The following is a 138,389-nucleotide window of genomic DNA, read 5'->3' as shown; positions in this document are numbered from 1 at the left end:
GCATGTACATCCTCTTGTGACTGCGCAGAACCACGACCGGCACATCACTGAAATCCTTCAGAACTAATGTGGTAGCAAACAGAATGGGTGCAACATTGATGGGGTGACACTGAATAACATGGATATAGAAAACAGTATCTACATGGTATTGGCAGAGGGTGATTGCTGGTCATTGAAGTCAATGAGAATGTTCTTGACATTAAGGGGTGGGCCAGTGAAGAATTTGTTCCTTATCTTTCTATATCCTAGGTGCACACACACATATCAAATTTATAACCTTGATCTAAGGACAAAGCTGAAAGAGCCTCTACAGCCTTGAAAGCCCAAATTGCACTGCATGGCAGATAAAATTCACTGCATTTGTAAACTGGGCTGCCTTGTCACATTTAGTACCAAGCCTTTTGTAATGTGTAAGGATATAGCACCCCAAAGCCTTGTGCTAAAAAGCTGATACCTTGTTTAGTGGAATTTAGCAGACAGAGCTCAACTCTCATAAATGACAGAACCCATCAAAGAGAGCTTCTAAAGTAAATACTTCCTTTTAGCAGGGTCTTATCTCTGCACTGGCAGATCGAAGAGCACTCTTGCACAGCTGTACAGTGTGCAGGCACTACTACTAGTCCTCTACAAAATGGACTGGCTTGCTTGTTGACATGTGAAACTCATGATGAAGAGTTTGGGTATTTTTAATAAATGGATATCTAATGTTAGGCTATTGTTTAGGAACCTAAACTAATACAGCACACAAAAAGCTCTGCAACACCCAAGGAGTCCAAGTAATGGGACTTTTCAAAGATACAAATTCATTTTATCAGCCACCAAAAAGGGGTGACACAAAAATGTGTTTGAAAATGTTTCCAGGAACTTCATGTGCCCTGGAATACTCATGAGCCAGCAACACTTGTGATTTTGTAAAAATACTTTCCATTTGAAAATTTTTTTTCTGTGCCTCCATTGCCTAGTGAAAAACACATACACACACACAAAAGACCAGCCAGAAGGAAATGGCAGTACTTCTTATACCTGAAGTGCTGTCAAATATACAACATCAAGCTTGAAGATGGCATCCTTAGGTCACTTCTAAAACCAGTAATTTCCAACAAAGGTTTGATGTTGAAGGAATAATGTCACATCTAAGAGATTATGAAAGCAATATATTGTGTTCCTTTGGCAGAAACAGAAACTACCCACTTGCTAGCCTATCTCAGCAACTTGATGCAGGATTTGTTATAAAAAGCCTACTCTGCTGACAGAGGAGAGATAACCACTGTAAAAGGACGAAGAGTTAGCTACTGTTTACTTTCAGGTTCACTGGGTACGTGATCTGCTCTGTCCTCTCCTCTTTCATTCTTCCTGGAGTGATGGCTGGAATGCTCTGCTGCGAACAAAAAGCATAAAGGGGATCACAGGGATCAGGTGAATCTCAGGCCACAAATGATGTTACATAAGCAGGAACGTCAAGGTGATGGTATCAGCATGAGTATTTTATCCTCCTCCTGCTTTTGCTTTGATCCCTGGGCAGTCTCCAGCAAACTGGGTCAGGGATCCCTTCCCTCTGTCTTCTGGGATTCAATGGGCCCTTCCACCAACCCAGACTCTCAGCACCCACAGTCTCCAACTGCTGCACCTTCTCCACCCGCCTGGGGATTAGGACAACACTGCTGTCCCCTTCTTAGAAACAAGGCACAGAGGAACAGCCAGCCTGTTGCAGAAATTCTTAATTGTGTTTAATTGTGTTTTGGCATTTGACTGTGAGCTCCATCTCAGCATCACTTTCTCTTGTCTCCCTGGTTTCAGGTGTGAGTTAGGCACTTAGGTACCTCTGGCTTCTGGCATAAGTGACTCCTTCAGTGCCACGTGCAGACAACATGGAAAGCCTAGATCCTACACTGTCATTCTTGGGCTAATTTAGAAGGAGATCCTGTCATGAAAAATCTTCCTTTTGAGATTATGTGCCTTACAAAATACTAGTAATATAACCAGAAAGCAGAATTTTCTTGCAAGACTGTGTACTACATTAAAAAATGTGTATGTTCGAAGAAGAGAGGAGAGGTTAAAAAGCAGAATAAGACTTCAACTAAAAAGAAGCATGCAGTGTGGTATTCAAAAAAAGCTCAGCATCAGCTTAACACTGCTTTCAAATTTGTCAAAGGCAGGGAGGAACTGAAATAATTTTAGCCATTATTCCCCATTAAGGCTACATCTTCATGGCAAAAAAGGAATGTTTTTACACTGAATTAGTTATCCAGCTTGAATCAGGCACATATTGTGCATACACTTTACCCACTTCTTACTTATATGCCTTTCTTCTATGAAGGCTCTACTTCATTCAGTCCACAAGGCAGAGATGCAGAGGAACTTACTGACTCACCAGGTCGGATGAGTCGTATTAGTTCTAAGTCAAAAGCACAGAAGGAATCAAAGTGCCTTTTTCAAGCAGAAGAACTCTGCCAGAAAGAATGGCAGGAACAATGCTCAGGAGAAAATTCAGCCTGAAGACTGAGTAGGAATACTATTAAGTTAATCAGAAAAGCAAACAGCAAGATCTGGGGGAAAGAGGGGAAGGAATTTTTGCATTACCCTCCCCATCGTTGTGGGGTTTGTCCATTTCTAGGCACTTGGACCACAGTCCTCCGCCCCTCAAAGTCAATCGTAAACCCTCCCTTTGATGCGCTGATACAGGGTCTGGCTCTGCATAGCAATTTATGCCTCGAAATATACAAGTTAATTGATCTTTCCAGTCTTGGTGAGGCAAGAGGTGCCTACATGGCCCAAAGACTACTGATCGGGAAACTGAAAAAGAAAGAACTGACTTTTTCCACATCACAAAGTACAACCTTGGCAGAAGTGGGAGGGGTTCAGAAAACTGTAGGGTGCAGATATCCCAGTTCTGAGCTCAGTCCATGCATAAACAGATCATTATTTTTAATGTGTGCTCCCAGTGACGCTGACAGAAGGGTTTTGGGATCTGATGACTGCATCCTGGCAGTTCCTCTGACAGACTTGGCGCTCCCCTCCCTATGCCATTCATTCACTTGGTAGTAGGAGAACGGTTTCAGGGTAATGATGAGATACACAAAAAAGGAAGCAGCCCTGCAACTAAGAGAAAGGAGAGAAAAAAATTGAAGTGAAGCAGGAGCTAACACACCAAGTTACCCAAGTGCAGACAGTGCAAGAAACTTCTCTATGTAGGCTAATCAGATAGCAGATATCTTTGTTTATACAGTCTGCCAGATACATCCAAAATAGACATCTACAAATTATTCTCTCGTCTAAAATGAGTGCAATGACACTCAGCTGTGCAACTATAATTTTATTTTACAAATACTTGGAACTAAACTCAGCCCGGTTGCATGTCAATACACAGTATCTGCCACGAAGGGTCCTCCTAGAACTGAAAGAACTGAAATGGGAGCAGTCAGCCTCATTGCAGTCTGAATTTTTTCAGCAGTGAAATACAGGGACCTTAATGAGAAACACACTCTGCCCTGGAAAGGACAACTGGGACATGTTGTCAGCTAGGACATCAGTAACACCACCGAAAGGCAATCATTTGGCAACACATGAATTCATAGATGGCAGAAGAGCTATCATCTGCTGCTGTATTTAGAATAGGAAGTAATTGTTGTAGGGTTTGTTTGTATTTTTTAATAGCAGCCGATATAGATAGTTAAAACCACAGAACACAGCAGAAAAAAACCCCCTCACTCTAATACCTTTCTCTCTTCTCAGATATTACTATACAGTGTAGATGGTGCCATCAAATCTTGGCTTGCACGCAGCAAAACCTGCACAACAGCCCATATAAAAAAGAGGGATGCACTGAGAAAGGGACTTCATTCGTTATCGTTTATCATTTATTATGCAACTTGACTGAATGTTAGCCACGTGCCTGTCAATCTCATCCCTCTGCTGTGCTGGCACACGTACACACAAAGGAACGGCAATATGTTCTTAGTCTTTTCTGCAGTAGCCCACCCTAGACATAGAAACACAGAGGGCATTAATAGCAGAGATGATAGGTGAAAGAATCCCATTTGCTGCAACTTTCTGGAGTTTCCAGTGATTTATGAGTTGTTTCAGCAGATGGAGCCATTGCAGTATACACTATGAATTGCAAACTAGGCCAATTCACCACGTTCAAAGGAATAAAAGCTTCTGCCTGCCATGGAGATATTTTCAAAAGAACCCTTAGCTGTATCCAGGCAAATGTGTGTCACCCAGGCAACTACATGCTCTTTTAGCAAACAAAATGGCTTGCCCTGAATCTCCTAGGACTGATTTTTAGATCTATAGGATCATTAGTAGTTACATATTTGTATCACAACCTAAGCTTATAGTTTTAACACGTATTTGAAAGCTGGCAGGTCCACAAATCATGCCATTCAGTAATTCTGGTACATAAAAAACAGCCTTTACTGTGAATAATCAGCCAGTTTGCCTTACTGGTGCCAAAATCCATTTCTTTAAGGCTCAGATGTTACTACCACAGAAATGGCATATAGCTGCAATTGCCCAATTGTTATGTTGCAGGATACCCCTGGCTGATGGAGTGAGGCTTTCAGAATATTTACACACATATATATTGAGGAAAGTATTATAAATAAGAATACAACAATTCAAGTTTCCAGAAATACATTAATTTATGACTCTTTAAACGTTCTAGGAAGATAACTATGATCATAAACTTAAGCATAAAGCAACAAGAAATTCATGGTACAATTAGAATTTGAGATAAATGGATTAATAATCTCCTGCTCAAGCATCTAATTAAGAAGAAGCTGCATTCATCAAAGGCTTCTGTTGACTATACATTACTGAAGGGGAATTGGGATTTAATATCTCCTTGGTATGCAAACTCATTACCATTTTCCCCGATGGAGGCTACACACATATACAAGCGACAGAGATTATTACACTTAATACAGAAAGACAGAATGCCTTCAAGAACTCCATTGCTCTTATGTTTTGCATGCTGCCTAAGACCCGCTCAGAAGCTGCACAAGAGTAACTTAGCAAGCCTGCCCCACACACTTTTAAATGCTTTGTAGTTTTGAGTGTTAAAGATAGTACAGCAGCTCTTCTGCGGTGACAGTCACATCAGTTCTGGGCCATGTTGCCATTGTACTGCTGGGCTGATGATAAATCAGGGTAATTTAATTGGGAACCCATGCCTGACCTACTCAGAGCCTTCTATGATGGAATGACTGGCTGGGTAGATGAGAGTGGTGGATGTTGTCAACCTTGACCTCAGCAAGGCTTTTGACACCACTGTCTCCTGTAACATCCTCATAGGTCAGCTCAGGAAGGGTGGGTTAGATGAGTGGACAGCGAGGTGGGTTGAGAACTGGCTGAACGGCAGGGCTCAGAGGGCTGTGACCAGTGGCAGAGTCGAGCTGGAGGCCTGTAGCTCCTGGTGCTCCCCAGGGTCAGGACTGGGTCCGGTCCTGTTCAACTTAGTCATCACTGACCTGGATGAAGGGCCTGATCGTGCCCTCAGCAAGCTGCTGATGGGACAGAACTGGGCGGAGTGAGTGGCTGACACCACAGAAGGCTGCGCTGCTGTCCCGTGAGATCCGGGCAGGCTGGAGAGCTGGGTGGAGAGGAACCTCGTGAAGTTCAATGGCGAGTGTAAGGTCCTGCCCTTGGGGAGGGACAGCCCCATGCACCACTACCAGCTGGGGCTGACCTGCTGGGAGGCAGCTCTGTGGAGAAGGACCCGGGAGTGCTGGGGGACAGCAAGCTGCCCGTGGGCCAGCAGGGTGACCTCGTGGCCAAGGGGCCAACGGGATCCTGGGGTGCATGAGGAGGAGCGTGGCCAGCAGGCCGAGGGAGGGGATCCTCCCGCCCTGCTCTGCCCTGGGGAGGCTGCGTCTGGAGTGCTGGGTCCAGTGCTGGGCTCCTCAGTTCAGCAGAGATGGGGAACTGCTGGAGGGGGGGCACGGAGGGGCAACAAAGATGATGAGGGGATGGGAGCATCTCCCTGATGAGGAAAGGCTGAGAGAACTGGGACTGTCCAGCCAGGAGAAGAGAGGGCTGAGAGGGGATCTTCCCAACGCATTCAAGTATCTCAAGGGTGTCAGGAGGACGGGGCCAGGCTCTTTTCAGTGGTGCCCAGTGACAGGACAAGGAGCAGCGGGCACAAATGGCAATGCAGGAAGTTCCATCTGAGTACAAGGACAAAACTTCTTTACCTGAAGGGTGACCGAGCACTGGAACAGGCTGCCCAGAGAGGCTGTGGGGTCCCCTCTGGGGACTTGCAAAACCTGTCTGGATGCGTTCCTGTGCAGCCTGCTCTAGGAGAAACTGCGTTAGCAGGGGCTTGGACTAGATGATCTCCAGAGGTCCCTCCAACCCTGACCATGCTGTGATTCTGTGATTCTGTAACACTTGTAGCTCAAACTAAATCTCTCAGCTAGAGTTACAGCTTTCACTCTACAGATCACTACAGCAGGCAATGTTACGCTGAAAGCAAATTAAGAGGCCGCACCACCACACCTATGCTTGCTTTCAGCACCACAAACCTACAAAGGACATGAATGGCGTGTTTTCACATTATTCAGGGAGAGCTTGGCCTTATGAATAAATCAAGGGGAATCTGGTGAAATCAAGAGCTCACAAAACGGCTAGTCAAAGACAAACGTCAGGCATGCAAGGAATTTCTGCCATGTACTTCCACTACGGGCTGGAAGTCTAGCTTCTAATATATCATTCAGCCCCAAACTCCAAATCAAAGCCCTCTCATTGCACTAACTCCTGTGGTAGTTCTGGATTGAAACAGCTATTGAAATTGAGGCCAAAAAGCCCTTTTCTTTGGGGAATATATCTAAATTTAGACCCTAATCTTCAAATGAACATATGAACCTCACTGCATTACTAATGTTCTTTACAAATATATGATGTCTGAAAGGCATTTAATTTTCTTCAGTGTATATGTGGCAGACAGCTGGATTAAAAGGATGGATTCTGCTACAAATACCCATCACTATACAGAGCAAGCACAATTAATAAGGAACCAGTTCACCCATGTTTTTAAAATACCTTTCTATAAAACTGCAGGAAGCACAAGCAAAAGAGAAGCTGAAAAGAAGGAAGTAATAAACCATCAAGAAATAACTGTATTATACACTGGTGTGAAGACACTGTTGGTACATATGCTCAGAGGCTGGGCTAGGCTGAACTTGCTGGCAGCAATGGCAAACTAAAACTTCTTTGGGGATCATCAATCAGGCCACTGCAAGTTGGGAGTTGCATTTATGGGCTCAGAGGAGGTTACCTAGAACTGACACAGTGAAAAGATGAGACTGCAAGTAAGGCAAAGCATATTCCTGGCCAGCTGCTAAGCCATGCTCCTGAGAAGGTCAGACCTCTCTCATAAAGAACCTTCTATGGACGAGGTAAATTGCAATGACACTAGATGAAAAAGAGTGACAGAGACTCTATATGAATCTACGTTTATAAACTGCTCCTGTAGACTTGCCTGTGTAGTCCAGGGGTGGCTCTTTAAACCTTTTTGCACCAGCCTGCTGAATTAGGGAAGGGAATTAATACCATCTCTCTGTCATCTCAGGAGGCTGCGCTTCCATGAGACATTAACTCTGAAACCTAAACACTAATTTAAAGTCAATGTTTTTAAGGGTGTCATTCCCAATCAGCTTTGCAGAGATCGCTAACTGTTTTGGTGTAGACAGTCAGAATGAACCGTGATGATGCCATTACTTCCTCAACTAACTATTCAGAAGGAAGCTAAATGCAAGGGAAAATTTAAAAGTAGAGGAACATTATGCAATAAAAACGTAACCTCGTGCAGGGAAACAAGATGAGAAATGTTTATTAGAACAGGAGCTAAGCGTCTCTTTTCTAGTACTTCCAATGGGCTGACCTCAGCCAGCGGCCGAACACTCACCCTGTCTCTTCCTCACCCCTTTCTCCTGCAGGATAGGGAGAAAATAGGGAGAAGGTGAAAAGACTTATGGATCAAGTTTAATAGGGAAAGCAAAAGCAAAAAGAGGAATTAATTCACTACTTCCCATCAGCAGGCAAATGTCCAGTCGCTAACTGGGAAGTAAGGTCTTGGCATGTGTAACCATTGCTTGAGAAGACAAACACCACGACAATGAGTGTACCCCCTTCCACCTCCCTTCCCTGAGCTTTTATTGCTGAGCACAACACCATATGGTATGGAATATCCCTTTGGTTGGTTGTTCCAGCCATGCCCCTTCCTCATCTGTTGCCCACCCCCACTGGAGGAGGGAGCAGAAAAAGCCATGCCACTGTGCAAGCACTATGCAGCGGCAGCCAAAACACCGGTGCATTACCAACACTGTTTTAGCCACAAACGCAAAGCAGAGCACCATACAGGCTGCTATGAAGAGTCAACTCCATCCCAGCCAGCCCCAGTACAATGCTTCATAATAAAATTATTCTTAATGTTTAAAGCCACAGTAGGCTTGAATGTAAAGGATGTTATAAACAACTTGCTGCAATTTTAAGCAATTGCATTAGATCTTTATCTTCAAGATTTGACTCACACATTTCACATCATTAACAATTTAGATATGCTAACCACCTCTGTGTTTCCACCCTTTGTGGAAAAGCAGCAACAAAATGCTGTGCACACCACGTTCCCAGGTGCATCTGAAGTGCTGAGGCCTGAGCAACAGGCCCTGAGCCAAAGCATCTCTAGATGTACCTGCCAAATGAACATTCTATATACATATATATATATGCACATTTTTAGTATCCAATCATTAGCAAAAATATGCATGATCATTAGTGAAAGACGTAGCTTAGATAGAATATAATCATAGCAATGATATAGTGCATCCTTCCTTGCTTAGAGGCAGGTAATCAAGGCCATGAAACCAGATACGTGGCCTTGTCTGCAAACCAGTGGTTAAAATCAAGTAGATAAGGGAAACTCCCTTGGTGTCCCCTGAGCCCTGGCCAGGCTTTGGTGGGATCTGAGAGGAGAGGGAAACCAGGCGTTTCCGCATTTGTAATTAGGTGAGCTTGTTTATTCAACTGTATAAAAGCTGGACCCTCTTGCAATGACTTTGGAGACCTCACCTATGAGGGGACACCCTGTGTAGGACTTCTCCACTGCCAGGACAGGCTCTCCAAATCCTCGCTGTAACTGGGGCTCCCCAGCACCTGCGGGTCTGGATGATGGTAGCGTATTAGGGCAACTGGTGATGTATCTTTCTTAACCACTATGGTCTGTCATATGTGGTAGCGATCAGGTGCACTACCTTGTCTTGTTCTATTCTTGCTGTATTATTTCACTTACTATTCTATTGCTTTAAATGTAAATAAAGATAAGCTCACCTCTTTAACTAGGTGTCTGATTCCTTTGTGCTGACCTCATCTATTGGCAAAACAGCATCTCAGTTCACCAGCCATTTTGACATTGGTCCAAACTGTCTCTCCTGAGACACACAAGTAGGTCTCACCTGGCTGAGAATTTAATCTCCTTCACTTGGCTCTGTTTGGAACAAAAATTTCAATCACATGAACAAAGCTCATCCATACAGGAAACCAGTAAGTCACAGCTACAGAGCTGTGAAAGCTTTCTTTGGTACCTCATGTCCCATCGACAATTACCACCTAACAGAGTTTGGCATCTACAAACTGTTGCGGAACTGAGTCTTGGTATGTGGAATGGGCACATTAGGAACCAAAACCCCCATCATGTTCCACCTGAAGTAAAAACAACTATCATCCAGTCTGACATCTCTATCAGAAAGCCATGAAAGTGTGGGCATTCAGAAATGAAGGAGAGAAACAACTCTGTACTGCCTACAAGTGTCAGAAAGGAAGTAAAGAGAAAAGCTAAAATGTGTATGACACATTACTTAATTCACTCAGAGGCGTCAGGATGGAGACAATTAGTCAGAAGAGAAGAAAAATAAAGCATTTGCACTGAAGCACCAAAGGAGGTTTTGATCTCTTTAAAGACTGCTAATTGTAATATTGAAAGATGCTATCAACAAAAAAAACCACCATTGGTGAATGGATATAACTGCACTTTCTGTAGTGGATTTACATCTATTTATGCCATGGAAATATTTGGCCCTGAAGTTCTGTGAGAAGGAGACAGATTTTTGGACTCCATATTTTGACAGTAAGGTCTGAAACCATCACTCATCTCAATGAGATTACTCTAGGTTTTCCAAACCTTCCCCGGTGAATGTGCTTTTATTTTACCAGCTCTGCTTGTAAATACAGGATTTAAAAAAAAGGGAGAAAATCAAAAGATAGGCAGTCTCTCCTAGAAGAGGTTAAAACCCCAAAAACCACAGCTGGGTTTGTGTGATAAAGCCTGCTACTGAGTGCAAACTACAAAGTCCAGAGAAAATACCTTATGGGGTTTTGTCACTTTCGAATATAACATTCCTGGATATTTAGCTGATGACACTTGCATTCTGCTGACTCACTGGCAATGAGCTACACTACTTGCCACTTACAGGGGTGTTTAATGAAAACCAAGATAAAATTTATAGGATCAAAGAGTAGTCCATGCCTGAAAGAGAAAAGCTGTCAGATTTGAGGATTTGCTGTGGCAGGATGGTCTCAGAGCTACAGAGCCACTCAACAGTCAGAAAATGCAAGCTGCCTGTCTTGTCTCTTCTTCGCATTCTCCCCGCACTGTGAATCACTGGACTTCTTCCAGATGCAATGCTCAAAGCAAACTGCATCATCCTCTTAATCTCCAAGGGTTAATATCTCAGACTGTCCCCACACCACCACGTGGGATCCCTTGCCTGGTCTGGCAAGAGGTATTGGGTAAAGAGGGTGGATCCCACAGGACTCCACAGGCATCCTTTCAGCAGCTCAGAAAATGCTGCTATCAGCCCACCTCTTAAACGTTCCCCTCTAGTTCACAACAGCTACTTCTCTGTCTCCCGAAGATGCCAGGAATGTAAGCAAGAAGCTCTGGTTTTGCTCTGCTCCTCATGGACCTCCTAGTCGCTATTATACTAACAGCCTTTCCCACTGGGGCATAGAATTTTTGGTGTGCTAATTCCGACTATAATCACATTATATTAGTCAAATTCTTGGTATGTATTCAGTGTAACGTGACATTTATATAGCACTGCTTTACATAGAAGGATGAAAAAACACCTCTTCACAAGCTATGAGCAAGATTCTCTACTTCTTGACATGATGCAGTGTGCTCCACCAAGGTGCTGTCAGATTTCATTTCCTGTACGTGATCAGGGGAGAAACAGTTTGCATCTTTTCCTATTCTAGCATGCCTCAGAAACGTGAGACAGCCGGACCAGATATCCACAGTCCAGAAATGACAAGCAGCAGCCAAGAGGCAATCAGATGTAAGGTATTCAGATTCCGCTGGTCAAAGAGAGTAAGCCATGGGTCAAAAGGAGCAAACTCTGACAAAGCAAAGGGAGATTCTGTTCCTAAGAGCCCTAGAATATGAGCATCCAGCCCATCTAATGCTGACAGATGAAGGACTAACGCTGTTAACACTGACGCCATGGTTCAAAGAGCACAGGCAGCTGAAAACTTGAAATGCAGGTGACTGCCATCCTCTCCAGCTAGTGATCCTTAGTCACTGGTACAGACAACATGGCAAATGAAGGGGGAGGGGGGAGCAAGCCAGATAAAAGAAATATGAATGAAGAAATCAGTAGCATTCATGTTTTGCTAACTTACTGATTACACACAAGTGAGTTGATATGAACCTACTCTCCCTGCAATTCAGAATTCAAGCTCTTATTCTAGATCTTCAGAAATAAGTGGTTGTGTTTTCATTCAGGAACTCATTCACTTCATAAAACTCTCCAGACTAACGTAAATAAGAGTGAGAACCTACAATGAAGAAAATTATTATCAGGACACAAAGATAACAATATAAAAAATATCAGTAGTTAGATATTACAATTATTTATTTGAGTCTGAAAGACAAAGAATAATCTTTTCTTTACAGGGTAAAATTTGCAGATTTTAGTTTGCTTTTACTGGACATGTCCTGGATAGTTCAGAAAAAAAGCTCAACATCATTTAGAAAGCGAAGCTCATACAGCACCCCACCGCTGTATCTTCCTTTTGAACACATCACCAGTTTCCAGTTTTTATGTAATTTCTTTAAAAAAATATAATGCTCTCTTCTGTGCACAAAGACTGATTAATTAGATGTTTTTTGTCTCTGGACATTAAGCAGCCTTTTGCTGAATACTGTTGGAGTGCATGCAACTTAATTGGAAGAGCATAATTTCCAACATCTTCCTAGGGTATCTTCTGAGAATGATGAGACATAAGAAAAAGGAAATTGCTGATGTTTAATATTTTATACTGTAGAAAGGATTATTTGTTTTGCTCAGCAGCTTCAGTACTTTAAAGGTAAAAAAGGGTCTCCCTCTCAAGAAGAACGCAGTACTTTCATCGACTTCATGTGAGTGGATGTGAATTAAATCAAAATACATGTGGTTTTCTACTCACATCATCACAGTCACCCTGAAACACCAAATGTTTGCAAAGTCTCACCCCATTTGAATTTACTGCAGATACAGAACTCTATGCAGTAATCAGCAGTTTTCTTTATTTCCTGCTGAAGGTAGTTATCACAATTACCATTTTCCCACACTTCTAAACAAAAACAATAGTAAATTGCCATCTAGGAAACTCCAAATGGAAGGAACATCAACAACTGCAGCAGTATTCCCATCTAAATTATAAAAAAGTTTTAGCAACATGGCACCCCTACTTAAAACAAGAAGCCTTCATCAAATGCTGGCTTCTGATTTAACTTGTGACTTTCCACTTACCAGCAAAACTACCCAAGTTAAAAATATCTTGGAAATTGCTGAATCCACCCCCACATAATAACAGAGTTTCACACAGTGAAAGACGGCTGGAAAAAAATATTGAAGAGTTCAAGGAATGCTTCTGTTTTCACTTTGGTTGTCAAAAATGCTGTTTGCAATACCAGCTATAGCACCTGGTTTATCTTACCACTTCAGTACTCCTTTTTAATAGGTGCCTAAAAGATTTTGAAATGCATTGTACAAGCTGGACAGAGTCCCTGTTGACATTACTGCCTTCTGGCTAAGACACCCTTGGCTAGAAGCTGGAAGCCAGATGACCCTTCCCATGGGATGCCGGGTTACCCTAAATCCCTTCACTTCTTCTGTGGCTGCTCTCCTATCTGCAGAACGCAACACAATCCTCCTCCCTTCCTCCACATGAAAAGGAACGACAATTTGAGATGTAAATATGAATATGGTGTATTGTTAATAGTGTTGCTGAGTCTCTCATGTCTGCAGATAAACTGAACAGGAAAGTGATTATCATCTTGGTTTAACTACTGACTTGTGCTGCTACCCCTTTTCCTTCAAAAAATAAAGTTGTACTGGACTGCAGAATCTGCCTCTTGGAGAGCAGTATTTATTCATATATCTCCTAGGATAATCCTACCGAAGCCAATTAGTTTAGTTGAGTTATATGGCTGTATTTGCACAACAAAGAGATTGCAAAAGCTTGTATCAAAGATACAGTATGACATTACTTACAAATAATAAATCCCACTGCTGCAGGGAAGTGAACTGATTAGGAAATGCAAATTTGTTGAGTGAAAGTTCCAGGAGGGAAAGGAATGATCTAAGTAGCATCAGAAGGCCCAGAGGTGTGGGTGAAGGGTATGTGCTATAACGTGTTGCCTTCTATCAGCTGGACATCACAAAACGCAACGCTCTGCCTCAGAAGTGTGCACACCGCATGCCAGGGTTTTACTTGTGCACTCAGGGTCCTTCGACCAGGACTAGACAGTGAGATTCTGGCTCCACTGAAGTCAGTTGTCTCATCTAGGGATCTTAAGACAGCGAAAAACTTTGCCAGTATTTCTGATTACTTGATAACAAACACAAATTAAGTAAAGCAAGTCATACTATAATCCTGTATGGTAATAGAGATTCTGCATGAGGGGACAAAGGCTGAATATCAACCTTCATTTGTGCTGTGGTTTAGTCCAATATGAAGAGATTGATGATTTCTCTCTCATTGTGACCTTAAAAAGTAAGCTAAGAAGAGGTCACAAGGAGTGGTACTTGCTGCGCCCATCAACATCCTGCAGCTTTTCCAGTTGTCTTTCTTCATGTATCTAATGTTACTTAAATTACCCATGATGGCAGTATCAGCTAACTCTGTCATAACATCATATACAGATCCTGTCATGACGTGTTACATATCTGCTATAAGTTAGAATTAATTAACCACATTTGATTAGGAATATAGTTATAGGAAATATTTTAGTGGAATTTGTGTTTGCATAGCAACTGACAGCTACTATGAAATCCTCTGTACAGCCCCGTACCAAGGGTCAGAATCACCTAGTAGGAATGCTTAGAACTTAGATAACAGTTTCATGATTGAATGCATGATTGGATACAGTGTTTACGTGTAGCCTAGGAGAATGTATTGAGATGTCAAAATGTAGAATTAATGGGAACTGGGGGAAGTCGAATGAAGCAACTCATAGTTACCTGCCAAGAAACAGTGAATGTAGGTAAAAGGTAATTCTGGCAGGGGGTATCGCGACCACCGACTCATGTACCACCTACCCGAATAATACCCCAGACCCATTTCTAGACCTTTCTAACCTTTACTGCGCAGAATTGGATATGGGAGGGGAGTATGTTAATGATTTTTGGGAAATACTATGTTTATGCATGATTACTTAATGAATATGTATGAGTAAGTCCTATAGAAGGTGTATGGTTTTGAAACTTGGTGTGCGTCGATCGTGAGATGACTCACTCGTGCACCCGGCCGTTAATAAAGAAGTGTCTGCTTATCTACATCACATTGGTGTCGATAAGTTCTTTATTCTGAGATTTCGGTAACAGATGCATTTCAGCAAATTTGCTATACATACAGACATCCTGCTCGGATCAAATGAGTGTCCCAAGAAGAAGCAGGTAACGTAATTATGCTTCCCTGAATTTATTAGAGATTAAATTGGCTGGATTTTGTGGTATTCAAGATTTAAGTACACAGATGGGATGTCATTTGGTTTCTAAGTTTTCATTCTTTCCCATACTTTGCAATCTTTTGAATTTATCTGCTGTACCTAGAAGTAATTCAGGTTTTCCCCATCACAGCTCAAACCTACTTCTGTAGTATTTTGCTGTCATTACTCAGCTTTTGGCATATGCCTTTGCCTCCTGCCTCTTTTGCTCCACCACCACCTTCTCTCAACATCTCTTTCCTTTTTTTCTTTTTTTCTTACAGACCTTTGATCCTTTCTTTAATCTGGTTATTGAGGGATTCTATTATTCTTTGTCTCTGTAAAGCTACAGGGTCTGAGTCCCCTCTCAGACTACTTCCACTAGTGCAGACATAAAGGGTTCTGACTTCACACAAACACAAGAGGAGAATGAAATCTCCAGTTTACAAATCCTCCAAGAACAAACAGGCTCAGTTATGCCACAGAACATTCCTTTATACTTTCAGGAAGGTCTTGGAATCTTATTTATGAAAATATAATAGGGTTTAGGATGCTGGGCTCATTGCTCATATTTTTATACTAAGACTCACACACAAGTGTTCAAGAATAAGAACTTGTCTAGTACCTTTCTCAGAATGAGAAGGCAAATATACTACAAAAAAAGAGTAGTTAGGCATAATTTTGGCTACCAAACCCATCACTCTTTAAAATCCTCAGACAAGAACAATTCTTTGACTGGTTTTTCATTAAGTGTAAACATCTTTCCCTTTGTGTTCTTCCCTCTTTGCCTTAGGCTTTCTTCACCTCTGTGCCTTATTTCAGTATCACATGCTACAGGCTGAGACATTGGGACACAGGGAAAAGGTGCTTTTCTTTCTTTTTCCAGATGTCTTACTTCTGCACCCTAGAAAAAGAGCATAATCCATTTGCATAGTTCTCTCCTCTTGCTCACAGTGCAAGCTTTCTTATTTAGCATAGAGATTTGTTTCCTAAACCTGATTAAGCAGGTCGTATTTTTACTAATCCAATTCAACAAATCATAATTTTATCAGAACTGCCCTTTAGAAAGCTTTTGGAAGTTGCTCTAACTCATTTGGAACATGTGCACGCATAGATGGATTTCTTTTCCAAACAGAAAGACTTCATCTCTCATTAAAAAAAACCACAAAACCAACACAGGACAATAGTTAACATTGCTAACTCTAATGTAATGTCTATTTTCTGTACCATAGATGAAAATTCAGCATCTTAGAAGAAAATATCTTTTACATTAAATCTCTTTTCAGTAGCATGCATTTTTCCCTTACAGCTGTTGTCACTGTTTAACATACCTGACTAACGGAAAAAAGGGAGCATTCTAAAATCAGCACTGTGCAGGCATCACGGTGACAAGCACATGTGAATGAATTTCTTCTGCTCCTGGGTCTCTATTTCTGGTGCTTGTCTAACAAATTAATGGCATTTAGATTTTTGCAAATCCAGCACACCACAGTTCACAAAAAGTCTGCCATTTCTTTGTTGGCTGGATTTTTATAGCCTACCCTGCCACGGTACCCAAGGGATCTGTAAGTGACAGAAGTAGATCATTGTAAGGTCTCAGTCTCCGCTGTCTGTGCTTTAATTTTCTTAGTATGAAATACAACAGTGCAAGATTTAATGAAATGGTGCAAATTTGATTATTTTTGCATGGGTTTGACTTTGATAAAGATATTAAAGTACCAGCATGCTAACTAATGAAGACAAAACAATATCAAATCACAATGGATGCAGCTTGAGCAAACAACAGCATGAAGAATACTGAGGTCATAAGCATTAAAAGATAATTGAAGAGGCATCAGCTTACGCCTTAGTCACGGACTGAAAATGTCATTAAACAAATCATCAACCCCTCTATAAATAACTGTCATTATTTTTCAGGGACACTGTCAGGTCTCTGCATTTCAATCCTGCCCAATTGTTTGTTTTTCTTCCTTAGCACAACAATGACCAAAATATTTACTAGATTATTTGAATCTTATTTTGTAGACCACTGTATCTAGAAAGAGTAATATTATCAGCATATACAGCTTAGGGAATAACAAAAAATAAAATTAACATGATGAAAAATGAACTAATTTTGAAACAACAAAACAAGAAGAAAAAAAAAGGCACAAGGTCAGGTCTAATACAAAGTAAAATTCAAGTAAAAATGGGGGTAACCAGTTTTTATGCTTATACAATCAAACCCAGAATTTAGCACACAGTTATTTGATTCTGCCTTCAAAACATGACTCCAATACTTACTTTATAGCACTGAAATAATTTTCCTTGGGATGTACCCTCACTCTGAAATCCGTGGTATACATAGCTCATCGGTACTGACTTCTGCCCACTCAGCACAGGCACATCCATCAGCCTGATCTTGTACTCTGCGATGACCCACATCCTTAATTGCAGAAAGGAAACACGGGGATAACGAACTGCATGAAAGGCATTGGCTCAGCTTTTCATACAGCTAACAGGCAAACTCATGAACGTATTTATGCACCAGGGCAATCCCTCCACCTGCCAGGGGGCAGACATTGCAGCACCGGGTTGTTACTGCTGCTCTGCCCCCACGTTTGGCCAGAGGACAGGGAATTTTTCAGCCATCAGCACTGGCCGTGACTAGAGCACAATGCCGTCAGGGAGCAACCACCAAAGCCTCGCTGCTGTAAATTCAGTCTTGACAGCGTATTTAGACGAGATACGCCTTCAAGATAGCCCTTTTACAGAGGTCTGCCTGCAAGGCCGAGGCTGGCATCCAGGGGGGATGGTGGCCACAAGGAATTGTCCAAGGCCCAGTCCAAAAACAAGCCAGAGCCGCTGCCACAGCCGTCCCTTGCTATCAAGGCTGCTGGTGGCGGGGCGCCGGCGGCACGGGCAGGCCCGCCGTGAGCTGCTGCTGAGGCCCGGCATCCCCTTGGCTCGGCCCAGCGCGGCTTGCCCGGGGCCGGCCGGGTGCAGAGCAGAGCCGCCGTGCCGGCCGGGCCGCCGTGCCAGGCCAGGTCCGGACCCCAGCGCGGGGCGGGCCGTCGGCGGCGGGCGGTGCCAGGGCGCATGCGCCACGGCGGCGGAAGCCCTGAGGATCCGGGGCGGCTCCGGTACCCGCTCGCCCCGGCATGGCCGATGCGTATTTGCCGGTGGGCCCCGGGCTGGGCCTGGAGGAGAACTTCCTGTCGCTGGACGACATCTTGATGTCGCAGGAGAAGCTGCCGGGCCGCGCCGAGAGCGCCCTGCCGCGCCTGGCCTTCGCGCTGGGCCAGGGGGCCGGCACCGGCGACACGATCCCTGAGGTAACGCGGTGGCGGGAAGAGCCGCAGCTCCCAGCAGGCACCGCGCGGGGCGGGGGGCTGGGCGCGCCCCCCCTCCCGGGCCGGTGGCGGGGCCTGCGCTCCCGGTGCGGGCCTCTGCCGCAGCCCGGGGCCCAGCCGCCCCCTGCCCGCTGGGGTGGCCGCACACCGCTGCGCGCCTGCGGCTGCTGCTGGCCGCTGTTCACTTGGGTTTTTTCTTCTGCTCTTTAATCACCTGACAGTTATTGGCTTGTACAGCATCATTTAAAAAAAAATAATCCACTTTCAGGCTCTTGCAGTAATAATTAATGCTTCTAAAGCGTGTCTGGTTTATATTACAATTGTAGTAGACTGTTCTGAAAGCAAAGCTGACATTTGCACTCTTGGGTCGTTCACCAGCAGAGCTTGATCCCGCCCAGGGATGCTGCCCCCATATTTTCGTGGCAAAAGGACAATTTTGGGGTTTTCTCACTCGTGCAGGGCTCAAAGCTGGAAATACCCCTGTGGCTCGCCAAAGGCCTGTATGACAGCAAAAGAAGAATCATTTCGGTGGAACTGCCGAAGATTTACAAGGAAGCCTGGAGGACAGTGTTCAGCGCCGATGCTAATGTGGTTGATCTGCATAAAATGGGGCCATACTACTACAGATTTGGCTCCCAGCTCCTGAATTTTGACAATCCAGAGAATCCTGAGATAGCTCAGACTATCCTGCAGGCAAGTATCTGAACTGAGTCTGGAAATTTGGTTTCTTCCTGTTGTTCCCAGCTGCTTAGCAGTCTTCAGGAAAAATATCCTGGTTTAATCCAAATGACTTCTGGATTGAACATGGATGTCTAGATCAAGGTATAGGATGACCCCTTTGACAACTGCACAGTCTAGTGCTGGAAGCCTCAAGTATGTATCCAAGAGTGTAATTCTGGCTTGGAGTTTCCACAATATAAATATGGTATATCATAAAATCCTGTAAAAGAAGATGAGAGGATATGTAAGATAATTTAATTGTGCCTGTGCTGCAAGGCACAATTAATTCACCCTCTGTTATTTCTATTTTTCTGTCCTCTTTTTAAAGCTCTAATGGTGAGACTTCACGCTACTGTGGGCAATCTGTTTCACAAGCTTTGCCTTCCTAATCTTAGAAGGTTTCCTCTAATGTCTAAAGCTTTTTGCATCAATACAAGCTCTGTTCTGTTTGTCTCGTACAAAGTAAATGCTGAGGACAGATTATTCTCTTCCCTCCTGCAGCAGTTCCAGTTCATCTGGTATCTGTGTGGGTCATGCTTTCTAATCTCTGATTGTCCTTACTGTGCACTGCTGATCTCTTTCCAGTTGATCTGCATCCGCTGTGATGTGCAGTGCCCTGAACAGCATGCAGTGTCCTGCTCAAGACTTGTGCTGATGAAAACAAAAAGACTACTTTGTGAATTCATCATGTAGGCCGCAATGCTCTTTGTGGTGCAGCATCTTGGTTTTCTTTTTCATGATACAATAACATTGATGGGAGTTGTTTGCAGTCCACAGTAAGATGGCACAGATTGCATATGCAGACAGTTGTTCCTCTTCCTGCACTTGTATGGGCTCCCTATTTCTGCCTTAATGTAGAACCTTATGTTAGTCCCAGCTGAATTACATCCCATTGTTTTCACACAATCTTTCTAATTTGCCAGCGTTATTATGAATTAAGAGTTCTGCTCCCCAACATGCTTCCAGCCATCCCTCCTTCTTTGGCATATTGTTTGCTGATTTAATAAGCATAACTTTTGTTCCTTCAGTAAGTTTTTAATTAATATATCAAACAGTACTTGGTTCCAGATAGACTCCTGTTGAACTCCACTCAGGACATTCTTCCCTCTTGATGAGCTATGGATAATTGTCTTTACTGGCCATCTGTGGGTACTTTAGCTAAATCTTACAAGAATGCCCCATGACAGATGCCTATCTCCTGCTTTTCCTACCTTTGTAAGTCCTAGCGTCCTGCCAGAATAGGAAACTAGGCTGGTCTTGCAAAGTTTCTTCTTGGCAAGTCCATGCTGGCTGTTACTCTTCTTTCCATTTTCTTGCAGAAGCTTATGTATAATGTATTTGTTCCAGTATGTTTCCAGGAATTGATACTGATGGATTTATAATTCCTTGGCTCATCCTTCCTCCCTTTCTTTAAAAAGGTAGATACCATCTTTGCCAGTTTCCGGACTCCATGCTCAGTGAGCTTTTAAAGTTAACCGCTAACAGCTCTGCTATTTTTTCAGCCATCTCTGAGTAGTCTGGGGTGATTGCTATTGGCTTTTTTATTCTTCCTCCCCTTCACTGTTCTTTAAATGAAGGCTGATGCAGAGAGGCTTTAGAGCACTGCTGCTTTATTGGAGTTGTCTGCTGAAAGCTTGCTTTCTGCATTGAGGAAGTGACCGCACCTTTCCTTGCCTTTTCTCTTTCTGCTAATGGACATCTTGGGGGAGAAAAGCCACATTAGCACATACTACTTGTTGACAAAAAAATCAAAGCACGCAAGGTATGCTTTCTCTTTATTAAAAGCAAACGAGAGGGGAGTTGTGCTGACTTCAAAAATAAACAAAATGCCAAAAAACCTCCCTCTCCCAAATATTCAGGAACTATAAATGTGAAGTATAACTATTTGGTGAAAAAGCCAAAATTAGAGTTGTTAATTTATAATATATTTATCCTGTGAGTAAATCTCTAAAATACTACAGTTCTGATGATTGTAAAATCAGCTTTTGAAATAAAAACCACAATTTTCAAACACTTTTGACCCTTTTTTCTTTTTAATTCTCAAAAGCAAAGAGAGGGAGAGAAATAAAGATGCTTAAATATGTCTTGTTGCTTAGCTTTTTAAAATGTTATTTATTAGTTGTAGATTTGTTTCCTTGACTTTTTTAATGGTCGAGTGTTTTCTTGGCATACTGAAAATGGCAGTTTGGCTTGACTTCCAGGCTGTTCACAAGTTGCATCCTGACGTTCCTGCAGCAGCTGCTGTGGTACGAGATTGATTTCACCTGCTCTAAAGCAATGACTGCTCATGAAGTGAGATGGAATGTATCATAATTGTGTTATACCCTGTGGTCTGCTCAAGCCTGTCATTAGGAAGCAGCCAAAATCTAATTCTGTGCTTGCTTCCCATCCAGTATATCGGGCACTTGCTCTCTCAGCTCATGCAGGAAGTAAATGGTTTGTCTTCATATCCAGGGTTAATAAGTGTTATGTTTTTTGCAGACTCTTGATTAGTTGCTTTTGGCTTTTCAGTCTTGAAAGCTTAGGCCTCTAGTGTTTGAGCTGAAGAAGCCTCTGTGTTAACCTGTCAGTAATTTTGCTTATCTTCTTTAGACATTTATTAGCCGTTTTCGTCGTATCATGGACTCCTCTCAGAATGCCTACAACGAAGACACATCAGCGCTGGTGGCTCGGCTGGATGAATTGGAGCGAGCTTTATTTCAAGCTGGCCAGAAAGGGCTGAATGACTTCCAGTGCTGGGAAAAGGGACAGGCTTCTCAAATCACAGCTTCCAGTCTGATCCAGAATTATGGGAAAAGAAAGTTCACAGATATGGATGGTTAAAGCCTGAAGAACATGCAGCTACAGTGAGCGACACAGAGATTTACAGTCTGCCTGTCACGGAGGAGAAGGATCTCTCAGCTTTGGGAAGGACAGGCTCCCTGTCCGTTAATGGGAATTATTCCCTATAATGTCTTTGGATCAGACTAGTGCAACTTTTAAAAGCAGATGGCAAGGGTGTGAAAAATAGATGGCATCACATCACTGAATATCTTTTCAGCTTACTAGCTTACTCGTAGCACTCCTGAGGATTTTCAGTTAAAAGTGTTTACTAGGTGGCTGAAAGGGTATGAGAGGATTTTGTACAAGGGTAATTAATATTAATTATTCTTTATATTCTGAATTTATATTTACAACACCAGATCCCTTTGGAAAAATAGTGTAATTCTATGTATTTCATCTTGCCCTTCCCTTTCCAGCCTCCTGGGAACAGCTGTTTCCAGGCTCCCTGTTCTTTGGACAGCCACAATGATGCGGGGAAAAAAAAAAAAATTGCATTGAATTTTTCCCTTTTCTTATATATGGAGGCAGATCAGACTCTTTGTGAGGCTGGAATGTTTTTCTTTGCTGACGTTTGTACAGTGTTAATGCCCTGGAGAAAAATACTTCCTCTAACCCATGTAGCAAGTGAAGTGGCCATGCAGGTCTCAAGTGCCACCTCATCCTCTCTCTCTCTATCTCTCTCTCTCTCTCTCTCTCTCTCTCTCTCTCTCTCTCTCAGCCCTTCTCAGCTTGGTGCTGCATGGGGTGAAGAATGATCTCGTTTGATGTGAGTGACTTTTATGATGGACGCATTTCTGTGATGGCTGTTAAAGCTCTTCCACTTGTTTTACAGAGGAGGCAACAAAGAGTTAGTCCAGACCAGATCGGAAGCAACAACTTTAATGAAAGCTCTCCCCCATTAGCAACCTCTGAGCCATCTGTTTTCCCGTGAGGAGTTCTTCTGATTACTAAATTTGGTTAGTAGAAGGGACAGAGCAAATGAGCTGAGTTTCCTTCCTTCTGATCCATTTGAATGATCCTAGCAAAGTGATACTAGTAAATGTCATTCTTGCCAGTAGGAGTGAACTGGAATTGGAACTTGCTGAACACAGTGGTTATCCTTCCACATGGATACCCTTAAACCTAGATTGTCTGAAATCTCACTGGGCTGGAGGCAGAGAACAGATGGTTATCTCTGTAGGACTTAGTTCCCATAGTCATCAAGGTGGTTGCCCTTTGGAGGCAGGTATTTGACATCTTGTGGATGTCTTATCTGCAGATGCTTCTAAGATTCTGTAGAAGGTGGACCTTGCAGAGTACTTAAGTGGAGGAACCAGAGTGTAATGGTATTGAGTGATTCCTCTTCTGTGGGAATCACTGGGAGATGACAGCAAGATCCAGATCTTGGAGGAGTTGTTAACTGGACTTGCAGATGCACTTGGATGTTTGGATACTTCAAACTGGAAACCTCAAGTACAAAGGGTGCACGGCCATTCCTTGGCCAGAGGAGTGAAAACTCTGCCTCTGGAGGTGGTGAGAGGGGACAGTGTGCTGGCTTCACAAGCACCTTGACATCTCTGCCTCAGCTGCACAGGGCCAGCTGTCCTGCCACAGGAGACTAATTGGAAGTTGTGCCTAATGAAGTATTTCAAGTACATGCAAGATCAAATGCTGCTGCACTTAATGCCTTAATGGCACATAATAGTCTGTGCATTTTCATGCAGCTTTGTCTGTTGTCAGTTTCCGGATTTTTATATGGAATAAATATTTTGTAAGGGGATGCTCATGATGTAAAATGTCTGTTGTTAATTGCCTTGCGGCAGAAAAAGCAGTCATGGGTCAGAAAGTGCAGGTCTCTTAAAAACTGGCCATGACAGATAATGCAATCCTGCTTATACCATTCCCCTCTCTTACCGGTAACACGGTTGGGAGCTACATTTGTGCAGTCGTTTGGGTGTAGGAGTAGTTCTTGTCTGGCTTATCCCATGTGGGTAATAGCTGTTTGCTCAAGTCATGGGTGAGACATGGCCAACCAATCAATAAGCTATTGATTTTATAAATTGCATTTCTGTGAAACACAAGTGGATGGAGGCGATTCTGTGTTACCTTGACTTTGTTGTAGAGTGGTGGGTAGCAGGTGGGAGTTGACTGTCTGTATTCATACCTTACTACTCCAGGCGCTGTGGCATAGACTTCATGTAGCTTGTCAGAGCTGTGTTGCTGCAAGGAAAGCAAGTTTTCATCCACCTGTGATGAGAAGCATTTTTTAATTGGAAGGATTATTTTAATGAGATGATGACTTTGAGATCTAGTTGGTTTATAACCAAAACCAGTAGTTCATCAACTTCTGGACTGGTTTTGGTGACTATCCAAACTCATTTTTCTGCATTTGTAAGAACATTTTTCTTCTTTACTGCTGGGAGAAAGATCCAAGCAGATGGTTGCTCATTTGCCAAGAAATTATGCAGCTACTTTTAAGAATGGGAAGAAAAAAAATCCCTGAAGTAGTCCTCAGTGTCACTGGCTTTTTGTAAGTAGGCAATGTCACTTTTAGTAACCCTCAGTGTTTAGGAATAAACAGCAGTAAGACCTTTAAAAAATCTGATGTGGTGGTTTTGCTTTGCAAGACTGGCTTTGGGAACTGAACTCTAGTGGGTATAACATGCTTTTCTGTGTTCTGTGCTGATGAGGCAATGTGTGGGGCAGGCAGATGAAGGGAGCCCTGCCAGTTTGGGCCTCCCTTGAACGTGTCTTCTGGGTGAAGACCATCTGAGTACTTGCCTTGAGTTGTATCTTCTAGCACACTGTTGCTGACTGAGAGCTGCTTCTTACATCTAGGCCCAGGGGGCTTTTGGGTGTGGGAACAGCCTGATGGCCTTTGTTCTGAAACCAAGCCTGATGCTATGGCAGCAGGACGCCAGGGATTGCGTGAACCCGTTACTGTCATGTACACATTGCTATGGAGAGCATGCCAGCCTACTGCAGCTGGCTGGAGCTGAACGTATGTGTTCCTAGTGTATTAGTTTTTGTCTAGTTTATCATGTCCTGTAACCCACGCGTGCACAAATCAGTCCAGGCTCTTCAGCAGTAAGGTTCTTCTGCAGTGAACCAGGGTCAGCGAATGTGGAAGCTTCGCTCTGCTCAAACGGTACCATCGTCTCAGCCTACGTGCAACACGCAGTTGGGCTGGAGCCTTATACCCTGCCGGCCTGACGTGGTTTGGGGGACGCTGTCTTGCTCCTTTCCTGCCAGAGTCTGCAGTAAGCTCTGCTGCTGTGAACTGCGCGTGCTGGGCTCCCCCAGTAATTCCTAGGGCAGTTTGAAGCAACAGCCACGGGAGGGGCCTTGTCCGGGGAGGCCAGCGGTCAGCAGCCAGGAGAGTGGGCACTGAGTTCAAGACTGTTTTTGTGCAGGCCCTGTCTTAACTGCTTCAAGTTGAAGGTAGTGAGAACCCTGTTTGGCCTGTGAGATCAAACTAGGTGTCCAAGGGACTTTCTGTTGTGTCTGCTAGGCAGAAACACAACTCACGTGAGATTCAAAGCAGAGCTGAGGCTGCGCTGCCTTGTCCGAGGTTTGAGCGCAGGAGCAGAGCGGATGTCATGGCTGGCAGAGGCCGTGAAAATGAAGTATTGCCGCTTGCTTTGTAAGGCGGGAAGTGGTGAGAAATCTGCCAGGAACTAGTAGCAGAGGCGGAGATGGGCAGACGCTTGGCTGTGCCATTTTAGCCACTGTGAGATGTGCTGATCACACGGGGTGCTGGGTGCTGCCCAGTGGGTGCAGGATTCGCTTCCGCTGGAGCGGGCAGTGCCCCGGGGGGTCCTGCGGCACTGCGATGGGCTGGGGAGGGGCAGGCTGCAGGGGCTGGTGCCCTGGCTTCTGCTGCTTTCTTCTTCACAAAGTGCCACTTGCTTATTCCTCAGCTGGAAAGCCTCACAAGTAGAGTTAGGATTGACTGCATGCGTGTTTAAAGGCTGTGATTCACAGAGATCAGAAAGGCAAGAGATCAGCAGGTCATCCCCATGTCTGTTCTCTCTTTGCCAGCCTGAGCTCAGTGTTGAACACGTACCGTGCCGAAGCTCAAAGCCCTTCTGCCAGGGGCAGATTTGCCATGATGTGGCCCCTGGCCGCAGTGGATGGAGCTGTGCTCTGCCTGTGGCCGTTCCCACCTCTACAATATGTCCTCATGAATTTGTTGGTACAAGGAGAGACAGGGAGAAGAAAAGTTGCATCTACCCTCTTCTCCCCATCACTTGTTGGAGGGAGTGGTTCTAGCTGCCAAGGAGCAAGAAAAGCAGCCTTGGCGAAGTTGCCACCCACGGTAGCCCTGGAAGCCTCTGGCCATGGGAGCGGCGTGCCTGGGAAGGCAGCCAGCCGCGTGGAGCAAGGCAGGAGGTGGCAGCTGCCGTGGTTCCTTTGGGTCTGCTGGAGCAGGAGATCAGTGAGAAGAGATGATGGGAGCAGAGCAGGAGGAGAGGGGGAGTATCCGAAGGCTCTCAGGCAGCAGGTCCAGCAGTCAGTATGGTTCTCCCCTGTTCAAAGGGGTCCTGAAGTCCCTTCACTTACCGTTGTAAATGGTGTGACATCTCAGGAAATAAACTGCAGGACCACTTCCAGGCTGCGCATCATTGCTTGGGTGAAACCAAAGACTGGAGTAAAGAGAGCTGGAGGTATGTGGGGAGGCAAAGGAGAGGAGGAGGCAGGAGCTGGAGAGGGACCTTGGAATAGAAAAGAACCCAGAAGGGGCTCAAGAGAAGAATTGAAGACAAGAGAGAAGAGGAAGATGGTGAGCTTCTGCCTCTCCCAGGCACTATTGCCATCGAGTATGCTTAATGGGCTTCACTCCACAGAGGAAATTGCTCCTGGGAGCCTCTTTTTCCCTGAGCACTGAGGGCTGGCCAGGCTTTCCTGCACAGGTGCCAAGCTTGCTGGGAGCCTGGCAGAGCCATCCCCATTTGGGGGGTCTGCAGGAGAGCAGAGCGGCACGAAGAGCAGCGCGCTGCCACTGCTGGACTGCTCCTTGGCCATTGTGGAAAATTACAAGGGGCAGCAAAGCCCCAAAAAGCCAAGGCATTTGTTCTCGTTTTTGAAACACTTCGTTAATGTCATTGACAATACCAGCAGGTTCCTGAGATTAGCAGGCTTCTATTTTTGAAGAGCTATTTCTCATGGCAGGCTGCCGAGCAGCGCCAGCGGCCTTCGTATCCTTTCTATCTGGATTGGCAGAACACACTGTGGTCTTTTGCCTTTCATTAGCCTTTGTGAAGCCGTACAGCTGCAGCTCTTCACAGTGCTCCCCCATGCCTTGGGGGAAAGGCACCTTCTTCAGATTTTCCAGCTAGCCCTGTGGCAAGGCAGAAATCCCTGGTGTTTTAGGACAGAAGGCACTTTTCTTCCAGGTGCTGGGTCGCAGGCAAGGCGCAGGCAGCACTCGGGCTGAGCAGAGTTTGGGCTGCAAGGAGCGCGTAGGGACATAGAGGCAGGTTGCAGAGCGCAGCGTGTACCACCTCAGGGTGCTCTCTGGCTGGGCCAAGATCTAGGTGTGGTGTTCCAGGCACAGCTTCTCAGGGGAACGGCACATCGTGCTGATGCAGAAGATGAGGGATGTGGCTGCCTTGGTGCATGTTTCTGGCCACAGCTGCAGCGCTGCATCCTGCTGTGTCAGGATGTGGCATTGCTGGAGCCACAGAGAAGGCAGCTGGCATTCCCTTGGGGAAGGTGAGGTTCCTCAGCTTGTCAGCTCAGCCTCATTGGAAACACAGAGCATGGAACCTACTTCTCCCCAGCTCCAGCTGGAAGGTGTAAGAGCACAGCAGCACCCCACGATCAGTCATGGCACTGAAATGCATTGCAAACTGCTCTTGGCCCTGTTTCAGGCTCAGGTTCTCATTCACAACTACGCATTAAAAGCATTTTACTTTCAATTAGCGTATGAAATGGAGGAGAGACACCAAGGATGAAGATTGCTTTAAAAGCTTGGAAGCCATCTTCTGTTTATGCTGGGATCCTATAAGATCGGACAAAAATAGCTTCACCATAAGAATCCCAGTTTGCCTACAGATGAGCTTGAGAAACTGCAACCTTAAAAATCCCAGCCTTACCCCCACCCCCCCTCCAGATTTTATTGTGCCTGGAAATGGGCAGTGGTAAGAAGCTGCCTCCTGAGGGTTGTGATGGTGCTGTTCCACCTCTGTTATGATGCCTTAGCACAAAAAACAGCAAAAAGCAGAAGGAGGTTGTGAAAGCTCAACCTGCAGTCTCAGCTTGTGTGGCTTATAAGGCTGGGCCCGTCTCTAGCTGTCCTGTTAGTCCCTTGAGAGCTCTCCCTAGGTAAAGCAGCAGCATGAGGAGGATTATGACAAACCCCTACAAACAGGAGGTTTTTTGCTGAACATAAAAGGCAAATTGTTCCCTAACTTCAGACCAAGGAGCTGCCAAATGCTTAGGATGCAGCATGTGTTTTTTTCTCAGGCATTGAAGCAAAAGAGTGAGGAGATGATGACATAGTCCCATAGGTGGGGACCGTGGCAGTGATGTACTTGGGAGAAAGCAGTAAAGTGGATACAAAGGTCAAGGCACCATCAAAACAATCTTCTGATGTGCCCGTTTCTCTTGATATAGCACCGTCCTCTGCAGCGTGGCTGTATCTTGGTTGGGCAGGCTCCCATCACAGCAATGATTTAAGGTGAGTTTCTTGCCTTCACGTCACTTACAAATACAAGATTGGCAGTTGGGGTGTTTAATTGACACCTGGGGAGTGGGAGCTGATGATCCTGCAGCCCCTTTCCTAAGTGCCTTTTGTGCCCGTGGGTGGCTGAGCAGCCACTTCTACTGCAGGGGGGCGACTCTGGCTGGGCTCAGGGAGCGTAGGGTCATGGGGGGAGCCATGCACAGGCCCTGGTCATCATTAATGGAACAACTGTTGGAGTCCCACCCTTTAGCAAAGGCTTTCAGAGGAGAGTCCTGCCTCACCTGTGCTGGTGGAGACCGGAGGAGCACTGAGGAGTGGAGCAGAGCTGAGCCAGGTGCAGCCCATGTTTCCCTGGGCAGGGCTGTACTGTGTTGTCCTGCCCCTGTGAATGTGGCTGCGGTGAAACCAGCAGGTTACTCCGAGTTTGGACCAAATCAGCAGGGTTTATTGCAGTCATGGTGGATTTACCAAGCCCTTGCCTGAAGGCTGAGCTGTGATTTTTCCTTTCAGTTTGGGCTTTCAGGTACACAAATGCAGCTCTAGCTGCCTGACTGTGAGGCCATCCCATGCTGATGCAAGCAGAATGGAGCAAACAGATCATTGCCTCCCCAGCTTGCCAGGCCTTGTCACCGCCACACTGCTCTCCTGATGAACACTACTCTGAATTCACACCAGCATCCTTCAAGTGAGGCCCTCCCTGCACAGCCCTGGGCAAACAGTGGCATTTAACCCCTGGGCATCCCTGCAAAGCAATGCCACCCTTGCCCCCAGAGCCCTGGCTGACCAGGCTGTGCCTGCGGCTTCAGCTGAGTCAGCATGGCAGGATGGCACAGGGAAAGGAAAATCGCTGTGAATCAGGCCTTGGGAACAGCATCTGCTTCGTGGCAGAGACCAGTCTAATCTCCTTAGCAATCATCTCAATCGTAGAATCAGCAGGATGCTAATTAGTTGAGAGGCACTTAAAGACAGACATTGAGATCCCTCCCAGCTTTTAGTGGAATCCTTTTGGTTTGGCAGTTGTAGCTGGCTGCTCTCCTAATGAGTAGGTCTGCCTTGGGACTAAAGACCTTCTTGGGGTGCCTTGACACCAGTTACCCTGCAGCTGCCCATCCCTCTCTGCTGGGTCTGGCTGGGGTGTTCACACAGGTGAGATGATGCCATATCTGTGTGCTGCCAGGGAAGCACCCACACCAGCCTCCCTCTCCTGCCTGAGGGAACCAGCAGACACCCCAACCTACTTCTGCCCAGCCCCTCTGGCCTGGAGCCAGCGTCCCCCTCGACCCTGAAAGCCCACAAGCTGATTAAACTCAGCATGTTAATTGGCTGCGACAAGTAGTTTTGTTATCTTACATTTAGCTACTGATTGGGTATGTGTGACTGGATTCACAGCAAAGGTTGGTGCCAAGCTGGCCAAAGCCCCTTGTTTGGTCCGCTGTAAGATGAGGGATGGGGCTCCAGAAGCTCTGCCAGGACCAGCTGTACACCAGTGGTACAGCCACACAGCCAGCAGCAACCACATCAAGGAGGATTTTACCCCAGGGTTGTGCAACAGCCTGCTGCAGGAGGAGGTGATGGCTGGAACAGAAGTGGGTTTGAACAGGTATTTGGCACCCACTGGTGAGAACCACTCTTTCCAGGGCTGCTCGACACCAGGATTGTATTTAAAGGCCCCAAACTGGAAGGATGCACAGGCTGGTATCCAGCCCTCCCCGTGCTAGTTTGATGACTTCGTCTTAGTTTTGTCTTGTGCTTCTGTAAAGGACAGGGCTAAAAAGGGAAGGAGAGGACAGGTGGGCAGGGAGGTGTGTGCTGCATGGCTGGGTTGGTGCTCCCACACGTGGCCCCAGAAGTGCTCCTGGTGTCAGGTGGGGTCCATGCTGCCCTTAATGGGAAGCTACTGAAATTTGGTGCCTCCAGCTCTGGCAGGTACGGTAGGGGCTGGAGGGGCAGCAGGCTGGCCACCTGGAGGGGCTAGAGCTGCAGGCTGGTGGCTGTGTGCAGGGAAGAGAGGCATGTTCAAATCCCCAGTTACCAAAGTGCCTGCGCTTTTGTCCTGGTTAAAGGTTGGGTACCTTGAGAAAAAGACTCTAGAGCTGTTGGCCCCTGCTTCCCATCATTGGTGGGTCAGGGTGTCCTTGAGCCCCCCCATCTCCAGCCTCCAGAGTGTGATGCAGGCTCTCCAGAGAGGAGCAGTTACTGAGTTAAGAGACAATGAGGGATTGTGAGGACACACTGGTGGGTTTTGGTTAAAAAAAAAGAAAAAAATCTCCAAAGTCCTGTCTGAGGCACTCGGACATACTGAATGTGCCTTTCCAAGGAGTTGGAGAGCTGAGAGAGGAAGGTTCGTGGTCTTCTAGTGAGCCACAATCTGTGGGAGGAAGGGATGAAGACTTGCCTCTGTAGTGGAGAGGGCTGTTGAAAAGGGGTGATGTTAACAGTTAACCCACTGTCCTGGGATAGCGTGTGATGGGCCCTTTGCCCAGCATCTGCCAGGTCCGTGGCCCAAATGCAGCGTAACGAGAGTGCATTAGTGAGAAGTGAGATGAAATCATTAGGATTGATGGATCCCCCCCCCAGAGCCAGGGGTATTGATCAGCTGCGGGCCAAGGAGAAGGTCAGGGGCAGAGCTGGTGGGGTGCAGGCAAAGGGAGCTGGGTATTTGGCTGCTCCTGTGAAGGCTTTCAGGACAAACAAGGAGGAAGGGACACAGGTGGCTGCTCAGGCCCCTCCAGATGCCTCCTCCTGCCCAGGTAAGGATTGGTTGTGCTGGAGCCCTTCCTACGTGTGCGGCTCTGCCTGATGCATCCCGCTCCTGACCCAGGCACCCCAGCAGGGAAGCCGATGCCTGGAAAACCTCAGACGTGTTGTTCCCTGTGCTCCAGGCTCCTCTCTTTTCATGACTGTGACCCTAGGGAGCCCCCAGCTCCACTTCTGTTAGCCTCCACCACCCAAACACAGGGAGTTCACTCCCCGGCTGGTTTTGCCCAAGGCTTTGCCGTCCCTCCTGTCTGACATCCCCTCCTTGGCTCTGTCACCCACCCAAGAAGCTGGGCCAGGGTCCCAGCCTGGCTCCATCTCAATGTGCTGATGAGGTCCTGGGAGTTTTGGCAGTGCAAAGAGAACCAGCTTGGCTTGCCTGGGTCAACCTCTGCCTGCACAAGCAAAGGAACACCGAAGCCATCCGGGACTGCTGCAGCCATCTGTGAGACTTCCCAAGAGACACCCCCCTTGGGACATCCGTATCCAGCCAATCTTAGGTTTGAGCTTATTTTCATGGGCAGCCTGCTGACGTGTCCGCTGCAGGCAATAGGCATCTGCCACCTTCCAAGGAGAGACGGTGGGTGCCCATCCCACCAGGGCTCCCTGCGGTTTGCACACAGAGGGGAGAACCCAAATCCAGCCTTGTGCAGGGATCAGCAGCGTCTGGTTGTCTCAGTAGGAGGGTTGCTGGGCTCACGTGAGCTTGCTTCTTATCTTTCTGATGTTAGAAGCCAAATATAACCTGCTTTAAAATACCTGCCTGGCCAGCCCGAGTGCCTCTGCATCGCTGGGAAATCTGTGTTTCAAGACCCAAGTGCCCTCAGCTGCTAGCACGTCCTGGTCTTGCCATGAGGGGACCTTGGTGTGTGCTCATGGGGCTCCCTGGTACCCAGGCAGGAGTGGGACCCCCTCACACCTCCCAGCTGAGCTGTGCATCGCCAATCAGTGGAGAGGTGCAGCCCCCACACACCTGGGCCCTGTGTCTCCAAATGCATTTGGTGGCAACTGTGGAGCTGTGGAAACTGAGAACAATTGAGTCTTCCCACTCCATCACCCTCCCCTTAAACTCTCACAGCAGCTCGCAGCCAGAGAAGCCAGCCCTTGGAAACAGCATTATCCCGCTCTCCAAGGGAAGGTGAGAGTGGGCAGCGTTGTTCCATCCCAGTGGGTGCTGTGTAACTGAAAATGCTGCTTAATGCTGACTTTGAGAACGTGCCAGTCTCTGGCTTCGGTGGAGAGAGACCCTGCTGTGTCTGCTCTGTCTCACACCTATCAACTTGCTAAATGCATCTGCACACGTGCAGTTACTCTGCATGGCTTGGCTCTCCTCTGCTGACAGGTATTTATTTAAAGCCTGCCTTGGCTCTGGAAAGGGGCTGTCGCAGAAGTGGCATGGTGGGGACAGGCGCTGCTGCTGCCTGCTGCCGTGGCTGGGAGGAGGCAGGGAGGGATGGAGGGGGCTGCTCAGGGGAGATGGGCAGGAGGTTGGCCTGTGGGCCCTAAGGCCTTGGCAGCCCAGCAAGTCACAGAGGGGCTGCAGGTGGGCTCTTCAGGCAAGGACCTGGGAAATAGCACATCCAGAAAACATGCGTGTTCCAGTGGTGGGAGAGCTCTTCATGCGCCAGGCCTGTTCCCACAGCCGTCTCTCCCTAGGTGCCTCTCTGTGCATTTTGAGGCACTTGTCCAAAGCAACATGTTTGCTGGTGCTAAGACACCTTGATGCCACATAAAGCATCATTCATTTTTCACTTTTCCTTTGAGAGCCTTTCTCTGTTTGTCCCTGGTACAGCTCCGAGGGGTACAGGGCGGGGATGTGTGTGTGTGCAATGAGAGTGGAGGTTGCACCTGCTTTTGGTGCCTGCAAAATCCAAGGGAGATGGGTGAACTTTTCTGTGGTTTCCATGTATTGTGATCAAGGTTCTGGTGCTCCTGGGATGAGTGGTTCCTGGGACAGTCACGGAGATGTTTGCATCCACATTCCCTGCTGGATGCGTCTGATCCCTGGTCTGGAAAGCCACGCATTGTCCCCTCTGCATGGAGGCAGGAGCACAAGTGAATGCCAGCTCTTGAGGGACCCCTGCATCCTCTGCCTGGCCTTGGAGCAGCGATGGCAGGCACTGAAATGATGCCTGGTGGCATCAGCCTTTCTGGGCTGGTGCTGGAGAATGAGGAGGACCTGCCTCTCTACCCTCTGCTCCATTAGGAGCAGGCGTATCTCCCCCTGGCTCTCCAGGCCCACGAAGTGCAATGCCTGAGCTGAGATCAGGGTTGAGCAGCTTCACCACAAGAAGGGAACTCAAGGCAGCGCAGTGCCGCATGTGCGCTGCAGGCACGCTGAGCTCCGGGGCCACATCCCTCCCTCTGTAAATCAACTTTGCTCCACTGCGCTTGGCAGATGAATGCAGCCAGTGGACCCAGACCTTCAATCCCAGGCAGATGTGCCTGTGCAGAGGCAGCTCTGAAAACAGCTGATGGCAAAGGCTTCCTTGTTCCTGGCCCAAGGGTGCTGCTGAGCCATGGGAATTTTTCTTGGTGGGTTGCTGGGCTTTTTCTTCCTTCTGGCTTTTGGACAAAATCCTCCCGCTTCCCTGAGGCAGAGGGGCTGTGAGCGCTTGGAGGAGCAGCCATCCTGCAGAACCGGTGGGCAGCTCGAGCAGTGAAAGCCGGGGGGGGGGGGGGGGGGGAGGGATGGGACTCGGGGTCTGAATGAACAGAGAAACTTGAACAGGGCCCAGCCCTATTAGAGAGATGTAGGAGAACATCTTGTTAGGGCAGAGCCTGCAGCCAGGATGGAAAATTACTGGTAGCCCCGTTGGCAGGGCAGGAGCAGCTGAGGCGGGGGCTGGCGGCTCTCCAGCCCCAGCACATGCTTTGTGCTGCGGTGGGGGAGCAGACAGGGCACGGCACATTTCTGCCCTGTGCCAGGTCACGGAGGCAACGCTCCCCGTTTCAGGCTCGCAGGCTGCATTGCAGGAGGAGGATGCTGAGCTCCCTGCAGGGTTGCATCTTTCCAGGCAGCTTCAGCAAAATGCGTGGTGGTGGGCTGGAGAGCAGCATGGCTGGCTCCTGGCTGTTGCTGCCTGCAGCCCAAGCTGTGAGCTCATGCACAGTTCTGGGGGGACCAACCTGCCCTGGGACCAACCTGGTGGCTCTGGGCAGGGTTTCCAAGGGTCAGTCTTGAGGTGTCCAAGGTCTAATTGCCCTGCTGTCATTCTGGCCCAGATTATTTGGAAGCCAGCAAGCCGTGTGCCTTTCGCTGCCCTGGGGATGCAAGGCTGGGGCAGATTGTGCCTGCCCTGGAGTGGGCAGGCAATGGGATGCAGGATGGGGCCCATCACCAACAGTCAATGCTCCAGCACTGCTGCCTTGAGCCCAAACCAGCCTGGTAGCCCCCTTGCTATGGCCACAGCTCCACTTCACATGGCTGCAAGCCTGTGGAGCAGCTCCACCTAGAAGACACCTGTGCCTCAGCAGAAACACATCCCTATGGCCACCGAGACCACCCTCTCTTCTTGTGCTTTGTGTGCACTGCTGGTTTCTGAGGGGTAGCTCCCGGGCATTTTTGGAAATAGGCCCTTGGGATACGTCTTACTAACTGCTAATTCTCCTTGTTTCTGCCCCTTTTGAACAGCGTGACAAAACCAGCCCATCAAAGGTCCAGGGCCAGCAGCCACATGCTCCAAACAATGTCTTTATTTAAGGGCAGCAGTTAAAACATCATGCTTGCGCATAGCCAAGGCTAAATTTAGCTCTGACTCCTTTGTGCATTGTCACTGGACTGCATGCGCCTCAGGGTGGTACCTAAGCCCCATGAAACACTTCAATACAGGCTCATCGACCGTGCCAATCCCCTGACCAGCCAACATGGGCAGCCAGCACGGGCCCCAGGCTGCTTCTCCTCCTGTCCCGAAATTAGCCCTGTGTGCAGCACAGGATGCACCCCGGAGCTGTCAACCATGCCCGCCCCAGAGCTTGCATTCAGACCTCTGCTTCCCTTGCTGGTCATCTCTGTGGTCACTCTCTGCTCCTCCAGCAGATGGGTTCTTGCAGCATTGCCAGCACTGGGTGCCATAGTGGACAGGGTGGCAGTGGGGTTGAGGGTCCCAGCTCACCTCTGGTGGGTTGAGTTGGCACCGTGGTCCTTCCAGCAGGAGCTTTGTGGAGGAACAGGGCTGTGCTGGAACATTTTTGTTAGAGTTTTATGGCTTTTACCCTCCTTTTCATGAAATCTCTCCAGGTTTCTTCCAGAGATGGGGGAAATGAAAGGTCCCAGGGCCTCATGTCCTGCCACGTCCCCTCTGCCAACACCAGAATTGTGGGGTTCAGCAGTTTTGGCTGCTCTGCATCCCTGCTTGCAGGCATGACAGCTGAGGCAGCTCCAGTGGTGGGGATCCTGGCTAGCAGGGCAGGCCATTGCTTTCAAGCTGGTCTTTTTAAGGGAGGTGACTCTTGGAGAGGGAGGGGGACCCTGCTGGGAGCTGAGCTTTCACTGGAGCGCCAGCAGAATCCCTATTCCAGCTCTCTTTTCCCCATCCACCTGGCCTGCTCTCTGCCACACCACGCTGAAAGCGGAGCTGCCACAAGGCTGCCTGTGGATGAGGCTTGTGAGCCTGGTGGCCCCTGCCTGGCCCAGCCGCTCAGTCCCTCAGTTTCCCTATCAACAAATCCCACAAGAAGATCTACATGGAGATATGTGAAACCTTCATGTGGGCGTTTCTGGCTTGCAGGGGTGCTCGGTACAGGTAGGCAGCATAAAACCCCATCCCCACCTATGCACATAACCCTGGGCTTCAGGGAGGACCTGCAGCCCCTGTTGGGGGTTGGACCAGCAGGTTGACCAGCAGGGTCAACTGGATCCATCCCAGGGTCCCTGGCTGTCTGCTGTGCTCTGGCTATGGAGCCATGACTCAGAGCTCCATCCTGCTCTGACAGCTCCTCCTGTGCTCCCTGTGCCACTGTTGGTATGGGCAGTGGAAGATTATTTTGTGCTACCAGTGCACCAGGGAAGGAGCCGACTACAAAATGATGCTGGCTGGGGTGCGTCCTTGGGAGACACACCAGATAGCTGGGGGGGAGGATCCAGCTCCCAGCCAGGAGGCTTAAAATACCATCTCCTGCTGCCTGCCTTGGCCCCCTCTGCTCACCGTGTGGGAGGACAGAGGCTGGCTGGGGATGAGGGGGTGAATGGCCCTGGGATGGCACACTCCGCTCCAGCCCACCAGCCCACAGTGGCAGGGCAGAGGCTTGGGTCTGGCAAGTGGTGCTGTGCTTCTGGCAGTCTTTGCTGTGCTGCTTATGACCGGACCGCAGCACTCAACTTCTTCCTCCAACTTCTGGCTCTGTCCTGCTGGAGTGGATGCCCGGCACGCTGTGGCAAAGACACGGTGGCTCCCAGGCTGCTCAGGTTTTGTGGGAGCCTGGCGAGGAGTCCCCCGTGCTGCTGGGGCGGCCGGCACAGCTGGGAACCCCAGACCTGAGTGCCATGGGGGAGCTCTGCAAGGTGTATTTGGAGCTTGATCTATCCCCCCTGAGCCCCACTTGCTTTGGTGAACTGAGGGTCAGGCTGCCAGCCTGAGCCTGTGTCCATCACCACCCACCTGCTCTGATATGTGTGGCAGCACAAAGGAGGTGGGAATCTGGCCCAAGCCCCAGGACACCATAGCCAAGCCCAGCTGAGAGTGACCAAGAGGTTTGGCTGTGGCAGCACTTGGTGGATACGCTTCTCCAGGCAGGCCCTGGGCACCGGGGAACACCCCAACATGATCCCCCCTCTTTGGCACAGGGGACGGGACATCCCTCAGTCAGCTGCAGCCCAACTTCAATGCCATCACTGACACCTCTGGGCAGAGGGCTCCTCGGGTCCTTGGGAAGCACCAATGTCACAGCAGCATCTGGAAATTAACATCAGGAATGTATGACTAAACGCTGGGAGACAACACAAGTCTGCAAGCAGTATCCATCCCCAAACCCCCAGCAAGGTCCTAGGGAGTCCCTGTCTGGGGCTGTGACCTCCCTAATGCCACCTCTGGAGCCAGACCTCTGTTTTACTGGCTTAGTGTCGCATGGCTGAGCTAAAAGCACATGGAAAGCCACATGGAAAATGCTACTTTGACCTGCATCAAAATGCAGTGAAAAATAACGTGGAAAAATCCATGCTTCCCTTTAATCGTGCAGTTTAGGGTGTGGAAGTTTCTGCTTGTGGGTGATGTCTGAACCCCCACGTGAGGTTACACCCCAGTCCCTCTAGGTTAGAGCACAAGCTCTGTGCTCTTCCCAAGCCTAATTAATTGTGCAATTACTCCAGCCACATGGCCCTGCTCCTTTGGCAAGGTAGCCATCTAAAAGCTGTTATTTGATGAAGCTGGATTCCATGCAGATCAGATAAATCCCCAGCATGAAAAATCATTTATTCCTATAGAAATCACGAGCAATTGGAGGAGGAGGAGGAGGTTTAAATTTGCAGAATGTCAGGAAGATCTGAATCCAATCCCATCTCAACCCTGACCTGTTCCGAGCAAACCCCTCAGATGCTGGCCCCACAGAAGAGGGTGAAGGGCAGCCCTTGAAGGCAGGGAAGATCTGACCCCATTGAAATGCTGGGTGCTGGCTGGCTCTTAGTTGAGGTTTAAAGGGTCCCTGTGCTCCCTGACACCCCAAGTATTTTCTCCCTTTGAGGTGAGAAGGTGAACACAGCCTGGATGCAAAGCTCTGGTGACTCAGCAGGAGAGGCTGAAATCAGCTGAAAACTGGTTGCCGTCCAAAAAGCCTGGGACAAGCTGTTAAAACAGAGGTACCAGGGGTGGAGATGAATGTATGAGCGGACATTCCTCCAGCCCCTCAGCAGGCGTTTGTAGGACGAGCTGCCTGTGGCCACCCTCAAGGTAGCCCATGGCCCAGCAGTGAAAGCTGCTGTGAAGCACAGGGGTATGTTGGCCACTGCAGCTGGCCAAGGGGTGACAAGGCTGAGTTCTGGAATATCTGGTTCAACCCAGGTGCTGCGAGCAGCCTGTGAGCACCCACTGCCATCCTGCAAATGTAGGGTTGGGGACAAATTTGGATGTTTGGATGAGGGTGGTGCTAACAAGACCCTGAGTCAATCCCCGCTGAGATGCCAGAGCTGCTCCCAAGGCCAATGGCTGGTGGTTACAGGGACTGCCAAGAAATCCCTTTCCAAGGCTAGCCTAGGTCTCCTGCTGGCTGATCTTCAGAACCTCCAGGGCAGAGGTTGTGTCCAAGATCCCAGCACCCAAATCCCAACCCTCTTGCAGTGTCTTGCATGGACCCTTCTTGGTGTAGGAGAACCTGAGCCTCATGCGTCCAACAAAAAAACCTTGGCTTTCCCATGCTGACAAGTAAACAGCACTGAAACACAGGATGAGACAGCATCAGGCCCTGGACTCATGCACTCTATTGTTGCAATGGTGATAGGAGAAATTTTACTTGGACTCTCCTGGCAGAAATGCCCAGCAGGCAAGAGGAGCAAGTGATAACTTGGACAACAAATTAGACTACAGCCCTGCTCCTGGGGAGCAGGCTGAGTCCCTGAAGGGGAGGCTGGGTTCAATGGGGAGCCAAGCCCACGGAAGGGAGGTGATGGGATCCTCAGCAGTTTCCCCATGGAGGTGTCTTAGAAAGGGCCGGTTTTGAATGGCATGTCCGGTGCAGTTGTCTCAGGCAGCTTGGGAGTAGAGGCTGTTCCATCCCTGACTATGGAAAAAAATGAATTACAGCAATACCAAAGAAGTACAGAGGAAGGAACAAGCAGCGGGATGGGCAGCCCTTGCTCTAGGGGCAGGCTGAACACTCTGTCCTTGCTGGACCAGCTGTCCCAATTGAGGACACTGCCTTGCTTCACACCATGCCACCTTGGGAGTCCCTGGCTCCCTTAGAAACCTGGGCACCATTACAGGGATGGTGGGCAAACCTCCGCAGACTGGCTGCCCTGCAGATCTGGTGGCCCCCGGCAGTGCAGGATCACAGCCATGGCAGAGGGAGGCACCACCAGCATCCACGCCATGTGCAGAAGATGAGGGTCCTGCATCTTCCCCACTGTGGGACTGGCCCCCTCCAACCACCCCCACCCCCATGGCAGTGTTCACAGTCCCTGGTGTTGCCTGACCCAAACAGCCACCCCACAACCTCCTGTTCTACCCCAAACAGCCACCACCATACACCCCCAGCATCAATATGTGGGGTGTCACCACCACTCCAGCCGTGGCTCCTGGTGAATCCCAGCTCCACTCCTGGGTGATCCTTCAGACACCGTGGCTAACACCATCCTCACGCTCTGGCATTCCCAGACCGTTACGGCCCTGCTGTGGGACCCTCATTGCACAGGTCCCCCTTATCCTGGGAACCTTGGCCATGACCATCCTATGCTCAGGGGAACCTGCACCTTCTCCAGAGGACCCCCAGGTCCCTTGTCATCCTTATTCTTGTTCCTGGATACGCCCAGGCCCTTTGGCCCTCATGGCCCCACTCCCTGGGACTCCCTAGACCCCTTGGCCACGGTGGCTCTGCTCCAGGTATCCCTGTAGCACAGGTCCCCTCTTGTCCCAGGACCCTCCCTGGGCACTTGGATCATCAGCATCCTCTGCTCCCGGGGACCCCCCAGGCCCTTTGGGCCCCATAGCTGGGGCTCCCCAAGGCTCCTACTGTCCCCTGCTCCCGGGAACCCCGACCACAGGGGCCCCCTCCGGCGCCCACCATCGCCCCTCGGTCCCGGACCCGTCCCCACCCCGCCGGCCCCGGCGAGGGGAGGAACCGGCCCGGCGGGGGCCGTGCCCAGCCTCGCCCCTGCGCCGCCCTGCGCGCCTCGCACCGGCACCGGCTCCGGCTGCGCCCGCTCCCCGCGCCGGGGCCCGCCGCCCCGCCCGCCTCCCCGGCCCGCCCGCCGGTGGCGCCGGCACCCGCCGGCCCGGCATGAAGGTGCTGCGGCACAAGATCGAGCTGCTGACAGGTACGGCCGGCGGCGCTGCCCCCCCCGGCGCGCTGGGGCCGGGTGGTCGAGGCTGGGAGGAGCCGGGCGCTGGCGTGCTGGGGTCGGGGGGGGCCCTGCGGCTCCCCTGGGAGATGGGGCTGCCGCCCCCCCCCGCCGCCCGCCGCCTGCCTCTTCTCCCCCAGGTACGGGCTGCTGGGGCGAGCGATGTTTTTGGGGTGCGGGAGCTGTCAGGGCTGCGCCGGGGAAAGCCCAGCTTGGGGGTGCTGGGGGTGCTGAGCCGGCAGCCCCCCGGCGCGGGGGTCCGTGGGCGGAGGGTGCCTGTGGGACTGCTGGAGCATCCCTGCGGCACCGGCTCCTCTGCCAGCTTCCCCCGGGAGCCCCCCCCGCTGCCCGAGTGCCCCGCTGATGGCGCTGGGGAGGAGGCTGCTCCTGCGAGACGGCCGGCGCCCCCGCAGAGCTCCCCCCTGCCCCCGCCGCCCGCCGGCCTGGGGGGCTCAGCTCCCGCACGGGTGGCACCGGATCCCCCCGCCTGGTGGCTTTGGTGCTGTGGCCGGCCCGCTGCTGTGCTACCCGGGGGCACCACACCGTCAGGCTAGCTGGTGGGGGCTGCTGGGGCGCGGACCCCTGCCCCGCCATGGGGGCTGAGCGAGCTGTGGGTATTTGTCCTGCAGTGGCAGAGTGGGAGATGCCTCAGGCTTTGTCACACTGGGGTTTTACCTCCAGCCCTTCACAGCTCCTCAATAGCCTTGCTCGGGGGCGGGGGGGGGGGGCGATGCTGTGGGAACACTCTGTCTCAGACTGGGCTGCAGGTTCCCTTTCTCCCTCTCTTCGCCTCACTGGGAATCATCTTGGCTTCGCTGCCCGGCAGGGGCCAGCCCTTCCTCCCCTGGGTTTGCCTCCCGGTCTGTCACACGCTGCTCAGTCAGCCTGGAGAATCCCTGCCGACATCCCGTGGGTGCCACATCTGCGCCAGGGCAGGACGCGGGTGGTCGGTGGGGATATTCCCGTGAGGCTGGTGCATCAGCTGAGGGACCCCTGCCTTCTGACCAGACACGCTGCCTGGTGTTAAACCCTTTCCACAGCCTCGTCACAATGATGATGATGATAACAACAACAACAACAAAAATAATAATAGTGTATTTTCTTGCCATGAGCTGGTTCTCCTCCAGTAAGCCAACACTGGGCTGCAGATCCCTGGGGAAGGTAAGCTAACATGGCTGTTTCTGTCCCCGTCCATGTACGCAGTGCCAGGGCCCTGGCAGCACAGATCACCAGTCCCAAACAGAGCAGTAATGTCATGCAGGGTTTGGGACTGATTTGGGACTAGGGAGGAGGCACGTCCCAGCTGTGCCCAGGAAACGGTGGCACTGCACCGGGAAGGCAGAGTGGGAGTGGAGCTGGGTGCTGTTGGGGAGCATTGGGGCGAGCTGGAGGGAAGAGGGCTTGTTGCTAGCCGCATTGCCCCGCTGTGCAATAGGAGCCAAGTTGTTTTGGCGAGGGGAGCTGGAGCCGTGACTTTCTCACCAGCACTCCATAGTGACGGTGGCCCAGTGGGCTGGGTGACGCTGCCCACAGCCTGACTGCTGCGTAGCAGGGATGAGGTTACCTGTGGGGTGGCGTAGGGAGCAGAGCACCCACGGGAAGCTGGCAGCATGGTTGTGATCCTGGTCGCCAGGTGCTGCACCCACAGGACTCCCCGATGAACTGACTGACCCTTCTCTGTTCCTGTGCTCAGCACTGCTTTAGGTGATTGTCCATCCCATGCTGAGGATGCTGGTTGGTGCAGGGCTCTGCCACATCCCTTGTGAGCCAGCTTTCCCCACCTCCACACAAGCAAGGTCATGAGGGCCTTTCTTCATTGCTCGGCCACCCTCCCTTCCGTATTAGCTGGAGGCTTTAATTAATAAAGGCATTCACCATATGCTAAATGCTGTTCCGAGCCACTCTGGGACTGTGGCCACACAGTGGGTTGGCACAGCCAGCGAGGGACGCTCCGGCTCTCTTCCAGACCCAGCTACCGGTGAGGCTGATTTTCCTCCCATTTTTTAATTCTGGGATTGTATTCCAGGGAATCGCGGGTTTGCTCGGTCGGTGGCTCTGCAGGCTGCAGCGTCTTGGCTGTGCTGGTGGGCTGCAGGCAAGGGCCGTCCCCTTGCGCAAAGCTATTTCCCCAGTAGCAGCCCAGCCTGGAGCAACTTGTCCCAGATGCGTGCCTCTCCATAGGGCTGTCAGCACCTCTCCCTGCCGGGGTTTTGCATGGCCCCCAGCCTGGTGGGACCCTCTGTGCAGGTGGACGCCCCCAGAGCTGGGCACCCTGGGACTCCCGGGAGGCTTCACGGTGGTGTTTCTCCATCCAAACAGTTGTTTCTCTGTCCAAACGGTTCTGTCTTGTTGAACGGCTCCCAAGGAGCAAAGCAAAGTGCGATGTCTGCATGAAGCAGCCAGGTGGCACAGCTTGCTTGGATTTTGAATGGAAAACCGGTCGGATGAACAAAATCCAGCTTTGGAGGGGAGTTTATGAGTAGCTCCCATATTCCTGTGGCCTTGGAATGCTTGTGTCATTCCTTGGGCTTTCCAACATTGCCAGCCTGGGCTGACCCAGGTTTCAAGGTGGACAAAGCACGGAGCAGGCTTGGCCAGGCTGTGGATGGAGCAGGGTCCGTGTTTGCTGCAGTGCTAGCACGGCCTCATACCATCCTTGGTATCTCTGTGAGATTGCAGAGCATGGGTAGCCAGTGGAGAGGGTGTGGGACTGGTGCTGGCCCATTTGGAGCAGCAACAACTTGTCCAAAAGCTTGGCCTTGGGAAAGGGGTTGAAACAGAGGCTGCAAAGGCAAATGCCTGAGGTCCAGATCCTGCCTGAGTGCAGATAAGGCCCTTGCACTGGGACTTGCCAGTTACACACACCTCATCTATGCAGAGCGGAGCCTGGATTGTCCCCTGTGTCCCCCATGTCCTGTTACCTTTTGTGTGCAGCCAGCTGCTGTGGGCACAAGCATCCCCTTGCTCCCCTCTGCTTTCAAAGCTGGGCTTATACCTGGGGGTGTTTCTGGAGATGCCGGTGTTGTGGGGGGTACAAATTCCTTGGTCAGGAGCATCCAGTCACACGTCTGCTGAGTGGTGGCTCCATGTCTGTCCCTGCAAGCCCTGGGGTTGAGCTGCTGGCTGGCCAGCACCCGCTTCACAGGCAAGGAGAAGAGTTTGGGAGTAAAGGCTTCACATTTGCTTTTCTCCCATCATTGCAATACCAACTTCAGGCTGCCTCTGTGCTGCCCAGCTGCTCGGAGCATCTCTGCCTCCCAGCACAGCTCAGAAACATCACTCCTCATTCTGGCTGCACAGGGAGATCTCCCTCAGTCCCACCCATGTCTGGCTGCAGCCTAAAACCAGCCCAAACATTGGATTTTCTCTCTCCAACCGATGCTGGAAGTTGGGGTGGGAATTGGAATATTCTTGCCCTTAATTGAGCCCTTACAGAGGTGGCCAGCACAGACAGACCAGGATGGTCTCCCAGTTTGCCTAAGACCATGGAGACAGGTCTGTCCTTAACTGGGAGAACTGGACCCTGGTGGGAGCTGCGACCTGAGTTCCTCTAGGCACTGCCTGCTCCGTGCCTACTTCCAGCTGTCAGTGGAGGGGCTCGCTGTGGCCCCCGGATGAGCCAAAGCACCATGTCCCCACGGTAGATGGGTGGAGTAAAGCTGATTTGGGTCCCATCCCCATGGGCAGGGAGACCTGGGAGGCTCCCAGGGGCTGGGGCGGAGGAGACCGAGGCAGGACCTTCCCTGACATCTCCCTTGCCCTGGGCAGGGCTGCTGCTGCAGGAGATGACCATGGCAGGGCTGCACGAGCTGCGCTTCACTGAAGAGAAGCCGCTGCTACGGGGCCAGGATGCTGAGCTGGTGAGTCTGGTGACTGCACTGGCTCTGGCTTCTGCACATGGGGTGCCAGGACGTGGGTCCCTAAGTGGGAGCTTGTGGGTATGCGTGCGTGCTGGTATGGGGTACGTGTGTGTGCACGTGTGTGTTGCTCTTTGGTGCAGGTGTGTGTTCAGACACATGCTGGTATTGGGTGCATGTGTGCGCCCAGGCATGCTGGTATTCAGTGCATGTGGGTGTACAGACGTGCTGGTATTGGGTGCGTGTGTGTGCACATGTGGTGGTCAGTGTGTGCGCGTGCACATGTGTGCTGGTATCAGTGCACACGCGTGGGTGAGTGCAGGTTTGGTGTGATGATGGATGCGTATGAAGATGTTGTGCATACATGCTAATACGCACTTGTGTGCGTGCACATGTGCAGGCAGGGCATGCACGTGTGTGAAGAAATTGTAGATGTGCACGTATGTGTGCACACGTGTGGGCATCATGTCCCCCTGCAGCCAGCGCTGCTCCAGGGAGTGGGTCTTATGGTGTCAGGGGGCTTTGTGTGTTGGGTGGGAGAAGGGTGCCATGGCAGTGAGGTGTGTCAGAGGGACATCTCTGTCCCTAACGGCTCCTTCTCTCCCCAGGAGAACTCGGATGTCTTCCTCTCCGCTGTGGACATGGACTGGAAGGTATGACCAGCCATGGGGAGTGCCCCCACCCCCGGGTCCCATGTGGGACAGCAGCCTGCGGTGCGGGGGGGAGCTGGGGGGATGCTGCCAGGCATGCTCTGTGCTGGCACTTGGATGTGGCTGGCAGGCACTTGGTGACAGGCTGGGGACAAAAAAGTCTTTTTTTGAAGGCCGTTTCTTCTCAGGAGGGCTGAGCTGCTTTTCCAGCCCCTCTACCATTGCCATGGCAATGGTTTCCTGGGCGATTCCAGCTCCCTGCTTACAGTAAGGATGTTTGAAAGCCTCTTTCTGTTTTGGAGAGCTGGGGCGTTGCTCCCTGTACCACCCACCTCTCTCGGAGACCAGGGTCCCTCTGCTGCCCTGGCTGGCACCCGCCTGCCTTGTACCTCCATTTCGCCTCTAGCTCGCGCCTGGCTCCTGTGTTGGCATTCATCGCTCTCCCCCCTTTGCACAAGCTTGTCCCACACCAGGCTGCCCCTGCAGAGACCAGGCTGCTGGTAGATTGGGAGGGAGGGTAGTGAGGCTGCCAGACCACAGCTTGCTGCCTTTTCCAAAGCATCCCCCCTCCCAGGGGACACCGGTGACCAATTCCAGGTTGTATGTCGCCACTTTGCCAGTGGCTGGGACCACCAGGAGCATGGACTCAGGTGGTGCTGGATGAGCCCCCCAGGTCCAGCTCTGAAACAGCAGCACCTGCAAGGATAAAATAATTCTGGATTTCATTCATCCTGGGAGAGGGGCAGGGGAGTGCAAGTCCCCATTTTGGCAGACCCGAAGTGGTGCCCAGGCTTTGGGGGCTGCCCTGCTTGGTCTCCATCTCCTGCAGGTGGGAGGGTGCAGCTGGGTGGGGAGCAAAGACTTCTGTCATGATGCTGGGTGGTGGCTGCTTCGATTCACAGAGTAGATTTCTGGTGGCCCTCTTGGAGGCCACAAAATCATTCAAAAATTGCAGTGATGGAAAATAAATGCCACCTTTCCCAGCATCTCCAAAGCTGGTGGGATGCTGGGGCTGGGAGCAGTAGGTTGTGCAGGTCTGGGCTACTCCTTGCTGTGCTTGCTCTGGGTCCCTGTTGACCACTAGAAGGAAAACCAAACCTCCTGATGTCACCGAAGTGAGGGCAAGGAGGGGGAGGGGGAGGGAGGCAGCAGTGCTGGGCTGCCCAGAGCTCCTGGTAGTGCCATGGGCACCAGTATGGTTCTCACTCAGCTGTGCCTGGGCAGGGCTTGGTTGGCATGCAGGGGATGTTAATAGATGCAATGGATGTTAAAGGATGTTAAAGAGCAATGACTCTCCAGGGGCAATCTTTGTATGCCAGTATTTTAGGGGTTGGCCCAAGGTGACACCAAACTGTGTCCCCAGCGGTGCCCAGGTGGAGTGGGCCACGGTGATGTGCCTGCATGCCCTCGGTACCCAAAGAAAATGAGCCTGGCAAGGATCAAGGTGGTTTTGGCAAGCCAGCCAGACCTCGTGTCCTCTTGGCTCCCCTGCAGGAGCCTCAGGGTGGGGATGGGATGAGCTTCCCAGGCTGTGCTGGGGCAACAGCCTCCTTTCCCGCACCCTGGCACTTTGCAGGTTGGCTCTCTGCAAAGGCTGGGTGCTGCCTGCCCTTCTTTGGGGAGGTCTTACCCCATTTTTTAGTCTTTCCTCCTTATGGTAATTCAGTCCAGCCCCCAGCTTAACTCTTCACTGTCCCTCTGCTCCTCCCCGGAGCCAGTCGCTGCTCCTTTGCCAAGATGCTCTGGCCTGGCTGGGGCAGTGCCGAGGGAGCTGGGATCCCCCACTGCTGCCACCAGCCAAAGTAAGGCCCTGGGGCTGCTAGCTGAAGCCAAGGTCTTGGGGGGGCAGGTGCCTCTGCCCTGGGACCTGGGTGCCCTGGCCCTGCTGGAGGTCTGGGCCACCTGCCAGGCAGATGGGCTAGTAGGCAAGAGGGGAGATGGCAAGCAATGCCATTCAAGCGGAGTCAGCCTTGCTTAGCCCTCCCATCTCCCTGCAGACCTTCTGCACTCAAGCCTTGCTCCACCTGGGCCTTTCCACCCCTCTCCCACCTATTTTGCAACCTTCTGTCTTTTTTTGCCTGCTTATGCCCCTCTGTATCTCTTGCTTTTTCCCGAATGCTGTGGCCACTCGTGCTCTTTGGCTCCACAGCCAACAGGGCTGCAGAAAGCAAAACCAGCACCTGGGCCCATGAACAGCTTTGTACCTGTGCCAGGAGCCACCTGGGAGCTGGGCTTGGCCCTCACCTGCGGTCCTTCATTAGCAGAGATGCATCTCTCTGGGCTTGGGTCTGAGCTTCCTGTAGGACAAAGCAGTGCAGAGAAAAGCTTCTTTGGTGGAGGCAAGGTGGATGCCATTCCTCTGCCTGCCTGCCTGTCCTTATTCCCACATCCAGACCCCCTGGCTACCCAGCCCTGACTTATTTGCAGGACACTGCTTTCAGTGGCTCCCCACCAGTTCTGGGTGATCATTTTTCCAGGTCAGGCAAAGGGGGCTTTCCCCAGGGAAAAGTGGCTCGTCCCTGTCATTAAGCATCAGACTCCAGAGGAGCAAGCCTGCTGGGTGAGGCTGAGGACACGGGGCTTTGCCATGCAGGGAGGCCCCATGCATGTGTTGGTGATGGCAGCTGGACCCCCTCTCCCCACAGCTGTGGTGTGTGCCAGGGCATGGTGGAAGCGAGCCGTGCAAGCTGCCAGGGTGGGGATGATGCGGAGGTGATGGCAGGCTCCAGCTGACAGGGAGCATCCCTGTGGCAGGCAGGGAGGCTGGAGGGTCCCTGCTGGATGCTGCCCTGGTCTGGCATTGGCTTGTGGCTTTCCATCCTCTTTGAGCAGGCACTGGAGGGACTGCAGGACACTTTCTCCATCCGTGATTGCCCGTCTTCATGCTGGAGCAGCTGGGGTGCCAGCTGCGCTGAGCTGGGCAGTGGTGCTGGGCTGGGGAAGGGCAGGCAGGGTGCAGGGGCATGTCACCCAGAGCCTGCTGGGGGGTTTTGGGGCCACGGTGGCACAAGGCTGTCTGTGGGTGTGAGCTGCAGGCAGATGGACTCACCCTCTTGTGAAGCCTCATTGGACTTAGGGCAGAAACTACCTGCCTGCGCACATGGGAATACACACACGTGTGCATGCACACACAGCACATGCCAGCCCAGGGACAGGATGTGACCCCTTGGCACTGCTGGGTTGTCATTCCTCCCGCTTTATTTACCTGCCACCGGCAATGTCCAAGTTGGGGCTAAATCCTGCGCACCGGGACCAGCCCTGTGGGGGTACGCACAAGCGTTTTGTGGGTGCATGTGCTTCAGCATGGATCATTGTATTCATTTTTCCAAAGTTGGCATGGACAGACACGTGTGGGGACACAGTTTTGCCTGTCCCCTGTGGGTCTGTTGGTATGTGTTCCCGTGCACGTATGTGCATGGTCACGTGCATGTGAGGAGCACCCCTGCTGCGTCCTTCTCCTGTGTGTTTAACATGTACCCGTGTTTGGGGGGGTGTGCACGCTTCCTGGTACATATGCATTGCTGCAGGGCCTTGGTCTGGGTGGCTGCAGGCTCGAGCATGATTCTGTGTGTCTGCACGGGGCTGGAGCTGCACGTGTGTGATGGGGGCAGGTGAGCATTGCTGGGCTCCGCTGTGATGCTGCTGTGTGTGTTGCAAGGGGTGCGAGTGCAACTCTGTGCAGGCAGCTCTGCCTGTCTTGGTCTGCCGAAGGAGGGAAGATGGAGCAGGTACTGCGCAGTGCCAGGCGTTTTTTCCTTCATAAACAAGGGTATTTGGGGCCAATTGGAGCATGAATAATTCCCACGGCAGCCAATGGCTGAGTGCTCACTCCATCGCAGCACTTGCCTGCAATGGAAGCCAAACCTGCTGGGGCTGCGCGTCGCATGGAGGGGGAAGGGAGAGGGAGGGCTTAGCGCAGGGCTGGGGCTCCGCTATAAATTGAGGCGAGGGGCTGAGCCAGTGCAGAGCTCTGCTTCACCCCAGCCCACAACACCGCTGTGCCCCGCGCTGGGACCCCGTGCTCGGCACACCCTGCCCGTGCATCCTCGTTCGCCCGCTTCCTCACCATGCCCGAGTGCTGGGATGGGGTAGGTACCGTCGTTCCCGTGCTCGCTGCCCTCCTTCCCCAGACAATTTTGCTCCAGTACCTCCCCTGCTCGTCCGGGCTGGACCTTTGCACCCAGCGGGGCTTGGCGTGGGCCAGATAGGTTGGTGCAGGGGGGACCTGCTGCTGGGGAGCCTTTCCTTCCCCCAGCCCCGCTGCCGCATCCCCGACATGTCACAGGTTTTGGGGACGCATTGTCCTTGAGCGTGTCCTCCCCCAGCCCAGCAGAGATGCTGCGCTGAGGCCGAGGGTGAGTGAGCGCAGCTGCAGTGGCTGCAGGCTGTGCTGGCACAGACTGCTGATGGGGGGGGGGGGGGGGGGGGGGGGGAACGTGCTGCCTCTTCCCCACCCCCAGGGCTGCAGAGGGAGAGGGTTTATTGCTGTTTTGACACGATTCCTCGGATGTTCTCTGGCCTCTAGGGTGATAGCAACAGGCCGGTGTGGAGGGGGACAAGTGAGGTGGGAGTGCCGCAGCGGTGAGCAGATAACTTGGACAGGGCTGGGCTCTCTCAGGCACCCATGGGTGTTGTGACCCCCACACCCATCCCCGCAGGGGCCACGGGTTGCCGGTGCCCACCCCTCCCACTACCTGCATCCCCTGTGTCCCTAGCCTCTCCCCTGCCACAAGCATCCCTGCGGCAAAGGGCAGGGCTGCGGTACCCAGTGATGCTGCAGAGGCTGCAACCTGGGCATGGATCTGCCTGGCTTGGCGCGGAGAGTGGGGGGTGGCAGTGCTGGGAAAGGAGCCTCCAACTTGGGCATGTGATTTTGGGGTGGGATTGCAGGCTGAGCTGGTGATGACAAGCAGGCAGCCCTGTGTGCCGGAACAGATCACATGGATGCCTCTTGCTCTGTGACCTTGGGCCAGGCCCTTCCTCTGCCTCGGTTTCCCCATCCGTTGTTGTGGAGGGATGTTCCCACTCATCATCTGCTGCCTGATACAGCCCCAGGAAGTGGAGGGACAGCTGTGGATGAGGGCTGAGGTCAGGATGTCCTTGGGGAGCCGAGTGTTATCTCCACAGAGCCCTTGAGCTACCCTCAGGTGCTGTGTTCCCCCAGGGACAGTGGATCTTGGTGAGGGGAGGCACTGGGGTAAGGAGACCCCTGTCCTTAGGTGGTTCCTCCCATCTGAGGCCCATGTCCTTCAGAGTCCTTGTTGGCACGTAACCCATGGGAGTGTCCACAAACCTGCTGTGCTTCCCTCCCACCAGCCCATCCATGGGGCTGCCAGTACCCACAGCGAGGACCGCTCTGGGTGGGTACCTGCCAGCATCCCCTGCCCAGCGCATGATGCTTCTGCACCTGCCAGATTCCAGCTTCGAGGTCACTGCCAGTGAGCTGGCTGGCTGGCGTGGGCCTCTGGAGGGGACCCCTGGTCCCTTGTCCCTGGGAAGCACCTGGGCTTGCAGCCTCAGTTTCTCGTGCTGGCTGGGGATGATGGCTGTGAAGGCAAGGCTGGAGCCCTCCCAGCCAGGGAAACTGAGGCACAGGGCAGTCTTGGTCTCTGTTATGGGTGCGCAGCCATTTCAGACCAAGGGATTTTAAAGTTACTTTAGCTGTCATTTTGGGATCAGGCTGCAGCATTTCCTGGGGTGGTGCCCAGGCTCTGATGTCTGCCTGTTTGTCCCAGGAACAGTGAATCTAGGCCCATTTGTGGTCTGTCCCATCCTGTGGTCTGCCTGTCCTGTCCCACAATCCTCCTCTTCCAAGCCCTCTTGAATCATCTCATCCCAGACCTCTATCCCTTGATCCCATCCTGTGATTCCATCACATGATATACCTGTCCAATCCTAAATCCTATTATCCTATCCCAAATCCTCCCTTCCCTTCCCAAGTTGGTGGAGGCTGGGAGCATTTCTGTGTGATTTGTCCTACCTTCTGCCACCACAGGGATGCCCAAGAGCTGAGGGTTTTCCTGGGATGGCTGCACATCTTTCCCTTGTGCTCCCATGGGACCCAGCCACCTGGGGAAGCAGCAGTGAGGGGTGGGATGGCAGGGCAGAAGAGGATGTCTTGGGGCCGGCAGGCATCACCCCATCTCTCCTCTTCCCCCAGGAACATGACATTGAGACCCCCTATGGGCTGCTGCACGTGGTCATCCGGGGCTCACCCAAGGGGAATCGCCCGGCGATCATGACGTACCATGATGTGGGCCTCAACCGTGAGTGCTGGTCCCTGGGCCAAGGGGATCAGGGACAGGTGGGAGTGAGCCCAGGGCTGCACAGGGTGCCAGGACATCGGCCAAAGCCCCTGGCTCAGCTCCTTTGCCTCCTCCCGTGGAGGGTCTCCAGGTTGCATTGGGTCTCCCCAGGCATCTGAAAGCACCAGGAAGGTTTGGATGCTCAGCCGAACCCAAAGCCCAGGCCAGGCACAACCAGGAGCGCTTGGCTGCCCTGGTGCTGGCTGTCTGCCCACCCATGTCAGGCAGGGATGGAATGTGGGGGATGCTGGGTGGGTCCCCACCACCGCCAGCCCATCATTCAGAGCATGGACCAAGGAGCTGGTGGCCAGACATAGTGGGGGCTGAAGGAGATGGGGAACAGCAGGGAAGGAAGGACCTCGAGCTGGGGCTCTGGATGTGGGGATGCTGCACGCTCTGTTAGCCTGCAGCCTTGGACCTGCACCCCAGACCCCTGCCCCAGGCCGTGCCCCTTGGCTGAGCCGGGATGCCTGGTGCCTTGTGAGGCTGAGTCACCGGCAGCCTGAGCGAGCTGCCTCACCGTCACGGCAGTACTCTCGTGTCCGGGGACGTATAGTGTTGGTTGCAATGGACCTTACGACCTGCCTTGCCCTGAGTTTTGCAAGGGATGTCCTGTCACTGATGCCATGGGGCCTGCAGGACCTCTCCAAGCCTTGGCAATGACTGTATCCCACTGCAATGGTGGTGGCCTGTCCACAGCAGCACTGGGGCTGTTTCTTTGGCTGTTTCCAAGGAGGGAGATTTACAGCTTTCTCTCAAATCCCGTGTTTGCTTGAGCCCTTTCTGAGGAATTTGAATAGGGCTGATAACACCCTGGGCTGCTAATCCCACTGCCCACTGGGTGGTCCTGCAGCTCTGGGTTTTGCCTCCCCCAGTCCCACCTCTCCAAGCAGACGAAGCTCACCCCGAACTCATCTTCCTGGCTGTGTCCATCCAGCCCCATGCCTCCCAACACCGGTAGGGATGCAGCCCTTGCTAACAGTGGCTGTGATCTCTGCTGTGGAGACAAGAAGCCTGGACAGAAGGGGATGGGAGGGCTTTGATGGCGTGTCACCTCCCAGCTGAAGGGCAGCGGGAGGGCAGGCGACCTCTCTCCCAGGCCCCCATGCCAGGGTGTTTGGTCTCTAACCCCTGCCTGCCTTTGACAGACAAGCTTTGCTTCAACACCTTCTTCAACTTTGAGGACATGCAGGAGATCACAAAGCACTTTGTGGTGTGCCATGTGGATGCACCGGGCCAGCAGGCAGGAGCCTCGCAGTTCCCTCAGGGGTAGGTGCCAGCTTTGGGGGCTTGCTATGCCTGCCGGAATGTCACCTCCCTGCCCACTGGGTTGTTGCTTCCCGGGCAGTCACGCCCTACCTGTGGGTCTCTCCTAACCATGTCAAAGCCTGAGGCAGCCAACGGGCCCAGGGTGGGCAATGGGGTGGTTTGCAGGTGGGTGGCGTTTCCCTGCCCACTTTGGGCAGCCCAGCTGCCCTGTCCCAGCCTTCCCACTCTGCGTGGGTCCCTTAACTGCTGTCCTGTGCCTCTCCGTGCTGCAGGTACCAGTACCCATCCATGGACCAGCTGGCTGCCATGTTACCCAGCGTGGTGCAGCATTTCGGGTGAGTCGGCCTCTCTTCCACAGCTGCTGGCTGAGGGTGCTGGTCAGAAGACCGGAATCTGGGGCTGGGGGAGTTGTCCCTGTAAGCTGGCACCCTGCGTGTCTCCTTGTGCCCCATGCTGTGGGTGGAGGGTTGCCCCGGGGTCCCTGTGCTGGAGCCCACTGTCCCCCCATATGCACCTCTCCACTTTCCAGGTTCAAGTATGTGATCGGGATCGGTGTCGGGGCAGGAGCCTACGTGCTGGCCAAGTTTGCGGTGAGCCTGGGGCTGGGCTGGGCTGACCCTGAGTTGCCCGTACCTGCTCTCAGCACAGGGCATGGGAAAAAGCAGGAGCTGACACTCCTGGGTGGGCTGTGCCACCCTGAAGGCTCCTGGAGGGATGGAGGGCCAGGACAGCAGTGCCATGGCCATGGTGGCCGGGCAGTCTTGCCGTAGGTCTCAGGACAGGGCCACATCAGCTCTGTGCGATGCCTGTGCAGTGGGCAGTGGTGCTGGTGGAGGCCTGCCCTGGGCGCATCTCCCCTCCCTGCTGAGCACCCACCCCTCTTGCTCACTGCAGCTTATCTTCCCTGACCTGGTTGAAGGGCTGGTCCTCATGAACATCGATCCCAATGGCAAAGGCTGGATTGACTGGGCAGCTTCCAAGGTGGGCAGGGCCCTGTCCCCCCTCTCCCAGCCCTGGTGGCTCCCCGGGGCAGGAGCCAGCCATGGCAGTGCCGTAACCCTTTGTGCTCCCTCCACAGATCTCTGGCCTCACTAGCACACTGCCGGACAATGTTCTGTCCCACCTGTTCAGCCAGGTAAGAGCTGTGCGTCCTGATGGCCCCCTGCCACAGCCCCCTACCCAGCATCCCAGCTGGGTCACCGGGGCTGTGCTCTGCCCTGGCTGCCAGGTGCTGCTGGACCTGCCCCGTGCCCAGGGATGGCATTAGTTAAGCCCTGCCTGTATCCCTCCTGCCTGATCCTGGGCTTAGCCTCGACCAATGTGCAGCTCATGCCCATGTCCAGCCTGAGCGTGCTGCCTGCAGCACTGCTGTGCCCAGCTGCATTGCCCAGCATCTTCCCACTTTGCCCTGCTGGCCGGCGCAGCATGGGCCAGCCTGGTGGAGGGTTGGGCATTTCAGTGGCACCTGGCAGCACCTGCCCTGATCTCCATCCCCTGCCGGCACAGGAAGAGCTGGTGAACAACACGGAGCTGGTGCAGAGTTACCGGCAGCAGATCGGCAGCGTGGTGAACCAGTTCAACCTCCAGCTCTTCCTCAACATGTACAACAGGTGGGTACCCTGGGCAGTCCTGCTAGTGGGCTGCCCCCCTGTCTGCGCCAGGGTGAGGGGCTGCAGCACTGGTGGGTGGCCCCAAGGGCGCCAGAGGAACCCTGATCCATTGGGTGCTGCCATCACCCTCTGGCACAGGCAGGTAGGTGGTGGTGCAAATCGAGATGCTGGTGCTGGCTGGGGATGCAGGAGTGGTGGTACCTGTGACAGAGCCTTGCCATATCCCACAGCCCGTGGCCACGGGTGCAGGTCCCCTAGTCGCCTCCTGTACTGGGTGCTGGCACAGGCCTGGGGAAGAGGGCCGAGGTGCTGTCCCGTGCGTGCCAGGGGTTGGGAGCATCCCGCTTTGTGGGCTCTGCTCAGGTCATGGCAGTGATGGCCATGGCATCCTCCATGCACCATGTACCGGGACAGCAGGGCTGCATGCTGCTTCCTGGAGCTGGCGGTGCCCCAGCTCCTGCAATATAGCATTGGTGGCAGCAATGGCCCTCTTTCTTCTCCATCAGCCGCAGGGACCTGGACATCAACCGGCCTGGGACTGTGCCTAATGCCAAGACACTGAGGTAAGAGTCGCACCAGCATGGCGTGGGGAGGTCTCGGGGCAGTGGAGTCCACCCAAGCCAAGCCCTGACTGTGCCCCTTCCTCCTCTCACGTCCAGCTGCCCCGTGATGCTAGTGGTTGGAGACAACGCACCTGCTGAGGAGGGGGTGGTGAGTGATGTGACGGGGTAGTGCCTGCAGGCTGGCATGCAGGTGGTGCCAACCTGAGGGCATGCACATATTCGCTGCCTGCTCAGCCACGTGTGCGCTTGTGTGCAAACCTACCTGCTCATGTGGGGCATGCGTGCATGTGCATCTGTGCATGGTTGCCACACCTGGGAAATCTACCCTTCCTCATACGCCAGACGTGCTCAGAACATGCATTCTCAGGTGTGTTGGCACATGGGCACACTCCTTGCTTGGCCACATGTGCCCAAAGAGCTGCTAGTACATGCATGTGCTTGCACACATCCGCATGGTTGTCCACACTTGCACACTCAGCCGCAGGCACTGTGCAGGTAGCCACATTTGTACCTACTGTGTAACTGTGTGCACGTGCTCCCCCTCCTCCATCACATGTACCTCTTTGCATGTGCACAGAAGCACACTTGTGTGCTTGTACACACGTGTGAGACACAGGATGCCTCACCAACCCCCCTCCCCTCCCTTTTGAGCCCCCGCCCTTGCCCAGACACTGCCTAGCAGGAGGAAGATCCTCTCTGTGCCATGGCAAGGGGTGGTGGTTCTGCAGACTCAGGGCTCACCTAGCACCCTGTCTCCACCTGGTTGGGGTGGGATGTGCCATGGGGCCAGTGACAGTACCTGTGGGCAACTTCTGCCAGGCTCAGGGCGCCCCAGCATGCTAATATCATTCCTCTCACCCTCAGGTGGAGTGTAACTCCAAGCTGGATCCTACCAACACCACCTTCCTGAAGGTAGGTGGGTGGCATGGGGCAGCTGGAAGGTCCCTGCTGCCCATGAAGTGCCCCATTACCCTCTGCCCCAGGGTTGCAGGGCATCCCCATCTGCCCATTCCAGGTCTGTCCCAGCCATGGAGCTGGGTGTATGTGGAGAGATCAGAGTGGCCCCAGCAGTGGCATCCCGCCAGGGGGTACTAGGGGACAGGGTGGGTAGCAAAAGCACCCTCCCAAACTAAACAGGACCTTCTCTCTGCAGATGGCTGACTCTGGTGGGCTGCCCCAGGTCACACAGGTGAGCCCCCCACAATTTCCGCAGTTAACTGGGTATGCTGGGCCCTGAGACATGCTCTGGTGCTGTCCCTGGCTCCCAGGGGATGGGCTGAGGTGGGCATAGGGGTTTTGGGCAGGGGCTGCCAGAGGCAGCTCAGGGTTGAGCAGGGATCTTGGTCTTGGTGCTGCCTCAACTCAGCTTGCTCTCTCCCCACAGCCCGGCAAGCTGACGGAAGCCTTCAAGTACTTCCTGCAAGGCATGGGCTACAGTGAGTGCCAGGGCTGGGGCGTGCCTGTGTGTGCACATGCGTGTGTGCCTGTGTGCGTGTGTGCTGACCCTGCCACAGAAGAGGAGCCTGGCACCCCTGCGTGCCCTTCGTGATGGAGAGCTGCACGTGCATCTGTGCCGTTGTATGTGCAGGTGTACAAGATATCTATCCATGCGCTCGTAGGGGTGCGGGGTGTACAAGCTCTGTGTGCACACAAACATGTGTACAAGGGCTCGGCGTGTACATAGGTGTGTGGACAGGGTCTCTGTACATGCATGTACACTTAGGTGTGTGTGGCCATGCACAAGCAGGGGCTGTGTGTGTGCATACAGATGTGCAGAGTCCAGGTGCACAGGTCTATGTGCATACGTGTGTGTATAGGTCCGTGAGCACGTGTGTGTGTGGGGGGTGTCTGTGTGCCTACCTGTGTGTGCACTTGTGTGAAAGTCCGTGTGTGTGTGTGTGTGTGCTTGCAGGTCCATTTGCACATGCACATGTGTCTCTGTGCGTGCAGGTCTGTGTACACACATGAAGGCCCATGTGCGTGCACACGTGGGGCTGGGCAGGGGCTCCTGGCCCCACAGAGCGGCCAGCAAGCTGACGCTCTCTCTCTGCCCTCCCTCCCCTTCTCCCGTTCCACCCCTGCCAGTTGCCCACCTGAAGGATCGGAGGCTGAGTGGAGGCACAGGTACCACTCACTGCTGCGCAGCCTGAGCCCGCTGCTGCATGGTGCCTGCCTGGCCTGTGCCCTCAAGCTGCCTGGGCACTTTTGGGAGCAGCCTGGGTGCAGGGCTGCCCCTTCCCAGCCAGCTGCCCTCTGCCTTGCTCCGCTTTGCCTGAGACGGCACCCCGAGCAAGGGCTGAAGGCTGAGAAATGGCATTTGGAGAAGTGTGTCCCGCCCTCCCCCCATGCAGGCACAGTCTCAGCAGTGTGCCCACTGTGCCCCCCTCCAGCTAGCCAGGAGCTGTACCTGCTGGGCATCCTGGCTGGAGGAGGGTGTCGCCTTCCCTGCACACCCTCGGGACCCAGGAGAGCTCCCGTCCCAGCTCATTCCTTCCCCGGAGCATGGTGGCCAGGGGTCCCCCCCGCCTCATGCCCAGTGGTCGCATGCCTGGGTGCGCAGGTGTGCCCAGTGTGTGGCCTGTCGCAGGGCACCCCATCCCTGCCCTGCTGTCCCTTGCCAGGCTGGAGCTGCTCATGTCACAGCACCGCATGCTGCAAGCTTGTGCCTGGGGTCATTCGCATCAGGGAGCGGGACTGGTGGCTTTGCTTGCGTGAGGCAGCGTTAGCATTTGGAGGGAGCTGAGCACCCGTCCATCTCTCTGTGCCCGTGCAGTGCCATCTGCCAGCATGACCCGCCTGGCACGCTCCCGCACGGCCTCCCTCACCAGCACCAGCTCAGTGGATGGCACCCGCCCACGTGCCTGCACCCACTCGGAGAGCACCGAGGCCATGGGGCAGATCAACCACACCATGGAGGTATCGTGCTGAAGTCCACACCCACCGCCAGCGTCGCCTCCAGAGCCATCTCTCATCCGTCAGCATCCCGCCAGCACCCACCCACCCACTCCGTGGACATCCTCCACCAGGGCCCTCGCTCCTTTGGGGTTGGTTTGTCTCTGCCACTGGCCTCATCCCCTTGTCTGGTACCGGAGGAGAGGGCCTTTGCTTCCCTGCCTCCCAGCTCCAGCTCCTGGCTTCCTCCAGCAGTCACACATGGTTCTGTATTGTTCCGCACCCTCCCTAGCATCGACTTGCCCCTGGCTCGGGAGGGTGGGCCAGGATGGGGAAATAGGGGCAGGGTGGCAAGATGGGGACAGGATGGTGGGATGAGGCAGGACAGCAGGACGTGAAGAGAACACAGGAGGTAGGTTGGTTCCCCCAAGGTCAACCGATAGCTGGCTAAGCCAGGCGAAAGACAGGGACAGGGAGCAGCACTCACTGGGAGGTCACTGGGCCCTTCCTGGGGATGCAGCTCCTGTTTCTCCCCACTGGCCCTCCCTGGGGAGAGCTAGTATGGGATCCTCCTGCATGCCCAGGACCTGCTGCCCTGGAGCTGGCTGACCATTGTGAGAAATCACAGCCCAAACCGTCCCCTTGCCCTGGTCCTGTACCCTGAGGGCTGCCCTGGGGCAGGTGGAGGGGGTTCAGCCCTGGTCCAGAAGCCCTCAGGGCAGGAGGGTGGCATGGGGGTTGTCCTGCTGCTGCCCCCACTCTCAGCCATGGTGGCACCTCCTTGTTCCCTTGTCGCAAGAAGTACAATCACCGCCTACCACCAAACACACACCGGCGGGGATAGGGGGCCGTGTGCCCTGGCTTGCTTGGTCCCTGCCACACCGGCAGCTCCAGCTCTTGGGCTGAGGCCACCAGGGCTCAGAAGCCACTGGGTTTGGGGATGTCACATGGCAAATCCTCCTTTCAGTTTTGCCACAGCCTGTGGGTGTCACCACAGCGCAGCCATTAGCAATAAGATGTGACACTCCCCCCCTGCAATGCTGGGGAGCCCTCAGCACCCTCTGCCCTGCAGGGTGCATCACTGCAAGGTGCTGGCAGTGTGGGGTGAGCCACCGGACATGGGGAGCACCCAAGAGTCTGGCTTTGTCCACAGGCTGGCTTTGCCCACAGAGCTGGCCAGACCCACCATGGCCACCCAAACCCACCCACACCCCCTCCAAGCCCAGCATCTTGCCTGCACATTGAGTGGGGTGTCTCTCAAGGGCTTGGGTGGGGGACAAATCCAGCCACCAGCTCCAGGTGGATCCAGCCGTATGCTCGACATGGAGAGCTGCGTCATCACATAACCCCACCATCGTCCACCCCGCCTCAGCTGCTGCCCCTGGTCCACCCCGCGGGCAGCAGAACCCAGCTAGCTCCTCCTGCACCTGGGGTAAGAGGGCCCTTTGTGCTGACGGGTGCTCAGGTCTTTGTGGGTGGTCCGGGGGGGACCCACCGGGTGCCACCGTCTGGGCAAGCAGAATCAGCCTGCTGGGAGCAGGTCCCACCCAGCCCTCCGAAAGCACTCGCTCTCCACTGACCCTGTCCCCACTCCCCAGTGAGGGCCACAGGGGTCCTGGGGCTCCCAGTGGGTATACGAGGGCTTTTGGCCTGAGACCCATGCCTTGCCCAGTCCCTCCCATATTGAAATGGCCACCCCAAAAACACCAGTGTCCCCATTTGTCCCCCACTTTGTCCTGCCATGTGCTTCCTTCTCAGTGTGACTCTGAAAGCTATGTAGCTCCTTTTTACTGTAGATACCGCTGCAATCTCTTGTTTTCTCAGTGTGTCTTTCCTAGATAATATATATATATAAATACCTATACCTAATATATATAAGGGTTTGTCCAGTCCCTGACCTTTTTGGGTTCATTCCCCTCATCCTCATCCACGCAGTGCCGTGTGGTTTCCCTGGAGGTAGTCTGGCTGTGCTCACCTTCAGTTCCTCAGCTTGGTTTTGTTGGTCAGTTTGGTTTTCCTTGGTGGTTTGTTCTTTTGATTTTTGTTGGTTTTCCTTTTTTTCCCAGTCACAGCAGAATTTAACGCATTTTCCTGTCTGAGTGCAACCTGGTTTTGTCACAGCGGCATCAAGGCCGCAGCACTCAAGAGATGGCAATATGTAAACTGGATTTAACTAACCTGTTGCTGTAGAGAGGATTTACTCTGTTGGAAAAAAAACAAACAAACTAATAAAGATGTTAAGAACCTGCTGTGCTCTTTTCAACGTGCTGCAGGGAAACAGATCTGAACCCATCCTGCACCTGCCTGCAGAGATCTGGCGGGCAGGGAGGACAACAGGGACACCTTGGCCACCAACCCCACGAGGGGCTGCACCGCTGGAAGAGGGGAACTAGGGTGCCCCTGAAGGAGAGCCCAGGACCCCAGAGGGCATATGGCGAGGATCCATGGGGTGCTTTGGCTTCGGGGAAGCCATAGGCAGAGTGGTCCATATGTTGGGAGTGGATGGAGACTGGAAAGCTGCCTGCTGTGGCCTGGCAAGGTTGGATCCAAGGGCTGCCCACTGGGGAAGGAAAGAGCCTTGGCTGCGCAGCTCCGGGGGTGAGATGGGTCCTCAGGAGATCCAGCCTCCCTGCCCTCTTCCAGGATTGCAGGCTCCCTGTTTGTCTTCCCATCAAGGTCTGAACATCCCAGGCCACAACCCTTTCCAAATGCATGAAGTCCTTGCTGAGGAGGATCCCCTCCCTGCATCCTAGCCCTCGTCCCTGCTCCAGTATGTCAGTGTCTGCCTTGTACTGGGGCACTCTGGAGTGGTCCCAGTCCATGAAGAGGGTCCCAGAGCCAGGGCATGGAGAGAGAGTGACTGTGTAGCTCACGCAGGGTTGCCTGAGGTGGGTGGAGAAGAGCCTGGACATGTGGGGAGGAGATGCAGGACTCCAGTTCTGAGCTGGGACGTGGGCAGGCAGCCCGGGGGCCTTTCCTCACTGGTGTGGCTGCAGGGGTCTGCTGGGCTCCCTGCTCCCAGCTCTTCCTCTGTCTTGCTCCAGCCTTGAGGCTTCTCTCCTGCTGGGCCTTCTCTCCTTCTGCTTTGATTCTGTGATTCTGGGGGCCTCCCTTCTGCCCCTTCTCTCTCTTTCCCTCTATTCAGCATCAGGCTCTCCCTCCTCTGGTCTCAGGATCTTCTCTGGCAAGGGTGTCTAATTGGGGCCCCCCTCCCTGCTGCCCCTGGCTTGGGTGAGCCTCATCTGGGTGGAGAGGGACTGGAATAGCACTGGTGGGGCTGCGATGGGCTGTCTCCTGCCTGGCTCTAGGACAGGAGACTGTTGTGGTGTCAGGAAAGCTGCAGCTGGGATAGCGGAGCTGCTGGGAGGGGAGCAGCCACCTGAGGACCCAAAGACCATAGAAGAGCAAGGACCTGCTGCAGCAGGACATGGGGAGGCCACAGCTGCACTTGTGGTGCTGGAGGGACAGTGAAGCCTTCCTTTGAGGGGGGGGCATGCCTCTAGCTGGGGGGCTAGGGTGTTATTAATGAGGGTTTTGTGTTAACTAGCACCCAGGGCAGGACCGCAGCGTCTCCGAGGCTGAGGGAGGGGAACCCCTGCTGCACAGCCCTGCTGGGGCCAGGCTCTGCTCCCAGGCCCTCTGCCTTGCTGCCATGCAGACAGACTTCCCCTGACAGCCCCCGGCTGTTGGTGCTGTGATGTCCATGTGGTGTGATGGTCACGACCATCAGCTGTGCTGGAAGGGTCCCCCTTTCCCCAGCTACCCCGGGAACCCTGATAACACATTTCCCTGCTCAGCCATCAGCTCCCCAAGGACCTGGTCCCAGCTCCTGCATGCTTGGGGATAAGGGGAGTCAGGGGCCCCCATGCCCTGCCATCGGTCCCTGCCAGCCCTGACCTCCCGCCTCTCCTATCCTTCTCCTTGGGGAAAGGGAACCTCGAGTTCCCCCCTGCCCCTGGCCCCTCCCCTTGCTGCTCCTCCACCCTGTGGCCACCTCCATGTCCCTACCCGGCTGCCCCACAGGTGCTGCAAGACCGGGTCACCCCTATCCCCTGGTTTCCCCTGGCCCCCCGAGGGTCCTGTTCCCCTGGTACCACCTTGGAGCCCACCCATGCGCACCGTGGCTGCCCCAGGCGCCCACTGCCTGCCTCCCCCTGCCCTCCCTGTCCTGCGGCTGGGCTCGCTGCAATGGGCACAGCATCTAGCCATCAGCAGAAGGAGCAGCTCTACCAGGGCCCCCAGAGAAATGCCGTGGGGGTGGGGATTGCTGATGGAGGTTAGGTCAACCACACAGGTTGCACCTCATCTTACATTCCCTTGGGATAGTCTCTTAACTGACTGCCCGTAGTAGGTTTGAATTGTTCTGAATCTTCTTTTTCAGGAAGAAGTACAATGCAGAATATATCATTTACAAACACCTTTTCCATCATTTATTTATAAAACGATGGTCCTAGCAGGACTTCTGCAAAGATCTACACTTTCAAGTCAAGATTTAATTGTTCCGTCTAACTTCTACTGTGTTCTTATCCTCCTTGCAGACTCTTCCTTTCCTCCCACAGGAGCCTACTGAGGCTGTGGGCTGACAGCATGGGTGGCAGCTTTGTTGACCAGGATGCTGGGGCTCTGGGACACCGAAGGCTTCATTGTCATGTGGGGCTCTTGTTCTTTGCTGTTGGTGGCCACGGGGAGCACAGGTGACAAGCTGAGGCTGGATACTTCATATAAGGACAGCTGCAACAAGAGGCAGCTGAGGAGATGCATCCGTGGGTTCTGAGGGAACTGGCAGATGACATGGCTAAGCCACTGTCCATCTATTTGAGAAGCTGTGGCAGTCCAGTGAAGTTCCCACAGACTGGAAAAGGGGAAACATAACCTCCATTTTTAACGGACTAAATAAGGAAGATCCAGGAAACTACAGGCTGGTCAGTCTCACCTCTGTGCCCAGCAAGATCATGGAGCAGATCCTGCTGGAAACTATGCTAAGACACATGGAAAATAAGGAGGTGATTGGTGATAATAAGCATGGCTTCACTAATATCAAGTCCTGCCTGCCAGGTTTGGTGGCCTGGTATGATGGGTGGGCTTACAGCATTGACAGAGAGGGAAGAGCAACTGATTTGGCAATGAATCCAAAATTCATTATCCATAGGTGACACCATCTGGCCATTCCGAGGAATGCTCTAAGCTCTTGTTTTGACTTGCGTTCTGGGATTTGACAAATAGCCTCTTTTCTTTCAGTTCCAAGACTATGCTTGCCCCCTGTGAAACTGTAAATCCCAAATACATTACTTCTTGGGTGATCTGTGCCTTTTTCCAGGATACTTTGTACCCCGCTAGCCCCCAAAAGTTTAGGTTGTCTGTTGTCATTGGTGTAGAATTTTCTTTATTACTGGTTGTGCTAGCAGTAGTCATCTACAAACTACAGCAAGGTGACATTTTCATACAACTTTTGCCACCTTTCCAACTCTTTGGCTAATTGATTTCCAAAGATTGTAGGGCTATTTTTAAAACCTTGGAGTAATACAGTCTGGCACAATTGGGTTTTTCTACCAGTCTTAGGGCTTTCCCCATTTGAAAGCAAACAATTCTTGACTTGCAGCAGCTAGCAGAAGGCAAAATAATGCACCTTTTAAATCTAATCCGGTAAACCATTTATCTGTTTGCTTCAGGGCGGTCAGGAGGGTATACAGGTTTGCTGCTACCAGGTGGACATCTTGCATTATTCGATTTATAGCTCTTAAATCTTGGAGAAGTCTATATTCTTCTGAATGTGGCTTCCTGACCAGTAATAGTGGAGCATTATATTCTGATTGGCATTTTCTCAGTAACCAAAGACCCGCGACGGGCACCGGAGCGGCCCCGTGGCTGCCGACAGGTTCCGCCGCTGGCCCCACGCACCGGCCACCGGGCGCGGTCGCAGCGGCGCGGCACCGCGAGCGCCCATGGGCGCCCCGGGAAACGAGCTCCTCGGCCGCCGGCGCAACCCGGAAGCTCCCATCGATCCGCCGGAAGTAGAGCTCTATGGGCCAGCAGTCACCCAGGACGCCGGAAGCACCCATCAGGCATCGGGAGGGCGCGCTCTATGGTCTGGCAGTCCTCCAGGACAGGCCCCGCCCCTGGAGACCGCTCGGGTGCCGCCGAGCGCGCGCATACGCAGAGCCGCGCTTTGCCGCCCTCGCTGCTGCCGCCTGTCGCACAAAAGCCGGTACTGCAGCTCGGGTGGCATCTCCGTGCTGCCGGCCGTTGGTAACGGCAATGCAATCCAGCGCTGCCTGCGGGGTGGTGCCACGGCGCCCACCGCTGCCTCCCGGTAAGGAGCCGCAGCTGCCGTCCCACGGGCACGTTGCCAGCAGCCGCTTGGCGCGCAGAGCACGGAAGCGCAGCGCTGCTGCAACCTCGGCGTACACCGGCTGCCAGCCGGGCGCTCGCTGCCGCAACGGCCCCGCCCCTAGCGGCGAGACCCCCCCCCGGAGACTGGGAGGGTGCGGAATGTCCCCGCCCCTTCGCGGCGGCAACCCCCGCCCCCTCACCCCAAGCCCCGCCCATGGATACCGCCCGGAAATGGCGTGGCTCCACCCCTAGCGGCCAGCCCCGCCCCTGAAGACAGCGCGGGAGCAGCCCGAGTGCCGCGCAGGCGCAGAGCCGTGCTGTGCCGCTCTCAGTGCTGCCATCTGGCGATAGGAGGCGGTACTGCAGTCCGGCACCACCCATGCGCAGCGCATGGCGCCGGGCCCCTCGGTCCCCCCGAGCCCAGGTCTGGGCGCACGCCCAGGGGGTTGGTGACGTTTCTCAGGATCAGCTCCCTCCGTTGCCCCATGGTGTCAATCGATGGCTTTTCTGCCTTAACAGTGTTGAGATAAAACCTCTGCTATGGCAGTGGTGTTGGCTTCCTGCCTTAACACTGCTGAGGTAAACATTTGCTTTGGTGATGGTGTGAGTTTCTTGATGTATCAATGATGAGACAAACATCTGTGATGTTGGTCCTCACCGACGCAGCCTCTAACACCTGCTTTCTGTGGTGGGAAAATGAACTGCTCACTCTTGCACTTGTACAGAGCCCAAAAGCTCTGTGGAACCACCTGTGCACAGCTCCCCCAGAGAAGGTGCCAGAAAGGGGTTCACTCACTGGATCTTACTGTCCCCTGGTAGCCGTGCTGCTAACACAAACAAACCTTTGACTCCCTGGTTCCTGATCCAAGAATAGTTTAACTCATTTTTATACTCTTACAAAGCTCGGTTTGCACATTGGGGAAGTCCAGGCACAGCTCCACCAAAGAAGGTGCCAGGAAGGAGTTGCCTTGGTGGTTCTCACCCTACCCTGGTAGCGATGTGAAGGACACCACAAAAGTTCTGCTCCCTGCTTTCTGGGGTGAGAAAAGGAACTGCTCGCTTTTGCACTTGTACAGAGGTAAAATGCTCCATGAAACCACCCATGGCACTGCTCCCCTGGAGAAGGTGCCAGGAAGGACTTCTCTTGGTGGTTCTCACCCTGCCCTGGTAGCTGTGTGAAGGACACCACAAAAGCACTGCTACCTTCTTTCTGTGGTTAGAAATTTAAGTGCTCACTTTTTCACTTGTACAGACTCAAAAAAGCTCCATGGAACCAACCAGGCACAGGTCCCCTGGAGAAAGTGCCAGGAAGAGATTCTCTTGCTGGTTCTTATCCTGCCCTGGCAGCCATGTGAAGGACACCACAAAATTTGGGTTACCTGCTTTCTGAACCAATAAAAGAGTAGCTATTTTTTCTCATGGTTCTTGGCTTTTCACAGTGATTTGGAGGCCAAAAACATGTTGGAAATGTCCAGGCACAGCTCCACCAGAGAAGGTGCCAAGCAAAAATGCCCTGGTAGCCATATGAGCGACATTACAAATGTTGGGCTACTGGTTCTCTGGGCCACGACAATGGTCATTACATTTTCTCATGGTTCTCAGCTTTTTGCAGTTATTGAGAGGCCAAAAACATGTCGCAAATGTCCAGCCACAGCTTCACTATAAAGGACTATTTGAAAAACAAAAAGGGTGAATTACAGAGGATGGAGATAGTGGGTTTGACATTGATAATGTGCAGCTGTGACCTTGCCTTGATGATGTGCAGCTGTGATCCTGCAACAAAGAGGTAAATAACTTTGAGGGAGTGTAAGAAGAAATCCGGATGAAACAGAGGCAAAGGAGGAATGTGATCTCACCTCCAGAAGATAAGCAAACAGTGTCAACAGCAGAGAGTAGCCTATAGTGAACAGCATCTGGGTGCGTGGACAGTAGATTTTGACCAATAATAAAGCTTTTAGCAGCACGCGTGCAGAGTATAAACTTATAAAAGCTGTAACTAACTAACAATAAAGGTCTTTGCTTCACCATCCTTGCAAAGTCTGTGCCTCAATCGCCACAAATGGTGACCCCAACATGATGGTCAATAAGCTGCAGAAGATAGAGCAGTTGGTGGCAATGCCCAGCTGAACTCAAGAAAGCAGCAGTACAGAGAGCTGTTCGGTCTGGACCTCGTCACCTCTACAGCTGAGCAGCTGGGGATGATAAAGGTTCACGTATGTCAAGTGAAGAAAAATTGATATGCAGTATGATAATGAAAATACTGGAAGGGCAAGGGGTAAAGTATGAGGAAGCAGCTGTGAAATTTTTGCTTGCCTGGCTGCGCAAGCAGGGACACGCTGCGGATGCCACAACGGCATTTTGCACTCAGCTTTGGGAAGATGCAGGAAAGATGCTATTTGATGCAGCAGCAAAGGGAGATTCTATGGCAACCTTTTCTTTGACAGCGTGGAGCTTAAGCAGGAGGCTCATGGAGCCCTGAACTGGTGGCGTAGCCTGACTGGGTCAGGATCCATGGAAACTTTGTGCACCCATCACCTACAATACAGGTGAGCAGTCAGGAATGATGAGAGGGAGGTTATCCTGAGATCAACAGTGCAGCCTGGATGTACTGCGACGGCTGCTTGCAGCTCAGCAATGAGCTGTGCCGGGTCCGCAGCTAGTGACTCTGTTAGAATGGATCTGTGACAAAGTGCCTGACTTTCCACCTGATGGCACTTTGCAAATTCCTGCCTGGCAAGCAGTCGGCAGACGATTGTATGATGCTGCCACAGAGGGGGACTCCGTGGTGGGAATGCATTTAGCACCTTGGTGGCAAATCCTGAATACTCTTCGTCAAGTGTCGACTAATTCTACTAACAGTGCTAAACCAGGGGAGGCTGTAAATTCCACCGACAGCATAAGCACTGAACCAGAGGAGGCTGTAAATTCCACCGACAGCGCGACTCTTCCCAACACACCGTCAATGACGGCAATTCCGTCCACACCTCCTCTGCTCCCAAAGCTCCTGTCACTGATTGCAGCGACCCTCACAGCACAGGACCAAATGTGGGAACCGGACATCTCAGAGAGTGATTCCATTGACACTGATAAACCTTTTCATCCCAGGTCCTATAGATCCAGAAAAGGAACCAGACTTTTTTCCTTGCCCTGCACCCCCCCACCCCCCACCCCTGCCCCGATGCGTTAACTGTATTTTCAGGGGTGGTGAAAGGGGGTCTGGGGAATCGGTGGCAGGAATGCAAGCGGGAAGAGCTTAAGCAAGGGGATTTGGGAATCGCAATGACATGTCCAGTATTGTATTCACCAAATCAGCCTCCAGAGTGTCAGCCTGTGCAATATGAAGCTGTTAAAGAGTTAAGCAAAGCAGTGCGGGAAGGGGGGATTCATAGTACATTTGCTGTGTCCCTTCTTGAAGCGATGGCAGAGCCTTATACACTCGCACTGCATGACTAATAGTCATTGCTTGGCATGGTACTAACTCCAATGCAGTATATGATGTGGTTATTCTTCTTGTGAGCTACGTGTAGTGGCCTTGATTGAAAACCTTAATTGGGGAATTGCTGTTAACTATGAGCAGTTGGCTGGGGAAAATAATTATGCCAATTCCGTGACTCAGGCAAGGCATCCCAGGGACAACTATTTGCAAATTAAGGAGATGGCTGTTAAGGCAGTCAGGATACCAGAGTCTGGGTGAGCCTCTAGTGAATCATTCACCACAGTCTTGCAGGATCCTAAAGAGTCATATACGAACTTTACTGATTGGCTTCAGGATATTTTACAAGTTGAGCATGAGGAAGCTCGAGGGTTGCATTTAAAACAACTAGCTATGATAATGCCAATGAAGATTGCAAACGGGCATTGCAGCCCTTGCAAAATCACAACCCCACCACATGTCAAATGTTTATAACACAGACCTCACAGCAGCCTGTAACTCTCAGGCTGAGTTCTGGAATGCAGCACAGCGCATTTTTGCTTCTCTAATCTCTTCTGTAGGAATAGTACATGCTCTTAACTTGCTTTGTAAATCAGGCTGCTAGCTTGCTAAAGAAAGTAATGCTACGAATACTGCTTTTTTTTTTTTTTTGGCTTAATAGCAGATGTCCATTCTGTCCATCATATGTTGCTACAGAACCGAGCTGCTATTGATTTTTATTGTTAGCACAGAGATATGGGTGTGAAGACTTGATGTGATGTGTTGCATGAATCTGAGTGACCTCTCTGAATCAATTCACAAAGCATACAAAACTTAAAAGTCTTAAACAAAGATCTGCAGCAGAGCCAGGGGTGGGATGCCTTTGGTCTCTTCTTATGGCTGGGAAACTTTGGGCTGTGGATCAAAAGTATTGCAGGATTTATTATAATTATCTTAACCGCCTTACTGATGTTTGCCTTATGTCTCCCATGCCTTTTTTCCTGTATTCAGCGTTTAGTTGACCATAACATAAATCAGGTCATGGTCACCCAGCTACACGCAACCTTTGCCTTGTCACAGTTAACAAACAAAAAAGGGGGAGATGTGGGAGAGGAGGATAGAGAACGTCTGAAAAGAGATGTGTGAGAGGAGTACAGAGAATGTTTGACCATTACTGATGGGAGATATGAGAGAGGAGGATGGAGAATGTCTGACCTGGCAGGAGTTGAGAGAACAGCTGGGTATATGTGAAGGAAAGTAAGAAAGAGAAACATTCTAGGCTATCTAGTAGCAAAAAGGTGTCTGCATGCTTGTAGTGATATATAGCCATGTAACTGCAGGAATGGTTTCTGCCCTGAGCCTGGTGGTACATGGAGCTGGAATTTGTATCCAGGCCCAGAGATATAAATATGAGCTTTTCTATACAATAACGTGTCTCTGGTTGCGCCACAATTAGAGTCCGTGCCTTCATACGTCACAGTCCTCTTCTTTTCACTCCTCCTTCTTGCTTTTCACTTTCCTGCTGTCCAACACAGGGAATGTGGCGCTGGAATACAACTGGATGGCGGCTGTGGAGGACGAAAGGGCATTGAGCCACACTGGGGAGCTGCTTCCACCCAGCCTGGATGGTAAGGTGCTGCCTCAGTGTGGCAGCTAGGCATGCCCGGGGTGTCTCAATTGGTAGCTGAGGGCATGGGGAGAAGAACATGCCACTTCACCCCAAAACACTGATTGCTTTCTCATCCCTGTACTGTCATCCGCTTTCATTGCCATCTTCCCAGCTGCAGCTGGAGACTTTCTCCTTGCCCGCTTTCAGGGCCTTTCAGAGCCTCCTGTGCTTGCTCTGACACGTGTGCTCTGCGCAGGAGCTGACCTGGCTCAGGGGGGAGCCACGTGGTGGATCAGGACCGGCAAGGGGACATCAGGGCACCACTTGGGGAAGTCTCTGAGTCTGGGAAAACTGATGGTGTAACAACGCGTTAGCTGACCTGAGTCACTGTCTCTGTGCAGTCCCCCAGCCCAGGGCGAACGCAAAGTCACTGTCTAAAACGAACCCTCCGAACTCGGGCGCAGGAGTGTTTGCTGCAGGCAGAGACCCTGCTCACAGCAGCTGCCGGAGCCCAGCGGCGGGGCCGTGGCTCGTTAACCTGCGCTAACCTGATCGTGCCTGAGCACATGGTCTCCCTGGGAGCAGCGCGGTTCTGCGGGGAAACCGGGCTCTGTGTCCAAGGGGTCTTACTGGGAAGAGGAGCGCGGAGAGCTGTCAACCCTCGTGTTTCCTAGCACAGGCAGCTTGTCCGATGGTCAGGGTGGCAGAGCCCAGCCAAAGCCCGTCACGCTCCGAGTGTGCTCATCTCCCTCGGCTGTGGGTCCTGGCGTTGGCTCTGCCCCGGCACAGGGCACACTCGTGCTGAAGCCGGGCTGTGCCATCAGCTGTCCGGCCGTCAGTTATGGAAGCTGGCAAAGGGGAAGGAAGGAAAGGGCGTGAAGAGCAGCGCTGTTCCCCAAAGCCTTCTCTCATCACACACAAGCAAAATTCAGCTCTGCAGGCGAGGCCACGAGGGAGCAGGGCTTAATGCTGTCCCTCATGCTGAGTGCCGAGTCTGGCCGTATTGGGGTGCGAAACAGCACCCGGAAACTTTCCCAGAGGCTGTTACACAGACATCTCTACTGCTAGTTCCTGGACATGGTTTGGGAATGAATGCTGGCCAGAAACTGTTCTGCAGGAGGTTTGCCTCTAGCTTCTCAGTCCTGGAGATGGAGGGAGTTTAACAGTGTGGATCGAAGCAGCTGACTTCAGTCCTGGCCCCGTTAATTTGCTACCAAGGTGACCAAGGAGTACCTGTTCTATATGGTGACTTTCAAGGCCACCGCCTCAGAACCCATCGGCACTGTTGAAATGACCACCGCTGCTCGGCAGAGAGTGTCTTCCACCGTCAAGGTGGACAACCCTCTGGCTGTCCCGGTGACGTTTGCCATAGGTTGCAAAGTGCCTCACGTCAGTGTTCCCCGGTACTTCACTGTTCCTGCACAGTCGCAAGTTGGAGCAAAGCTCATCTAGTACGCTCTCTTCTCCCTGCAGTCTTTCTGGGAGCCTGTACTCCTGAAGGGTGATGCCCTACATGTACCATCTAGGGCTTCTGTCCGAGGGTGACAGCTCCCACCTACTAATAATCTGTGTGAGAAAATCCCAGGTGGGAATTGCCCTGCACTGGTGGAGTCTGCCACGCTGCCCCTTGTGATAAGCTCCTGTCAGACCTCATGTGGCAGGTCCTTGTGCCTCACGCTCCTTATTTAGCGTGGGTACTTTCAGTCCAGAGTGGCTGCAGGACATGCCCTACCTGACTGGTAGGGTGTTTGCAGCCTGGATTGCGAGGAGGTGTGTGCGGTTGAGGGTGGGAAGCTTCTGCGATACTGCTGGAGGGCTCTGCGCTGTTGGGGACAGTCCCCCAAGGGAACGCTGCCCCAGATGCAGCAAGGCGCTGGCCAGAGAGGGGGAGTTGGAGTAAGGGAAGGTGCTGGGCTGCCTTCCAGCACTGCGTGAGCACGCCAGGGACCCCTTTCCCCAGCCTGGGCCTTCCCCATCTCTGCCTGACCCACTGGTTTTTCCTTCATTCCTCCCAGGCTGATCTTGTCTTTGAGAACCAGCCCCTGAAAACGGGTGAGAGCACGGGGCGCCTGGTGCTCCAGAGCAGCGACTTGGGCTCTTTCTACTACGGCCTGCACCTGAAAGCCACCATGAGCAGGCCAGAGAAGCCCCTCTACTTCTGCACCACACTGGGCTCTAGGCAGACCATCACCACTAAAATAATGAGTTATGCCCAGCAGAAGACCGAGTACCTTCTCCAGGTGACCCCAGCCTGCCCTGGCTGAGAGGCAGCTCCTCCGGCCAGCATCAGCCCTCTGCATGGAGGGATCCTTTGAGGGCGGCCACGTGAGCCCGGGGGTCTTCCCACCAATGCTGGACTTGTCCCCAGCTGGACTGGGGCATGACCCACTTGCAGAGCCCTCTCTGCTGCCTTGTTGGAGCTGCTTTTGCTGGGTCCATGGTGCCCAGAATTTTACTTTACACCCCGGTTGTGGCAGTAAGATCTCTTGGGGGTTGGGTGCAGGGTTGTCCCTGCTCGGCACGCCTGGGCAGTCCTTATGGCCATTTCCAGTGGACACTCCCCTGGGGTATGGCGTGGGGGGGACAGGCAGGGGAAAGGGACCCCGGCTAGCATGATGGCAGGGGGGCATTGGTTTCTTCCCCAGGTGCTAGCTCTGCTTTTGTGACCTGCCCCCTCCCGGGTCTCTTCTCTCCCCTGTGCAGACCCACTGCGCTGACTTCCAGATGGCAAAAACCATCAGTGACTTGATGCGAGAAAATATAGTGAAAAACCTAAAACTCGGCAGGCAGCAGTTGCATAGCTAACAGGAACCATGAACAGGCAGGCAGGAGCCCCCCTGGCTGCCAGAGAAGGTCTGGAGCTCGGCCTGCTCAGCACTTCAGAAGGGACAGGTAGTATGTACAGATGTACATGAGCCCCACAAGAATGTAAATCAGTAGCCCTCTGACACAGACCTGCTAATTGCTAAAAGAAAAACTACTGAACTGGTAAGACTGAAGGACACTAGGATAAAATAATTGTGGTAGTGGGAGATTGAGACCTCCTACTCAAAGCCCCCTCCCCCCCCCACCAAGAGAGTGAATGCCCCGCTCGGGGAGCATGCCCAGTAAATTTAAAATGAACTGTACCTTTAAATTGAAGCGAGAAAGCAACTAACCAATAATTAGTTAGTAGGTGTAGGCTTTGGGCAGAACTAACCAACTTCAGTGTATAAATATGTATTGTGAGTACAACTAAGTGTGCAAGTTAGGAGTGATCCCGCTTGCACCTGGCGCCACAATAAACAGACCTGCTTTATAACTTACCCTGAGTTATGGAGTTTAATTCCGCATGTCAGTGGCCCCCGCCAGCTGGGGGGCTCGGAGGTGAGCGTGGAGGTGACCTACAAGCCCTGCCAGCTGGGCAAAGCCAGGGCTACGCTGCAGCTCTGGTCCCCACTCGGGGGGTACGGCATCCCCCTCTTCGGCCTGGCCCTCCCGCCCGAGCCCCAGGGCCCCTTCCCCATCAGGGCTGGCGGCACCACCGCCATCCCCTTCAAAAACATCTTCCCACAGCCCATGGCCTTGCAGTGCGCGGTGGAGCCCCCGGCCTTTGTCACCAAGGCCCTGAGAGCTTGCGGCCCAAGCAGACCGCGCTCATCACCGTCTCCTTCAAGGGCGACCCGGTGCCCTGTGAGGCCCCTGTCCCCGGCAAGATGGTGGTCTGCTGCCCGGGGGGCACGGGCCTGGCCTGGCCCTACTGCCTCCGCGGCCTCCCCCCTCACAGGTCAGTCCTCAGCGCCCCTGGGCTCGTTACCTGAGGGAGCGATTAACTCTGGAGCGAGAGTAAACCCTGCTGGAGTTTAGTGTTAAATACATTGATTAGTTATCCATATTGTTTATATTATTTTATTACATATTAAAATATAAACAATATTATTTATAATATAAATATTTATTAAAAATTATTATTGAATAAGCTGCTGGCACAGCGGGTTGCACCGCCGCGCTGAGGGAAGGGGGCTGAGGGGAGCGGGCTGAGGGGAGCGGGCTGAGGGGAGGGCGCTGAGGGGAGGGCGCTGAGGGGAGCGGGCTGAGGGGGGCGGGCTGAGGGGAGGGGGCTGAGGGGAGCGGGCTGAGGGGAGGGCGCTGAGGGGAGCGGGCTGAGGGGAGCGGGCTGAGGGGAGGGCGCTGAGGGGAGCGGGCTGAGGGGAGCGGGCTGAGGGGAGGGGGCTGAGGGGAGCGGGCTGAGGGGAGGGCGCTGAGGGGAGCGGGCTGAGGGGAGCGGGCTGAGGGGGGCGGGCTGAGGGGAGGGCGCTGAGGGGAGCGGGCTGAGGGGAGGGCGCTGAGGGGAGCGGGCTGAGGGGAGCGGGCTGAGGGGAGGGCGCTGAGGGGAGCGGGCTGAGGGGAGCGGGCTGAGGGGAGGGGGCTGAGGGGAGCGGGCTGAGGGGAGGGCGCTGAGGGGAGCGGGCTGAGGGGAGCGGGCTGAGGGGGGCAGGCGGAGTCCTCCGCGCCGCGCGGGGGCGGCAGCGGCCTGGCGCAGGGGTCACGTGGGCGCGGTGCGGGGGGCGGCGGGGCGGCGGGGCCATGAACGCGGAGCGGGACCTGGCGCCGCTGGCGCCCAGCGTGGTGCGGGCGCTGAACGACAAGCTCTACGAGAAGAGGAAGGTGGCGGCTCTCGAGATTGAGAAGTGAGAGGCGGGGAGGGGCGGGGGGTGGCCGGGGAAGTGGGAGCTGGGCTGCCCCGGCGCCCCGAGGGTGGGCTGCGGCGCGGGAGCCTCCTGCGGCGCCGGGGGGGTGGGACCCGCTGTGCCGCGGGAGGGGAGCGGCTGGGCTCCCCGGGGGGGGCTGCGGGGGCATCCTGACGGGGTCCAGGGCACCCGGGGGCTGCGGGCCCGGGAGCCCGGGGAAGGGGCTCAGGGGGCACGGTGGCCCTTCAAGGGGAAGGGGCTGCTGTAGCCCTGTCAGGGACCAGTGGGCCAGGGGAAGGCGCAGCGGTGGCCCTGTCGGGCCAGTGGGCCAGGGGAAGGGGCTGAAGTGGCCCTGTCAGGGGCCACGGACTGAAGTGGCTTTGTAAGGGGCCAGCAGGCCAGGGGAAGGGGCTGCAGGGGTCTTGTCAGTGGCCAGCGGGCCAGGGGAAGGGGCCGCAGTGGCCCTGTCAGAGGCCAGCGGGCCAGGGGAAGGGGCTGCAGTGGCCCTGTCAGAGGCCAGCGGGCCAGGGGAAGGTGCAGCAGTGGCCCTGTCAGAGGCCAGCGGGCCAGGGGAAGGGGCTGCAGTGGCCCTGTCAGAGGCCAGCGGGCCAGGGGAAGGTGCAGCGGTGGCCCTGTCGGGCCAGTGGGCCAGGGGAAGGGGCTGCAGTGGCCCTGTCAGTGGCCAGCGGGCCAGGGGAAGGGGCTGCAGGGGTCCTGTCAGTGGCCAGCAGTCCGGGGCAGTGCCCGGACAGGAGGGGCTCTCCCCCAGAGCTGCTCTGTGTCTCCCAGCCTCATCCGACCGGTTGTAGCAGGGACCCACCAGCTCGAGGCCGTGTCCCAGGGCAGGATTCGTGCCAGTGAGCACAGAAAGCCCGGCCTGACGATGGGTCCCCAGGGCCATTGCACAGCGCTGCGCGGGGCAAACGTGTGAGCAGTTTAACTTTAGAAGCTCAGAACTGCATTACTTGCTTTTCTGCAACGCTGATGGAGGCTGCCGGCTCTGTGCCAGCCCTGCGCACAACTGGGGAACATGAGGGTCTCACTGGGCAGGAGCTGCAGCAGGCTGGCGCTGGGGCAGTTGTGCCCATCATCAAGGGCCTGTCTCATGTCAGCCGGGGTTCGTCTCCTTGTGGTGCCATCCCCCTTTCCCTGAGGTCTCACCCTCGTTCGTTGGGTGCTCGGTCCAGCTGCAGAGGTGGGAACACGCCTGCTGTCATCCCTGGCCGCTGGGTGTTGCCTCGTTCTCTCTGCATCACCGCTGTTTGGATGGAGCTCAGGCCTTCCTCTCCAAAGGGCTGCAGGTGCCTGCTGGCATGGCCGTGCCCCCTTGTGTTGCCTGCACGCCTTTCCTGCGCTGGTCTGGGTGCTTTGTGCTGCTCTGGTCCGCAGCTTTGCCTGGGAAGGACCGTGTACTCCCCGGGTACTGCCTGAGAGCTCCACTGATGGAGGCGATCTGAAGCATCCCCTCCGGGCAGCTGCTGGGAACCATGATTGAAGCCGGAGAGGCTGAATTTTGGGTGGGAGATGCAGCCAGGGACGTGGGGATGGAGCCACTGTGCTGAGGGTTTGGTGGGAGGTGTGGGAGGGATTTGGGGTGGGAACTGTGTGCCTTCAAGATAAGTGTCCTGCGTGGGAAGGGTGTACATGGGCAGCAGAGAAAAATGGCTCTTAAGATGGGGTGAGTGTGTGCTCAGGGAGAAACTCAACTCAGTTACTCCCTTCTGTTCTGTGTGTTTACCTTTCTCTTGTTTTCTCTCTTCATTATAGGAGTAGTTTTTGAAGTGTGGGTTGTGGCAGGTGTGCTGCACTGTCCTCGTAACTACAGCCTCAGGGATACTTCAGTAACTGCCCCTTTGCTGCCACTGTGAGGGGTGATACTCCTCGACGTGTCTAAGCAGCTCTGCTCTGAGTTATTCTGCCCCAGGATTAGGGTTTTGTTGTTGGTTTATACCAACCAAAGTCTGATTTGGAGTCAGAAGGTTCAGCTGACTGAGCTGGAAGCCCAATTTGGGAAAGGTATGAGGAGGAGGAAGGCAAGAGCCAACCCTTTCTGCAGATACAGAGGCTTAGACCAGCTAAAACCCATCGCAGAGCAGCACCAGCAGCGTCTCTCCCCTGTCTGTGGCACGGAGCAAGGAGGGACTCGCTGCCTTTTAGCTCAGGTACCTCCTCGTCCTCTGGCTGGTAATGTGGGAGCAGCTCCTGCTGCATGCAGACCCTGATGCTGCTAGTACCTTTTTGCCTTATTAGTTAAATCTTGAGCCTATTAAACTTTTGCAGGAAGTCTGTAAAGTTATTCCTGTTCAAACAGAGCTTTGTCAGTAAAAGGATCACCCCGACAGTCTGTGCTGCTCAGTGGGACTGGAGATGGAGCTGTTTTCCCTAAAGCAGCGGTTTGGGGGAATGGGTTGGGCCGTAACTGTTGGAGAACTCTGCTTGGGAGCAGGGAGAGCGAGGGGGGACTGTGTGATGCCCCCAGGGAGAAAGGGGGCAGCTGCTTTGCCTTGGAGCAGAATGAGAACACAGCTGGCGTTAGTTGTTCTGGGAGGAGAGTTCATGAACATTTTCTATAACAGTTTTCCTGGATTATCAAGTGGAATACTGGCCAATGGTACTTGTCTGGGATAGGGCAACATGAGATTCAATAGAGTGCTAAAAACCCCCGTGTATGGAGTTAGGCAGTGGAGGTTTTTGCACCTTCTGTGAAGACTAAGGTAAAGATCCTTATCTAGGCTGAGATCTTGAGATGCATGGGTCCATGTAATGTATAGAAGTCAAAGAAAAAAGAAAAAAGAAAGCGTTGCATTGGCCGGGAATCGAACCCGGGCCTCCCGCGTGGCAGGCGAGAATTCTACCACTGAACCACCAATGCTACAGCTGCCTGCACAGCTGCCTGCACAGCTGCCTGCGCCTCCCTGGCTGGCCAGCAGCTCTGCCGCAGGGGAGACCAGTTGGGTGACCTGGGAGCTTGAAGCAGTTGCCCAGGCTGGAGCGGGGTTGCAGGTCTCTCCATTCAAGTGCAGCTGATGTGTTAAATATCTCTGGGGAGGAGCCGGTATTGCAGATGGAAACCTTTGCTTTTTGTTAAGGTTTGTGCTGTTTAAGAGTATATTTAAATATACCGTTAGTAGCTTATTTAAATATATGGAGTATCAGCTGAAGCGATGCGTAGGTGGCTGAAAAGGTCCAAAATCTTGGCGCTGCATATGTGTCTGGTGGGCAGCAGTTCCCTACCAGGCCCCCAGCGCTCCTAGTGTGTGCTGAGCAGTTCTCTGCTGCCGTCTTGTGCCGTGCCGGGGGGTGAATGACCCTTGTAACCCACCGCGTGGGAGAGGGTGTTTGAAGATCTGGTGACTTCTTCTCCGCCAGCATGCGACTGCAGTGAGGTGGCCCTTGACAGATCACCCTGGGCTGGGAGTTCACGAACCCTCTAGGAGGCTGCAGGCTGGGAGCAGCAAGATGGCAGCAAGCCCCTGTTGGATGTGAGCAGGGAGAAGGGGAGAGCTCTGGTTTCACCTGTGGGCTCCTTGAGCATTCCCTGTTTCAGTACTGCTTTCTCTGGCATTTGTCGTGGCTGAAAATGCCTGTTTCTGACAGCGGGGGGGGGAGCTGAGCCCCCAAGCATTTGTATCAGGCAGAACCTAAAGCCCCCCTGGGTGCTTTCGTCTTCCCTCCCCAGGCTGGTGAGAGAGTTTGTGGCTCAGAACAACACGTCTCAAATCAAACACGTGATCCAGATCCTGTCGCAGGAGTTTGCGCTCTCCCAGCACCCCCACAGCCGGAAAGGGGGACTTATTGGCCTGGCTGCTTGCTCCATCGCCCTGGGCAAGGTAGGTGTGGGTGTGGGTTTTCTGGCTTGTGTGGGTTGCAGTGGGAGAATGGTGGCTTGTCCTGGATCAGTGTGATGGGAAGATTCAGGCTGGCAGCGCTGCGGCCCCCCAGCTCTCCCTGTGTTGCGGAATACAGCTGGGTTCTCTTTGGGTTTCCTCAATACACCCAGCCGCATCCTTTGGGCACAGGAGCGCTTTCTGGCCTGGACTGCATTTTGGCAGCCCCCTAAGCATGGCTTAAGTGCATCTGTCTGTCCTCGGTCTCCAGCAGCTGGGCAAGACTCAGCAGGGTGGGTACTAATTTGTGTTAATGAAGCTGAGAAGAGTTGCAGCCCTTCCATCTCCCACCCCCAACTCAGTCGGCTCCGGCAGTGTGGGCAGGACCTTTGGGAAGCAGGGCTAAGGTATTGACCAAATGGTGGCAGAGTTGTAGTCAAAAGAAGCAAGAGGCATAAGGTGTCGAGCTGTGTTAGCTTGAGGTAGCAGCTTTCTGTTGGGCTTGGCAGAAGTTTTACTTGCTGAACTCGTGGGTGGCTCTGTCTCATTCTGGAGGTGTTATATTGGTGCCTCTTGCATGGGAAGTTGGCTGATTTCTGTCGCACTTTTTCTATAACTTTTCTCTCGGTAACGAGAACAAAGTCAGTAAGTTGCCTCCAGGGCTATGCCAGAGCATCCCTGTCCCCATGGAGGGGAGGATGGACTCTGCAGGCTCAGAGCTCCATCGGAGTTTTGTGTCAAACCATGCGGCTGGTTTTTGAAAGCACCTGCAAGGGAAGGAGTCATTTTGATCCATGGTAAGGTGTACATCAGTGAAAGCAGAGGGTGCAGGAAGAGCAGGTTGTGCCTGTTGGAAGAGCTTTGAGGTAGATTTTAATTATTTTTTTCTCCTTCTAATGACAGTCATGATCAGTCTGAGCGGGTGCTTTGAAGCCTGACAACTTTTGCGTTAGCTGTCTTTATGCTGGTGGCCAGGGGCTTCTAGCAGTGCTACTGTCTTCGTCATCTTGTTAAAACACAGAATCTCTTTGCAAAACCATTCTCCCCGGGATGCACAACGCTCTGCTCTGCCCTCAGCCCAGGCACGTAACACGCCTGCTCCTCCTGCACAGTGCAGGGACAGGCACGCCGTGCTGCTAGGGCTGCTGGTGCAGCTGGCTCTAGGGAATGGGGGAGCTGGTTTTGGTGGTCTTGAGGGACGCTGATAAATCTTTGAGTGGAACTCTTTAATCTGCTAGCCCATGTGCGGTTGATTTTCTTACTGTCTCCTTTACTAGATATTCGGGAAGTGCCAGCCTGTTTCCTCAAACTTCAAAACAAGCCAACCTCCTGCATTTACCTGTGGGTTTGTCTGAAACTCCCGCTGTGATGGTGAATCCTTAAGCAAGTCTTCTGGGGTGGGGAGGGTGCCTTGTTAGCAAAGATACTCGCTTGTGGGCAGTCAGGGTCAGCCTAGCATGGTTCTTCCATGGTCCAGGAGAAGAAACTTCAGCGTGTCAAATCTTGCTTGCGAATCAGAGCCCCACAGTGGCTTCATCCAACAGCTCCATAGGCTGAAGCTGTTCCTTGTCTGGTAGCTGGAACCACGGTTGAGTTGGTGTTTCTGGAGACAACAGGGCAGGATGGTGCTGTGGGGGCTGCCAGTCGTCTGTTTCTGTGAAGCCTGTACCCACCAGCTCCTCTGCACTACCCAGCTCCTGACTTTTACAAAGAGTAGCCCAACAGACCAGGGGCTTCTTTGCTTAAATGAAGGTGCAGGTAGGCTCAGTCTGTCGCTCTCTGGGATGTTCTCCCTGGTCCTGGAAACCTTGGTGGGTTTACACTGAAACCAGCTGGCAGTGTGGGATAAATCCTGGCCGGCAGCTGACTGCCGTGAGGGCCAGCGACTGCTGGCTTTGCTGGGCATCTGCCTCATCTCCTGCCGGCAGGGCAGAGGGAGGCAGGGACGGTTTCTCTGTGGGCCAGTCTACCGCAGAGATGAGCAGAGTGCAGCGGGAAACAGCCCCTCTTGCTTTGAAAGGCACTCGAGCACTTGAATAACTGCCTAAACTTCTTGCACAGCTTTGCAAATCAAAACCAGCTGAGTACAGCTGCAGTGATTGCTTCAGTGGCTGGTGTGGACTTCCTTGAAACAACTTCTCACCTTGCTCAGTTGGCTGTCACTGTGCCTGAATTATAAAATTCAATAATTTCAGTAATAAAGTTAAAAATTCATGAATAAATCCTATCCAGCATAGGTGCACTAAGCCATTGTGGGCCTGAATTTTTGCAGTATGTTCCAGGGCAGCGCCATCTCTTCCCTCTCCCTGTGGTGTGGTCCTCAGCTAACAGGTCCTCTCCTGTCCACCAGGACTCTGGGCTCTACCTGAAGGAGCTGATTGAGCCAGTGCTAACGTGTTTCAACGATGCCGACAGTCGGCTGCGGTACTACGCTTGCGAGGCTCTCTATAACATTGTCAAGGTGGCCAGGGGCTCCGTCCTCCCACATTTCAACGTACTCTTCGATGGCCTGAGCAAGGTAAGAAGCTTCCTCTCAACCCCCATGTGCTTTTCTTTCTCACACTGGAGACCTAAGGCTTGTTCCCTAGTCCTCGTCTTGTCTGGATCAAACCAACCAAGTTGTCTGCAATCATCTTTCCAAGTAAACTGGTTTGCTTTGAGCCCAGCAGGTCTGAAGGACCAAAGGAGCAGTTCCTGCAGCAGCACGGTAGCCACTGATACTGTGGGTGATGAGTTCACTGTAAGATAGCTTGTTCTCTGTTCTCACCTCCAAGACGTGTTTTCCTGTTCCTTGTTTAGTGGTATTAGAAAATGAGGCTGACGGCACGGCTGCAGGCGAGGTGGCTCTGCAGCACTATGGCTTTGTGGGGTGTGTAGGGTCGATACCCTGTCTACATCTGCCTGTCTCTGCAGCTTTTCACTGGCAAGTTGTATTTCTCCGCCACTTGAGAGCGTGGCTGCTGGCCCGTGAAAACCTGCGTAGTCAGGGGAGGTGACGGGTGCTTGATGCCCCCCTTAGGAAGTTTCTCAGGAGAATTTCTTAGGGCCTGATGAGGAGGTGGAGATAAAGAGACTTCTCTGTGTCCGTCCCTGTAATGCCAGAGGGGAGCAGCAGTCCTGTGAGCCTGCTGGGAGCTTCGCTGCAGAGTGGGGAGCAGAGCTGGGACCCACTGCTGTAGTGGCTCTTGTTTTTGTCATTCACAGCTGGCTGCTGATCCTGATCCGAACGTCAAAAGCGGCTCTGAGCTCCTCGATCGGCTTCTCAAGGTATTTTTTCTCTCTAGCTGAGAATCCTTGGTGCAGGCTGTGGGCACGTCCTCCTGGCTGGGCACGTGTCTGTCCCCGAGGCTGCAGCCGCTAAAACCATCCCCGCTCAGTCCTGTGGCTACTGTCAAAACATTTCTTCCCCTCACTGACCGTAGCCTTTTAGATTGAGGAACTGGTGGCGATGTCAGGCAGCTGGGTCAAAGGGCTGGTAGGTTATCACAGTGTCACATGTGCATTCAGCTCTTGGGAGTGGGTGTCTGGAGGAGCGAGGTTTTAATTCAAGTAGAGTTGCAGCCCCATTCAAGGCAGCAGAAGGGCTGTTCCTCTGCTTCTCCTCCCTTGCCTAAGCAAGTGGCGATGTGAGCAGATCTGTTCTGCTGCTGATTCGAGGTGAGGGGCAGGGTTGGTAATTTGCTTGCCTACAGGCTTTTACTCTTGCAGACCTCCCAGGTTTTTTTTCTGCTGTTCAGAGGTGAGTGGTTCACTGCTAGGTACTGCCCTCACTCCTTCTCGTTATCATAGCAGTTAACACAGTCTCCGCATCGCCTGCTGCAGACCTTCTTGCTGGGAGATCTGCTCCACTGCCCTGGCGCGAGAGAGTTAGCCATGCAGCAAAACCCACCAGGCGTGTAGGAAGAGCTTTAAAGGAAAGCCAGGGTACTCTCCCACCCCTGGTACGCCTGGTTACATCAAAGGTGTTTGCTCATGTGTGCAACACACCACTGAGGCATGAATGGGAGAAGCTCCCATCCTCCATCTGTTCAGGCAGGCTGGCACAGAGCGGGCAGGAGCCTCCTTGTCTGGGTCCCACTCAGCGTTAGTCCCTGCCCAAGGGGAATTACTGGCTCGTGGGCTGAATAAACCACGTGATTCCTTCTCCCCGGGTCTCCTGACCTACAGACCCATGCATCAGCTGCTTGTCATCTGTTTCCTGTCATGTGCCTTAAAAAAGGCTGGGTGGGAGTGGCTGTGTGGACGTGGTGGTGGCCATCCCTCCTAACACATTCTGCTTGGGCTCTGCAGGACATCGTGACAGAGAGCAACCAGTTTGACTTGGTGGGCTTCATCCCACTGCTGCGCGAGAGGATTTACTCCAACAACCAGTATGCCCGCCAGTTCATTATATCCTGGGTAGGTACACACAGTGCCATGTGTGCTGACCAGTCCAAACTCCAAAATACCGTGACCCCTCAGCATCCTGTGTCTGGGCAAACAGCAGATATTTGCAGCAATGTGTGAACTTGGGCACCTGAATTTATATGGATGGGATTTTTTAAGGCAGCAGAGTTTTTCACCTGCTTCTTTAAATTGCCAACTTCCCGTCACCTCGCTTTTGTAGTCTCGGGGACATCATACTTCACTTCTGCCAGCCAGGTTCAGGACGTTGCATACCAAGTTAGAAAGTAAGAGTATTGCTGGTATAAATGACTATACTGGATCTAGAGGTTACAGTCTCCCAAGGGGCAGTGCCAGACTGCTTTCCATCACCCAGCAGTGATATGGAGAGATGTCACTCTCCAGGAGGCAAAGTATCTCTCTGCCTGCTTTCTCCTTTCTGTGCGAGGCAGAGGCTCTCGGTGCCTAGCCCGGCTCTGGGGAGACCGTGCCTCTGCGCGCTCTCTTTCTGCCGTACTGTGTGCCATCCCAGGTCTGCCTGCACGCATCTTGGCAGTCATTCCTGATCCCTGCTGCATTTTACAGAGCTGTGACTAGAAACATAGCGATGCTGCAGGCTATCGCTTGCTTCCTGTGCTAACTCAGCTTCTTTCTGAGGTGGGCAGCTCTGAATTCCTCAGTATTGTGCCAGATTTGTGCTGGTGATGTCAGTTAGCTTCTGCAAAACTCACCTCTTCTTTCTTATTCCTCCCCTGAGCTAGATCCTGGTTTTAGAGTCTGTGCCTGACATCAACCTCTTGGATTACCTGCCAGAAATCCTGGATGGGCTTTTCCAGATCCTGGGAGACAACAGCAAGGAGATACGGAAAATGTGAGTGTGGAGGCTGGCCGAGTGCGAGGGCTGTGTCTTGCTCAGTTTGTCCGTCACCATCTTCATTTATTTGCAGCTCTTGTGTAACTGCAGCAAAACCACGTGTGCATGGTGGAAGACAGAGCAATCTGGCTGTCTTGGTGAATCAAACTGTCCTTGACGAGGGCCTCCCTTCCCCAGCTTGTTGTGGCTGGAGTGGCTGTGGAGGACACTGTGGTCTGTGCTGGGGGACCAACTGTTTTGGCTCAGCTGAGTTGTTGCCTTCCCGGCCCTTGCACCCAGTATCAGAGCCACAGAAGCTCACGTGTGCTTGAGGTATGAGCTCTGTGAACAAGTTTGTAGCATCTGAGCCCCTCTCAGCAAGGTTGAGCACCAACCCAGCTTCTCCTGGGTGGAGAAGAGAGGCAAGCATTGCAAGCTTGCTCCTCAGATCCATTGCTGGTCTCAAGACAGAAGCATTTTGAAGCACAGGCTGCGTGTTCTCAGGGAGGTCAGAGGATCTTGGCTTCTTGCACTGGAAGGAAGTAAAACTGAACCTGTTCTGTAGGGCACAAGGAAGTGGTGAGATTGGATTGGGTCTGTCCCACTGCCAAACCCTCCTGGGTCTATCCCACTGCTAAGCCCTCCTGGATCCTCCCCACTGCTTTGGTTCCTGGTGTCTGCTTGTTGAGGAACAAGCACTGAAAGCTTTGGGTATCACCTGCCCTGCTGCTGCCCTCTCTGCTCCGCATCCCAGGCACACCTCCATCTCAGCAGAGCCTGTGTGGCTCTTAAGGGATTTGCAGGAAGGTGCGGGGGGCTCCAGATGGTTGTTGCCTCCTTCCTTGCATCTGTGCAGTCTCTGCCTTGGGGCAAGGCGAGCTTGTCAGCCTTGTTCTTCCTGGCCCTGCCCCTGTGCGGAGGCATGCCTGCTGTGCCACCAGCGTCCTTTCTATATATGTGTGTAGGAGGCTGGTCTCCGGAACTTCTCTGTAATGTCTCCAAGGTGACTGAGCACTAATCACCTGCTCTGCCTCTCTGCAGGTGCGAGGTGGCTCTCGGGGAGTTCCTTAAGGAGATCAAGAAGAATCCTTCCAGCGTCAAGTTTGCAGAAATGGCCAATATCCTGGTGATCCACTGCCAGGCGGCGGGTGAGTTGCAGGTAGCATCTGCTATCAACCACCATAGATTGAGGCCAGGAGTTTTTCAGCAGGCTGTTCACCAGCTCACCCACTTGCCTTTTCTTGGTCACTGTGCATGCAAATCCCACTGAAAGCAGGGGAACAGGCAGCTCCCACGGTTGGCACTGCTCAGATACAGGTCTGGCATCCTCCTGAAGCAGAGGTACCTGACAGTAAAATATCTGGCTGCGGATGGCACCTGTGGGTATCCAGCACATCCAGAAGGATCTCCTTAGGGACAGGAGACTTAAGCATGATGTGCCTGGCGCTTTGTGTTAGTGCTGCGCTGTAGCTCCTGTGGGTCTGCTGTGTAGGTAGTGGCCGAGGGTTACAGCTGTAGTTAGATGTGTTTCCTGAGAAGGATCTTGTCTGTGAGCTGTGCTCATTGATCTTAAACTGCTCCTTAAATGTTACTGAATGGGAGTCGGTTTCTTGTGAGATAGAAAAATAGAAATGGATGAAGACTGCTTGTTCTTGATTAAACTGATGCCAAATGAATTTACACTGCTCAAGCCTGAAATGTGGCCTTGCATTGGCCGACTCGCCCAGCAGTGCTCCCTTTTTTCAGGACTTGGGGAAGTTAATAAAACCCCAGCTCGAGGAGTGATGCTTGACTCAGACACACAACTGCTACAGGTGTGACGGAGGAAATATCCTTGTGCATTGGGGAGCTGGACGGAATATTTGTAAATGGGGAAACATGGGTTATGGATTGGACTGGGTTAAGTCTGAAACCAAGTGATTGCATTTAATCTCAGCCTCACTGCAGATTCAGGTTTTGTCTGTCTCTGGGACTAAGCTGTCCCAGACGAGGATCTCTCTGGACTAGTGATTCTGGATGGAGCAGAGGCAGCTTTCTGCTTGCAGGTGGTCCTTGCCCTGTGGAGCTTGCTCAGCTGCCAGTGCTGTCCTTTCCCTCACCTTTGCTTGTCTGATGTCTTCCAGATGACCTGATCCAGCTGACAGCCATGTGCTGGATGAGGGAGTTCATCCAGCTGGCTGGCCGGGTGATGCTGCCTTACTCCTCAGGGATCCTGACTGCTGTCCTGCCGTGTCTCTCCTATGATGATCGTAAGAAGAGTATCCTTGTAACTTGGAGCTGCTCCCATTCCTGCTACAGCAACCCAAAGGGAAGTGCCTGTTTCCTGCCCCTGGGGCGCAGGGCCAGCTGCGTAGCTGGAGAGGGCCAGGACAAGTCCTCCCACCAAGTGCTAGAACCCACGCTAGCCCTTTGGACGTGAAGGGGGTTGCAGTAGCTGGGCTGGGGAAGCCCTGATGGGGCTGCAGTGGCTTCTCCATGGCTGGCCAGATGTGGCACATAGCCACATGTGGGACTGTGTGTTCCTTACAATGCCTACATTCAGACATCAAGGAAGTGGCAAACGTGTGCAACCAGAGCCTGATGAAGCTGGTCATCCCAGAGGACGATGAAATGGACGAGGCCAAGCAGACCCTACCAGCAGAGCCCACCTCAGAGGAGTCCCTTTCCAAGCCAGAGGCAGCGTCCAACAGTGAGTTCCCATTTGTGTGAACCATTAGAGGTGTGAGGAAGGCCAAGGGGAAGGTCCTCAAGAAGTTCTTGGGTTGGTTTGGTGTCCTGGGGCAACTCAGGGCACGTGGGACCTGCGTGCTTTCTTTGAGCCTTGTGTCCTGTTTCACAGATGATCCTCTGCTGAGGCAGACATGTTTGGTGCTGTCTGCGTAGCAGGGTCACTGTGATCTGGGCTGGAGCCCGAGCAGGGCGGCAGTGCTGTGTTCCCTGGCGAGCACCCCCATCCCCTCACTGTGCTTCACTTTGGCTTAGTCATTAAGTTGACCTGAAAAAGGTAATTTATAGTGCAGTGTTTAGTGTCTTGCTACATAACATGGGAAGAGAATAGACCACCTGTCCTGCAGTTGCTGGTTTGGGAGGAGCTACCGTCAGCCAAAGGAGAGCTCAGAGAGCTGTGTTAGTCCTGGGAGAGCATCAGTGTGTACATGGAGGATGCCTGTGTTGGGGAAGGGTAGAGAACAGAAACGAGAAGAATTTTGGGTCCTTTCCACATTCATGTTACTCTTGAGACCATCACGTGGGTATTGTCACAGTCCTAAAATTTCTAGAACAGAACAGGCAAAAGTTTGCAAGCAGGATGGGAGACCAGGAAGAGGGTTCGAGTGAGCAGAAATTAAACAGAGAGGGTCCTGGTGGACCAATGCCTGAAAACAGCAGCAGCTTTAGCCTTCCAGCATCCCTTTGAAGCTGTTGACCTGGGATGACTACATGCTACTTCTGGTACATCTTTGTCCAGGCATATGAAATACGTGTAACATTTAAATCATGTGGGCTAATCTGTTGTTTTCTTCCGGGGCTGCACATTCAGCCCGGTGCTCTTCTGTAACACACCCGCAAGTGGCTTTTGGAAAATCCTGCCATAAGAGGGAGCAGGAAGGTGGGAATTAAAAGGCTGAAGGCTTTTCTTGTGCAACAGCAGCTGGGTTGAAGGCAGGGAGTCATGGAGCTGCAGGGCCGGCAGGAGCTGCTAGCAGGCAGGATGGCATTGGTGGTTCAGTGGTAGAATTCTCGCCTGCCACGCGGGAGGCCCGGGTTCGATTCCCGGCCAATGCAGTAGTGTTTTTGGAAGACATGGAGGGGAAAAATCCAGTGCTGTAGCACCGCAGTGAAAATTTAACTTTTTTTTTTATTCCGTATTTGTCCCAAGAATACCTCCTTTTATTAAAACCTAGTAGAAGAGCTTGAAAACATTCAACAGAAAGTTTAATTGCTTTAATCTCTACCCCTTTGGGGTCAGATTGCACTTGAAGCAGGCAGGATCAGTTAAACCTGCGATGCTTTTGCATCGCAAACTCAGAGCTCTGCTCCCTGGTTGTGCTGATGTGGCGGTGCCACCGTGTGTGAGTAGAGGCTGTTGGCACAAGGGGGCATGAAGAGTCAAGTTCATCCTCTCGTGCTTTGTCACGGTGCTTGTAAGACCCAGTTTTAGCACAGAGCAGAGACTGGAAAGCTGTTTGGGTTGCTTGGCTTCCGCATGGATTCATGCTGTGGGAGAACTGACCAGGTGGAGATGTCCTGGGTTGGATTCAGCCTTTCCTGTGCTTGTGTGGTATCTCTAGGCGTTGAAATCTGGATGATGAAAGGTAGCTCTGCAGTTCTGAGCTCCTTCTTTGGGAATGGTTGAAACAGTCAGAAGGATGTGTCTGGGTCTCCATTACAGAGGAAGAGACCCAGTTTGGGGCAGAGGTCTAAAGCTGTGCAGCCTGCATTTTGCCGGGGGAGTGTTGTCCTCCACCAGCTTCGCCCAGTACCTCTGGCATTGGAGAAGGGTTTGACAAGGAGTGTAAAATGCTCGCTGCAGGCAGAAGGGATCCTCAGGTTCTCTGGACCCTCAGATGATGGATGGTGATGTCTTTGCAGAAGGTCATGCAGCTAGCTTTCCAGCCTCCACCTTCCCTGCCATCCCACTAACTGTGTCTCTGGTTTACCTGCCCCCAGGCTCTCTGGATGCATCCGGTGACTCGAACTTCAGCAACAGCAGTGTCTTCACAGTAACCAGGTAGGGTATGTTTGTTGCTTCAGAGGGGCTTGAGAAGAAGGGAAGGCTTCTCAGGGTACACACAGTGACTGACAGATGCTGACAAAGCTGTGGAGAAAGATGGTCTGGGCTGAAAAACAGTTGGGGTCTCCTGGGTCACAGTGGGGTGGACGACTGGGGATGCTGTAGGAGCTGACTGCTTCTCTCTGATGCATTTGCACCAAAATTTCTTGACTTTGTGGTAAATTGAGGTGTTTTCCCCTGCAGGAGACCTTGCAAAGCCCCCTGGGGAGGTCTGCGGAGGCAGCAAGTGCCTGTGCATTCAGGGTTCTGCACCTCGCCTGCCTTCAAGCCCCCATGGTGGCGCACTCTGGCTTAAAAAGATAGGGTGGAAATGGGGAGAAGGTGAATGGTTGCCTTGGTTATGGCTCTTTGTAGCTTGGCTAAAATAGGAGACATTTGTTTCCCTCCTGCCTTTGCAGAGGAATGGTGGTAGTGGAACAGTGATGTGCTGGTTGGCCAGAGATGCAGAGGCCTTCTGAGAAGGTGATACATGAACTGTCTGGGGCTGGCAGAAGAGCCTGGAGAGCGCTGGCCCTGCTGCTGGGCACCGCAGCCTTCTGTGCTGCAGTCCTGGCAGCCCACCACGGCACGCTGCCGTGGGCTTGTGCCTGGGGCCATGCTGTTCAGCTCCAACTGCCGGAGAGGCAAGGGGTCTCGGCAGCATTTGCTGCCAGCCTGTCCCCCTGCCAGCTTTGCGTGGCATTAGTCAGCCCCACGCCCGCAGAGAGCAGCTCCGTGCCCAGCACAATCTCTCCCAATATCTCATCTATCTCTTCTGCAAATACCTTTCTTCCCATCCAGCTGTCAGTGAATTTGGGGACACATCCATCTACTTTTGTAACGCATCTTCCCTTTCCTCCTGCTGCCTGCAGTTCTCTTCCTCAGAGGTTGTGATTTCCAACAATTTTATTGTGCTGATGCATGTATTTATTTGTTGTTGTGGGCCCCGAAATAGGACGCGTTACTCTATCTGCATCCTACCAGCGTGATGCCCATCATAATGCATCCTAGAGCAGTGCAGGCGTCAGCTTTTCAGGTTGATGGTCTGTACCCTCTGTTCCTTTTTTGCACTCATGCAAAGCCCAGCTACTGCCTGGTCTTAATCATGCCCCTCATTTTTTCCTCTCTTGAAAGCACAGGTCTTTTCATTTGTGTCTAGATTTTTGTTTATGGTTGTTAAATGGTTTTCCCTGGCTTTCCTGCTGTGTCCTGGCCTTCCTCACCCCTTAAAGTTTAGCAGGTGCAGAAGTGGGTGTGCACAGGGCTGAAATTGGGAAGGGGAAGGAAAAGGAGAGGTGTTAAGTCAAGACAAGTGATAACTGCAGCTCTGTGCTGAAGAGCTTGCACGTGGGGGAGAGAGGGAGTGAAGACCAAAGGGGGACAGATGCAGGGAGAGCTGGAGTGACTTGATCACAGTGTCACCAGGAGCTGGGAGGAGAACGGCTGCCTAAGCTGAAGCAGTCTGCAGGCTCCCCGGGCACTGGGGAAAACCGTCTGGGACAGGATGCAAGACTCTTCGTGTCTCTAAGAGACCTGATTTTGCAGGGAGTCTTGTTCTTGAGCCCTCCTAACCTCTGTTAAAGTAGACACTCCAGGTTTTACCCTGGGGTTTACCTGCCCTGAAGCCCATTTCCCCATCCTGTGTGATGTCTGCTGGCTCAGCATTGGGACCCGAAACATTTTCACCATGGTACCTGTTGTGGGGGACTGGCATGGGGCTGGGGGGCTGTACCTGGCCAACAAGAGCCCCAGGTACCTGCCTGGTGCTCCATCTATTCCTCAGGCTGTCTGGCTTGGCTGTGGAGCCAGGGGAAGGTGAGAGCTGGCACCTACAGCCAGCTGCAGCCTAATTCACACCAGGGAGCAGGCAGCTGCCTGCATGCTGAATGCCCACTGGGTGTCAAGACAGGACCACAGGAAACCATAGCATTGCTTGGAAAAGCTGGGAAGCCTGCAAGCAGAGGAAGTTGCAGCTGCCTTTTAAGATGAAGTCACTCTTTGCTTGTGTTTTTGTTCATGTCCCCCCCGCTGCTTCCCCCAGTCTCCCCGGCGAGAGAGTGATGGAGCATGGCCCAGCGCCAGGCATCCAGCTCTCACGCCCCCTTCTCCTGCCCTCCCCACACAGCCATCTGCAGAGGGATAGCACTGCAGCAGCGACTAAAGGAGGAGGACCTCGGTCAGCGGGGGCGGAGGAGCTCACGGCCCCGCGGCTGCAGAGGGATGTCTTCCATGGAGATGCTATCCAAGAAGATGACGAGGTCTGAATGCTTGATGCATAGATGCTGGGCACGTTCCTGTGACCACAAACTGACACATGCGTCCCCCCTGCTCCTAGAACGTGCTGTTGGCAACCCAAAATGCTGCTAGGGTAATTGCCAGCTTCACTTGGAGGGACCTTCCTGGTGCCATTTACTAGGAAATGAAGACTGTGCCTGTGCTGAGACAAAACTGACTCCTGGGGGAGCCTGGCTGCACAGGGCTGGAGGGGCTCTGTGGCTCCCTGTGCAGGTGGGGGTCCCTCCTTCCAGCTTCTGCCAAAACTGCCTGTCATTGGAAGTGGACCAGAACTATAATGCAGAAGCACTGGAGCCTTCCTGTGGCCTAGCTGACCATGCTGATGCTGCGATTGCTGGTGTGAGCCTGGATCAGGAAGGGGAGTTGGAAGTGTGGCTTCTGGAGCAGAGCCCGGGCTTCCTTCCGTCGGTCTGAGCTGCTGCAGGAGAAGATGCAGATGTGTGTCCTGCATCGCTGGACCAAAACAGCTGGAAAGTGCCTTTTAGGCTCTTGTAACTGTGTCGGCATTTCAGTACAAGACCTGGACAGTTTGAGACAATTTCCTGACCATGCTGCTGGTTGGACAGTCAGGCACAGCTGGCCAGTGGTCAGCAGGGCTGCCTGGGTTAGATGCATGGTGGTTGGACAAGGGTGATGGGACCACGGTCCCTCACCAAACAAGATAAGGGATATGGGGGCTCCGGAAAAGCCTTTGTGGTCATTATTGCTGCAAGGAAGGCTTCTTGTTTTGGGTGATGTTCAGGGACACATGGACACGTAAAGCTGCTTGTTTCGCTGCAGAAAGGGCAAACGGCTGCCACGTGGCTTAACTGCCCGAGTCTGCATTTAAATCGGACTTTTCAATGTGGTAGTTAGAGCTTAGTACAAAGCTAAATTTGCTGCTGCGTGTCTCATGCTGGAAGTTGTAGCCCCGTGCCCAGAGCCTGGCACACCGTCGGGGTGCAGCTGGGGAGCTCATCGGGGTGGTGAGCGCTTGGGTGGAGGGTTGGGACGGTGCTGGGTGCCCTGCAGCACCCAGGGGGTAGATGGCTGAAGGCAGCACGATGGCTTACTTTGAGCTCGTGCACCAAGCCTTCCTTGGAGTTCCCTTCTCCAGCAGCTTGTCTTGCTGCAGCTTTCAGGTCCAGGGTGTCCTCTTGGGAAGGCTCCTCCTGACCTTTCTCTCCAGCCTGGAGTGAGTAGATGGGTTCGCTGCTCCCACTGCGCCGTTGGGTGGATGAGCTGGAGGGGGATGTGGGGCACTCTGCACCAGCCCTTCTCGTTGTGATCTACGTCTCGCTGGACTGGATGCCTCTGCCTAGACCTCATTATCGCTTCCCTGGGAGATCAGCTTGCGCTGGTGCTGCGGGCACTTCCAGTACTTGGAAACCGCAGTAAGCAGAAGGAAGCCAAGAGCGCCAAAATAAGAGCAATGGAGGACAAGAAAGCGACAGCTTGTGGCACCGATAGCAGAGAGGAGCTATTTACCTCCTGGCCACTGGCTCGAGCCTGTTGAGCAGCATAGCTGCCAGCCCGTATGGGAGCTGCCCTTGTGACTTGGACCACAATAAAAGAACCTGGATATTTCCACCCTTGGCAAAGCCACTTTGCTGGGCCTGCTTAAAGGCTAGAGCCTGGCCTCGACCTTAACCTTGTCTGAAAACGGGGTCAGGAAAGCAGCTGGGCCGGGCAGGAGGCCAGGAGGGAGATGACAGCTCAGGCATTGGCAGAGAAAAGGCGACCGCTGAGGAGAGAGATGGTAGAAGCCCTTGAAGAAAGGGGAGAAATGAGAAAATGAGTTGATAAGTGATATGGGGTGAAAAAAATTGCTGTGGGTTGATCACAGTGCGAAAGCAAGCACTGTTCCATGCTGGAGGATGCTTTCTGAACTTAGGGGATGTGCTGGGAGATAGGTCTCCTGCCTCACCACTCAGCTTGAGCAAAGTGTATCAGTATTCAGAGGCTGGAGCCTGCTGCAGCCCCCATTGTTGCTCAGTTTGCCTTAAAAACATGTTCTTGCCTTCACAGCCGAACCACGGAGGCAGTGCTAGGGCCACGTTCATCCTCCAGAGGCGAATCTGGGGTAGTGGGTTAGATGGAAGCAATTGCATCTGACATCTGCCCTGCCGCAGATGCCGGCGCTGGGAGCTGGCGTGGCAGGCCCAGAGGATCGCATTAACGCAATGCCATTACTGCTGCTCCTGCTCCGCCCTGCCTGGGGATTAAGGAGAGCTGGGGTGAGCTGTGAGCCCACGTCGGAGCTGCGGCAGTGCTCACCACGCTCAGCTGCTGCCTTCCTCCCTGGAAAGGCAGCAGCCCATAGGAATCTGGTGCTGCTCCATCTCGAAGGCAGAGGAGTGTGGTTGGTGGGAGATTTTTAGCCCGATTTCACGTGTTCATCAGACCTCTTGCCTCTCAGGATGGTGCCCTGGTTTTGTGCTGAGTAAACAAGCTACTTCTCTGCTGGCAACCCCCCTGAAAAGGTTTGTCTGGGTAGATGCGGGGAGAGGATAGCCAGCGAGCTTTGCCCAGCCACCATCCCTTTTAGCAGGGGCTGAGGCCAGCAGAGCTGCCGGGCGGTGGTACCTGGCATGGCTGGGGTCTGGCTGACTCGAGGGGAGCCTGGCGCTGCCAGCTGCCTCCTGGGGTCAGCTCGAATGGATGTTGGCTTGAGCCACCTAGGATCCACCGAGGTACCGCATCACTGGGGAAGGGCTTTTCACGAGCAGTTTTGACACAAGCCAGTCTGGAAACGGCTTGTTGCCGTGCTGGCAGAGGTCCAGCGTCCTCTTCTAACAGTGCCATGGCAAACCATGCCACCCTGCCTCACAGCAGCGTGGAGCTGGTGGATGTGACAGCATCAAGGCCACCTCCAAACCAGCCGGCTTCACGCACTGCTTCTCTGTGCCATCCTTTCTCCCACTTCCCTCTGAAAACACACATTACCCTGAGGGGTTTTTTCCCCCCATCCTGCACAGGCGATGCATATTTTGGTGTGGACATATAATCAGGTCAAGGATTCATACTCCTCTTCCATCAGGAGCCCTGTGCTGGGTGGGTGGCAGGCTCTGCCACTGCAGCGGGAGCTGGTTTTGCAGGAAAATCACATACGGTGCTTGCTCAGGCTGGCTTAAATGGCCTGGGACGCTGCTCCCTTGGACATCTCCTCTCCCACACTCCCTGTGCGCTGGGTCCCTTCTTCCCTTCGGTTCTGCACATCTGAGCATTTGGCCCTCGGCTGTTGTTTGCAACATCAAAGTGAAACTTAGTCCAACTCAAAATGCAATTTGCAGACCCCAGCATCTGTTACGTGAGGCAAATCAAGCATTCAGATCTCTGCAGGGCTGTGAGGGGCTGCAGCCTCCTCGTCTCGCCCTTACAACGTGTGTCCTGGGGAAGATCAAATCCTATTAAGCCGCAGCTCTACTTGCAAATTATACCATGAGAAATCTGCCCCTTAGGATTTCTTATCAAACGAGATGCAGAGCAGCCCTGCGCATGCTAGAAAAATCGGCAAAGTCTGGTCCAGCCTTGAATAATTCAGTAGCTTGGGTAGGACAGGACTGACTTAGCTCTTCAGTGTAACTACGTTTTGGAGGTCTGCTTCAACTATCTGGCCTTCAGCCATCTCAGGTCCAGCCTTCTCTCCTTAACCATGTCTCCTGAGACAGGTACTTCCCACGTCCTTGCTGTTGAGGAGGTGGGAAACTGTCAGGTAGACTTCAGGATCACAAACAGGACAAATGCCATAACATGACCTTCTCTGTTGGGATCTCCTGTCCCAGTGCAGTCCCAACTGTATGGAAAATGACTGGAGAATAAGAGTTAAGGGTCTGTAGGCTGTTGATGTTACAAAAGAGGCAATGTCCTGGTGAACAGGGGAGTTGTTTGCTTTCATCCCTGCTTGATGACCAAGAGTTATCCTCATCTTTTGGGAAACAAGATGATGTTATCAAGGCAGCCTTGTAGTCGAGAGCTACATCCCAAAAATACTGCCAGTCAGGGCACCATCTGCAGTCCTCAGCACGAGTCTGCTGGGATTAGCAGAAACTGGCTGTCCTCACCTGGTAGGGTGGCCCCAACTAGTGGAGTCTGAGGACACGTGGGTTGATGTCCTCTGGACATGTTTGAGCTGGTTAAACCCGAGATGGATCCTGAGTGCATTTTATGGATCATCTAGTCTTTGAACCCCAAACCTGGTTTCTCAACACAGCCATGGTACTGGATTCATCTAACATGGTGTCTTGTCACGTGTAAGTACCAGCTTTTTGGGGAAAGTGGAAGCCTGGAAGAGTTCTGTTGTTCCTAAAGCAAGTTTTTTTGGTGTGTTGCTGTGTCTCTCGTTGTGCTTCCCCATCTCATAATGCCAGTCAGCTACCTGTGCCACACAGGCAAACCTGGCCATGCCCACCCATGACCCCACGAGCTTGCAAGCCTGGAGCTTGCTTCCTGACTGTTGGAACTCTTGAAGACATGAGCGCAGATGTTGGGTTTGCCGTGAGCAGATCTGGATACACAGAATAAGAAATGTGGGTGGCCAGGCTGAGTGGGGCAGAAGCAGGCCAAGGGGACAGTTGAGATTTCCTAGGGTCTGAGCTGTTTGGTGCAGCCCCCAGTTGCAGACCTCCCCACCATGGGAGGAGGGAGTTGGACACGACAGCACTGAACCAGCCCCTCTCCTTTCCGTGCAGCTGTGAGAGGATCCAGGTGACCCTGAACCTTGATGGAATAGTTCAGGTGCTGGACTGCCACCTTCATGACACATCCATTGGGATGATGACCAGAATTGCAGTGTTGAAATGGCTCTACCACTTGTACATCAAGACTCCTCGTAAGGTAAGTCAGGGACGCAGCACGTGAGCCTGTTGCTTCCTCTGTGGGACTAGGTTCCTCCACTCCCAGCTTGCTCCATGCCTTTGAATTGACTGTAATTACCTTGGTAGCGTTACAACCAAGTTTCCACCTGCCTTTTTCTGAGAAGGCTTTGGCTGCTGCATACCCAGTAGCTTAAGGAAGAAAAGCTCTCTAGCTCATGTAAAATGCTGGTGAAGCTTTCAGCCGCCTCCCGTGGGGTGAGGGATCCTGTGGCAGGGGGTGACCAGGCCTGTAGGACTGATGCCATCTGTCCTTCTGGTTCTAGATGTTCCGACACACCGACAGCCTCTTCCCCATCTTGCTGCGGACCCTCTCAGACGAGTCGGATGAGGTAAGTGCTGCAGCTACTGCAGAAGGTCCTCCTGAAGTCTTACCATTTCTACATGTAGCTGGGCTTTGGATTTCTTGGGTTGAACAGAGGGATTTTTGTGGGGCTTGGCCAATGTGGCACTGGGGAGTTTAACCCTGTTGGCTAAACTGAAGAAGACCCAATGCAGAGCCTGCTGGTAGCTGCCTGGCTGAAAGTTCTGCTGTCTTGGTTAGACTGGTGCGGTTTGGACCCTCTGTATAAACCTTTTCCTCCACCTCAGAGAGTTGATCAGTCGAAGGCAACTGCTAAAAATCCTTTCTGTCTGCCTGGGAAGACAGCTGGGGCTTCAGGTCCCGGAGCTGGTGTCTTTCCCTGGGGCTGGGTTGTGGTCAGATCCTTGGTGAGTGGGATCTGGAGTGCTCTGCAACAGCTCTGTAGAGATGCGAGGGGTTTGTGTCCAGCCAGCACTGCAGAATCCAAGTTGTGAGGTGATTAAGCACTGCTAGCAAGGCAGGGTCAACGTTGCCTGGTGGGGCTCCAGCAAATGCCCGGTGACATCAGGTTGGCTGGGAACTGCTCTGCTTGGAAGTGAGCAAAGAAAGTCAGGCAGCAACGAGTGAGCCAGCTTGCCCTGCCTTCACTCACCAGCCTGCGCCTTGTCCTCCCAGGGCAGTGCTCTTCATCTCCCAGGCTGCTTCCTTCCCGAGATGCTGCACCATTTTCCCATTTCCTTGTCTTCCTTCCTCACCCCTCTTCCCTGCCACCAGTCATCTCAATTTTGGCATCTTTAGTGTCTTCTCCCCCTCTCCATTGCGCCCTGGAGCATTTCTAGTGCTTGGGTGGGAGGCTGGCAGCTTCAGCACACAGCTGGCCCAGGCACGGGTAGTGCTTTTGCCATCAGCTGGATACTTCTTGCCCAGAGCTGTGAATGATCCTGGCTGGCTGGCTTCTCAGCCCAGACTTTCCTCGTGGAATAAAAATCAAGCACTGTCTGCTTTGCCTTACACACTCAGGGCATCAAACCCCAACCACGCAATAAATCCCGTGTGCGAGAGGGTCGTTACGAGAGGAGGGAAGGGAAAAAACAAGTGAAGGAATGACTTGCAAAGGCAAGCAACTGCCTGGCCATTTTCCATACCCTGCTGCTTACAATGCAAACCTTTCCAAAAGAGTCCCCAAGCACACATCTGCCTTTGCAACGCTCTAGAAAGCCTGCATCTTGCAGATAGTCTCTCCAGCTTGGCAGGAGATCACGGTGAGTCATGTTGCAATTACACTGCTTATTAATATTTGAAAAAAGCAGTGAAGAAAGGACCCTGGTGATGCATTTCCTCCATGTGACATAACTGGGAATGGCTCAAAAGTAATTTTAAGCTGATTTATTTAATCCTGTCTTCTATTTATTTAAATGTTCGGAGGGTTTTTTTTTCTAAGGAAATCCATAGACGAGTCAATCCATTAAACACCGCTGCTCAGTTGGCTCCTGACCAGGTTTGCTGCTCTCTGCAAAGGAAATAGAAATGACCAAAATAGTAGGGGGGTTTTGAGCTGGGCATTTTTGGGAACGATGAGGATGGACTGAGCAAGCTAACCTGTAGTGTCAGTGCCTGGTAGAAAAGGGGATGCGGGGTGCTCTCTTAGCCATTACTCCCTGCTCAGTACTGTATTTGTATGCACATTCACATTGTCCTGGAGCGGATCACGATCCCCAGAAGTTCTTAGCTGACGAGCTGGGGATCATCAGGTTAGTGTGAGATCTTATGTGAGCTAACCCATCAGCTCTTTGATGAGGAAACATCTCCCTCCCTTTCCAGGTAGGGCTCCACACGCTGTGTAGTGTAGCACAAGATGTACACACATATTTAGGGGGTTTTTTTGCCATCTTCATCCTGTGATACTGCCTTCCCAAGGGAACCTGGCTGGGCAGCAGTACCAGTACCATCTTTCTTCCCACGAAGGTTGAACATCCTTTTGCAGTGCTTGCAGATCCTCCAGCCCCCATGCATGGTTTGGATGATAGCTGTTGCTCTCCCGATGCACTCTGAAGCTGTCCGGGAGCAGTTGTTTCTCCCTAGCTCATCACCAAAGCAGAATCTGGCTTTGGAGGGTCAAGGCTTTGCATCAGACTGAAGGACTGTGCTCAGGCACCTTGTTTTTAAGGTTTTGTCTTGCTGAGCTGCTCTGAGTCTCTTGTGTGCACTTGCCATAAATAATCAAGCCCAAAGCAAGGAGGCACTCGCGCTGGATGGAGCCAGATCTGTGCCCTTTAAGTTGTCACGCCTGGTTTTTATCGTTCAACTAGCACAAGGTGTTGCACCACCTCCACTGTGCTGAACAGGGGCCAGTATCTCATGCTGCATCTGCGGCGGCCTGAGTCATCTCAGCCTTCTCTCCTGTTGCCGTTCATACCCAGCTCTCCTGTGCCTGTAAAGAAATGGTCAAGAGACCTAGTTAAGATTCACAAAGGCAGCGCAGAGAAGTTGGAGCAGAGCTGAAGCAAGCAGTTCCCTTTGATATGTAGACAAGTCGGGATACAGGATTCCTGGCTGTCAGATGCTGTGCTGCTGCACTGCGTCACCTCGTGCTGGTTCCCGTGCTTTCCTGGCAGGGAGATACTCCATCCTGCATTTGAGACCTGGTTTTGAAGGCAATCTTAAAAGCCCTGGTTAAAATTTGATGTACTTAAAAACTTCCTTACAGCACTAACACTAACAGAATCCTGCTGGGAGTGGGTTTTTCTGCACAAGCTGCTCCTTTCTTCGGTGCAAGGGTCGCAGTCCTAACCCCTGGTTGAAGAATTGTTGTTAGAAAAAGTGAAAAGTCAAAGCCCAAGTGCTCTTCGGGAGCAGTGGGTTGCATCTTTCCACCTGCACATTAAAAGAACCACTGCTGGTAGGCAGTGCTGAGAAGACCTGTTCTTCGAGTTATCTCCCTCTGCAAGCTCCTGGAGCAAAGGCAGCTTCTGATGCAGCTGTTCAGTTCCCTGGGTCCTTTCTGGCAGGACCCAGGTGCTGAGTTCAAGCGGACACAACAGGTGGTGAGGGCATCTCTGAGAAAACCATGAAGCAGTGATGCTGCTGGTTTTCTTTCTTTGCTTTGTTTTTATTTCTCTGGCTCCAAAGCAGAGTAGTTTCTTTATGGCTGAACATGCTCCTGTTTGCTTATCTGCTCCTCTCAATCTTGCTGGGGGTTGGAAGTTGTGCTGGGACTTTTGTCTGACTCATGCAGGAGTGACGCATGAGGTGGAGCTGGTGTCTGATGTGAAGCAGGATAGAATCCATCTTCCTCTCGACTCTTAACATGAAAACCTACCTGTGTTTATGCAGTGGCCAGGCAAGGCTTTGCATACAGCAAGATGACCCAAATGATTTCTTAGTTTGCTGTTTGCAGCTGTATCCACTAGAGCATCCTTCAGAAGTCTGCTCCTGGAACTGTATGAGGGGTGGTACCTTTCCCTAGAGAGGGTTAGCTGAGCCTGGGCTGCCACTGCTTGTGGAGGTGGTGATGCACATCTGCAAGACCTTCAAGCTGACTTCTCCATGAGAAGCTCAAACATTTTGTCCCGCTTTTGGGTTTCTAGTATTAAAATAGGAGAGGAGGAACCCAGGTACGGTGGTATATGATACTCATCTCTCTCCTTTGCTGTTAACTCCTACACTCCTGTGTGTCCTGCTACAGCATCGCAGGGTTTCGAAGCCTCGTCTCTGCCCTGCTCTCTGAGCTCTGCTGCCGCACTAAATCCCAGCAAACTTCTCCCATTGCGCCCAATTCCTAGTACAATGAAGCTGAACAATAGCTTGTGCCAAAGCGAATAGCTGTCTTAGTGTGGTTTGGTTTGGAGCTTTGCTCTGTTGGTTTTAGAGCCGATGTGCTCCAGCTCCCAGCCTTTAATCTGCCACAACCAAAATATTGTGACCCTGTGCAAAGCAGAGGGTGTAAACTGAAGACTGCAAAGAGGAGAACTCTAATGTACGTGTGCCTAGCTTTTATTTTCTTTTCTTTTTGGCAGTAAAGCTGCTCTGGAGAGAGACTCAAAGCTACAAGGGACTGAAGCAGGGAGGCTACTTGTTTTCAAGGGGCAAGTTACACTGAGGATGAGCTTATGACTGAAATGGTGGGATATAGAGAAAGGTATATAATTTCAGTTGGAGGGTGGAAAATGTGGTCAGCCCAGCTTGCCACACGTGGAAGCAGCCCGCAAGCAGAAGTCTTAGACCAGGGCAGGGTGATGCTTCCTCCAAGGACTCGAGGCATTGCAAGGGCAAGGAGTTGAAAGATAATCTGTGTGCTGCATAATGCAGGAATAGGAAGTTTCTTGGGGGGAGTGTGATCCACAGGGAGCTTCTTGGCTCAGCACTGGTGTTCCGGGCCATAATTGCATGGTTTGCATGTACATATGCACACGCAGTTTATACATATACCAAACAACTAGTGCTAAACTGGCACTCTGGGCTCAACGTGGTGCTTGTAGGGTTCCTGGGTGAAATCACAGAGCAGACTAAAGCCACAGAAACCCTGTCTGCCATGGAGGACCGGCAATCCTTGTCCTGGGGAGCTGGCTCAGGGTGAGTCCAGGGTGGGATGAAGGTGTAGGATGCAGGATTTAGTGACCTTGGCTTTGGGTGCCTGGGTCCCCAGGGTGCAGAAGGAGGTGCTGGGTAGGAAACGGGATAGCAAATAAAAGCAAACCCTTTGCCTGTTGTCAGCTCTGGGACGTGGGTGCTGAATTTGAAGGGGTAGCAGGCATCCAGCCATCTGCAGTGTGGCCTGCAGGGAAGCTCCGGGGCAGCTCTGGCTTCCACCAGCCCCATCCCACTGGCTGGACATGTCCTGCCTCCATCCCTGCCCTCTAATGCATGAAGCAAAACCTCCTTGGCATCCTGCCCTGTGACTGGCATCAGGTGGCATGTTAAGCTCCCCCGACACTAATTAACCACATTTAAAGAGGTGCTCTGATCTGTGACAGTGCTCATGCTCCTGCCGCTCAGAGGTGCTGCAGGGCTGGCCCTCACACACCCAGCAGCAGGGCCAAATTGGGGATTGGTAAAAGCAGGAGGGAGGATGGGGCATTTTCAGGTTGCAGCTCAGTTTCTGGTGGTTTTGGCCATATTACCAAGTGACCACCCCACTACCTGCTGTATTTGCTGTTGCCGTGAGCATGTGTTAGGCGAGCCGGCAGGCTGTGCCCTGGGAAGGAGAGGAGAAGCCCCCAGCCCTGCTGCCTTCCCTCTGCTCTCCATCCCCTCCCGGCTGCAGGCTGAAATCCGGCGCTGTAAAGGGAAAAAAAGGTCTTGGCAAGATCAGAGGATAAAAATTTCTGTGCTGGGGACTTGAAAAGAGGTCTAGTTAAATTGATGTGGGAAGATTAATGGCGGTTTTTCTTTTCTTTTTCTGTCTTTAAAGCCAGTGGAGGCGGGGGTGGGGGGGGCGCAAGTTTGCTTTTCACACCGTGTATGTCTGGGGCTTGGCCAGCCTCACTGCTGGCCGCTCTTGGCTCCAGGACTGCCTGCCCCTGCTCGCCTACCCTACCCTGGCTACAGCTAAAAGGTTTGGAGGAAGAAAAACATAAAATAAGTGAAGGCCTCTGGGGAAGCCTTGGTGCACGCTGCGGCGGTGAGGGGCTGCATTTGAGTGATGGAGCAGGAAGAAGCACCCAGCAGCATCCTCACCTTTCCTGGTCTCCCCCAGGTTGCTCCTCCAGTCCTGGTAATGCTGTGAGGTTTTCCACAACCTCCTTGATCTTAGTCTCCTTTAAAGAAGTGCTTTGCAGCCCTTAACCTTCTTGTTTTCCATCTTGGTCGCATCTTGCTTTAGCTGAATTCCCATCTTCTCCTTGGCAAGAATAACCTTGTCCTTGGTGTTGTGTGCTCTGTTTCATTGCCCAGGGAATACCCACCCTCTGGGACACCCAAGGCCACCCATAAGCACCTCCCTGTGGTGAGCAGGCATCTTAATCTTTTCAGTACTTTTTTTTTTTTTTTTTTTAATTTTTCCATAAATACCAGCAAGGACAGCATCTTCAGGAATATCCTTGCTATCATGTGTGCCAGGAGCTGCTGCTGCAGCCTGCCCTGGTGTCCTGGTAGTCAATGTGTGCTGCAGGGTGCTAAGTCTGGCTCCCCAGGGATCTGCAGTGGATTTGGGGTCACCTCCCCCTTCCTCTGCAACATGCCATGGCCAGCCCAGCGTTTTAGCCAGAGGCAAATTCCTCCCCAGGAGCATCATGTCAGTGCTTTGCACGCAGGAGGTGCATCCCATCCGGCGGTGATGCTTTGCACGCAGGAGGTGCATCCCATCCGGCGCACGCCATTTGGGGGCTGCTTTTCCCCTGCACTGCCACCGGCAGAGCTGGTCTCCGTTCAACCAGAACAAGCGGCAAATTAACCTGACCTAGATCTGGAGAAGCCGAAGAGACTGACAGTTCTGTGTGGCCTCAAAATCCGTGCTCTGGAGGCAATACAGGGTGAAATCTTGCCTATTCCCAGGGAGGAGAAATAGCTGCTTATTTATAACAGCTTATTTATAACAGCTTCTTTATAACAGTATGGTAACGTGCTCCTCATCCCCTGGATGTGCAAAGAGCTCTGCCTTCTCTGCTGCTCTTCATCCTCGTGCTGGGAACAGCTTGTGATGAGGCTGGGTCTCCCCCGTCCATCATGATGCTCCTTTCCCTGCTCCTACCCATTCACGCTACCCAACCCCACGCTCATCCAGGGCAGGGGCACACCCCTACATCTCATCACCGCTGGGAAGCCTTCACAGAAGTCCCTTCTGGGCCAGGAGAACATCCTCAGTGGCTGCTCCTCCAGGCTGGCCATCGGGATCGCGCCCTCGGCCAGCAGCTGGGAACAGCTCTGGCCCTTGTGCTCCAGCACTGTCAGGTCTGACGCCGCTCGGCTCCTGACGGATGGGACCAGCTCGCCCCTGGCGCAGCCGGCCCGTTGCCATGGCAATGGCAGGATATTGCTTTCTTACAGCCTCCTGGCTCACACAAAGCCAGCCGCCGGCTCCAGCTTTGCTTAGCGCAGGGATGTGCAACGCATACCAAGCGCTCCTGGCTTTCCTCTGTCCCCAGCTGGGAACCCACTCCGGAGCATGCGGGGAAGAACCAGCAGGAGCCGGAGCTCCCTGCCTCTTTCCCATGGCTGGAAAACCTCAGGTCTTCGTGGCTGCCTGCTTTTCCTCTTCCTCCAGGTGCTCGTGCACCCATCCCTCCTGCTTCTTATTTTCTCTGTGTTTTTCAACTGCAAAATTCCACCCACGCTGCTTTTCCCACCTCCTGCCTGTGACCTACATGGCTGACTTGGGGTGACACCCCCTAACGTCTCCAAAGGTCCAGCCATGCCCCTGGTCGTGCTAGTCACTGCTGCCCAGGCAGCCTGACTGGAGCATCCCGAGCCCAAGCAGTGTCTCAGAGACGGGGCTTGGCACATGGCTCTGGGAGGTTGGATTGAGGATATAACCTCACAGGGTAAGACATGGTTCTAAATGCTTTGGGAGGCAGCAGGGACAATTTGTGCCCAGCCTGAGGTCTTGGTCCTGTTTGCTGGTGCTGCGGGAGCTGCTGGTGAAGTCTGTGCTGGATGATAGCCCGAGTGCTGAGCTGGATGGGGGGATCGGAGCAGCAGCAAATGCAGAAGAGTGGTAATCATGAGTGGCTGGGTCGTGCCATACATCAGCCACATGCGGCCTTGGCTTCTGGTTGAGTTGGGTTTGGCAAAATCAATTGTGTGGATGAGAGTCCCAGCTCTCACCAGCCTGCCAGCCCTGGTAGCCAAGCCCTGAATCTCTTTACCAGTTTTAGCCAAAGACAATGAGACCTGGAAACCTCCATGGGTGTTATTTCCCCAGCAGTGAGAGCCTGAGACCCAAATTAGTGCCTTCCTCCCTGCTCAAACGCTGCAAGTTCAGCTGAGCCACATGATTAGCCACTAGAGAATCTACATAGGGCTTCAGGAGACCAGGCATCATAAGCTCTGCTCAGGGGCATTCTCTGCGTGAAAGAACAAGCTGCCAGCATGGTTTTATCTGAGCCACTGACGCTTGAAAGCCGGGCAGAGAGGGGGGACCAAGGTTTTTCCTCTGCCAGGGATGGCAGCCTCCCTCCACTGGAAGAGGTGAAGGCTGGCCATGGCAGTGACCTCCTCCCATACTGGCAAAAAGGTCCCATCCTTGACAGCATCACGAGGTGCCTTGTTCTTCAGGGATAGCAGTACAAGTTGTTGTCGTCTCATTTTATTTTTTTTTTCCTTCCCTGGGGAGCCACGGGCTGGGACTTAATCATGTTTATAGGCACAGGGTCTTCCCAAGCGTGCTGGAGCCTCATGGTACCCTCAGCAGGCTGCCTCTCCACGACTGCCTCTGCACCAAAGCCTGGACACCACACTGCCTGCTCAGAGGCTGCTGGGGGCTTGAAAATCAGCCCTAATTACAAAAAAAATCCCCAGCTTAAGATATCTGAGAAACATAAAAACCCAGGAGGTCCTCTTTCTGATTTTCAGGGGTCATATTTTCAAGTTCTGCGTGAGCAAAAAAAGATGTAATTGGCTTTTTTTTGCCCCAGGGGTAAGGGTTTCTTGGTAGCTCAGAAGCTAAAACTCCCATATAACTGCAGCTCCTCAGAAGGGTACGTTGTGAGAGCGTGTGGAAAGTCTGGGACGCTGTGCTGGTGGGCAAGGGGTGATCAGGGATGTGGTATGCTAGATGCTGATGAGTTAGACGTGGCAATCGGCCCTTTTTGGCAGCCTTTCTGCTCCATACAGCCCTGCTATGCTCAGAGCATCAGGGACGGCTGATGAAACCTCTAGACCCAAGGACGTTTGAAAGAAGGGGGACCCAAAATAGCCTGAGACATGAGAAGAGTTGAGGCCAAAAAAAAAACCCACCCTGTAATAACTTCTCCAGAAATGCTATATATAGACTAATTCGGTGACTTCTGGAAGGAAAGAGCTATGAAATCTGAATGGCAGCTCTGCCTCGATGTCCTGAGCGCCAGCAGCCAAGCCTGCTCCTGGAATACTGCCCTAAACAGGGCAAACTGGGGGCATGGAGGGGACAGGCAGTTGTTTGCCCCCAAGAACATCCCCATACTCTTGCTGGGGTTGTCCCAAATCTGTGGTTATGAAGGGGAGTGGGGAAGCAAAACCCAGATCCCCCCCAAAGTGGGAAGAGGGAGAGGCAAGCCCTGCTCCTGATTGGATAAATTTGGTTTAATTTCACATGCTCCTTTGGGACTCTCAGGGCAGAAACTGTTTTTTTCTCCCCTTTTCTCTTTCCTGCCCCATCCCTTCTGCAACCATTTGAAATTTCCACTTTGAACTTCATAGGTAGCTCTTTTTTCCCTACATCTGCCTTGATGTGCTGGGATTTGGTGTTTGCTTCCCAGCTCACCCTCTCTGGCCATGGGTTTGGAAAGGAAAGCTCACCCCACGCTGTCCCTCTCTCCGCAGGTTATCCTGAAAGACCTGGAAGTGCTGGCTGAGATTGCTTCTTCCCCAGCGGGACAGACGGAGGGTCACGGTCCCTCTGATGTCTCCGATGTGCGACCCAGCCCTGTGGAGCTTCACGTCCCAGCCAGGGCTGGCCAGCTGAGCTCCTCCGGTGAGTGCTCCCTGTGCTGCAGCTCGGTGCCTCCCTGCTCCCTGGGCTCACTCGGTGCTCCATGGCACCACTCAGATATGCTCGGGCAGAAGGGGAAGTCTCTTTTGCAGTAAAAAATCCCTATATGCGTCCCCACCTGGCTTGGGGGGCCAAGTCTGCCATGGCACAGACCAGGGCACTGCTTTTATTTTTATTGCTCTTTGCTCTAGCTCACGTTTTGGAGATTTAGGAGTGTTTAGCAGCAAGGTGCTGCAGAGGCTGGTGTGGAGGTGTGTCATTGCTGTCCTGTGTTTTTATGGCACCGTAAAAAGGGTGCCAGCCTCTTCTCTCCTTGTAAAAGCCCTCAGAGCCCTAAAATCAGTTTAGGATGGGACACTGGCTGCAAGCCCGGGTGTCCAAAACACAGAAAGATCTGCAGAGGTTTCAGTCTGTGCCGGTGATGTTGCCCACATTGACTATGAACTGCGGTGTTGCTCTGAGTGTCTGGCAGGACCTCAGGAAAGAGATGGAGAGAGACAATCCTATTTTCTGGAGACTTGGGGGATAAAAAAAAAAAAAAAAAAAAAAGCCTTTCATTAATTATCCTGGCACATTGGGAAGTTTTTTCCACCTTCCCTTGTCTGTGGCTCATCCTTTGCAGTTGCTTGGCTGCCCCTTCTCCACTGCTGCTATTTAAGGGCCTCCCTGTTGTACTCCCCAGGCCAGGTCATCCCAGCCAAAAGCACGTTTCATGTCAGCTTTGGATTGCAACCCGAGCACGGAGCCAAGGCTGCCTCTCCCTGCGCAGGATGTGGCCACGGGGCCTTGCAAAATCGCTGCTGGAGAGGGAGGCTTCACTTTCCACTCCCCAGGCTTTGTTTTCTCTGAAGATCCCAGATCACTCGCCCCTCCCTGGGCTTGGAAATGTTTGCACCAGCAACCAGCTCAGGCTTTGGGTTGTGTGGGGTGGGTTTTTTCTGCAGATCTACCTGTTTCATGTTGGCAGCTTTAGCCCTGCGATGGAGGGGTGGGGGCAGCAGTGCTGGCGACCTCCCCAAACCCTCTGCCAGTCTCATCCATCCTCCCGGTGTCAGAAGTGAGACCGCCTGGGTGGAGCAGCTCCTGCGGCGCTGGCCAAGCAGTTTGAGGAGCTGCAGTTCAGCTCATGCTGATGGTTGTCTGAGGTTTCCTTCCTTGTGGATGATCTAAAAATAGCAGGCTGGATGGCGTAGATCCTAACGGCTGCTGTGGCCCCTGTTAGCTATCTGGAAGAGCAGCTTGGCTTCACTTACTCGGGCGTAATGTTTGAAGAGTCTGGCTCTCCCTGCGTTAGGCAGATCAGCTGGAGCTGGAGCTCCCGTTGCCCCGGTGCAGGGCAGCTTGCCCCCACAGAGGTCCTGATGGGCTCTGGCTTCCTCACCTACTCTCCTCTTCCTCATAATGCACCAGAAAATTGTTTCTTTGGAAATTTATTTGGGGCTGAGCTTTGCAGGGTCGTTGGCTTTTACCCAAAGGCAGATGTTTCTGGGGAGGGGAAAAGGAGCCGTTTGTTGGCCTCGGACATTTAGTGTGGCCCCAGTCTCGTCTGGCTCTGACCACCCAGGGCTGAGACTGGATCGGCTGCTGGGCTCTGGCTCCCAGGGGAGCTGAGGGGTCACAGCTGGGCCAGGACCCTCCTGGATTACGCCTGGAAAAGCAGAGGCTCCTGGGAAAGACTTTTTGTCAGAGGGTTGTTTGAGGGAGGGTTTTTTTTTTTTTGGAACGGGAGGGTGGCTGGTGGAAGTCCCTACATCTGTGCGTGGTCCCAGAGTACTGATGTACAGTGAGAACCCAAACTCTGCCCTGCAGGCTGATGCATTTGTGAGCGCAGCCCTTCACAGGCAAAAATCACAAGGTGCTGGCACTGAAGAGAGGGTGTACCACTTTCTGGGGTCACTGGTTTTGTATTGGGATGTATGGCAGTGTTCCCCAAGCACACCTCCCTGGCTAGCATGCCTTAGCTCAGACAGTGGGATGCTATTGCACCATTGGAGGGGATGCTGCAGGGTACCAGTGCATCTCCCCAGGGTTAAAACTGTCCCTTCCCTTCATCCCGCTTTAGACCGAGATGCCATCGGAACTGGCAGTGGGAGGAGAGCTGCTGAGCCATCTCAGGTCTGCTTCTCTCTTACCTCTGAGGCCCATCCAAGCATGCAGTTGGTGGCTTTGCAGGTAAACGAGCATGGACACCCCTTAAAATCCTTGAGCTCGCAGCAGGTTTCTGTGCTGCGCTCTCTTGTCTTACCACTCCAGGCTTTGCCACCTGAGCGGTGCAGGCAGGAGGGGAGGTGGAAGGGGCTAGTGCCCCCGTGGTCTTCCCCCTGCTTCCTTTTGCTCCCTTTCTTTCCCTCAGGATGTGTTTATGCAGTTGTTTCCCTGCCATTGAGTTTGGTTTCCTTCAGATGCTGGTTGATTAGTCAGGAAAGCCGTGTCCCACTTCCGCAGCCCGTTCCCAGCTCCAGTTTTTATTTAGCCGCTTTGTTCTCCAGTTACGTAAGGTCAGCTGCCCTTGACGCCTTCTCCAAACACAATGAGCTGGGGCCAGCCCAGCTCAGCACCGCCTGGGAGACCCGACATCTCCTCTCCTCACCCGCTCCGGCTGCCCTGGGAGAGGGTGGCTGGGTGCTGACCTCCATGGCTCTCTCCTTGGTTGTTTTCTGCCCGCTTTTCAGGGACAAGGTCTGCAGGGCTGTGCCCAAGAGCTTCTCAGTCTTCAGGGTGATGGTGCAAATGCCTGTCTGGTTTGTATGATGGGAACCCAGCTGCCTGCTTTGCTTTGGGAGTGTTTTGCCAACCCTGTAGATATTGGGAGAAGTAGCAGATGGCCCAAGAGTGCTTATCACCAAGGCCTGCAGGTCAAGGGAGGTGATTCTTCCCTGTACTCCGCTCTGGTCAGAACCCCCCTGCAGTGCTGCTTCCAGCTCTGGGGTCCTCAGCACAGGAGAGACGTGGCCCTGTTGGAGCCGGTCCAGAGGAGGCCACACAGATGGTCCGAGAGCTGGAGCATCTCTCCTGTGAGGACAGGCTGAGAGAGTTGGGGCTCTTCAGCCTGGAGAGACAGCTCTGGGGAGACCTTATTGTGGCCTTCCAATGCTTAAAGGGGGCTTATAAGAAAGATGGGGACAGACTTCCTAGCAGGGCCTGTTGCAATAGGACAAGGGACAATGGCTTTAAACTGAAAATGGGGAGGTTCAGACTAGATACAAGGAAGAAATGTTTTCCAGTGAGGATGGTGAAGCAGTGGCACAGGTTGCCCAGAGAGGTGGTCGATGCCCTGTCCCTGGAAACATTCAAAGACAGGTTGGACGGGGCTGCAAGCAACCAGATCTGACTAAAGGTGTCCCTGCTCATTGCAGGGGGGCTGGACTGATTGACTTTTAAAGACCCCTTCCAACCCAAACTGCCCCATGATTCTGTGATGGCATAGGTGCAAGCCCTCCAGCCTAGTCTCCAGCTCTGCTCTGCATGAAAGGAGAAAGCCCCCTTCAAGAGGATGCTGATACCATCTGCTGCCTTGTACAGGGTTACTCTTGCACACATCTCTTCCTTCCTTTCTCCGCAGCTTTGTAAGAAGCGGTTACGACCCTTTGTTTCACAGGAGGTGCTTTCCTCTCCAGCTCAGCCCAGTCTCTCCCGCCTGACTTCCTGCCAGAGACGGTGGGGATGGTGACGTACCCTCTGAGCATGCCATGCTATAGGATGTTTACCGGGAGGCTTGCTCCATATGTGGGTGTGCTAATGCACCTGAGGTCATTGGTTTCCACCGGCAGTCTGTGGGTATCCCAGGAGTTGGTGGATTGCTCTGGAGGGGGCTGCTGAAAGTTCTGAGAAATGTGGTCTGTTGAGTTCAGACTTGCTGTATCCCCACCGGAGAGCGTGCAGCGCTCCAGAGCCTGGACCAAACACAAGATTTTCTGCAATAGGGATTTCTTGTCAACATTTTTTTGAGGGATTTTGTTTCAGTGAACCAAACCACTCCCTTTACGTTGTCTGTCGCTTCATTTGTATAATCGTAGATCTGCAGAGGTGGCAGTGTAGGACAAGGTCCCACCTCCAGACGGTCTGGAAACTATTAGTGCAGCCTCTGAAGACACCAGGCGAGAGTCTGTAGGGTGCAGGGGGTCCATGAAAGGTAGGAAGGTGAAGGTGGCCCCTTGTCAGATGGCTCAGATTTGCTAAACTGGCATTTCCAGTGATAGGGGAGGATAGATGGGAACCCCCTCCTTATTCATCCTCTCCACAAAATGCAAGGAGACAGCCAACATCACACCATGGACTGCTTGCTCTCAAAGGAGTCAGTTTCCAACAGCTTTGACAAGATCAGGAGTGCAACAGCAGGGAGTGGAGGAGCCAGGCAGGCAAGAGAGGAGAGACTGTTGCTCCCGAGTGCTCTGAGCTCAGCGCCCTGGTTCCTGATGGTTGGTGACTCTGCCATCTCCTTCCCTGCTGGCATGGAGCTGTTCAGGAGGATTGACTTTCAAAACCACTCTTCTGTCTCTTGAAGAGGAGGGGAATTAGAAGAAAAAGGTCGTGTGTTTCTTTTCCTGGATGCTCTGCAACAGTGGTGCTGGGATGCTGTGGAAAAGCCCAGGAGAGACCATTCAGACTGTAGCCATAACTCACCTGGCATGCCTTCAGGCATCGATCCCTCCAGAAATGGTTAGAGCACACGGCTGGCCGGAAAGGTTGGGGATTCCCGAGCAAAAGCTGAGATTACGGGTCTGTAGGGCTGACGCAGAATCTGATGCTGCAGATAAGATCGCCTCTAGCCAAGCACCCCCAGTGTAGTTACTTTGCTGAGCTGCCTCAGTTTCCCCCGGACGTTGCAAGGAATTTGGAGGGTGGAGTGAGGAATGAAATGAAAACAATTAAACTAGCAAAATTAATATTGGTGCAGAAATGGCCTGGCAGAGCCTGTTGGGGCTCGTTCTTGCTTGCAGGTTATCTTCTGTATGCTTCACCTTTCCATGCAGTAGCCTCAGCCTGCTCTAAACTCACCACTGAGCTTAACTGCTCCTCTTTTGCAGCTCTGCTGGCTATTCTGTCCTCCTGTGCGCTGTGTGAGCTATACCCCTGCTGCATTTTTGCTTATTGATTTACCTTAACGAAGAAAAACGAGCCAGCAGTGGACTGCTAACCTTGCTAGGAAACCCATCAGCATTATCATTGCCTGCTGCCTTCTTCCAAGACAGGCACAAGCACAGACCCTGCGTCGAGTGGGGGGATGCAGAGGATCAGTGCAGCGAAAGTCTTATTTGGCATCAAAATACGTACCCTGGCCCATCTGGGGACCCCCTTTCTGGCGAGATGCTGAAGTCTCAGTAATTGCAAACCCATGGCTCTTCAGCCAGGTAGGAAGGGGAGAAGCATCTGTGCGCCCAGGCAGCCCTGCAAAAGCAGGCTGAGCACAGCCCGTGGCCATGCAATCCATAATTTCAGTGGGTTTATTTCCTCAGCAGCATCCTGCGCTCTGGAGAGGGGCGAGTGGAGGTTTTGCAGAGCCCAGCTCAGCTGCCGACACGTTTGCATCTGTTTCTAGCTACACCCTGCGCTGCGTTTTGAGGGGGGGGGGGGGGATGGATGGATGGATTTGCCTTTTTTACAGCTCTATTTTTATCCCACTCCTCGAGGCTTCGCCGCCCTGTGTTTGCAAAAGCGAAAATTCAAAACATCCTGGGGAAGGCTGCCGGGTGGGAGACGCCACGCAGATTCCCACGTCGCCGCCTGGGGTTCTGCCGAGCCCCATCTGGCAGCGCTGACTCCCACGCCGCTGGCACCCGAGCCGAGCCCCACGCAGGATGAGGGCTCACGGACCAGCTCCGGCTGCCGCTGGGCTGCTCCCAGAGGAGCCGAGGGTGATCCTTCTCCAGGCTGAGGTGGAAACACGATGCCCCAGGGAAGGCACTGGGGTGGGAAGGATACTTGGCCCCGCCAGCTCTTAGTTTACCCTCCCTATATCCAAGCTGAAATTGCTTCAATTAGGGATTGCGGTAAATCATTTTAGCTAAACCACCACAAATACCCTTGTGGATACTCTTTAAACAGCTTAGCCAGCTTTAGCCTGCTTCGGAAAGGAATCAATTCTGGTCCAATGTTATTTAAATTTGGTTTAAATGGAGTTAAGCAAGTCCACACCGGTTTTAATTAAGACCAGTTTGAAACCAATTACGGTAAATTAGTGGAAGTTGTCTTTTATGCCAGGGTAAAGTTTGGCACTTTGTGGCTGAGGTAGGAAAATCCAGCTTTGTGCCGGAGTCTGCTGGGCCCCCCTGGAACAATCTGGGGACACTTTGGCCACCGTAGGTCTCGAGACAGCTCAGCCCATCAAGCAGCCAGACAGCCTGAATGTTCCAGGCTGCTATACAATATATATTTATAAGGGCCTTAATATAGATCCCTAATTGCCTGTCATGGTTGATTTATAGCGTGGCCATGTGAGCGATGGGGATGGCACGAACCACCGGGGAGCGCTTGGGGATGCACCAGGGCTTTTGGCAGGTGTTCGCCACACTCCGCTCAAGCTAACACCCATGGGTGAGGGGGCAGATGCCGGTGCTGACTTAGGTGATCTAAGAAGCCCGCTTGTGTCCCTGGCTTTACCCCAGGAGACAAGAAGCTTGCCTCAGGAAAGGATTTGTTAGCCCAGCATCCTGGGCTACAGGAGGATGCTCTGTGTAGTCACTGAGAAAGGGCCGGGCTGGCTGGCTGGCGCAGTTTCCACGTGCCTTTGGTAGCCTGTTTCTACTGACTTTTTTTCACTGCTCTGATGTTCCTCTGAGCCCAAAATTCCCATTTGTTCCTATTATAGTGGATATCTGGGCTGAGTTTCGTCATTCGTCTGAGCAGGGATCTTTCTTCTTCCAGCTCCCTCCTCCATACCAGATTTTTTAAACAGGCAGCAGAGCCGTGACGTGCCACCAGCCCCGTTCTGGGTACGTTAACAGCCGATCTGGCAGGTTACAGATCTGCAAAGTCTCACTTCAGGGAAAGGGGGGAGAGGTGCAAACTTCAATTAATTAAGCCACAGTTTTCTTAACACTTCTCTCTGCTTGTCTCTCGTGCTTCGTAGAAACACTTGACAAGCTGCTCCTACGGTTCTGTCGAGCTGAGGATGCCGCTGTGCTGAGCTGTAACCCACGGGGCAGCGAGCCGAGCTCTGGGCTGTGCTGGGAAGGGTTAGCAATGGCAAACAAGGTGCCAGCCACTTCCTAGACATCCTGTAAACACAGAGCAAATGGGAAGCTTGGAGGATTGGGAGGTTTTGCAGGAGAGATGTTTTGCCTGCTTGGAAGAAGTACTGCCCTTTTAAACTCTGGCTGAGATTTAGGTTGAGCTTTTTGCAGCCTGGGAGACTCCTACACGCTGGTTTCTCAGCCCTGGCATTACCCCTGGAGAGCACTGACAAGGCTGCTCCGGCACAGTGTGCCAGGGTGGAAACCTTCCTTAGGGACACACAGGCGTAGCTGCTGGATGCTGGGTGGGCAAGGGATGGAGAAATGATCCCCTTCGAGTTTGGTCTCGATGCTCCTAGAGGCAAAGGATGATGAAGCAGCTCCCTTGGGCATGCAGACTGACACATCGCACCTTCCTCTCCAAAAAAAACCAGGGGTAAGACTTGTTTTGGCCATGTCTGTGTCTCAGTCCCTCCTTGTTCCCAGATCGCTGACCCACTGCCTGGCTTCCTCCAGGCTGGGCAGGAGCGTCGGAGGTTCAGGAGTGAGTCAATGGATGAAAATGGCAGGACTGGAGGCTGGAGGCTGATTGTCCTGCAATCGCAGCCGGGTTCTGATCTCCGAGGAGATTCTGGCTTTTGGATACTCAGCTGACCCAACGGGTCCTTCTGAGTATCCAGTCTGAGATGCAGGAGATGCTGCACCCCTTCGGGAGTGCGGAGCTGAGGATGTTCTGGCTGGTGTGTCTTGCACCGACATTTCCAGCCACGCAGCTCCCAGGCTTTGTCCTGTGCACGTTGCTGCTGGCACCCCAGCGAGAGAAGTGCTGAACCTTGCAGGGAGGAGAAAAGTTGCTGCCTCCGGGTTTTCCCTTGGGATGTGTTTTAGGATATGTAATGGTTTGGGCTGCCACTGGAAGGCATGTGAGGTAGGGTACTGTAGCTGGCTTTGCTGTGTGAGGGAGCACTGGGCAGGAGCACTGCTGTGCTGTGCAACAGTGCGACCCGTGACATTGTGGGGGCCAGAGACATGATTTTTGGGGTCTTGAGAAGGGAAAAAATCCATATGAGACCTTCCTCCGGACAAGCTACGATGCTGGGGCATTACTAGCGGGTGGGGATGAAGGTGTGATGTCCTGCCTGCTGCTAGCCCTTGGTTTGCAGCACAGCTCTGGTATGGAAGCCTTGGCACTGCTGACAAACCAGGCAAAACACATCACTTTTGCAGCTTTGGAAGACAGTTTCTATGTGCTCTTCACCTCCCCTCCCCACCAGAAAGAAAACCAGTGCTTGCTTTTGAGGCTCTACCTGTGGTACAGGCTTGAGACATGAGGCTGAGCTGCGGGCAGGCGCGGTGGGAAGGCAGAGCTGCTCCGTGTCACCTTGCCCAGACCGTGTCTCTCCTCAACCCGCTTTCAAGTGGTGCTGAGCAGCTGTAGTGATGACACGTGGGGCACGGCTGTATTTTCAAGCTGGGTACTCCCTGCCTTCGAACAAACGCACCTTTGTTTTGGAGCGCATCAGCTCAGCTAGATTTTTTTTTTTTTTTTTTTTATGCCCAGATCATCTTCCCCGCAGCTGAGGGGAAACACGATGCTGCAGCGAACACTTGTGCTCTGGGCGATGCCTGCTTCAAAGCCTGGTTTGGGGTTTCAGATGTACCAAGTGGGGGGTGAACACGCAGCTCCAGCGGGCAGGAGACACCAGGTTCTGGTCCAGATGACCTTGTATTTCATTTTCCATTTTCTTTGGCTGTCTCTGTTCTCTTGGATGCTAAATCCAAACTAGAGGTAGCTGCCCTGCCTGTATCTCTGTGTATCACTGGGACAGGCAGGATGGAAAACAGCCCCGTGGCTTTTACATCAGCTTTCCTGAGCTTTGGTGGCTTGATTGTGCCTTTAATTGGCTGCTCCATGCTCTGCTGAGTCTTGGTAGAAGCAGACAACATAGATAAATCAAACTCTTTAGGTTTCTGTCAGTGATCTGATGGAAATACTGGCTATTCTCAGGACGGGGGGAATAGCCTTGGGGTGCTCGCGTGTGCCAGCTTCTCTCCTTACCGTGGTTAGACATGGTCTTTCCAAAGGAGAAATTAAGGGAGAGAGCTCCCCTTGTTGCAAAGTCGCCTTTAAAATGCTCTCTCCAAACATTTGCTTTGAGCGTTGTCCTGCTAAATAAACCATCTCCCCTGTCATTTCACTGTGGGAAAAGCAATCTTTACTTGCCAGCTCCCTGCATTTGTGGGTTTGAAGGGACATTTTTTCTAAAGCTTTCTGTGTACCCTGAGCTGGGAGATGCCCCTTTGCCAGCCCTCCCTGGCTACCCGCCCTGCACATAGCCTCGGACCCAGTTAGGATGTCTTACCAAGCGGGTGCCGCAGCAGCGAGAGCCGCCTGCAGCAGCAGCCCACACACCTTACAACCTGGAGCATCATTTGCTGCTAAACGAGCAATAGGAGCCCATCAAGAGTGAATTTCTGGCCCTGAGAGTGTGCGGAGGGGGATGCCAGCAGCTTGGCAGAGGCTGTGAGCAGCAGCTTGCCAGCTCCAGGTGCCCTGCGCAACAAGAGGGTGTGGAGCATCCCTTCCTTGTACAGCTGGAAATCCTCCGGTCCTAAACAAAGTGCCTAAGGAGGAAACACAGAAGAGCCTTGCAGGCCTGGCAGTGCATTGGGTCTGGGTACGTCGCAGCACACCTAGGCTCTCTTAAGCCTGCCATCTCTCCTTGCTATCTCTCCTCTCTCTGCTTTCCCACCCTTCCCCTTCCCTCCAGCCAGGCACTTCCCGTACCGTCCCTGCTCAGAGTCCAGCCACTCTCATTACCTGTAATTTTTTGCCTTTGAGACTTGGAAGTGTGACCTGTAATAGGTGGTGCCTCAAAACAAAGCCTTGTTTGCCTTCTGGGCAGACCCAGCACTTGCCGGAGCTCCCGCTGGGTCTGGAGGGACCAGAAGGATGCTCCTGAATGCTCCAGGCTGGAGGGCCCACAGCTCCTTCGTGCCAGTCCCCCTTCCCTAGCTTTCAGCTTCTTTTGTTATAAAGGGTCTTTGCAAACAGAGAACAAAAGAAAACCCTGGGTTTTGGTGCAGTCTGTAGTCCTGGAGCTGTGCTGTGGTTTGACCAGTACTTTTTGCTAGCCCCGGGGCACGCTGTATGTCACACTGTTGCACCAAGCGGCTCCTGCTCAGGAGAAATCATGTCACCGAGCATAAACTGGTGGCTGTGCCATGACCCAGGGCTGTATGTGTGTGTCTGCCGCTGCGTGCAGGCTCGGGGCGTCTGTGGGGCTGGATTCAAGGCTCTTCGGCTCACCAGCAGCCTGGGGTTTGGGATGAGTGTACATGCCGTAGCCAAGGCGATGGGGATTGCTTATTGATCTAGAGCCTCAGGCACCCCTTCTTTTATCAGCTACTGAAGCTGAATGGCTCTGGGATGATCTCCCAAAAAGCCCGTTTCACTGCCATATGCTGCCTCACGGGTTGGGACCACCACAGGACGCTTTCCCCTGGGTTGGAGAGAGCTGCGGCAGGGCTGGCTCTGCTTGGACCAAGCAAATATGGTTGTATGAGGCTTGGAGATCTTCTCATGCCCCAGCCTTCCTCTGCCAAGCGCTGTGACTGTATTTTGGGTGTCTGCTCTCTGATTGAGACTGCTTCGGCAGGAGGGCCCTGGCTGCTCTAATTTGCTCTCCCCTTCCCCTGCCTCCCCAGGTACAAAAGGCTTGGAGTGCTCGCCCTCCACCCCCACTATGAACTCCTACTTCTACAAGTTCATGATCAACCTGCTCAAGCGCTTCAGCAGCGAACGGAAACTCCTGGATACCAGAGGAGCTTTCATTATCAGGTCAGAGCCCCCCAGCAGCCTCACTGAAGCCCCCAAGCACCCCTGGGCAGAGTGGGATGGGGATGATGAAGTCAAGCAGCTCAAGCGCTGTGCTCCCTCGCAGCTAAAACCATTTCCACGAGCCTCCCTCACTCGCCAGCAGATGGTTTCAGGGCAAACTGGTTTTGCCTTTCACGTGTTGAGGCACCATATTCCTTGCTCCCATCCCCGAAAGCAAAGTAGCTCCTTATTAAACAGCGTTGTCAGAGCCCGTTTCATTAAGAAACAACTAGACCAGCCAGAGCATGAAGACAGGCTTGCACTCGGGGTGCCAAGTGAATCGCTCCACCCGGCTTGGCGAGATGTTCACCCAGCAAATGCCTCATCCCCCAAAGCTGTGTGTTTCCGTGTGTGGAGCTGGAAGGTTTTGCTTTGGCTTTTTAAGGAGCTGTGGCAGAGGCTGGGAAGCCTGGGAAGTGTTGTGGCAGCTGGCAGGGCATTATCTTTAATGCAATGAAATCTGGGGCAAGGGACACCATTTCCTCAGCTCCCTGGGAAATAATGGGCTTAATGGTTGAGGTGAGGTGGAGAAATCGGTGAGGAGCTTGGTGGGAGGAGCAGGAAGGAGCCTGGGTTTTTCTCCCTTGCTTTCAGGGAGGTGGCATCAAAACGAACGTGGGGAGAGCGTGAAACCCAACTTCAGAGATGCCTCTCCAAAGGCGGAGGGGTGGACGAGGTACTGGTGGGGGGGTCCTGTCGCTGTGATTGGGAAATAAATTGTGCAGAGCTCTCAAAATCTGCTAAGCTGAGCTGGATGTTGAGCTGTACCAGCTTGGGCAGCAGTTTGTGCCAATGTCTCGGGCAGCCTGAGAGCTCACCGAAAAGCTGCTGCTGGATTCAGCCCATGAGCAATGAATGTTGAGGCAAAGCACAGCAGGTTGCAAAAATGTTGAAGCATGGGCAGGGCAGGGTTGCAGCTGCTGTTTGGGCTGCGGGGCAAGGATTTCAGAGGTTTCCCCCCACTTACATTACATTAATGTAATATATTACCTTTCCCGCCCGCCGCCCCCCAAAAAAGAAATCTAGCTGTGCATATGGAGTGGTTTGGGTTTTTTTCTTTTGATAGGAGTGTTTTGGTTTTGGGGTTTTTTTTCTTCTGATAGGAGTCTGGAAATGTTGAGTTTAATCATCCGGGGATTTAAGGATAGGGCAGAGACAATATCCCACTCATAGTGTCCCCTTCCTTCCCCCCAGGCAGCACAGCCCCTGGTGTGAGCAGCCCTTGGCAGGCGAAGTGGCCCTATTCCTCAGTAAGAGCGCAGGGCAATTAGAGCAATAGGGAGCCTGGGCAGGGTCCCATTTGAAAGCTCTCCTGTGTTGCAGCCACCTCAGATTTTTCCTTCCAGCTCTGTCAGGATGAGCCGTGGCTGGCGCGGCCAGCTTTCCCAGCAGCCAGCCAGCGGTGCGGTGGGACTGGCTCACAGCAGCTCAGCGAGCCAGGGCTTTTTACAGTGACTCATACCCCCAAAAATCCAGTAAAGGAAAAAAAATATATATATTACTCTGTCCTTTGTCAAGTCACGTTGTGGCTCACGTAGGGTAGATGCAGGGCTGGAGCTAAAGTGGTGGTACTTGCGATTAACTCTGAAACCTACTGATGGCAGTTGAAGTGCTGGTATTAACTACGCATCTGCTGTGTCCAGAAAAAACAGGATGGGAGTAGAGGAGGAAAACTTTTACAGGACTCTCTGGAAAAGATTGATCTCTTGCCGGAGAGACCCAGTGAACGTGGGAGCCTCATGGTGCTATTTTTAGCCACTTTTCAAATTGAAGCCGTATGTGCGTTCCCACGTTACATCCCTCCCCTGTCCACAAGCCAGCTCAGCTGTTCGGCGCAGCGGGGTGAGAAGCCAGCCTCATGTTTGACTTGGGAGGTGCTGGTGATGTTTCATCCTGGGCCGGAGAGCACAAGGAGGATGCTTGAGACACCAGGACAGCGCGTGCTAAAGCGTGGTCCTCCCCCACTGCTGGCACGACCGCTCCCTTTGTACCTGTCGTCTTCCCCTCCCCTCCAGGTCCACCGCTGCCCCTTCCCGCTGCCAGCCAGCCTGAAAACAGTCAAGTGGAGAAGGAAGATAGACCTGTTAAGTTTAGGCAATGATTTCCAGCTGAAGGATGGGTGCTCAGGGGAAAGGGAAACGGGGGACAGGGTTTTTATTAAAGCACAGCGCAGCGATTTTCCCCGTCACGTTGCCAGTGGGCAAGTTCGAAGGTCCGTGAGGTCAGGCGGAGGGTCTGTGTTTAAAGGTCGTTTATTTCTAACCTGACTCAAGCTTGTTCGTGTCTGGTTGCTGACTCTGAAAGGACTTTAGTCTCTCTCCTGACGTGTCCTCAGAGTCCTGGAGGCAGAGGTTACAGTACCTCATGTGCTTGAGGACAGGAGCGTGGTCTGATTAGCAGGAGCCTGTGGAGGTAGGACCATCTTTTGCTCTGTAGGGACCTGTGGTCCCCAAGACGTGCAGAGCTGCTCCAGTGCCTGTCTGATGTTGGCAGATGCGTGGGAGAGGCACTCACAGCCCTCCTGGGCAGAGCCCACCCTCCGAGCCTGGCTCAGGCGAAGATGGGGGGCTGTGATGGGTGGTCCTTGCCATCAGTGACCCTGGTCCCAAGCTGGGTGTCTCAACATGGTTTGCCAGAGACACCAGGGTGGAGCTAAGTGGAAACACAACCTGCCTTTAAAATAACAGGCAAACAGCTCCAAAAACTTTTGTTGTTCATAAGGAAGAATCCACATCATTTCTTCTTCCTTGCCAGGGACCACCAGGCTGGGGGATAACCCCGCACTGGCACGAGGTCCATCTGCCAGTGCCACTGGTGCATCCAGGAGGTGCCCTTTCTTGGTCTGCCACCTTCCCCAGTGGGATCCAGCACGGCGTCACTGGATCAAACCACGATGTGATGACCCATCTGTACCACCAGCCAAGGGGACCTCACGGAGGGAGAGCCTGTGGCCACAGCAGAACTCACACACCAGGCTGAGCCCCGGCAGGAGGAGAAGGGAGGGGCAACATCCAGGAAAAGGCTCTTTAAAGCTGCTTGGAGGCCTCACAAATGCCTGGGCAGGGGATCCTCTTTGCTAAGGGATGTGCCAAGGGGGCTCCAGTGGTGCGAATCACCCACAGTCTCACGCTTTCCACCCCTCTCCCCTTGAGGAACCGGAGAGGTGGCAAACCTACTCCCATGCTCTCTTCCAAGGATTCCTTTTTGGTTTGGCATCAGTTTTCCACATTGCAGCTGACAGGGTTTCCTCTGGGGGTCGTTCGGTCTCACTGTCACTTGTGACTCTTTTTAGGCTGGAAGCTAGTAAAGTTATTCCATCTTCAAAACTCAGGATTCAAAGCCCTGCCTTCTCCCCTCGAGCCAGGCATGTTCGCACTCAAAGGTGGCTCCCAAAAGGTTGTCAGAGGCAGGAGCATCAGCATCAGTATTACCTCTCACCTTGATGAGCAGACCTGAGACCTTCCAGCCTTCTCACTAATTAGGAGCTATCAGCCCTAGCTGGCACATGACCATCCTGGACTCGACGGAGCCCTTAAGCAAGAACCAGCTATTCACACTCAGCTTCTGGCCTCCCGACGATGGCTTGGAGCAGCAGAAAAATGCAGAGGAGCTTCCAAAGCATCACATGGCTCCTTGGAGCAGCACGGCCGTCCTCCGGGCAGGAACCCTGTGGAGGGAAAGCTGCTCAGCCGGTCAGGAGGCAGGCAGCAGAGCGGCACTGAGCTTTTCAGCTCACACCAAGATTTATGATTTACGGGCTGGATTTAACGCTTGCTTGTTGGTACCAGTGCTATGGGATGGGGGGATTAAGCAAAAGACAAAGCCCTACCCTACAGACATCAGTGTTGCTGCTCAGAGCACGGTTTGAGGATAGGGCTGGCTGCCGTAGCAGCTCGCCCTTGGAAGGAGCTATCTTCTCCCCTCTGGTCGCTCTCCAGGGCTGGTTGTGCAGCCCATGCACTGTTCCCGAGGTCAGTCTGACCTCCAGAAGCCAGTTTAGCTGGCTAAGCCAAGCCTAGCACCAAAGCAGCTGGCTTTTTGCTCCTCTCTGAGGTGGAGCAGCTCAGACATTCATGGCTGATGTACCTTTCCAGGATGGCAAATGAACCCTCCAGGGTGTGGGATGTGCTCCAGTGGCTGGAGACATCCCTGTGCACGGTGTGTGTGGATGCTTTGAAGTGCGGGGCTTAACTTTTAAGCCCCGAGAGGCCATTTTCTCGCTGAACAGTGGCACCCTGGGGCACGAGAGGATGCCTGAGTCAGCGCTTTGCTCCCCAGGCAGGGGCCCGTGCACAGGGGTTGTCTCAGCTTGTTTTATAGAGCTGTTAAATAAACCTCTCTGCTGCCTAGCACCTTCTCATGAGGCATTTTCTGAGGTTAAGATGCATAGAAGGGGCCCTGGGGCGACTTTTCAGCCTCCTCCCATGCAATCCACCTGGCAGGGCTTGACTGTTCAACTGGGGACAGTCGTTGGCTTTTTGGGGGATGCTTGAACCCCATGGGTGGCAGCCAGGAGGGTGGGCTGTTCTCCATCTGCTCTGGAAGACGTAGGCTGGAGCAGATAAGGTTATTTGGCCAATTTATGGCATTAGCTGGGGAGGTGGAAAATCCCAAGTCTCGTGATGGGGCTGAGGGTTTATGGCTCCTGCAGACAGAAAAGTTCATCTGGCTGGAAATCCTGCCTTTTCCTTGAGGTCTCAAAGTCCTGCCGGGATGAGTGCAGTGGAGAGCTGGATAGCAAAGAGGGCAGAGCTGGGACAAACACCTGCATGTCACGTTGGGTGCGTAAAGGGCTTTACAGTGATGCCCTTGGCGTGTTGCTGGGATGGCCAGTCCCCTCTTTTTGGGCAGGAGGGGACTTTTCTGCCTTGGAGAGGCTGGAACTGACCGTGCAACACCCCTTTCTTCCCAAAAAGTAGAGGAAAAAAAGCAGAGTGGGTTTGAACCTGCTAACCAGGATGGGTAATTGGAGAGCGGGGGAAGCAGAGGGCTGGCGTGGCCTGTGGAGCACAGACATCCGATGCTCTTGGCAGGCAGGCAGTGAGGAGCATGTTAAATCGCTTTTTGCTTGGCCTGCCTGGCATTCCCAGGGCCGTGCTCTCTGTCTGGGGGGGTGGAAAGGGAAGGGCAGCCCGCCAGCATCCCAGTGAGGAGTGCTCTGGGGAGGGAGTGGGCTGGGGGTTTAGCCTCGGGTTCTGGCAGTGAGGAGTACGTGGGGATCCTGTGCAGAGCTGGTGCGTGTCTGCTTTGGTGGTAAGGGGGTGCAGAATCCCCAGGATGCCACCATCCTGCAGTGATTCACTGTCCCCCTGCCCCATCCGCCCTGCTCCCCTGCCGCCCATCCCTCCTTAACCTCCCAGCTCCCAGTCTATCGCCCACCGCTCACTGGGGGGGGGGGGGGGGGGGGGGATTAGCTGGGTCTGACCAAAATCCTCTGCTCCCCAGCCTGGATGCTCTTGAGCTCCCCTGCACACACAGTTTGCTTGGCCAAACGTCTCAATACCTCCTGGCAAGCTGGAGGCTCCCAGGGCTGGGATGTGGGATCCCCTCCTGCTCCTCCTTCCTTTGGCTGTGCTGATGCCACCATGCCCCTTCCAGCTGCCATTGCCAAACCCATGCCCCGAAAATCTCTGTGCCCCACCAGCTAGTGAATCGGGGCTGGGGGGGAGGGGAATGCATGTCGCCTCTTCTTCTCTCCCACCCTCCGGCCTGCTGCATTGCAGAACAAAACCTGCGTTTGTTTTTGCGGGAACCGTTCAGCTTGTACTCAGCAAAGTGTGAAAAAAAAAGAAAAAAAAAAGAAGGGGGGGGGGGGAAATGCAGCCCCTTTGATAAACTGTGATATGAACTCGGGTAAAATCCAAACAGCTGTGAGTGCTACAAGGGAAGCTTCTGTGTCAGGAGGCAGTGAGCCTGCGAAAATACAGTGCTCTGCCTGCCAGGATGCTCGCTGGCCGCCTGCCCTTCTGCTTTAATGAACTGTGTGCTCTCCATCCCCCACCTCGTGCCTTGCAGAAAGGAGGAACCGGAGAAAGCCTTTTATTTATTTTTTTTTTCCAGCCGTTTGCAAAGCAGTAAGCAGGGCTCCCTCCCACCCAAGCCCCCAGCCAGGCACAGGGTGATGGAGTGGGGCAGTGAGCATCCCCGGCTCTGCACCGAGGTCTGTGGGCTTCTTGCTCAGCTCTGGCTCTCTTTCCTCTGTGCCTCCCTTTAACCCCTGCACATTCCCCAGAATCTCTCCCCAGCTCTGCCTCCACCCAGCCGTGAGAAACCCCGCGCCTGCAGATGCGGAGTGATGCTTCAGTGGTGCGGTGGCACCCAGGCTCTGCTGCTGTGCATCTCCCACTGCCCCAGCCGTGCATGGTGAGCACCCTGCGGGCTCTTCTCAGGCTTTCATGCCAATTTGGGGTGAAAGCCAGCAACTCCTCTGTACCTCCAAAACCCCCTGGCTCTCAATCTGCCTGTTTTACATCATGCAATGGGCTCCGCAAGCCCAAGGGAGGATGTGTTTAATGAGGTTTTAATTCGCTGAGGTTATGGGGCGTCATGCTGGGCTCTCTGATACCCGATTTCCCCCAGGCTAGAGGTTGGATCTAGGGTTACAACACACTGGGAACCATCAACAGCATGATCTGCATGATGGAGGAGCCTGGTTGCTCTGCCTAAGGATTGTTCCTGCTGGGATAGCAGGAGCTGGGCCAGCCTGTGGCAGCCCACTCCTGGGGCTGGACCCCCCAGGGAAGGACGGGAGATGCCTCCACAGAGCCCTGGGGGCTGGAGGAGCCAGGGGAGCTCACTGTCCTACCCGCCAAAGCTGTGCCGGGACTGGCCATACTCGGAGCTGCCTGGAAGGTTTTGATGGATTTTCCTGTAGAAAAATGGGAACCACATGTGAGCGGCAGCACCGGAGTGGGCTGGGACTAATTCGGGTCAGCAAGAGGGTGGAGGGGAGGAAGGGGAAGTGTGTGCAGGGGAGGAAAAGCCTCCCAAAAATGGCCAAGTTCCTTCAAAGGGCAGGTCCCCATGGAGGCGGGGGTGTGTGTGTGTGTGGGGGGGTGGTGGGTATTTGCTCCCTCCCGGCACTTTCCCTGGGATCCCAGCAGGAGCCCTCCGGAAAAGGGGCTGGGAAAGGGGGGAGCAGGGAAAAGGTGGGCAGGGCAGTGGGGACAGGAGCCCACAGCTCCCCTGCTTGCTAATCATCATGTTTCCTGGAGCAGGGCTTCAGCACAAGCTGCTTTCAAGGTGTCTCCCAAATTTTCCTTGCCCAGCCGATGGGGTGGGGACCCTCATTGCAGGGTGTGTGGGGGGTGGTTTTCACTGTTAGCTGCTAAATTAACCCGTCTGATCCCATCGGTCAGGGCTTGGGGGTTCTGGCAGCGTTCCCTTCTTTTGCTCTGCAAATGTGACATCTTGGTTTATTCATCTTCATGGAGGGAAGAGCGGGACAGGGAGTCTGGAAGAGGCTGAATAATGGCATTTTCCACCCATGTTTCTTACAGGGGATCTTGCTCAGGATTATCCCCAAGACACAAGGCACACTTGGTTAAAAACCTCAAGGCAGGGCTGAGTGTTTTGCCTCCTGCTGCTCTCATCAAGGGCCTTTTTCTATTCCTGGCTGCTTTCGAGCATCTCACAGCCCATCGCTCTCCGCCGGCAATGGGCGTGCAGCCCTCCCTCCTCACGCGCCGCCCACCGATTGCAGGCACAAGCTGGCAGGCGGGCGAAGATGCTCCGGCACTTCCCACAATCTCACTTTGCCACAGATTTTCATCAAAGGCAGATGCTCAAGGCTGGATGCTGCCCTGGGAAGGGCTCACCGCAGCTGCAGGCTTCTTAGCTACTGTGGGTCCAGCTGGGCGATCTGCTCGCAGGATGGGATGTCCTGGGATAAGATGTCATCATTGTCATCAACTCCTCGTTGAAAGTGTGGAGCTGTACAAAGCCACCCTGGTTGGAGCTCCTTCCCTTCAGTGCCTGAGCTGCTGTCAGTGCTGTCAGGGCAGGGAACATCCAGCCTCTCTCACACGTCTGTGAGCCTTGGAGGGTTAGGGGGAGCAAGGCTCCTCAGGCTGCATCCCACCTTGGATCCCTCCAGGGATCCTGGCTCCGAAGGCAGGGTGGGCAGTGGGATCCACCCTGCGATGCTGAAAAGCAGCGAGATGCAGCAGGCACGGAGGCAAACCCCACAGTAAGGCAAAATAACATCTGAGGCATCTAAACCACAACATAAACCGAGGTGGTTTTTTAGCTGACACACTTGAGTGAGGAGTGTGGCCGGGCTCACTGGGTTACCCACAGGCACCTCCGTCCCTGAGCTCTAGGATGTGCTTGAGTGTCCCCAGTCCTCCTGCTCCTTCTGTCTGTTCTCCCCAAAGCTGCACAAGGATTATCACTGCCTCTAGTGTGTCTGTGCTTGGATTTGAGCTGATCAAGCAAAATACAGCCAGTTTGCTCAAGCAAAGCGACGGAAAAGTCACGGCGGGTCCAACTTGAGATGCTGGCAGAAGAGATGAGGCAGCTTCACCTCCCACCCCGGGGCAGGCATGTCCCTGAGCCAGTGGGTCCCCACCTGCTGCCACCCTTAGGATGCTGCCACCTCCTTCCAGTCCCTTTTTTCATTCCTTCTGGAAAGCTTCACCCTCAAACACGCAGTGTCTTCTTGGTGTACTCCACCTCCAGCCAGTCCCTCTGCTTTCAGACATCTAGGGATGCCCAGCAGGACCATCTTCCTGCAAATTTGCCATCCCTTCGGGGGAAATGCAAAGGTTCATCCACCTCTAGGACAGCAACATGCTCCTCAGCCATGCCTTTAGGAGCAAAAGCACTTTTATTTCTTCGTCTTAAAGCAAAGTGATGGGGAGGGATGGGGAAGGGCGAGCACAGGGACTGTGGCTCCCATCTCTCCTCAAGCTGTGCACGCCCTGAACTGGATCAGCCTCTCCCAGCTCCTGTTGCCACAGCTTTGCGCCTGTTCCTTTAACCTATTTTATTTGCAGTGAAGAGAAATTATAGGGGGAGAAATAAGGCGCTTGTCAGTTTTCTTAAAAATTAGGCCACAGCTGTCAGCCTGAAAGGGAAGTGTACGTCTGAAAGGAAGGATCTGCTGCTGCTTTACACATCTCCCCACCTCCCCAGCCAGCCCCTGCCCTGCCTCCTTCAAAACAGAGGATGCTTGCCTGAAAACATCACTGCCTGCTGTAAGTCCCCCTCTGCGGTCAGGCTGAACATGAGTCCTTCCCCGCAGCTGGGGAGGGGGGCTGGAGCCAGGGTTTCAGCCCTGCCAGGCACATGCTGGAATGCTGCTGCCTGTGCCTCCTGCCTGGCGCTGGAAGCCCCAAGAGCCCAGGGAAGAGACTTGCATTTGCTGTCTGTTTTGCCATTGAGTCATTGGCGGTTTAAAAGTTGGGGAAGAAATGCCACGGGGGGTTATTTTTTGCTTTCCTGGAGCATTCAGAAGGGGAGAGCTGTCTGTTTTTCAGGTGAGCTTCCTGTAGATGCTCCGATGTTCCTACAGTATCTTGTAAGCTTTGCAGGTCATCAGTGACTGCATGCTTGCAGGCAGGATAGCTTTGTCTGTGGGTCACCATAAGGTTTCCTTGAGGAAACTTCTGGGACACACTAACTTGGGCAGCTGGAGGCTGGTGCGGTCTGTGTGTGTCTAGTGGGCTTCACCTTGGAGGAGCTGTCACATTCATCTGTGTTACATCTAAGAGTTGGGTAATATCTTGGGCTGAGTGGACCATTAAGTTTCCAAATTTAGTTATCTTTTAGCTTCTGGGCCATCCCAAAGGATATTAGGGGTTGATCATCTTCTGTGCTGAAGGCGATCAGAGGAAGAAACTGAAGAAATTGTTTGAAGACACTTCATCTGAAGGAACTCTTCCTTCTCCTTGCTACAGTCCTGTTACCCACAGCTCCATACCGAACAGGCGGAGGAATTTCGCTGGTGATGTGAGTCCCCAGAGGTGCTGGATACCTGCTTTATGAATGGAAGGTGAGCCCTTCGAAGGGCGCTCTTCTCCAAGCAGCCAATGTCCAAGGTAGGAACCAGGCTGGGTTCATCACGAGTCAAGGTGGACATGCCCAGCTTTGGGCTGGGCTCCTGCTTTGGTAGGCAGGTGGGCAGGGGCAAAGCCATCCTGCCCGCTGGGACAGGGACCCCCCGCTGGTCTGGTGTCCAAGGGGAGCACCACGAGGAACAGAAGCCAAGGGCTGAAGCTCTCTGTGGGACGGAGATGCTGTTTCAGCAGCTGAAGTTGATCTCAAATACTACTGTATGTTTGTGTTGTGCTTCTCAGGGATCCCCCTTGGGTGCTCGGGGGGGTCCCTGGGGACCCCTGGGGAGCACCTTATGGCTGAGATGGCCCCAGCCCAGCACTGAGCTGGCACTGCAGCTCCTTCAGCCGTTGTCACACTGACGGTTTCTGCCGAGCAGCCGCTCCGTAGGAGGGTTTTCTTGTTTGCAGTGAAACACTCTGCACCTTTCCCTTTTCAAGCAAAGGCATCGCAGGGCTTACCTCCTGCTTCCCGAGATCCACACATCTCCTCCCAGGATCTGTGGTCCATGGCTGTCACCGAGTTTCCCAGGGGAACTTGATAACCATTACAAGAAACCGGGGCCGGTGAGGTTGAAAAGAAAGTTCAGGCTTTGTGGCACGTTAAACTAGGCCTCCCCTAAGCGTTCTCACCCTTCCCGCTGATGGGCTCCCTTTCCTGACTGACCTGACATCTCAAAGAGCAAGATCTGAGCATTGGGCCGTCAAGAAAAGTCCAAAAGCCACATGAAGGAGGAGGCGTGGGTCGTGCTTTTGCTCACGTCCTCCTGGCTGGAGCAGGCTCCTTGCTCACCTGGGACGAGCTGTGCTGGCTCCTGAGCCGCCCTTCCCAAGGACACGTCCGTGCTCTCCAGGGCTTTCCTTGGCCAGGTGGCACTTTACAGCTTCCCACGCCACATATCTCCCTCCAGCCCATCCCCAGGAGACATCCCCAGGTCCCCTCTGTCTCTTGACGAGGACCTGAGTCCGACAGGGAGATGTGCCAGCAGAAGCTTCACGGAGATGGAAATGGGTGGCTGGGAGAGAGGAGGTGGAGCAGGCAGAGGGTCCCTCTCCTCCCCACACCTGCCTCCTGCAGAAGGAGCCCCTAAACTTCCCAAACCCTTCGCAATCCCTTACATTAAACGCTATGGATTTTGAAAGCAGGAGCTGCCAGGGTTGCCATGGTTTCCCTTGCCCAGAGGAGCAGCTCCAGAGCCTGGATTCGGCAAAGACAGGGAGAAAAATGGAGCACTGGGATTTTCTTCACTGCTGTGGTGGGGAAGGACAGAGGAATGGCATCCTTTTGCCTTCCCTGCGCTCTTCTTCTCCCCATCCTAATTTTATCTGTGCTTCCTCTGCACATTCCTAAAGGATCCCAGCTGCTGGGCTGGGGATGCTGCTTTTCCTGGCAGGAGGATTTGAGGGGGACAGGGACGGGCATCGCAGAGGCTGCAGGCGCCCTGGGCAGGCAGGTCGAGCCAAGGCATCTCCTGGGGAGCCTGGAGCAGGGAGGAAGGGTGGTGGAAAGCCTTGGGAGGAGAGGGGAAGGGAGCAGGGGAAGAGGAGAGTGGGGAGGAAGGTCAGAGGAGCTCGCAGCCAGGGTAGAGGTTGCAAGCCCCATAAACCAAAAGGGGGGCAGAGCTGCAGAGCACCTTGGAGCATCGCTACCCCCAGCCTTAGCCAGCTCCTTCCCTGGCTCCAGCCCCACTGCAGTTGCTGGAAGTGGGACAAGATAGCACCCTCTCTCCCTGCTGGGGTGTTGTGTCTGCCCAGAGCTAATAAAGCAAATCAATGGTGCTTAATGAAGAAGCACCTGCTTAATTGAACACAGCAGGATGGTGCTCAGCATGGGTGGGTGATGGGATGGGGCCAGCAGCGCTCCCCACCAGGGCTCCCTGCCGGTCCCAGCAGAGGAGACGGTGTCTCCATCCACAGTGGGGCTAGATTTCATTATTTTTTTTTAGATTGTATGGAAAACTAGATTTTCACCCCCTTCGAGCAAGCATCGGGCTGCCCTAGCCCTCCGCCATCCTGTTCCTGCGTGGTGGCTCAGGGCAGGGAACAGGACCAAAGCAGTTAAAGGGGCGAGCAGGCAGGATGGAAGCTCCAGCAGCTCCCTGAAATTATGATGTTTAGATTAGCTGGGTTTCCAGGCATCGAGCTGTCAAAGCAAGAGGGCTGGGAGGGATGCCGGGGCTTGCCCTTAATTGGAGATGTGGCTCTGAAGCCATCGCGCTGACGTCCCCCGGGCTCCAGCACGCTGCCCCGCAGCAGCTCCCTGCCCCGGGGCTTGGTGGCCGCCGCATCGGAGGGGCCGTGGTGCTTAATGGGGTGCAGCTCGGGGATGCAGGGGGACCCTGGGGTGGCACGGCGATGCAAAGCTTGTGGTGAGCTCCGTGGCTCTTCCCTTGGGCAGCATCATCTTGCCAAGGGGTCCTTTGGGCTAGGGGGATGGCAGGGTCCTGACCCTGTGGTGGGGTTGGGGGTGACCTACTGGGTCCCTCAGGAGCCTCGCTGTGGCTCGGCACCATCCAGGGTGATGGGCAGGGGCTGTGCCCCATCACCACGCTGCCAGCAGGCCTACCTCCCGCCTGCCTGCAGCTGCGTTCCTTGGCTCCATCAGAAAGGCTCGAATAACCCTTTTAATTTAAGGAGTTAAATTTTAATGGCCTAAATACCACACTTCATTATCGCGCCATGTGCCTGCGCCGATGCTGCTTAACATCTCGGCAGTGTGGTGTGGTGATGCTCTGCGGCTGCTGCCTCCCCAGGGACGCTTCTTCCCCTCCTCTCCCACACGTGGAGGTCTCGGGGACTCGCAGGGTCCCCATGGACAAGGGGCAGGGGGCAGGGACACACATGTTGCCCGTGGGGATGCAAGGAGAGCCCTGGGGAGAGGCATCTCGCTGGGATGATGCCTCGGGGGGATTAGCCAGCTCCTTCCATCGTTGCATCAAAACACGGGCAGGTGGATGGATGGGTGAGCCGCAACCAGCCCCGTCAGTAAAGTTTTCAGTCTTACAGCTGGGGTGTATATATTTATATTTATAGGGTGTATATACTTGGGGGATATATATATTTAAGGGGGGTGTATATATATACACACACACATTTTTATGGGATGTATGTATCTGGGAGATATAGATACATATATATTTATGGGGTATATATGTCTGGGGTGTACATATAAGGGGTATGGCTCCTGCTTGCTGTCCCCTCCGCCCGTGCCCTTCTGCAGCCGCCCCTTTGGCATCTTGGCTGCTGCCTGGTTGGTTTGAAGCCACCTGTCCCCTGTACGGCCGCATCCCCTGCCTCCTCCCAGCCAGCCTCACATTCCCCTCGTGCCATCGAAGCTTCCCAGGGGATCAGCGCCGGGGGACCCCTCCCATCCCACTGGCAGCCACCCGGCGCTGGCAGTTGGGTTCAGCTGCTGGCTGCTGTCACGGAGGCCAGCAGCTGTGTGGCCGGCCAGTTGTCCCCTCCTTTGGGGACCGCTTTTGGGATGTGCTGACCAAGGGGCTTTGTGGGGGACAGTTTGGGGTCTCTACCTGCGTCAGGGGAGGCCGCTGAGCACTGACAAACTCATTCTGCTGGTGGCTCCCGGAGAGCCTGGGGCAGCTGGCGGGGATAGTGCACGGAGGGGCAGCATCCCGGCGGGGTGACATGGCTTCAGAGCAGGGGGGGACGGATTCTGCATGGCTGCTCCTTTAACACCCCGATGGTTTCCATTTTCCCAGTGCCACCAAAAGGAGGGGGAACAAACCCAGCCCTTTCCCACTAATCAAAATCAGGCCTGAAATTAGAAAGCGGCTCGTGTTCAGGCCCCTGCTTGCTGGGAGTGCGGCGTTCACCAGCCAAATGTCAGAGCTCCTATTTTTGGAAAGCAAGAGCCCTCCTTTTCCATGGAGGAGCTGTGGATGGGGGGACCTGACCGGTGTTCTCGCCGTGGACAGAGGAGGGCAGCTTTGGAGGTCACTGAATTGCCCTCGATGCTCGCTGGTACCATTTTTGGTTTGGCTGAGCTTGTTTGAGCTCTTTTCGTAGCCTTTCTGCCTGGAAGGTGTAAAACGCCGGCTCCCTGCCAGCCAGGAGCAGAAGAGCCAGTCTCCAGCTGTACTGGCACACCGGGTGCTTTGCAACTGAGGGTAGAACTATCCTGGTGTCCATCCCTGGGGGACCTGTCCCCTCTTTGGGCACAGTAAATCACCCCGCTTCACGGTCCGAGCATCCAGCACGGCTGCTGGAGGAAGCTGGGTGCGGATGGGACATCCAGTTACCCCATCTTACTGGAGGAGGGTAGGATGGAGCCAGCTCACTCCTGGGCTGGGCTTGGACCTGCCCAGGCTGGGCTTGCTCTGCCGCAGCTGGTGATGACCGGATCCTGCCTGCAATGCTGAGCTATTGATTTGCTTTTGGCTCCATCAGGCTGGACTAAAAGCCTCTGCCATCCCCTTCCCTCCCTCGATGCTTCACTTTCCCATCGCTCTCCCTCCTCCAGCCAGCCCGCGTCCAAGCGGCGAGAAATCGGGGAAGCATTTTCATCCCCATGAATGCAGCCGGTTACGTAAGAATAATTGGGATAAATGAGCTTATTTATCACGGCCCGTTCCATTTTAGCGGGGTCCAGGGCGATCGTCGGGTTGGGTTACGTAAAAGCCCGCACAGAGCATCTCATTGTCCAGCAGCAGCCACGCGGGATGTGGGAGCTGCCGATGGAGGGGAGCCGGGGCTGGGCCAGGAGAGGATGGGTTGCTTGGCAGGATGAGGAGGTGGGGGGAAGGTGGGAGGTTTCTTCCTCCACATGTTGAGGAGGGAAAATCCGTTTCTTCATTCCCTGTGCATCCCCTGCATCCCTAAAACACCAGGCTTTAGGGTATGGGTTTTGGTGTCTAACTGTAGACAAGTAGTCTTCCACCGGTCCTTCCCTGCAGGGACATGGGCTGGGAACTCGTCTCCTTCCTCCTCCTCACTCCAGGAGGTGAAAACATGACCTCGGGGCAGGTGGGGGAGTTCAAGTGTGCCTCCTGCCTCCCAGCCAAACTGAGCAGCTAGCAAATGCCTCCCACCCAGCCACCAAAGCAGGTGCTCTTTGTTTTGCCCCCCAAACCCTCCTGAGATGACTCCAGGTGGGGATTTCATTGCCAACTGAGATTATCTGGTGGGGAACAGTGCTTGGTAGGAGTTGGGGGAAAGCAGAGGAGCTGCCAGCATCTGCCCCAGTACTGAGGTTCCCCGGCAGCCTGTAGGGGAGATGTGGGGATGCAGGGAGCATCCCAGTTTCAGGAGGAGCTGGGGAGCTAGGTGAGTTCCCCTGGGTCTCTCCAGTGTGGGCACCGTAGAGCTGAGCCGGCATGGGGCAGCAGTTTCAGGTGTCCTCAGACAAACTGCCCAAGAAGGCAGGAGCCTGGAGAAAAACAGGAAATCCCTAAATCCAAACAAATGAGGAAGTATAAAAAAAAAAAAAAAAAAAATCTGGGTTTTGGTTTCTGGTCTAAAATGTTGAAAACCTTGAGAATGCCTCAGGACATTCCTGCCGTGACCTGCCAGGCTCGGGCAGGCAGATCGGCATGGACCACGGCGCCGGCTGTGCCATGTTTTGGGGAGAGTGGTGCTGGCAGGGTGTCCGGCAGAGCAGAGGCATCTTCCAGCTTCACCAGCTGGAGCTCTGGAGCCCCTCGGCACCGGATCTCATGGGAGTTGGAGCGTGGAGGAGTTCAAAGAACAACGGGGTGTGTTACTGGAAGAAAGGGGAGCTGCAGACGGAAAGGCGGCCTCTGGCTCCAGGGCTGCCGGGTCGCACAGTGCCGGGAGGGATTGCTTTGTCCCAGTGGCCATGCTCACTCTGTGCCAGTTCCCTGGTGTTGGGGTGATACTGGTCTGACTGGGCCATCGTATGCTGTCTGTAACCATGCTGCTGCAAGCTCCCTGCAGTTGTCAGGGTGGAAAGCAATGCCGAAACCTCTCAAGGGAAGTCACTGGGAGGCTTGAGGTGGCAACAAGCTGTGGTGGTGCATGCCATCGAGGTCCCAGAGCAGCACGACTGGGAATGTGAATTAGCCCAACTATTTTTTTGGCCTTACCCTGGTGCAAATAGCTGCACCCTCCAAATGCAGAGTCCCACAACATCTCCCTTCTGCTGCCACTGTACTTGCCCAACCTCTGGTGCACCCGTATCTCTCATCCTCGGTCCCCTCTGGAGGAAGGAGGTGATGTGCTGGCTTGGGTCAGGGTCTCAGATGCACTCATTAACCATCCATCCCCCCTGGTTTCTTTCCTCTGTGATACACAGGCAGCTTTGTCTACTTCTGAACGCAGAAAACATCTTCCACTCCATGGCAGACATACTGCTTCGGGAAGAGGACCTCAAGTTTGCCTCTACCATGGTCCACACCCTGAACACCATCCTGCTGACGTCCTCTGAGCTATTCCAGCTGAGGAACCAACTGAAGGACCTGAAGACCCCGGTACGGGCAGCAGGAGCAGGCTCAGCTCTTGAGGGGCACATAATGGGGGTGGCAGGGACCTGGCAGCCACGTGGGGATGTGTCTTGCTTGCTTCCCACCTGGCAGGTCCCAGGGCTGGAGCTTGGGTGCCCAGGGTGGCCCCTTTGTTCCTCCACTCTTCAGGAGTTGAGGGGTCTTGGAGGACGTGCCCAACTCTTGCTCTTCTCCCCCAGCATGGGAACAGGTTCCCCAAGCCCTCGAGCAGCTGCCACCTCTCTCCCTCCACCCTGACATGGGGCAGGAGCAGAGCCCACCGGTTCCTCAGCTGTCCCTGCCAGAAACGCACCCGCAGGGTTTGCCGAGCAGCTGCCACCAGCATCAGCGACGTCCAAGCAAGGCAGGGAGAGGGAGGAAGACTTCTCCTCCTCAGGCTGAAGGCCAGCAATGCAGTGGTGTCCCCTTGGGTGGGACAGCCACCATCCTCCGGTCCTTCATCCTGCAGCACCCCTGAGGGCCACCCCATCACACTGCCACCCTAAAAACCACCTGGTCTCCATCTCCTGAGACTGGTGGGCTCATGCCAGTGCCAGGTGGTCTTGGTGGGTCCAGAAATGTCCCTTCGTGTCACAGTGGCACTTGCCAGCCCAGTGGGTTGGTGTTGGGGACCTGGGGCTCTCCGTGCCACATCCTTGCTCCCACTGGTGACCCGACGCCAATGGCTCCCTCTTTCCCCAGGAAAGCCGTAACCTCTTCTGCTGCCTGTACCGGTCCTGGTGTCACAACCCCGTGACAACCGTGTCCCTCTGCTTCCTTACCCAGAACTACAAGCATGCCTACGACCTCATCCAGAAATTGTATCCTTTGGGGGTTTTCTGCGAGGCTGGTGGCCAGGCTGGCCCTTGGTCCCTCTGTGGCCACCAAGGTCACCCTGCGGGCCAGCCCAGCCTCCTGCCTGCAGCCCATCATTACCGGGGCGGCGTCCCCGCGATGCGAGGGCAGGGCAGCCTGTGCTGGGTGTGCGCCAGCTCCCTTCCGCTTGCGTCGACCTCTTTTTTGTGGTGTAAAAAAAGGAAAGCGTGCACTGGCTGAGCCTTGACCTTCCTGTGCCTGGGAGGGGAGGCTCCTCAGCATCCTCTTCCTCCCAGGAAGACTAAGGCTTTGGCCTCCTGGCCTGATGAGGAGCAGGCAGCGCCCAGCGCAGCACGCTTCCCGGTGAGCTCACCATCTGCCTGCAGCAGAATGATTGTTTTCATATGCCAGCAAACCCCAGCCCTCCCTGAGCAGCTTTCCATACGACAAGGCTTAATAACGCGCTCAGGTTCCCTTCTCGGCACGCACCAGCGTTTCTTCTGGGGGACGGGAGCGCTCAGCATCGCCTCCGTGCTGCCCCAGTGTCCTGCCTTGCATCACCAACCAGGCTGGGCAAGCTGCCGGCTGGTGGGGCAGCCTGCCCCTTCCCCCACCCCTGCCTGCTTGTCCTGTTTCCTTCCACCCTCCCTTGGCCACCCTGCAGACCTTTCAGCCCTGCCCACAGACGAGCCCTGCCCGTTCCCTGCCTGCTCACTTCCCGCGGGAGCCGTGGGTGCAGGGAGAGTTTGGCAGAGCTGCGGTCCATGCCGGCCATCACCCAGGCGAGCCATCTGCTGCTGCCGGGCCACCCTTTTCCAAGGTGACATCCTTAACGGCTGCATCCAGTGGAGATCTGGAGGTCACAGTGGATTTCCTCACTGAGGTGGACAAGCTGGTGCAGCTCATTGAGTGCCCCATATTCACATGTAAGGAGGAAAACCTGTGTGGGGAAGGGGCAGCACGCGGTGCTCCCCCACCCCAGGCACATCCCCCTCCCTGCTCCTCCATCGCAAGCAGCAGTCGCCACATGAATAAATAGAGCAGAAGTTATGAGACTTCTTGCCGGGAGGTTCGCCCAGCACTGGAGCTGCCCACGGGGAACGGGCGCGCTGGCAGCACGGGGTGGGCAGCTTGACCCCCAGATACAGGTTACAGGAGCGAGTGGTGCTGGCACCAAAAGGATGGGGGGAGCCTGGACCACGCTGAGCATCTCCAGGGGGGTAGGGTGTCAGATGAGGGAAGCCATGTGTGCCACCCTTGGACACACAGGGTGGCATTGTGGATGCTGCTGGGGCGTTTAACAAGAAAAAAGGTGGGGGTTTTTCTGGAAATTGAAAATGAAGCCCTGGAAACCCAGAGCTGCTTCTCCAAATCTGCTCCCCCCAGCCCCAGCAGTGTGAGTCCCCCTTATGAGATAACACAGGCAGTGCGTGGCTGGGGGCTCAGGGACTTGGTGCTGGGAGCAGGGGGATGTGGCAGGGTGTCCTGTGGCTGTGGGGGATTTCTTGTGATGGCATTCAGCTGGCCCTGGACTCCTTCTCCCTGGAGGTGGAGCTGGGCATTGAGGGTGCTGGGAAATGTCCTGGAAAGGACTCTGGGGGGGACCTCTATAGGTCCAGGGCTGGAGAATATCTGGGGGAAGAGGGTTAGAGCAGCTGGGCTATAGAGATGTGGCTGAGCCTCAGTCATGCTCCCTCCCGTGGTACCCTGTGCCTCATCCTGAGGGTGACTTTCCCACTGTGTGAGGCACCATTGTGTCTGTGGCAGTTTTCCACAGCCCCCAAATTATTCCCTGAGGGTTCCCCACCCTCCCCATCTTAATCGCCAAGTCTCGGGGTAAAGGACAGATGTGTCCCCCACGGAGCAGCATCCCTGGGCATGGCTCCCTTCACTGGGAGACACCAGAGGTGCTAGTGGCAACCAGGGGCTGAGATGCTGGAGCAGGGACCTCTCACCCGATCCCCTGGGCTGCCCCAGGTGTGACCTCAGTTGGCTGTAGGGCTCCAGAAGACCTTTTCACCCACGAGCACCACGAGGGATGGAGCAGGAAGGTGGTTTCCCCTCTGGTGAGCAACACTGAGGCCCAACACATGTAACCGTCAGGGCTGGCCAGAGAGGATCCCTTCTGCTCTGGGGAGCCCCTGGGCAGGTGTTACCCAGCCCTCCTGACGTGTGCTGCTCCGGGGGAGTATTTCTGCTAATTCTGCAGAAGCTGAGGAGCAAACTCATGTTGCACATGTGTCCTCAGGCAGATGGTGTGGACGGTTTCAGGGATGAGTGGTAGCAGGGCTGGGAGACTGGGGAGCCGCTGCCTCCTTCCCCAGCTGGGGTCTGTGGCGAGGAGAGGGGCTTCTGGCCTGTGTGGGACACAAAGATGGATGAGTTAATGGACAGGGAGAGGCTGCTGGTGCCATGCAGCTGCCCCTTGGGTCGGCTGACAGAGGCTTACAGCCTCCCTAGGACCTTCAGAGGGGTTGGGAAGAACCTGCTGCTGGGGCTGGAGGTGAAGTGCATTTTACCTGCCTCCCCATCCTCTTCCTCTCCTCTTGCAGATCTCCGCCTGCAGCTGCTGGATGTGAAGAACAACCCCTACCTGATCAAGGCTCTCTATGGCCTGCTGATGCTGCTGCCCCAGAGCAGCGCCTTCCAGCTCCTCTCCCACCGCCTGCAGTGCGTGCCCAACCCTGAGCTCATGCAGACCACGTAAGTGCTGCAGGGACGGACCCTCAGCATGGGGACAGGGGCCAGGCCAGCCGTCCCCGCTGCAGCTGAGCATCCCCACGATCCCGGACTCAGCCCCGTCGCCCCTCGGCTCCTCTGCGGCCGTGGCTGCTCCTTGCCCCGTGGCCGGGAGCCTGGCTGGGGGGGTTTGTGTCTATATTTGGTAACCCTGGGAGGGCTGTGCCTCATCCACAGGCATTTGGCATCCGGGATGGAAAATTTCACTTGTGGGGTCGCTATGGAAACGAGCAGAGCTGGGAAGGAGGTTTATGGAGAGAGACTCCCAACAGCCCGGGGGTGCTCCCAAAGCATCCCCCCACCAGCCCGGACAGCTATGACAGCACCCAAAAGGACCCTGTCACCCGTGCACGCCTGGGGCTGGCTGCTCCATCCCCACCCCTGACCTTCGGGGAGCAGCGATGTGCGGCATCTCCCTGGGGACCAGCCTAAATCCTAGTGCCCCCTGCCCAGGGGTGCTGCCTGCCCGGCTCGTTAGATGCCAGTGGTGGGATTTGCTGTCCAGCCCTCGGCTAATGAGCAGGGGGGAATTGATGATAAAGCCGGGTCTGCCTTTGCAAAGCCCTGGGAACAAAAAGAAGAGCTCCCAAGATGGGCAGGTTTCTGAATTAACCCCTCACCACCACCACTCCTTGGCTTTTAACCGCTCCCCTGGCTGGCTTTTATCCCTCCTGGCCTCTGGCACTGAGCTCGTACCCACTACCCGGCACTGATGTTAATTGGGGGGGGCAGAGAGGGGGCTACATGTGCTTCTCTCCACCCCTTTTTCCCCTCCTCTAGCCCCGGCAGCGGGGTTTTTTCGAGCAACCAGAGCTGTCAGACGGCCTGAGCATCTGATTAACTCTGACCTACATTCCTTCAAACACCGAAGCCGGCTTTCATAACAAGCCAGCCCCAGCTGCCCCCTCCCCAGCGGGACACTGGGGCCTCAAGAGCCGCCTGCCATCCTCCCATGGGCTCCCCCGTGTCCCCCAGTGGGCATCCCGTGGCTGGTTGTCCCCCTCCCTTGCATGGGGAGAGCTCACGGGAGCTCCCTGAGCTGTCCCCACTGCCACCAGCCCTCTGTGCCACTGCACAAGGTTATTTTTTGCTTGCTCATAAAACCAGGCAGGGAATCTGAGGCACATGCTGGCATTCTTTCTGCCCAGTCCCACTGCTTTTGGCTGGAGTGGGTTGGGACAGAGGAGGAACATCCGTGCCAGAGGGGTTAAACCTCCCCTGTGGGGCCAAGGTGCTGAGGCAGATGTCCCTTGCCCCTCTGTCCTGTCCCAGGACCCCTTGGGCTCCATCTCATGCCTCTGGGGGAGGGAAACGGGTCTTTGGGGGTGTTTCATGGGGCGCCAGCATCACTAGGATGTCCTGGGCTCAGCTTCTTCAGGACAAGCCCTTGGTGCTGCTTGCGATGGATGCTCGGGGTACGGGCTTCTCCTGCCCCCTCCTGCCCTCACTGTCTGCTCCCCCCCTGCAGGGACAGCACCAAACCAAGCACCAGCTTCAAGAGGGCGTCAGCCTCCAACATCGACTACACGGAACTGCTGCAACACTTTGAGAAGGTCCAAAACAAGCACCTGGAAGCGCGACACCAACGAGCTGGGCGGGCAGAGCAGCTGGACCGGCGGGTGGTCCTCTGAGCATCCCTGCAGCAGCCGCGGGTGTGCACGGTTGCTGGGGCAGGGACCAGGGGACACGGACCAGGGGACAGGGACACCGGTTGCTGGCCGCCGGAGGATCTGGTGGGTTTAATGGCAGAGGGAGATGGGCAAGCGCTCGGTGCAGGGCTGGCTTTCCTCCCCGTTGTGCATGTGGATGGTGGGGGAACCTCAGGCTGTGCCTGGCTTCTCGCACAATCGATGCAGGAATGTGGGGAAGGGTTGCAGGAGGAGAGGGCCAGGAGAAAGCACCTCGTCTTCTCTTGCAATAGGGTGAGGAAACTCCCCTTTGCTTTGCTAATGCCTTCCCCGTGACTGTCAGCTGAGCGCCCAGCCTCCTGCCAGCAGGACCGGAGGGGAAGGGAAGACGGGAGCAACCCCTGGCCTCCCGCCCTGGAAAACAAGCACGCGGGGCCGCTGGCCGCCTCTCGCCACCCTGACTTCCACCCTCCGGCTCCGAGGCCATGCTGAAGGCTGCCAGCAGCATCTCACCTGGGGACTTGCGCTCCTGTGCATAGCACTTGGCCCCCTCCCTGCACCCACGCACCCTCCCCCGGTGGCACAGCCAGCACCGGGGGGCACGGAGGGTGGCAAAGACCCCCATCGCACGCAGCCCCAGGCTCAGCTCTTTGTTCCTACGTTGAGCTCCCCATGACAAAATAAACGAGTAATGCAGAGCAGCCCATTCCTGGTACCTGGGCTCCCCATCATGGATCTGGTCCCAAGGGGAGCCAAAAACCCAGCCAGGGCAGGGGATGGCATGGAGCATCTTGCTCAACCCCAAGCCCTGGGCTGGCCCAGCCCTGCCACGTTGGCTCGCCTGATCCTCTTCCCGGCAGGAAAAAAAAACCACCGCCGAAATTCTTCCAGGCCACGGTCACAAAACCGCAGCACGGTGACAGGCATTTTCCTGGCCCCGAGCAGCCACCAGCGCTGCCTTCGCCCTGTCCCGTGGCGCCGAGAGCCCGTCACCGCCGGCGCGTGCCGGGCTGCCATGGCTCGGGGGGTTGCCATTGCGTCCCTGGCCCTCACCTGATCCCAGGGAAAGGGGGGTTGGAGGAATTCGTGGAGTTTTTATGGCTTCTGGCCTGTTTACAGCAGAGCCAGGCTCTGGCAGCGGGTTCCCTGAACAGCCCCGCACCAGCGCTGCTTTGGCCGGGATAAAGACATTCCTGTCATTCCCGGGAAAGGGCTTTCCAAACCCTGTCACGGCAGGTTAATTTTAACAGCCAACCCTTCAGGATGGGCAAGCGGTGGCTTCCCAAGGCGGCCAACCGCTCGGGGTGCCGGAG

At 53.7% G+C, this 138,389-nt stretch overlaps 4 protein-coding genes, 2 long non-coding RNA genes and 2 other non-coding genes across 17 annotated transcripts in view; 5 read left to right on the top strand and 3 right to left on the bottom strand.

Moving 5' to 3' along the window:
• Positions 1–9,534, bottom strand: part of LOC119157720 — a 10,179-nt gene extending 645 nt beyond the window's left edge. The window contains exons 1-3 of one of the 2 annotated variants that reach the window (XR_005107632.1): positions 9,328–9,534; positions 1,294–1,378; positions 1–63 (exon numbers count right to left, since the gene is read on the bottom strand). The exon at positions 1–63 is cut by the window's left edge and continues 47 nt beyond it. This is a non-coding gene — a long non-coding RNA (uncharacterized LOC119157720). Of the gene's footprint in view, positions 1,379–9,327 lie in introns of both variants that reach the window. The other variant, XR_005107631.1, reaches the window with a different exon arrangement.
• Positions 9,535–11,891: 2,357 nt separating this feature from the next.
• LOC119157719 lies at positions 11,892–17,937 on the bottom strand. The gene is made up of 2 exons (XR_005107630.1): positions 17,249–17,937; positions 11,892–15,869 (listed from the first exon to the last, which is right to left on the bottom strand). It is a non-coding gene; the product is annotated as an uncharacterized LOC119157719 (long non-coding RNA).
• An 87-nt stretch (positions 17,938–18,024) lies between these two features.
• Positions 18,025–23,896, top strand: GINS3 (GINS complex subunit 3). The gene is made up of 3 exons (XM_037408883.1): positions 18,025–18,279; positions 18,757–18,990; positions 21,610–23,896. Exons 1-3 carry the CDS (start codon positions 18,106–18,108, stop codon positions 21,838–21,840), a joined length of 639 nt encoding a protein of 212 aa, XP_037264780.1. The 5' UTR covers positions 18,025–18,105; the 3' UTR covers positions 21,841–23,896.
• Positions 23,897–40,074: 16,178 nt separating this feature from the next.
• Positions 40,075–59,645, top strand: NDRG4 (NDRG family member 4). Of its 9 annotated transcripts, none has more exons than XM_037408833.1 (17): positions 40,075–40,226; positions 43,938–44,110; positions 44,716–44,760; positions 50,918–51,023; positions 52,211–52,331; positions 52,604–52,666; positions 52,861–52,921; positions 53,226–53,312; positions 53,410–53,466; positions 53,838–53,941; positions 54,448–54,504; positions 54,601–54,652; positions 55,369–55,416; positions 55,658–55,693; positions 55,889–55,940; positions 56,590–56,628; positions 57,278–59,645. In XM_037408833.1, exons 1-17 carry the CDS (start codon positions 40,190–40,192, stop codon positions 57,430–57,432), a joined length of 1,293 nt encoding a protein of 430 aa, XP_037264730.1. In that variant the 5' UTR covers positions 40,075–40,189; the 3' UTR covers positions 57,433–59,645. The 9 variants fall into 9 exon arrangements, with proteins under 9 accessions (XP_037264730.1, XP_037264732.1, XP_037264733.1 ...); XM_037408842.1 differs by having other exon boundaries at positions 40,177–40,226; positions 44,019–44,110; XM_037408841.1 differs by lacking the exon at positions 40,075–40,226 and adding an exon at positions 40,260–40,390 and having other exon boundaries at positions 44,019–44,110.
• Positions 59,646–68,434: 8,789 nt separating this feature from the next.
• On the top strand, positions 68,435–72,052 carry HYDIN (HYDIN axonemal central pair apparatus protein). The gene is made up of 3 exons (XM_037408895.1): positions 68,435–68,766; positions 70,763–70,987; positions 71,451–72,052. The coding sequence occupies exons 1-3, from the start codon at positions 68,764–68,766 to the stop codon at positions 71,550–71,552; spliced, it is 330 nt and encodes a 109-aa protein (XP_037264792.1). The 5' UTR covers positions 68,435–68,763; the 3' UTR covers positions 71,553–72,052.
• A 1,204-nt stretch (positions 72,053–73,256) lies between these two features.
• On the top strand, positions 73,257–137,777 carry VAC14 (VAC14 component of PIKFYVE complex). The gene is made up of 19 exons (XM_037409196.1): positions 73,257–73,417; positions 77,097–77,247; positions 79,595–79,762; positions 80,449–80,511; positions 81,535–81,642; positions 82,389–82,498; positions 83,522–83,628; positions 84,604–84,738; positions 85,023–85,169; positions 87,149–87,209; positions 94,217–94,361; positions 94,666–94,731; positions 104,160–104,310; positions 115,209–115,341; positions 131,707–131,881; positions 132,596–132,714; positions 133,556–133,635; positions 135,262–135,412; positions 136,917–137,777. The coding sequence occupies exons 1-19, from the start codon at positions 73,314–73,316 to the stop codon at positions 137,077–137,079; spliced, it is 2,337 nt and encodes a 778-aa protein (XP_037265093.1). The 5' UTR covers positions 73,257–73,313; the 3' UTR covers positions 137,080–137,777.
• TRNAG-GCC lies at positions 76,219–76,289 on the bottom strand. The gene has a single exon. It is a non-coding gene; the product is annotated as a tRNA-Gly (tRNA).
• Positions 86,193–86,263, top strand: TRNAG-GCC. Its single transcript has one exon. It is a non-coding gene; the product is annotated as a tRNA-Gly (tRNA).
• Positions 137,778–138,389: the final 612 nt, after the last annotated feature.

Source organism: Falco rusticolus, chromosome 15 (genome assembly GCF_015220075.1).
Source record: "Falco rusticolus isolate bFalRus1 chromosome 15, bFalRus1.pri, whole genome shotgun sequence".
Lineage (NCBI taxonomy): Eukaryota > Metazoa > Chordata > Aves > Falconiformes > Falconidae > Falco > Falco rusticolus.
The sequence above is the reverse complement of the archived record's forward strand: the minus strand, read 5'-3'. Positions and strand labels throughout refer to the sequence as shown.

What these genes read in the sequence shown, in the direction of transcription:
- GINS3 (XM_037408883.1), top strand. Translation starts at nt 18,106, where the DNA reads ATGGCCGATGCGTATTTGCCGGTGGGCCCCGGGCTGGGCCTGGAGGAG. An exon ending in CCGGCGACACGATCCCTGAG is followed by an intron (nt 18,280 to 18,756) that starts GTAACGCGGTGG and finishes TCACTCGTGCAG; the next exon opens with GGCTCAAAGCTGGAAATACC. An exon ending in TAGCTCAGACTATCCTGCAG is followed by an intron (nt 18,991 to 21,609) that starts GCAAGTATCTGA and finishes TATCTTCTTTAG; the next exon opens with ACATTTATTAGCCGTTTTCG.
- NDRG4 (XM_037408833.1), top strand. Translation starts at nt 40,190, where the DNA reads ATGAAGGTGCTGCGGCACAAGATCGAGCTGCTGACAG. An exon ending in GGCTGCCCCAGGTCACACAG is followed by an intron (nt 55,694 to 55,888) that starts GTGAGCCCCCCA and finishes CTCTCCCCACAG; the next exon opens with CCCGGCAAGCTGACGGAAGC. An exon ending in CCTGCAAGGCATGGGCTACA is followed by an intron (nt 55,941 to 56,589) that starts GTGAGTGCCAGG and finishes CACCCCTGCCAG; the next exon opens with TTGCCCACCTGAAGGATCGG.
- HYDIN (XM_037408895.1), top strand. An exon ending in AGACCGAGTACCTTCTCCAG is followed by an intron (nt 70,988 to 71,450) that starts GTGACCCCAGCC and finishes TCCCCTGTGCAG; the next exon opens with ACCCACTGCGCTGACTTCCA.
- VAC14 (XM_037409196.1), top strand. Translation starts at nt 73,314, where the DNA reads ATGAACGCGGAGCGGGACCTGGCGCCGCTGGCGCCCAGCGTGGTGCGG. An exon ending in GCGGCTCTCGAGATTGAGAA is followed by an intron (nt 73,418 to 77,096) that starts GTGAGAGGCGGG and finishes TTCCCTCCCCAG; the next exon opens with GCTGGTGAGAGAGTTTGTGG. An exon ending in GCCAGTTCATTATATCCTGG is followed by an intron (nt 81,643 to 82,388) that starts GTAGGTACACAC and finishes CCCCTGAGCTAG; the next exon opens with ATCCTGGTTTTAGAGTCTGT.